The 107029-nt window shown below is 44.1% G+C and overlaps 6 protein-coding genes and 1 long non-coding RNA gene across 12 annotated transcripts in view; 5 read left to right on the top strand and 2 right to left on the bottom strand.

The window, feature by feature from the left end:
• The first annotated feature begins 3001 nt into the window (after positions 1 to 3001).
• Positions 3002 to 24959, top strand: CD3E (CD3e molecule). Its single transcript, XM_045482997.1, has 10 exons — positions 3002 to 3084; positions 12939 to 13141; positions 13254 to 13366; positions 15263 to 15283; positions 17286 to 17303; positions 20899 to 20928; positions 21390 to 21608; positions 22659 to 22826; positions 23343 to 23389; positions 24282 to 24959. Exons 3-10 carry the CDS (start codon positions 13315 to 13317, stop codon positions 24336 to 24338), a joined length of 612 nt encoding a protein of 203 aa, XP_045338953.1. The 5' UTR covers positions 3002 to 3084; positions 12939 to 13141; positions 13254 to 13314; the 3' UTR covers positions 24339 to 24959.
• Positions 24960 to 30580: 5621 nt separating this feature from the next.
• Positions 30581 to 34082, bottom strand: CD3D (CD3d molecule). 2 transcript variants are annotated; one of them, XM_045483003.1, is made up of 5 exons: positions 33644 to 34064; positions 31884 to 32099; positions 31285 to 31416; positions 30957 to 31000; positions 30581 to 30735 (listed from the first exon to the last, which is right to left on the bottom strand). In XM_045483003.1, the coding sequence occupies exons 1-5, from the start codon at positions 33696 to 33698 to the stop codon at positions 30670 to 30672; spliced, it is 513 nt and encodes a 170-aa protein (XP_045338959.1). In that variant the 5' UTR covers positions 33699 to 34064; the 3' UTR covers positions 30581 to 30669. The 2 variants fall into 2 exon arrangements, with proteins under 2 accessions (XP_045338959.1, XP_045338960.1); XM_045483004.1 differs by lacking the exon at positions 31285 to 31416 and having other exon boundaries at positions 33644 to 34082.
• Positions 34083 to 35230: 1148 nt separating this feature from the next.
• On the top strand, positions 35231 to 43373 carry CD3G (CD3g molecule). Of its 4 annotated transcripts, none has more exons than XM_045483001.1 (7): positions 35231 to 35403; positions 39853 to 39876; positions 40339 to 40566; positions 41171 to 41302; positions 41926 to 41969; positions 42374 to 42457; positions 43074 to 43373. In XM_045483001.1, exons 1-6 carry the CDS (start codon positions 35349 to 35351, stop codon positions 42437 to 42439), a joined length of 549 nt encoding a protein of 182 aa, XP_045338957.1. In that variant the 5' UTR covers positions 35231 to 35348; the 3' UTR covers positions 42440 to 42457; positions 43074 to 43373. The 4 variants fall into 4 exon arrangements, with proteins under 4 accessions (XP_045338957.1, XP_045338958.1, XP_045338955.1 ...); XM_045483002.1 differs by having other exon boundaries at positions 42374 to 42453; XM_045482999.1 differs by having other exon boundaries at positions 35232 to 35403; positions 42374 to 42453; positions 42881 to 43373.
• A 2348-nt stretch (positions 43374 to 45721) lies between these two features.
• On the bottom strand, positions 45722 to 46828 carry LOC123600746 (guanine nucleotide-binding protein G(I)/G(S)/G(O) subunit gamma-3-like). The gene has a single exon (XM_045483006.1). It carries the CDS (start codon positions 46328 to 46330, stop codon positions 46103 to 46105), a length of 228 nt encoding a protein of 75 aa, XP_045338962.1. The 5' UTR covers positions 46331 to 46828; the 3' UTR covers positions 45722 to 46102.
• Positions 46829 to 48396: 1568 nt separating this feature from the next.
• UBE4A (ubiquitination factor E4A) lies at positions 48397 to 84232 on the top strand. Of its 2 annotated transcripts, XM_045482995.1 has the most exons (20): positions 48397 to 48567; positions 53651 to 53812; positions 58175 to 58348; positions 59189 to 59301; positions 60620 to 60772; positions 62031 to 62190; positions 62423 to 62625; positions 62828 to 63019; positions 64169 to 64502; positions 65496 to 65616; positions 67151 to 67455; positions 68931 to 69063; positions 70113 to 70300; positions 71690 to 71790; positions 71906 to 72019; positions 73688 to 73862; positions 77675 to 77855; positions 78295 to 78442; positions 79952 to 80109; positions 81251 to 84232. In XM_045482995.1, exons 2-20 carry the CDS (start codon positions 53692 to 53694, stop codon positions 81378 to 81380), a joined length of 3204 nt encoding a protein of 1067 aa, XP_045338951.1. In that variant the 5' UTR covers positions 48397 to 48567; positions 53651 to 53691; the 3' UTR covers positions 81381 to 84232. The 2 variants fall into 2 exon arrangements, with proteins under 2 accessions (XP_045338951.1, XP_045338952.1); XM_045482996.1 differs by lacking the exons at positions 79952 to 80109; positions 81251 to 84232 and adding an exon at positions 78656 to 79104.
• Positions 84233 to 85846: 1614 nt separating this feature from the next.
• ATP5MG (ATP synthase membrane subunit g) lies at positions 85847 to 92451 on the top strand. The gene is made up of 3 exons (XM_045483005.1): positions 85847 to 86228; positions 90780 to 90940; positions 92249 to 92451. Exons 1-3 carry the CDS (start codon positions 86177 to 86179, stop codon positions 92345 to 92347), a joined length of 312 nt encoding a protein of 103 aa, XP_045338961.1. The 5' UTR covers positions 85847 to 86176; the 3' UTR covers positions 92348 to 92451.
• A 12784-nt stretch (positions 92452 to 105235) lies between these two features.
• The window catches only part of LOC123600747, a 2993-nt gene continuing 1199 nt past the window's right edge, over positions 105236 to 107029 (top strand). Inside the window, exon 1 of the long non-coding RNA XR_006713789.1 lies at positions 105236 to 105283. This is a non-coding gene — a long non-coding RNA (uncharacterized LOC123600747). The remainder of the gene's footprint in view (positions 105284 to 107029) is intronic.

Consider the following 107029-nt stretch of genomic DNA (forward strand, 5'->3'; position numbering starts at 1 on the left):
CCACGCTCGTGCTCTGCCCCTCTCTCAAAATAAAGACATAAAAAAAAAATTTTTTTTTAAAAAGAAGATGCCATATCTGGCTTCATAGAACTCAGTCTGTGGATACTAAAACCTTTGCAAAGCTTTGTGCAAAGCATTTGAACACATCATGTAATTCTCACCACTTTATCTTACAGATGAAGAAAATGAGGATAACAGATATGAAGCGATTTACCCAGCTACCCACCTCACTCCTGCTACAAAATAAATGGGCTGGAACTAGGGCTCATTCTGGGGATTCTGCATCTAAACCCAAAATTCTTCCCATGGGTTCCCACAAAGACCCCCAAAGGCAAAAGCAGTCTTTCCTTAAGCTTTAACGATGACGATTTTCAAACATATGCAAAATTACACAAAATAGTATAACAAATAGTAAAACAAAATAACAAAAAAGCCCACTTATCGTCAACCCATGGTCAACCTTTTTCCATTTGTACCTTCACCTACCCATCCAATATTATTTTGAACAAATTGAAGACATCATTTCACCAATAAATGTAGGTTCAAAACCATCATCATGCCTAAAAAGAATTAACATTTCCTAAATATGAAATATCCAATGTGAAAGTTTCCAATTATCTCATAAACGTTATTTGAAAATTCACGGTTTGTTTATTTGAATTATCCAAATCAGATCCAAAATTTGCCATTGGTCTGTATGTTCCCCAAGTCTCTTTCTTTTTTTTTTTTTTTTTTTTTTAACATTTTTTAGTGTTTATTTATTTTTGAGAGAGAGAGTGCAAGTGAGGGGGGCAGGGGAAGAGGTGGTGGGGGAAAGAGGATCCAAAGCAGGCTCTGTGCTGACAGCAGACAGCCTAATGCGGGGCTCGAACTCATGACCTGATCCGACTGAGCCACCGGGGCACCCCCCTCCAAAGTCTCTTTTATTTATTTATTTATTTTAATTATTTTTTCAACGTTTATTTATTTTTGGGACAGAGAGAGACAGAGCATGAACGGGGGAGGGGCAGAGAGAGAGGGAGACACAGAATCGGCTCAGAGAGAGAGGGAGACACAGAAACAGGCTCCAGGCTCCAAGCCATCAGCCCAGAGCCTGACGCGGGGCTGGAACTCACGGACCGCGAGATCGTGACCTGGCTGAAGTCGGACGCTCAACCGACCGCGCCACCCAGGCGCCCCCCCAAAGTCTCTTTTAAAACATAGGTTGCCCTTCATCTCTTTTCTATTTTCTTATGATTTAAATGTAAAGAAACTGGGTCATTTGTCTGATAACGTTTTCCACAGTCTGGATTTTTTTTGCCTGCAATCACCATCATGTTGTGTAATATGTTCCTTGGTATTTCCTATAAATTGGTATTGTGTTTAAAGCAGTGAGTCTCAGTCGTTCCCAAAGGTATCAGAGTCCTCTGAAAGGCTTGTTGAAACAGATTGCTGGGCCCCACCTTCCGAGTGTCTGACTCTGGTCTGATGCAGTCCTGAAAATTTGCATATCTAACAAGTTGTCAGCTGAGGCTGGCCACACCCAACAGCCAATGACCTTAACTACACTGGGGTTCATTCAGATTCACAGTGGACTTTTTGTATCCAAGACTACCTGTCCTGTGGGGTTGTGTTCTTCCTTCAAGAGGTACATAACGTGTGGTTGTCTTTTTTTGTGATATTAACAGCCTTTGATGCCCAGTGCTTAGATCTATTCATTCATTTGGTATTGCAAAATGGCGATATTCTAATTCTATCATTCCTGCTTCATTTACTGGCTAGGAAAAGAAACTTCCTCATGTACTAAATAGTTGCCCAGTGGGATAGTTCATATAGGAAAGACCCAATTTGAGCATAATGAGTTAGTTCACTGATATCATCCAATGGTTACCAGTTAAAGATTTATTTTTGTTTGTGTTTATTTGTAGTGTCATTACAAACTCATGTCATTAAACATGTTTGATGCAGTTCACACATTATAATTATTATCCTTATGGATTCTCAAATTTTCCCATCTTTGAGCAGTGGGACCCTCTTCAAATTGGCTCCTGAATCCTTGTAATATGTGTTTGTTGTATTATTTAAGAATATTAAGAATATTCAAGTCTGGGGCACCCGGGGGGGCTCAGTCGGTTGAGCATCACACTCTTCGATTTCAACTCAGGTCATGATCTCACAGTTCGTGAGTTTGAGCACCGAGTAAGGCTCGGCACAGACAGCACAGAGCCTGGTTGGGATTCTTTCTCTCTCCCTTTCTCTCGGCCTCTCTCTCTCTCTCTCTCTGTCTCTCTCTCTCTCAAAATAAATAAATATAAAAAAAAAAAAAAAGAATATGTGGGGCAACTGGGTGTCTCAGTCAACTAAGCATCTGACTTCGGCTCAGGTCCTGATCTCACGGTTCATGGGTTCAAGCCCCACCGTGCTCTCTCTGCTCTCTCTCTGCTGTCAGCACAGAGCCTGCTTCGGATCCTCTGTCTCCCTCTCTCTCTGCCCCTCCCCTGCTCCCTCCCTCACTCTCTCTCAAAGATAAATAAACATGAAAAAAAAAAAAAGAATATTCAAGTCTGCTATAGAAAATAAGAGAAGGAAACAAACAAAGACGACAGATGAAATTAAGTGTGGAAGCAAGTGGCTTGTGAAACAAGTTAGACCTTGACGAGTAAAACAGATGTCTGCTGATCTGGGAAGAGATGGTCAAGCTAACTCGGCACTGGATATTCACTAGCCACACAAAACTCCAAATGTGTGTGAGACACTCAACATGTATAAGATCTTACCTCGGCTATCTCTTTGTGACACCTATCCTGTCACTGCGTCCTCTGCCTGAGGTTTACAGATAAAACGCGTAGCTCCCGTCATGGTAATTTGCAAGCTCCAGCTATAGCCTGGAATTCTTGCCCCTGCATTCCCACAACAGAGTGTAGGAGAGGAAAAGCTTTCTTCTCCCCGAACTGACAAAGACAGAATGACAGGAGAAAATCCTGCAAGTTCATTTACTATGAGTTTTACGTGACACAGGAGACTTCGCAAGGAAATGAAAACTCCAAGACAGACCTGAGTATTTGATGCAACGTTGGATGAAGAGTGGACGCTTGTCAAGGAAAGGTAAGTAGAGGAGTATGAGGTAATTGTAGTAAACAGAGCAGAACCTTAGCAAGGACTGTTTGTTCGGATTCCTCTTGAGGCTGAGATAAGGGTACTCCTTTCCTGCAGGCACAGGGAAGGCACCCCTTACAAGGAATTTATGGTCTGTCTCAGGGGAGAAGGACCGGGAAAGATCAGAGTGATCTTGCCTTTGCCATTTTCTCAGATCCCTTCAACTCAAAGCGTTCACTATGCCAAGGCATCATAGTTGGGATAGCGGGTCCTGAACCTCATCAAGGGCAAGAGCGTTTGGGGCCCGGTCACCATCAATCTGCTGAGGCCCCTTGCTCACCCACAACTCCAGTCCCTGTAATGGGCTGGTGCAGCAGAGAGTAAGATAGGATTTATGAACACCATAGAACACAGGATTCAGGTCCTTCTGCCACTGATGGGCACCCTATCCTAGGGGGATGAACCTTCCCCACCTCTTTTCCACGGCTTTTCACTAAATATTTTTCCTTGATTTAATAAGCCAAAAGATCCAAGGATCTTAATTTTGCCTATGAGCCATACTGTTCTGTGATCTCTGGAATCGCTTGTTATATAGTATGGTAAAGGGCTATCAAAGCATCACGGTAATTTCTCACATGCTAATCCTTCTGACCCATGACAAGATGTTCCAGGCTGATCTCGTACACTTCTTGCCCCAGACCTGAAATCATCCATAATTCTCCAAGGATTCCGGGTTACTTTTAGTGGGAAATAGTACTCCAAGCTACGGTCTGCGTACTGAGAGCGTGCATTGCTCCTGGGTTGGTAAAGTATCTTCTGAATTATATACCATCTTATGGTACATAAAGTCTTCTTAGGTCATCTATTAAAATGAATAATTTAGGGGCGCCTGGGTGGCTCAGTCGGTTGAGCGTCCGACTTCGGCTCAGGTCGTGATCTCGCGGTCCGTGGGTTCGAGCCCCGCGTCGGGCTCTGTGCTGACAGCTCAGAGCCTGGAGCCTGTTTCGGATTCTGTGTCTCCCTCTCTCTCTGACCCTCCCCCATTCATGCTCTGTCTCTCTCTGTCTCAAAAATAAATAAATGTTAAAAAATTAAAAAAAAAAAAAAAGAATAATTTAAAGTTAAACGTACAGGCTCAGACCTGAACCTACTCTTTAATATAACCAACCCTCAGGTAGTCAAACTTTACAGATAAATGCATAAATGAGAAAGGAGAGATACCAGATTTGGGGTGAAATGTGAAAAACAGAACAAACACTGATCTTCAACGTCTGAAACCCTGCTAAAATGGCATATACGCATAAAAGACAAGGAGAATAAGAAGACAGCAGCACATAGGAAATGGAACAAAACTTTAGAAGTTGAACAATAAGTGAATGAGTGCTAAACAAATTAACATGCGAGAAAAAGCTAACTTCTTCTAGAATACTGAAGAAATAAGATACTATTCAATGCATTCTTTGAGGCTAGCATAACCTGATGCATCAGATAAAGACATAACATAGAAATATCAAGCTTATTTCACTCATGAAAACAGAAACAAAAATCCTACACAAAATATTAGCAAATCGAGGGGCGTGTGGGTGGCTCAGTCGGTTAGGCGTCTGACTTCAGCTCAGGTCACGATCTCACACTCCGTGAGTTCGAGCCCCGCGTCGGGCTCTGTGCTCGCAGCTCAGAGCCTGGAGCCTGCTTCAGATTCTGTGTCTCCCCCTCTCTCTGCCCCTCCCCTGCTCATGCTCTGTCTCTCTCTGTCTCAAAAAATTTTTTTAAATTTTAAAAATTTTAAAAAAATATTAGCAAAACGAATCTAACCAGGTGAAGACAGGAAGAAAAATCACCAGTACCAAATAGTTATACAACAATGTTTAATATTAGAAAATCTATAAATGTAATTGACCACAAAAACAGATTAAGAGAAAAACCATAGGAACATCTCAATAGAAGCAGAGAATAGGAAATAGGAGATTCATTCCTAAATTAAGAATTGAAAAGATGGCCTGATGTCCTCACTTTTATTTACTGTCGCGTCAGAGGCCCTACATAGAACTGTACGACACGAGTAAGAAATTAGAGGCTTACAGAACGAAAAAGAAGAAATAAAGCTGTAATTGTTTGCAGATGACATGATTTTTTTACTTTACCAAAGCTATATCATGTTCATGTAACCAAAGACTTAACATCATAAAGATATTAATTCTCCCCAAATTAAGTTTATTCCATTTTCTAACAAAATCTCAGCAGTTTTCTTTTTACATTTATTTATTTTTGAGGGGGGGGGGAGGGAGGTGGGGACGGGGAGGAGTCAGAGAGAGAGAGAATCCCAAGCAGTCTCTGCACTGTCAGCACAGAGCCTGGCGCTGGGCTTGAACCCCTGAACCGTGAGATCATGACCTGAGCTGAAGTCAGACACTCAACTGACTGAACCACCCAGGAGCCCCTCAGCAGCTTTGAATGAAATTGTGAAGATGATTCTAGCATTTATATGGAGAAGTAGGAAGCCAGGAATAGCCAAGACTCTTCCAAAAAGAAAGACGAGGGTACAGAACTTACTCTATCAGATATCAGACTTTATTACAAAGCTATAAAAATGGAGATGGTGTGGTACTGACGTAGAGATGGAACAATGCAGAGCCCATTAGTTAGACCTTTACACATATGAAACTTTGATATACAATACAAGTGGCACTTCAGAAGATTGGGGAAAGAGAAGACAACAGTATGGATGTTGGGAAAATGCCATACGGGAAAAAATAAAATTGGATTTCTAGTTGTATCAGATCCAAAAATCAACTCCAGGGTCACCTGGGTAGCTCAGTCAGCTAAGTGACCAACTTTGGCTCAGGTCATGATCTCACAGTTCATGAGTTCGAACCCCACGTTGGGCTGTGTGCTGAGAGCTGAAGCCCAGAGCCTGCTTTGGATTCTATGTCTCCCTCTCTCTCTCTCTGCCCCTCCCCTTATTGTGCTCTCACTCTCTCACTCTCTCTCTCCCTCTCTCTGTCAAAAATAAATAAATAAGCATTAAAAAAAAATCAACTCCAAATGGTTTAAGGGGTGGAAGAGGCAGGCAGGAGATTATTGGTTTTCGTTATAAGCCTTGCAGTGTTAATATGACAGCTGTGTTATTTAGATGAAAATATACATCCATTTTTTTTTTTAATTTTTTTTTTCAACATTTATTTATTTTTGGGACAGAGAGAGACAGAGCATGAACGGGGGAGGGGCAGAGAGAGAGGGAGAAACAGAATCGGAAACAGGCTCCAGGCTCTGAGCCATCAGCCCAGAGCCCGACGCGGGGCTCGAACTCACGGACCGTGAGATCGTGACCTGGTTGAAGTCGGACGCTTAACCGACTGCGCCACCCAGGTGCCCCTATACACCCATTTTTAAAATACAAATAAAATTTTTGAGAGAGAAAAACTCCCAGCATTCACAAAGATACGATGAAAAACAACATTGATACACTGATTGAGTATAAATTGGTACCCCTTTGGGGGAGGGCAATTTTGAAAATATCTGCCAAAATGTAGCTGCACATAGCCTTTGGTCCAGCAATCTCTCTTCTTGGAGCTTATCCTACAGATACACTTGCTGAAAGCGATAGGTGTATGTGAATTTTGTTGCAGCATTGCAACAACAAAAGATGTGTAAAACCCAAACGACTACCAGTAGAGGACTGGTCAAATAAATAACAGTACTCTGGCCAATGGGATGTTTTGCAGACAGCACAAAGGAAAAATAAAAAGCTCGAAAGTTTGGGATTTCAGATGTGGAGAGATACCGGTGGTGACCAAGTCAGCGTGTCTTGGCAATTACCTGAGGCGGAGTGGGGATAAAGGCCGTAGAAACTGAGGAAGTCAAGGATGTGTGAAGCCAGAGTGGGAAGGATGGCTTATCGGGTTTTACTCAAATATTGAGGGCAGAGGAAAAAAGTGCCAACCTGGTGTATAAGTCACTAGCGAACGGGAAGGAACGCTGGAGAGGTAGGTTGGCAAACCCTCGAAAGAGGAGGGGGAGACAGCCAGAGGCAGGACTTAGACACTTGCGGTTTATTAGGGAATTGATCCTACCAAGCCAAAATGAGGTTGCAGGGACAGTAAGCGAGAAAGGGGAGATCAGGGGCGCCTGGGTGACTCAGTCGGTTAAGCGTTCGACTTCGGCTCAGGTCATGATCTCGCGGTTCGTGAGTTCAAGCCCCGCGTCGGGCTCTGTGCTGACTGCTCAGAGCCTGGAGCCTGCGTCGGATTCTGTGTCTCTTTCTCTCTCTGTCTCTCCCTCTCTCTCTCTCTCTCTCTCTCTCTCTCTCACTCATTCTCTCTAAAAAATAAATAAACACCAAAAAATTAAAAAAGAAAAAAAGAGCAGATGAAGAGTGTTTTAGTAAGCTAGTTACTGTTCCAGTCACCTGCAGCTCAAAGTCTCTTAGGAGACCCTCTGAGGAACCACGTAGAATGCATTTCAGAAATGAATCAATCTTCTGACTGATAGAAGGCTGGGGATGGGATCCACTGTGTCCTCTCCCATTAGATCAGGGCTGCCTCTGGGGGCAGCAAGTCCCTACTCTTTCCTGCTCATTCAGGCTCACGCCTGCCTGCACAGGCTTTTGAGGGGACACCACATCAGTGTGCATCAGAAGTGACCACAGAGCTGCCACTGAAGTCACAGATGGGCTAGGGGGATGTGGCATAGACACCAACAGCATCTCCGCAAGGGGTTTGTGCGGGAGAGTGGAAATGCAATGGGCTGGAAGAGATCATGAAGAGCGAGGAGTCAGACTTTTTATTCTTGTCCTATAGCATTTGGAGAAAGAGCAAGAAAGGAAGTGTCCTGAGGAGGGAAGGAGAAGAGCCAAGCTTTCTGCAAGATACGCAGTATGGAGAAAAGCATTGTGGGAAGAGGTTGAGGATTTCGGGCCATCTCCGTACTGTGGAATTCCAATGGCACGAGGGAGATAGATAAACGAGGGACAATAGGGTAGGGCAGATGTCAGCTCGGCATGGGGATGCAAGCCGAAATGAACAGTCACAGCCCTGAATGCCCACTCGGAAGTGGGCCTTGAGAGACAGTAGTGAGGGGAAATCCTCCCAAAGGACAGAACTTCTGGCACTGTCCATGGTCATCCTCTTCATGTGGAGAGAGAAGTGGCCTGGTATTAGAATATATAGAGATTCGTGGACAGTGAAAAGTGGCTTAATTGATTGGTCAGGGGACAAGAACGAGTAAGATTAGAAGCTTGGGGGCAAGGGAGTAAGACACGTGTATATGGACCCATGGAATCATAAAATGTGAAGGTCTTTGTGTCATATAACACCCACGAGAAAACATCCATCATGGAAGAGACACTACCACACAAAGTAGAAGAAAATGACTTGGCCAGCTAGCCTCTTGGCTAGCCTTGGCTAACCCTTGGCCTCTGCCCTTGGCCATCCCCAAACAGCAACGTTGGGGGTTTTAAATGTAGCTATGGCAGCAGTGGTAAAGGCGGTACTTAGGTACAACAGTGTGGGCTCCCACCAAGGCTGGTGTAGATTTTGTTGCTGCTGAAACAGTCCAATGCTGAGCCTCCTATGTGGTACCCTCCCTAGAGGAAACCAAGGAGTCCCTTCTTGGCCAGTTAATTACATTGGATCCCCTCCAGACGAAACCTGGAAAGGACTTGATTCATTTCATAGGAATTGGTACATGTTCTGGGCGTGGATTTGACTTTCTTGCCTGCAGAGCTCACCATCCACAAGTTCGCATATTGGCGGATCCATCAGCATTAGATCCTGCGTAGCATCACTAGGGACCACGGGACCTAGTTGATTTATTTATTTTTTTAATTTTTGTAACGTTTATTCATTTTTGAGAGAAAGAGAGACAGAGCATGAGTGGGAGAGGGGCAGAGAGAGAGGGAGACACAGAACTGGAAGCAGGCTCCAGGCTCTGAGCTGTCAACACAGAGCCCGATGCGGGGGGCTCGAACTCACGGATCATGAGATCATGACCTGAGCTGAAGCCGGACGCCTAACCGACTGAGCCACCCAGGCACCCCGCATGGGACCTACTTTATAACAAAGGTATATGGACACGTGACCATAGGATCCATTGGTATTTTGTCCCCAGGAGGTAGTATCCATGCATCCAGGAACTAAGGGTTGGAAATAAGAGTATTCGTGCTTACCATTACTCCCAGTGAACCATTCAGGGAATTCGTGCTTCCTGTCCCCATAACTCTAGACTCTGAGTTTCTAGAGGCCATGGTTTCCAGAAGCAGGATGCTTCCATCATGGTACCCAGCAAGAGTTCCATTAAACTAAGCTATACCTGTTCCCTACCATGGCCAAGAGACTGGGAGGCAAAAAAAAAAAAAAAAAAAAAAAAAAAAAAAAGATTCTCTTGGAGCGCCTGGCTGGATCAGTCAGTAGAGCATGTGACTCTTGATCTCAGGGTTGTGAGTTCAAGCCCCACATTGGGCATAGAGCTTACTTTAAAGGAAAAAAAAATGATTCACTCTCCCAGCAGAAGGAATCTCTCTTTATCATCAAGAGGAATCAAGGCTGCAGGGAACAGGAGAATACATACAAAATGGAGGGGTTCACTGCCTGAAAAGGCCAGGCGACCAGACTCTTGGGGCTCAGACTCCTCAAGCTAAGTCTTCCCGTAGGTTAGCAGAAGTGCTAGCCGAGGCTGGGAGCAATCCAAAATACGGGTAACAGAGGAGGGAGATGACTACCAGATGGGGCCCCAGAACTGCGGTAGAGTGGGACCGCAATTTGTCCCACTAACTCGCCATTTATAAGCTTCTCCGGGAACAGAGATCAAGCAGAGTCCTGAAATGGTTGTTTAAGGATAGGGTGAAATTATTACACAGCAAGGGGTGAACTGTGTCGTGCCATGTGGTGCTGCCCAGGCTCCCCCTTGAGGACTGCTCATCCCCCAGCTGCTGGCGTTGTGTCCCCTGAGGGCCCTCGGCTGAGCTTCTCCACGGGCAGGGCATTGTCCTCAGCAGGAGCAGACGCCTTGGCCAAGTTCTTACCCCCTTTCTAGAAAGAGTTCGCATCCAAGACTAGATGATGGGCCTGGTGCGCCTCAATTCGGGACCGTCCGGAGAGGTTGTCCCAGCCTGAGAACTCCCTGTGGGATTGGCCAAGCTCTCTGTTGCTACCGTGACTTAGTGCCCCTTCTTCCTGTGCCCCCTCAGTGGGCCTCCTGCACACAAGTCCCCATCTCAGAGTCTGCTTCCCGGAGAACCCCAATGATGACGGTGCACGTTCAGAGATAAGAAGGTAACCACGAGAAGAAAACAGTTCACAAAGTTAAAAGTGGTTTTCTCTAGGGAGAGGAATAGGGCTGAGGCGAGGTGGGGTAGGAGGCTGTCGTTATGTACCCTTCCGTGCCCTTCGTTCTTTGTAACATGTGCATGTATTAATTCTGTCATTAAAACCTTTTTTCACTCCAACTTTTCTTTAAGTTGTTTTTTTTTTTCGTTTGTTTGTTTTTAAGTAGGCTCGACACCCAGCATGGAGCCTGGTGCAGGGCCAGAACTCACAACCCCAAGATCAGGACCTAAGCTGAGATCAGGAGTCGTTGGCTTAACTGATTGAGCCACCCAGGTGCCCCAAAGATTTTTTTTTTTAATTTTTTTTAATGTTTTTATTCATTTTTGAGAGAGAGAGACAGAGTACGAGCGGGACAGGGGCAGAGAGAGAGAGAGGGATACACAGAATCGGAAGTAGGATCCAGGCTCTGAGCTGTCAGCACAGAGCCGACGGGAAGCTCGAACTCACGAACCGCAAGATCATGACCTGAGCCGAAGTCTGATTCATCCAACTGAGCCAGCCAGGCGCCCCCAGATTTTTATTTTTAAGTAATCTCTACACCCAACGTGGGACTCGAACCCACAACCCAGAGATCAAGAGTCGCATGTTCCTTCCACTGACTGAGTCAGCCGTGCGCCCCGAAACTTTTTTAAAGAAGTTGACACCATCAGGGCGCCTGGATGGCTCAGTCGGTTAAGCCACCGACTCTCTGTTTTGGCTCAGGTCATGATGTCACAGCTCGTGAGTTCGATCCCCTGTGTTGGGCTCTGTGCTGACCGTGCAGAGCCTGCTTGGGATTCTCTCTCTCCCTCTCTCTCTGCCCCTTCCCCACTCATGCGCTCTCTCTCTCTCTCTCTCTCTCTCTCTCTCTCTCTCTCAAAATAAATAAATAAGCTTAAAAAAAAACAGGTTCTAAGAATTTCATACTGTTGCTCTTTGATTTAAACCTTTCAATTGTTTCCCATTGCACTTGGAATAATCCTTAAGAATTTTTAACATGGTTCCTAAATCCCTCCCCGTGTGGTCCCTGCTGAGTTGTCCTACCTCATTTCTTGACACATTCTGACTCTCTCAGTTACCGGCCTTCTGGACTTCTAGTTTCTCACATGGGCCTTTCTTCCTAACCCGAGCTTCAAACATGCCTGCTCCGTCTGGAATACATTAACCCATCCTCCCCTCTGCCTGGTTCACTCTTACGGGGCCATCGGATTTCTGCTTGGATGTCACGTCCTCAGGGACACCGTCGCTGCCCCCCAAGCTGTATTAGCCTCCCCCCCCCTTATCATCCCCAGGGCACCTATATATCCTCTTTCTTAGTATCAGTCTCCCGAAATCGTCCACTTAACATCCACAAGGACTGTTAACAGCTGTCATTACCAGGACCCAGCACAAAACTACAGCCTAATAGATATTATATATTTGCAAAGTGAGTTTTGCCAACATGTTTTGTAGAGTCCCAGCTCTGTACTCTTCAACAAGTTAGGTAACCCGTCCGAGCCGCGGTGTGCTCGAGTATAAGATGGGGATAAAAGTAATACCTACCTTGGAGGGTTGTTTTGGGCATTAAATGAGATGTGTTGGCAAAGCCCTGAGCACAGTGCCTGGCATATAATGAGCATTTGATTTATGTAAGCTTAAAAATAAAGGCTGTATCGGGGCGCCTGGGTGGCGCAGTCGGTTAAGCATTCGACTTCAGCCAGGTCACGATCTCGCGGTCCGTGAGTTCGAGCCCCACGTCGGGCTCTGGGCTGATGGCTCAGAGCCTGGAGCCTGTTTCCGATTCTGTGTCTCCCTCTCTCTCTGCCCCTTCCCCCGTTCATGCTCTGTCTCTCTCTGTCCCCAAAAATAAATAAACGTTGAAAAAAAAAAAAATAAAGGCTGTATCAATCTAGCAGCAGCAGATTTTGAGACTCTCACCCTGGACCCTTCCCAACACTGAATGTTGTGTTTTTAAATATTTTTGTAGGGGCACCAGAGCGGCTCAGTTGGTGAAGCGTCCAACTCTTGATTTCGGCTCAGGTCATGATCTCACAGTGTGTGGGATCGAGCTTCACGTCAGGCTCCGTACCCACAGTGCAGGGTCTGCTTGGGATTCTCTCTCTTCCTTCTCTCTCTGCCCCTCCCTCTCTCTTTATCTCTCTCAAAATAAATAAATAAACATTTAAAAAAATAAAATATTTTTGTCACTATCATGGGCCAAAAAAAAAAACAAAAGAAAACCCACCAAAAACAGTTTTAAGCCAATTTGTAGTTCCAAGCCAGGTTTTGTCAATAAGACGTCTGCACCTTTGCTGTTCCATGGCAGACACACCATAAAGAAAGCAAGGGGGGCGGCACCTGGCTGGCTGAGTGGGTGGAGCATGCAACTTCTGATCTCAGGGTTGTAAGTTCAAGCCCCATGTTGGGGGTAGAGATTACTTTAAATCCTTTTTTTTTTTTAAGCGCTTTCTTCCTTGTCACAGCTTATTTGGGGAGAGGGGGTATTTGAGAAGGGGGGGTCCCAATGCGGGACAAGGCCCCGGGCAGTTAAATTGCAGGTATTTTTTATTTCACCCCCAGGTTTTGCCAGAGTGCTCTTGCTTGTGCTATGGGAAGATGAAGATATGGGGCCCATCTCTCCCCAGCCAACCCAGGTGGCGGCCTCTGCCTCGAACGTTTCCAAGTGACGTAGAACCCCGCAGGCCCAGAGGCCCCTGCACACTTCCTGTGTGGGGTTCTAACTCGCCTCCCCTCCCAGCCTTGGGTGCCTGCTTCAGAAAATGGTGAGTCTCCCCCTAACGAGGCCCCCTTTATCATCCCGGCATTGGGAACAATGACCTCAGGGTCCTCACCTGCAGCAGGGGGGTTGAACAAGTCCTCCGGTTTCTTTTTCAGAAGTGCTAAGCCACCAGGCTCCACCATCTTAGGCAGAATTCAGTGTCCATCCGGTGAGAGAATGATGCCATCGGGAAGCCTCTGGAGAGTTCTGGGACTCTGTCTCCTGTCAGGTAAGTAGGATGAAATGAGAAAGGGTCGTATTTCTCCAGGCTGTGGGAAGGCCCACAGCCTCCCTTGGTGATGCCCAGTGGTACCAAGGGAGCCTCATTTACCAGAAGGTATAAGGAACTATTTGTGCTATGTTAGGCTAGGGATCCAAGACGGCAGGCTAACGAAAGAGATATGGGACGGATGCATGGGCCACCACTCAGGGAACATTTGGGATCGTAGCTGTTGAAAACAAAGAAGTCTCTCTGCCTCCAAGGACAGGCTTGTTCGTCAGTGAACTACCCAGCCTTTAAGAACTAACACAAAAGAGATTAGAAGAGCAGAGAGCTGAACCCGAACCGTTGGGGGGGGGGGGGGGTACAGCAAGGTTGGTCTCTGAGACAAAACATACCTCATAATTTTCAGTCCTTTTCAGGTGACTAAGAACTTTCGTTTAATCTAGTCCTTTTTGAAGCAAGGGAGAATATAGGCAGGTAAAGGACCGAGAGCAATTCCACATCTCATAGGAGATAAGATTTAAAAAAAAAAAAAAAAAAAAAAAAAAAAGTTGCCATTTATTAAGTGCCAGAGACTGCCTAAAGAAAACTTCTTTACATGTATCAACTAATTTAATTCTTAGCTTCATCTTGGAAGGCGAAGGTTACATCCCCTGTTTTGTAGATGAAGAAACTGGTGTGCAGAGATGTTACATGGCTTTGTTGAAAACCGCACGGCTAGTCAGTGCTAAAGCTGACCCAGGGAAGCCAGGACTGTCTAGAAGGCCTGCGGCCTTCAAGGCTACGTGATGCAAAATGGTTCACGACGGCTTTCGTTCAGAGGCCTAGAAAATGCTATCAGAGCTGGGGCTCCTATCTCAGAGCCACAGCCATGGTGTCTCGGCTTCCTGCTTCACTGCGAGTTTCTCAGGCTTGAACGCTCACACAAATCACCTGGGATTCTGGAACTCCTGCTCCAGTAGGACCAGAGTGGGGATCGCCATTCTGCCTTTCGAGGAAGCTCTTGGGTTTATAAGTCTGCTGCCGGTCCCAGGAAGACATTTTGAGTGTCAAGGGGCAGGACATGACTCCTGCAAGGAGAGGTCAGGCATTTTCTTCGAAGCTTATAATATAAACGATGCTTTCTGGGGTGGGGGTGGGGGTGGGGGATGGAAAGAGAGCGAGATGAAGTATCAAAGTCCCGGGCATCCCTAAAGATCTGGCATCACGAAAACGTGCCCAGTCGGCTCTGGGTGGGTGGAGGGGTCTCACTCGATGCTGTTGGTAAAAAAAAAAAAAAAAAAAGGGAGGCCCGGGTATACGGAGAACTTAAAGACAACACGAGGGAAACTGGTCATCGTAATGAATCCGGGTTATTGCCGAGTGAGGAGCCCAGTGGAAGTGTGACCAGGCTCTTCAACACACAGGCTCTAACGGAGGAGTAATTGAAGTTTCAAATATCTCCATCTCTGGCTCGAGCAGAAAACAGATGGCAAAACTGAACCATCAGACAAGCGGGAGCCAGAGACGGAACAAGAATCTCAACGTGCGTACCTAAACAAAAGCTTGTTTTTCTTCCACAGTCCGATTTTCAAAAACGGAGGCTAGGCTGCAAAATTCGTTTGCTATTTCCCTGGTGGCCTGAAAAGGAGTCTCAACTTTTTCTAACTCTTGGTCAAATATTGAGTGTTCATGTTTAACGCTAGATGCTTCTTCGCTTTGTTTCATCCCAATGGACCAGGAACTGGACACTGGTCCGTACCCAGCAGTTCATGTCACTTATCTGGGGTACAGGTATGACTCTGGTCCAGAGGTGGTTCCGACATGGCCAAACTAGACCACATTACTCGTTCTGCTTGGAATTTCAGGCACCCGCAACATTGACTAACTCTTTTCTTTTTTTTTTCCTTATTTGTTTTCTAGTTGGCGCTTGGGGGCAGGAAGGTAAGAATATGCTTTCTTTCCTTGTTATGCAATCAGCCCAGCAGTCTTTGTTTTTATGAGTGGAGCTTTTGCTAGACCCCACCCCCACCCCCTCACTTCTCACCCCCCCACCCCCCCCCCCACTCCACCCCACCCCCACACACACACAGAACTTCCACAGAGACCTATTAAAGGAGTTTTTACTATCTGGTCAGTCCAGAGGTAGTTACAGCAAGAGGAAAGGAACAGAGATCCCAGGAAAAACGAGTTTTAGTTATTTTTTTTTAATTTTTTTAACATTTATTTATTTTTGAGAGACAGAGAGAGACAGAGCACAAGCGGGGGAGGGGCAGAGAGAGAGACACACACGCAGAATCCAAAGCAGGCTCCAGGCTCCAAGCTGTCAGCACAGAGCCCAACGCAGGGCTCGAACCCACGAACTGTGAGATCATGACCTGAGCTGAAATCAACGTTTTAACGGACTGAGCCATCCAGGTGCCCCAATGGTAACTATTTGAAAGAAAAAAAAACTTGCAACTGTTCAGGTTGAAAGTGCTGAAAGTTTTCATTTGTTTGCCCTTCATATTTGATGTGGGATCTTGTAGAGGATAGGAACGTATACACGGGCATGCGGCGAATAAGCCTCTGGGTGCAGGTTTAGAGTCACGTGTCCAAATGCTCTGAATGTGTGTGTGCATGTGCGTTCCTGTGTGCACACGCGTGTGAGCACGCCTGGCCGGGACTTATTTCCCAATCACAGCGGTAGAGTCAGGAATGTCCCAATATCGGAAGCCTTTCTGTTCAATCAGCTCCTCGGAGCTGCATGAAGCAATTTTGTGTTAAAAGGTGGCCACTGTGCCCGTCTACATTCCATGCACTGCCTCTTTTGTAATATTTTTAGAACACTGTCTTTTTTTCCCACGCAGCATGCTTTAATGTTACTTTATTTCTTTTTAATTTTTCAATGTTTATTTTGGAGACAGAGAGAGAGGCAGACAGCATGAGCAGGGGAGGGGCAGAGAGAGAGGGAGACACAGCATCCAAGGCAGGCTCCAGGCTCTGAGCTGTCGGCCCAGAGCCCGACGCGGGGCTGGAACTCACGAACCGTGAGATCATGACCTGAGCCAGAGTTGGACGCTTAACGGACTGAGCCACGCAGGCGCCCCTAACGTTACCTTATTGACAGATGGAGCATGTCCAAAGCACTGACATGCTTCGGGATAACTAATCCCTTCTGCATGCCGTTGCCATTTACAGTTGATTTTTCTTTATCATCAATTTATGTGCAATGCAGAGCTTCATTTTCTTCCCCAGCTTTATTGAGATATAATTGACGTATAGCACAATGTAAGTTTAAGGTGTATGATGTAATGACTTGCTATTGCAAAATGACTACTTAGGATCTATTTTTGTAAATCGCCATCAGTTGTTTAATGTAGGAGGTAGGGCCCAAAACAACTTTTCCTGTACACCATGAAGAATTTGGAGATCTGCTCTTCTCTTTCTTTCTTTCTTTCTTTCTTTCTTTCAATCTGGAAAATTACATTTTAATACCATAGAGAATTTTTTTTTTGTAATGTTTATTTTTGAGAGAGAGACAGAGACGGAGTGTGAGCGGGGGAAGGGCAGAGAGAGAGGGAGACACAGAATCCGAAGCAGGCTCCAGGCTCCATGCTGTCAGCACAGAGCCTGACGTGGGGTTCGAACTCACGGACTGTGAGATCATGACCTGAGCCAAAGTCAGACGCTTAACCGACTGAGCCATTCAGGTGCTCCAATAGAGAATTTGAAAGATGAATATAAACTTGTCCATAATCATTTCACCAGTCATCAACATGACTGACCTGTTGACGCAGTCCAAGGATGCATTTCTTTTTCCTTTTCTTTTTCTTTTCTTTTTGTTTGAGTAGAGTTGACACACAGTATTACATTAGTACCAGAAGGTCCTAACCCAGGGGACCAGGGTCTGTTCTTGGTAGCTGATACAAGGGTAGCTAACAATTGCTTATCATTTCCTTTTCAGACAATGACGACCCTTCAGGTAAGAGGATTTTCACTCTACACGACCTCTTTTCAAATGTGAGACAAAAAGGTATGGAGGACAATCATGTTAATAATCAGAACTACTAGACGAAAAACAACAATGGTCTACTGGTAGGATCTATCGGGGATGGGCCTGTGTTTGTTGCTAACTGTCACGGATCCCTGAGCATACATTCTGGGAAGTGTGGATAGAAGCCACTGGGAGTTTCTGTATAAATCACAAATTCGTTTTTTTTATATGTTTTAATGTTTATTTCTTTTTTAAATGTGGTAATTTATTTTATGTGGTTGTTTATTTTTTTTTTTTTCCAACGTTTATTTATTTTTGGGACAGAGAGAGACAGAGCATGAACAGGGGAGGGGCAGAGAGAGAGGGAGACACAGAATCGGAAACAGGCTCCAGGCTCTGAGCCATCAGCCCAGAGCCTGACGCGGGGCTCGAACTCACGGACCGCGAGATCGTGACCTGGCTGAAGTCGGACGCTTAACCGACTGTGCCACCCAGGCGCCCCTTATGTGGTTGTTTAAATCCATGGCTTAAAAATGTTCAAAAGGCATTTTAATTTTTTTTTAATGTGTATTAATTTTTGAGAGAGAGAGGGAGAGAGAGTGAACAGGGGAAAAGCAGAGAGAGAGGGAGACAGAATCCAAAGCAGGCTCCAGGCTCGGAGCTGTCAGCACAGAGCCCCACGTGGGGCCCGAACCCACGAACCGTGAGATCCTGACCTGAGCCGAAGTCCGACATTTCACCGACTGAGCCCCCAGGCGCCCCTCAAAAGGCCTCTCAAATTTAAAAAAAAAATTTTTTTTAATTAAAAAAAATTAAAAATACATTTTTCTGACCCGGTGGTGGATAAGATCCCTTAAAATAGGCAAGTCAGCACACATTTATAAACCATTCATGATACTATCACCTTACATAATTTTTAAATTCCAAGACACAAATATTCACTGTATAACATACTGCTGAGCAGTAAGATTAGTTTCCCTCTAATATATATACTTTGTATGGATTATTAATTTGTAGGGCCCTGCAAAGTTATTTAAACTGAACCAATAAAAACTACAAACTAGAGAGGTAAAAGGAGTTGAAATAGAACACTATTCACCTCTGAAACTAGTTTTAGAGTTGGTTTCTCCAGAGAGAATTTGTAAAATTTCTTACGCTAATCTGCATTAAATTTTCTATTTCAACTCCGATGTATAAACATATGTCCTATTTTTAAATCAATAGAGGTTACACTTAGCATAAAATAAGCCACAGGTTGTCCCCCAGATTTCTTAAGAATGTTTCTGTCAGGGGGCGCCTGGGTGGCGCAGTCGGTTAAGCGTCCGACTTCAGCCAGGTCACGATCTCGCGGTCCGTGAGTTCGAGCCCCGCGTCAGGCTCTGGGCTGATGGCTCAGAGCCTGGAGCCTGTTTCCCATTCTGTGTCTCCCTCTCTCTCTGCCCCTCCCCCGTTCATGCTCTGTCTCTCTCTGTCCCAAAAATAAATAAACGTTGAAAAAAAAAAAAAAAAAATTAAAAAAAAAAAAAAAAAAGAATGTTTCTGTCAGGCCCACAATAAATAAGAGAAATGAGGCTCAGTGTTTTTGTTTTTGGTTTTGGTTTTGGTTTTGGTTTTGGTTTGGTTTTGGGAAAAGGGGGTGGAAGGAATGGAATCCAAATACCTTTATTTAATCATTGTGTATCTAGGGGCTCCCGGGTGGTTCAGTCAGTTAAGCGTCCGACTTCGGCTCAGGTCATGATCTCATGGGTCGTGGGTTTGGGCCCCGCGTCATGCTGACAGCTGAGAGCCTAGAGCCTGCTTCAGATTCTGTGTCTCCCTCTCTCTCTGCCCCTCCCCCTCTCATGCTCTGTCTCTGTCTCTCTCTCAAAAATAAACAAACATTAAAAAAAAATGTGTATCTAGAATTATTAGTTTAGAACTGTAGACTTTTAAGTAGGGCAGATATCCTGACAGCCAGCGGATAATGTCTATTTATTTTTGAAAGAGAGAGAGAGAGAGACGGAGCACGAGGCAGGGAGGGGCAGAGAGGGAATCACAGATTCCAAAGTAGGCTCCAGGCTCCGAGCTGCCAGCACAGAGCCCGACCTAGGGCTCGAACTCAAGAACCGTGAGATCATGCCCTGAGCAGAAGTCAGGTGCTTAACCGACTGAGCCACCCAGGCGCCCCTTTACATTTCTTTTTCAAACGAACGCCAAGCAGAGTGAAATGTCTATTTACTTTTAAATTATTTTACTTATGATTTCTAGTTTATATAACATTTCTAAGAAATAGTATTGAAAATTATTTCTAAGTCCAAATAGTATCAACTATCTACGTCATTATACTCAAATCCTAACTATTAGCAGCTAGACAAATCTGGAGAATGAGTTGTTTACAACCCACATGATCTCAGCCGGAGAGCTGCCTGAGCAACTGGGTCAGAACTCAGTTCTGTTCTCCATTGTAGCGGGACCCCAAGAAGGAAAGGAAGAAAGTAACTAACATTTTTCTTAAGCATCTGCTATGTGCCATTCATTTTCACCCTCATAATCCATTAGCTACTCACAAATACCCTGTGAGGTTGGTGTTTCATCTCCATTTCACAGATGAATAAACTGAGGCTCAAAGAAGTTCAATGACTTGCCCTGGGTCACACAGCCTAAAGCAGATCTGAGATTCAAACACAGGGCTTCTGATTCAGTCCAACGCCCTGTCCCTAACAGCCTACTATAGCAGAAAGCCCCCAACAGAGAAAAAGCGGTCTCTGAGCACCTCTCCTCTCTTCCAGCTGCCACATCCAGGCTTCGGCATAACCTAGTGCCGCCCTGTGTCCCGGCCACAAACCTTCCAGAAAACAGAGAGGCGCCCCAGCCCCACCTCCCAGGATAACATGGCCTGCTGTGGGGAATGTGCCTGGGCCCCAAATTATATATACTAGCAGCTCTTCGTTGTCCACACCAATACTGCCTCCCTCTAACAAAAATAATTGAGAGTTGATTATACTCAGGATAGTTCAAAATAAAGCCACCTTTTATGGGAGGAACCATTCCCTTAAAAGGGGTACAGTCCTTTACACAATTTAAAGGCAATAACAGGGAAGTGGTAGAGAATAAGAAGGCTGTTTGATCTCCTATGAGGGATTCTGTTCATCATAAGAGAGAACTTCTGAATGATGAAAAATACGTAAGCCCAAGGATCAGTGGCTCACAGATCTCCTGACGATGAGTGAAGGTCTTTATCTCTGAGAAGACCCTTTCGTGTCTAACCAGAGTATGGTTCACGCCAATGCAGGAGAATGAGCTTGAAGACTGAGAATTTTTCACCTTTAGGGTTTTAAGACTTCCCGCACTCCCGTGGATCTGGATTTAGAAACGCGTGCCGGTATAACCTCCATCTGATGCATCCGAGCTACGTCTAGGAGCATACTCGGTGTGCTGAGTACATAACTTACCTTCCAGGCTTGGGGCTCGCTAAAGGATGGGCCTTCTTTGCCGGTTCTGGAGGGATAGTATCTAGCCCCACGTGAAAATCTGTGTCTACAACTGAAACTTAAGCCAAGGTTATTTTCTTACTGTGCTTTCTTTTTCTCATGTTCTGGTGAAGAGCCATCTCCACAGGCATCTGCCTCCGCACGTAAGTTCAGCTGTCTTTCATGGGTGCCCTCAGGATGCCGGTGGGTGGCTAGAGGAGAAGGAATTGGTCGGGAGAGATGAACCCCAAGAACTCAGGTCCTTCCAGTATCACATTTCCAACTCCCGTTTTGGAAATATTCCCAAAGGGACTTTTTTCTAGACTTTCCTTTACTTCCATCCTCCCCTTTTCTGTCTCTCTCTCTCTCTCTCTCTCCCCCCAAAAATAAATAAACACTAAAAAAACTACAAAAAAAAAAAAAAAGGTTGTCCAGTTCCCCTTTGCCTTCGGATTCCCTCTTTCACACCCTGTAGCCAGCAGACTTCCCCTTTGACAAGAAATCCCAAGGCCTGGGTGACAAATGACCTTCTGCATCTGGTTGGTTCTTTGTGACTAATTTGCCTTTGCCAAAATCTTACTGGTTCCTCCCTCCGATTTCCCTTCTCTCCTCTCCCATTTCCCAGGGTACAAAGTCTCCATTTCTGGAACCAAGGTGGTGCTGACATGCCCTGAGGATTTGGGAAGTGAATCAATAAAATGGGAAAGAAATGGTGGCCTCTTGCCCAATGAATATGGAGAACAGCTATTTCTGGATGGTTTTTCAGAAATGGAAGACAGTGGTTATTATGCCTGCTATACAAGCAACTCACTAGAGAAGAACTATCTCTACCTGAAAGCAAGAGGTAATATGGGACCATTAGAAAGGACCACTTCAAGAGAGTGTTCTCAATTATTTCCCCTAACTCAACTCACAGTCCCCTGGCATCTTTGTGTTTCTCTTACCCTCAATCTGAGACTCTTAGGGGCCACACAGTGTCAGCGTTTTCTGAAATCTAGATTAAACACCAATGTGGGGTCATCTGGGTGAGCCCAGCATTAGATCTGAAACAACAACTTCCCAAGAGACAGGATTGCATCGTTTGCATTCTATCGAATCCAGAATTATGGCTCATAGATATGGGTTCAGCTGATGCTTTATCCAGAGATAAATTCTTCAGAAAGATTCGCAAAGCTGCTACAAAAAAGTGTCGGGGCACTTGGGTGGCTCAGTCGGTTAAGCGCCTGATTCTTGATTTCGGCTCGTGGCATGATCTCATGGTTTGTGAGATCGAGCCCCAAGTCAGGATCTGCACTGACAGCTCAGAGCCTGCTTGGGATTCTCTCTCTCTCTCTCTCTCTCTCTCTCCCTCTCTCTCTTTCTCGGCCCCTCCCCCACTCATGCTCCCTCTCTCTCTCTCTCTCTTTCTTAAAAATAAGTAAACACTTATAAATAAATACACGAATAATAAAGCGTCATAAACTAGGGCATAGTAATAACAGCTAACATTTTCTGAGCGCTTGTTAAGTTCCAAGGGCTATATACCAAACACTTGCCAGGAACTTTTTTTTCATCTAACCCTCTCAACAACAGTATGAGTTAAGTACTCTTCCCATTTTTATACAAAAGGAAACAGAGCCTTTGAGAGTTGAAAACACTTCTCACAATCCTCACAGCTAGTAAGTTGCGCGGAGCTGGGACTTGAACCCAGGACTGTCTGACTCCAAGGTCTCTATCCATAACCGTCCTCCTTTGCTTGTTGTTACAAACTTTGGAAGGTCCCGCTCCGGCCACGGCAAGCGTGAGAGTAAGAAAGGGAAAATCGCCTTTATGTGTTCCTTGCTGGGGTCTGCTGTTCTGTGTCTTCTTTTCCCGGTGATTTCTCTTCTTCTCCCCCTCCCCCTGTCCCCCACAGTGTGTCAGAACTGCATTGAGGTGAATCTGATGGCAGTGGCCGCGATCGTCGTGGCTGATGTCTGTATCACTCTGGGGGTGCTGCTGCTGGTATATTATTGGAGCAAGAATAAAAAGGCCAGTTCCGTGACCATGATGCGAGGACCAGGTGCAGGCGGCAGGCCCAGGGGTAAGACCGCGGGCTGCAGTCGGAAAAGAGTCCCACCAAAGGGAAAGTCCAGCCGGGGTGGCAAGTCCACAGCCAGGTCAAGACAGCTCCTATAGAACATTCACCGTGTGGCCAGCATCTGGACGGAGGGGTGCACATCTCAAATCACTTCTCTTTCCCGTCCTAGAAAAGTACAAAAAGTTTATTAACAGGATGGCTTCCCCAAATGCCTGAGTGTTCTGGAGTAACCAGATTCCCCTCCCAGTCTGTGGGGACAGAGCCTTTGGGATACTGGCGCCCGCCTTCTCCTTTCCCTTACCCGTAGGAAAGGAAACGTGAAAGGACTTTGAGCTGAGGAAAGTCATAACGTGATAGAGAGGGTGGGGGTCGTTAGAGATGGGATGAAAGGAAGCAAGGGAAAGAACGGCCAAGATGGAAAAAGAGGAGACAGAGACGAGAGAACAGCCCTGGGTCTCGTTGCCACGAGATGGGTGTTCCCTCTGGAAACTAATCCTTCCCCCACCCCCTCCCCTGCAGGACAAAACAAGGAGAAACCACCACCTGTGCCCAATCCAGACTACGAGGTAACAAGGGACAGAGTGGGGGGGGGGGGGGGAGGGGAGCTTTCTAGGGGAGAAGGCGACAGGTGGGACCGTCTGTCTTGCCCTCCAGACCCTTCGAAGCCCCTCACTCAGAGCTCCAGGACAACCCGCCTTGTGCCCGCCTGTGCCTCCTTCATGATGGAGCAGGGCCATTTCCAAGGCCGTGTGGCTTCTACAACCATGGCCTGGGGAGGGAAACAGCGCTCCTATTTCTGTGGCTGATTCGTTAGCACGGGGGAGACCACACCCGCACGTTCTAACATGACACATTCGGGACTGACGTCCCACCTGCACGCACCGGTACCGTCACACCCGTTGTTGAAATATCAAAGTACTTCACTGGTCAACAGCCCCAAGCTTCCTGCCCACCCTGCCCCAACCCACGCACCGCCAGACCTCGCAGCCTCTCCCCCACCAGGCTGCCTCCCGATCAGACAGCTAGAGAGTTAATGTCTGGCGCGGCAGACCCCCAGCAGGACCGTTCCGACCGGTGGGTGGGTGTGCACACCACCTGTTGCTAAATATTTGGAATAGCACACCTGGACAAGCTCGACAAATATTTATTTATCGAGCAGCAGCCAAGCATGTGGTATATTCGCTGTCGTATGCGTGAGTGACTTCACTGAATTCCGACAAATGCCCTGAGAGGTGGGTCTTTAGAGTCCCATTTTCGAGATGGGAAAGCTGAGGTTTACGGAAGGCGGCAAGTCTGTTACGAGTGGGTGCCTGGTTCAGGTGAGAACTTGAGCCTGCCTCCTGACTCCTAGTCCAAGAGTCTTTCCATTGCACTAAAGCTAGATCTTCAGGGGCCCTTCTTTCTGAGGAACTACCTCCTGCCACCCTGCTGACTACCACCTCTCTATTCTACCCCCAGCCCATCCGGAAAGGCCAGCAGGATCTGTATTCTGGCCTGAATCAGAGAGGCATCTGACGGCTCTTGAGGACGCTGCCTCCCACAGGCCCAGGTCTGGCTTCTCCGGGGCCTGCTGTTCCCTGTACCCTGAGTAAATCTTGGACCCCAGAAGAGAACGGCTCCTCTGCCTTCTGGAGAACTCACACCCTGCAGCCTTCTCCCCAGCTCCTTCCATCCTGCCTTCTCTGTTGGCGCTCAGTTCTAGAATAGCACAGGCACTATTCACTATTGTGACACATCATGGCTACCCACCCCCCCCCCTCACCTGGACGGCCCCTTGTCTGGGTATTTATTCCTGTTATTCCCACCCCCACCATCACCAGTTCCTTCCTACCCTGCAGGAGAGCCCCCTTCTCCCTTCACTTCCCCCCTTTCCTGCACAGAAGTTGCCCCCATCCCTAACTATTCCATCTACCTTTCCGTTTTCCCAGCTGTCTCTTGGGTGACCCTTTGTGGGGATGGACCGGGTAACTTTGGCAGAGGTCCTGCCCTGTTTGCAGACCCTGGCCCCGAACCAGCCCTCTGGGCCCTCCCCCACGTCTTCCCCGAAGGCCCCTGGATGGTCATTTGCATCTGCGTGAATGTGCTAGGCTCCCTGTCAGCTGAGAGAGAAAAGAAATAAAGTGTATTTGGCTGAAAGAGTTTCTGTCCCTCTTTTCTGGGAGGCCCTCCGAGGCTGCCTTGTGTCCTCAGGTCCTCCCTGCCTTTGACTAAATTCCCAGCTATGATCTCAAATGCATGCGGGTGGGGGCATCATCTGACCCTGTCTTTGGAGAGGGCGTTAGGGAAGAAATAAACAAGAGAACGGGAAAGAAGGGAAAAGACAGTCCCCTGACTAACTTCTCTTGGAGAAAAACATCAAGGATGGCAGAGAGTGGCTGATGGGCCCCGATTGGAGTGGCCAGTTCAGAAAACGGAGGGACAGGGGCGCCTGGGTGGCGCAGTCGGTTAAGCGTCCGACTTCAGCCAGGTCACGATCTCGCGGTCCGGGAGTTCGAGCCCCGCGTGGGGCTCTGGGCTGACGGCTCAGAGCCTGGAGCCTGTTTCCGATTCTGTGTCTCCCCCCTCTCTCTCTGCCCCTCCCCCGTTCATGCTCTGTCTCTCTCTGTCCCAAAAATAAATAAACGTTGAAAAAAAAATTAAAAAAAAAAAAAGAAAACGGAGGGACAGAAGCATAAGCCTTCAAAGGCAGGAGAAAGCGGCGGATGGGCAGCATGAGGTGTAAGGGGCTGGGGACCCTGATTTCCACAAGCTGCCTGGGAAAGGAAGCCAGGGCTGAGCCCGGCCTACGGGGAAGGATGTGCTGTGGAGCAAGCAGGCACCCCTCCCTTCACCTTTTGAGCCAGCAGCCAGAAGGCAGCTGCTGTGGTTTGGCTCGGCAGGATGTGGGCTGGGGGGCCCAGTGGGAGGCCTCGCCCTGACCCAGCGCCGAGTGCTCCGTCTACACCCGGTGGCGTGGCGGAGGCTGGAGCTGTGACAAGCCCCAGCGGGCCCCCTTCTCCCTCTCTGTGCTCAGAAACCTCCCTGCTCACCACAGGGCTATTTCTGCGCGTGGCCGTGACCGAAAAGGCCATTCGCGGTTAGCAGCTTGCCACATGGCGTGCACACTCAGCCTCGGCTGGCTCTTTGGGACTGTGTTATGTGTCGGTCCCTGTTAAAGCGACGGTTCTTTGCCTCTGCACACTCAACACGCAGGCTCACCAGGAGACTCTGTGATGCCGACCATCCCTAGCTGCTGATCAGCAATCTGGCCCTTGTGTCCCTTGATGACGAACACAGGGAGGTATGGCTCGGGGTGATCCAAGCGATAGCAGCCCATGTCTAGTGAACGTTGACTATGCTCTAGAAATCGCCCTTAGCGCCTTCCACGCGTAATCTCATTTTTAATCCTTTCGACAACTCAACGAGGCAGATAAGACAGAGGTTGCCCTGATGGGGTCAGGGGACTCGGAGAGGTTATTTACTGAAGTTGCACAGCTAGTGAGGGACAGCGCTGGAACGAGCAGCCGGGACTGTCCAACTCCAACGCTCTGAGCAGCAACGTGTGCCGGCTGTGACCGTAGAAAAGTGCTCGCCATTTTCCCGGCTTAAAAGCTCTGTAGTCAATCCTTTAGGTACCTCTTCAGCGACTGCTTTTCTCCCCACTCGTGTGGCAGACCAGCACTGTGCTGAGCGCTAAGGGGATGCAAACAAACAGTTTTTGCCTTCAAGGAGCTTGCGATTATAGAAGGGTGGCCAAGAATGCAGAAGGTTGAACACCAACAGAAAAACAAATGAGATTAAGCGGCCGTGAGGGCTGCGGACAGTGTTCCCGGGAGAAGCTGGGAGAGCTGCCGTGGTAGGGAGAGAGCAACACAGAGAAGAGACCTCGCCTGGGCCTTGAAGGGAAGGATGGGTAGAGCTTGAAGACAGAGCAGAAGGCACTCCACTCACTGACGATGAAACAGGTAACCTGGTAAGTAGGCTTAATGCCTTCGCTTAATGCCAAACGCTGATATCAAAACCAGGCAAAGACACTACAAGAAGAACAAAAAAAGCCGGCAGACCAATATCCCCTTTGAATAGACGCAAGAATTATTCACTAAGTTTTAACAAATTTAATCTAATAACATATAAAAAGAAGAGGGGAGCCTGGCTGGCTCAGTTGGTGGAGCATGCGACTCTTGATCTCGGGGTCATGAGCTTGAGCCCCATGCTGGATGTAGAGATTACTAAAAAATAAAATACATAAATTCAAAAAATAAACCAACCTACCTACCTATGGCCAATATCACACTTAATGATGAAAGACAATGTTTCCCCCTAAAATCACGCATAAGGCAAGAATGTCCTCACTCCGCGTCTATTCAACATGGTACTTGAGGTAGCCAACGCAATAGGCCAAGAAACAGAAGTAAAATACATCTAGTTTAGAAATCGAATAGTTAAACGGTCCTTATTCACAAACACCATGATCATCTGTGTGGAAATTCTGATGAACTTTACAAAAAAAAAAAAAAAAAAAAAAAGTTACTAGAATTAATATGTGATCTTAGGAAGTTTTCAGGGTACAGGATCAGTATACGAAAACAACTGTATTTCTAGATACTATTGGTGAACAGTTGGAAATTGAGATTTTAGGGCGCCTGGGTGGCGCAGTCGGTTAAGCGTCCGACTTCAGCCAGGTCACGATCTCGCGGTCCGTGAGTTCGAGCCCCGCGTCGGGCTCTGGGCTGATGGCTCGGAGCCTGGAGCCTGTTTCCGATTCTGTGTCTCCCTCTCTCTCTGCCCCTCCTCCGTTCATGCTCTGTCTCTCTCTGTCCCAAAAATAAATAAACGTTGAAATTGAGATTTTAAAAGTGCCATATACAATAGCGTCAAAAAATATAAAATACTTAGGGGGTAAATCTGACAAAAGACGTGTTTGTGTATTGGAAGAGTCAGTATCATTAAGAAGTCAATTCTCCCCAAGTTGATCTGTAAATTCAACATGATCCAGATCAAAACCCCAGCAGGTGTTCTGTAGTAACTGAGAAGGTAATTCACATGGGACTACAGAGGACCTAGAATAGCCAGAGTACTTTCTTTCAAAGTTGCATCTCAGAGGTGGCTCAGTTGGTTAAGGGTCGAACTTTGGCTCAGGTCATAGTCTCGTGGTTCATGGGTTTGAGCTCCACGTGGGGCTCCACACGGACAGTGCAGATCCTGTTTGGGATTCTCTCTCTCTCTCTCTCTCTCTGCCCCTCTCCTACTTGCTCCCACGTGCAAAGTAAATAAGTAAACTTAAAAAAAAAAAAGTTGCATCTCAGCCATTCCACTCTTGAGTATTTGTCCAACAGAAATAGAAGCGTATGAGGGGTGCCTGGGTGGCTCAGTCGGTTAAGCGTCTGACTTTGGCTCAGGTCATGATCTCACAATTTGTGGGTCTGAGCCCCACATCGGGCTCTGTGCTGACAGCTCAGAGCCTGGAGCCTGCCTCACATTCTCCCTCTCTCTCTATCCCTCCCCCGTTCACTCTGTCTCTCTCTCGTTCTCTCTCTCTCTCTCAGAAATAAATGAACATTAAAAATTTTTTTTTAAAGGAAATAAAATCAAATGACCACACAATAACTTCTATGGTGACTGGTCATCGTAGCTTTATTTGTAATAGCCCAAACCAGGAAATAACCCAAAAGACTATCAGCAGGTGAATGGATGAACAGGCTGTGGTATATCCATACAATGGAATACTACTGGACAGTAAAAAGCAGTAAACTATTGATTGATGCACCAAGATGTATGAATTTCAAAATAATTATGCTCAAGTGTAAGAAGCCAGACCAAAAAAGGGTACATGTTACATTATTACACTTCTATATAAATCTCGAAAAACAAAAACTAATCTATAATGACAGAAAGCAGATCAGCGGTTGCCTGGAGGGTGGAGGGATAAGGAGAGAAATAAGGGAGGGATTGCATGCAAAGGGGCACAAGGAAACTGTTCACGTTGTTGGATATGTTCATTACCTGTCTGTGGTGTTGTATCACAAGTGCATACATATGTCAAAACATCAAACTTTACGCTTTAAATACATGCAGGTTTTTCATGTCGGTTTACCTCAGCAAAGCTATTTTTTCAAAGCACCAAAAAGAGAACCAAAGGGACGCAAGTTTCCAGGAGGGCTCAGGTGGAGGGCAGATTTGTCAACCTTGGCTTCACACTGAAATCACCTTAAGCCGTTTTTAAAGTCCTGATGCCTTAGCCCAAGATAATCAGAATCTTTGGAGATTCCAAAGCGCAGAGGAGTCCCAAGTGCACCCAATGTTGAGGACTGGAGAGAGGTATAGGGGGATGTACGAGCATACGAGGAATACAAGAGAAGTGTGCAGGGCATGGGAAGGGTACAAGCCTTGGTGCTGTAGAAGCCACGGTTAAGTTGCCCAAGGCGGAGGGAGCCCAGTGTGAAAGCGGGAGGCAGGTTTCAGAGGACTACGGTAGTAGGGATAGAAAGGGTAGAAATAAACCGTAACCATGGTCCAAGCATGTGTAAATTACAAGTTCATTCTGTCGCTAACAAAATTAACATCTGCGTATAGCTCGAGAAGATAGTGGGCAGAATCGTACAGATCCCTGGCTGTGTGGTTGTTAATTCTTTCCTCCTTTGGAAACCCTGGTCTGGGGAACTCCCACTCTTATTAAATTGTCCTGAAGTGCTTCCAATTACTCTAACTCAGAGAACAAAAGGGAAGGGTTGCCCTTATGGTGGACAGGAACGAGCATAAGGGCCTCAAAAGAGTCAGTGGCCTCAGCTCTTCCTCTAAACTAGAGACTCTCTGTACTGGAGGTGCTTCAGAATCACCTGGGGGCCACGTTCCGAGAGGGAGGCCCGAGTGTCTATTTCTTTTTTAATTTTTTTTTTACATTTATTTATTTTTGAAAGACAGAGTGAGACAAAGTAAGAGTGGGGAAGAGGCAGAGAGAGAGGAAGACGCAGGATCGGAAGCAGGCTCCAGGCTCCGAGCTGTCAGCACAGAGCCCGACGCGGGGCTCGAACCGACAGACCGTGAGACCATGACCTGAGTCGAAGTCGGACGCTCAACCGACGGAGCCACCCAGGCGCCCCCATCGAGCGTCTATACTTTTAATAAATCTCTCAGGCTCCCAAGGTTTCAGAACCACCACTAACCACTAGCTGAAGATGACATGTATTGAAAACATCCCTGGCCCCTGTGCTCTCTCAAATTCCAGCTTTCCAAGTGGTTGAAGAGGAATAACGCATTTGGATTGCTGATGAGCTTCTGATGTTACTTTGTGACGCAGAAGGCAGGGGTGGGACGGGGACAAGTTCTGAGAAGAGGAAGGTGAACGGTATCTTCTATACAGGAGGAAAGAAAGGGTCCTGAGCAGACCTACGTAGAAACCTCCACATCTTGATAAGAAATGGTCTCCCGGGCCCTTGATGTTCCCACCTCCTCTGCTTACGATGTCATGGAAACTTCTGTGTGGCTGAGTCTCTAAACATAGCAGCCCGCCCTCGGCTGTGGTGAGAAAGCCAAGGCCTTTAAGGGGTTGCACTAGGGGGCCGGAGGCAGCAAGTAGCCCTGCACCCAGGGAGCCCACCGGGCAGCAAGCACCAGTGGGCCAGATGGGGGTGGGAGAGTGCCCGTCACACGGTCCGTCTGGGGCAGAGGGATGGAAGCAGTGAAGGAAGGACACAGGTGGCCAGGGAGGGCAAGGGCCCAACTGAGGCAGGACAACTCCCGTGCCTTGCCCGGCAGTCTTGAAAAGTCCAGGCACCTGCTGAGGGAGAGAAGACATCTTTATTGGCTGAACAAGGAAAGGAGGTGCAGTCGATGTAGCTGATACTCCTATAAGCCACCGGTCTCCGGTTCACTTCTTCCGAGGCCAGTTTTCACCAAGATGACTGTACTGAGCATCATTCCGATCTCGCAGGGGCTAGGAGGTGAGAAGGGGGAACAGTGAGGCAGGCAGAGTCAGGATTCTCCCAGAGAGGACCCCAGCAGACCCCAGAGATGAGAGCTCCTGCCTGAGTTTTCCAGCCCCCACATCCCCTGTGATGAGTTCCCCACCAGGACCCTTCATCCATTCACATCCATTCATGTCCCCTCCCGTCCCCCCCCACCCCCCATTCATGGCTCCTCCCCCTCAGGGCTCACCTGATAGAGCTGGTCATTTCCCAGGAGAGCTTGAGTGTCAGCGGCTAGAAGAACCAGGGAAAAAGAGTCATCAGGGGCCTAGGAGGATGGGACAGTGAAACCCCACGCACCCTGCAGGACGACCGCAGCTGGTGGCATCCTCAGAAGTCCGCGTGAGCGAGATGGGCACAGGTCTTCCCAGAACCAGGTTTAGGAGTCACTGGGAGATTGCAAGAGCGGCTCCCAGATGAGACACAACCCACTGCCAGCCCCATGCTTCACAGGGGCACACTCACACCCACGACATAAGCATGCACACACGCACACACACTTCGTCCCGTCCACTTACCCTTAGAGAGCCTTCCGGTCTCATGCCCCGCAAAGCAATAGACCCCCACAGCGAGCAAAAGAGTGGCGATTATGTCCAAGATGATGATGATGGCCAGGGTGCCTGAGTCCAATTCCACACAGTTCTGACACACTGAGGGGGAAGGGGAGCCTTCAAGACCAGGGAAGCATCTCTGCCTCCCTAGGGCGGCTCCGGGATCTCTCACACCAAGACCCAAACGTCAGTAAGACCCTTGGAGAAAGGCCTGCTGATGCCCTGGCTACATCCACCTGTGCCCTTTATCCCCAGGAATCCCCAAGAAGAGCCAAGAAGTAATGTCAGCTTTGTAGGAACGTAAACAAGGCGGTAGGCCAAACCTTTCTCCCAACCAAACCTCTACTACTTGAGTCACAAGCCCCTCCTGTTTTGTTTTGTTTTGTTTTTCCACCAGCTAAGCTCTTTCTCACTCCGAGGGCTCCAAAGTCTGGCTTATACCATTACAAGAGTGAGCCCAGTTTGTTTGGAGAACAGATTGGTCCACTATAGTCCCTTCTGGCTCTGAAGTTCTCATAGCCAGAGGTCCCACCCATTTCAACCCCAAGGGCCCAGAAGGCACATACTTCGATAATATACTTGCGTGTAAGGTATCTTGTCTTGTTCGTCTGGCCTCTTGCACGTATACACTCCTCGTGGGTCCAGGATGCGTTTTCCCAGGTCCAGATTTGTATCGTTGCGGAATAGCGTTCCCATCGTTCCCTCCATCCATATGATGCTGGTGTTACAACTCAGCAACACCTTGTCCTCCAGTTCCTCCACGGATATCTTGTAGGGACTCACTTGGGGGGGGGGGGCGGAATACCATGATTCAAGTCAGCTGTTTGATCTCCAGCAGATGCCTTATTCTGCTGAGGCTTATACTTAAAAAGGACCACTTTCAGAGCACCTGGGTGGTTCAGCTGGTTGAGCCTTTGATTTTGGCTCAGGTTTGGGAGTTCGAGCCCTGCCTGGCTCTCTGCTGTCCTCGCAGAGCCTGCTTCAGACCCTCTGTCCACCGCCCCCGCACCTCCCCCAGTCACACTCTCTCAAAAATAGATAAACATTAAAAATAAATAAATAAAAGGAAGTCGGAGGGGAGCGTAGGCTGCGGAAGCACCCGAGAAACATGAAAGGCAGAAGAGCGTTCCTCAGCTGACGATGTCTACATTTGTTCCCCAACAAAACTTCTAGAATTACAAGGAACAAATAGGGGACAAGGAGAAGTTGACCAGGGGGAGGGGAGAAGCTAGTATGAATTACCAGCCCAGTGATCCAGAAGGAGACCCAGGGCAAATGCCATGTAAAGATTTTTAGGTTTTCTACCCTTGCTTAGGGGGAGGGGAACAGAAAAACAGTTTTATCAAATTCATTCGTGGGGCTCCATACAAGTCAAGTCTTGTAGGGAGTTTAAAGGCTGGAGGCGTATGTACAGCGTCTTTCTAGATCCCCTGAATTGCTTTGACTGAGAGCATGTCCAGAGCCCACAGAGGCCCTAGAATCTGTATCTCCAATCCCCGGGGAAAGTGGAATCCAGATTTTTCCCTGAACTTCATATTCAGGTACCCGTTTGAATACAAGAGCATCCTCAAGAAAATCCCCCAAAAGAGCTGTTTCTCATGCCTCTCAAGCAGGCCAGGATGATACATGTGTGTGCACTCGCTCAGGGAGATACAGGCACGTCAGAGGCTGCACATCCTACAGTCAGTCGTGTCTCCCACGGGGAACCTGTTTCCAGTGGAAATCCTGGATGTCCCAAAGCGTTAGTCCCAGTTTGCCTGAGGCTGAGACGGTTTCTGGAACAAGGGACTATCGGTTTTAAAACCAGGCAAACAAATGAGTTGATGAGCCTACGACCCTAAATCTGCCCTCCTTCCTGTTCAACCTAAAGCTAACTTTCTCTTTAACTTTCCCCTGAGTGCTGGGTCATGCATGGCTCTTGGTGGTGACAAACGATGGCCAAATGAGTAAGAGCCCTAGATCCCAGAGACCCTCTGCCCTAGAAGGAATAGTGCTCCCTTACCAGCCCAGGCTCAGACCCCTGCAGACCACAACATTTCCTGCAGAGATCTCTGGCCTAAGGCCTTTAAAAAGACATTCAAGGGCAACATGCGTGCCTACCTAGAGTCCGTCAAAGCCAAGAGCCTCTCTCCCAAACCCAAGCCCTGGGCTGTATCCCAACCCTGCTCTCCTGACAGCTCTGCCTTGTGACTTGAAGCTAGCATTGAGAAGGACTTTCAAGTGGAGCTCCCTCCAGGTGGTAATGTCCCTCTCCAAGGGAGGGACGTTCTCCAACGCCCCTGAGGTCCCTTCCCCAAGATGCCCCCACCACCTGGAGAAGCCTTACCTTGGGAGAGAAGGACAGACAGTATCAGGCCGGCCAGAAAACTGGAGTGTTCCATTTTCCGGCAGAATTCATTCAGCAGACAGCCCCGGGTCTCAGAATGAGCGGCCAGGGTGAGAGAGGATGCCCTCCCCCAACCGACTCACGGTACCCGGAAAAAGTAAAGGGGTGGGGGAGGAACTAGAAAACGCCTATTTCTCTGCTCTCTGCCGTTGGTGATGGGAAACTGTCAGGGTAAGGGTAGACTGGGGGTGGGGTAGGAAAGAAGCAGGTGCGAATTGGTCTTTCTCCAAGCAGTGAGCTTAGGGGTGAGGTGGGAGGGAGAGTAGAGACTATGAAAAAGGTTGCCTAGACCTCCAGGAAGTAAAAGGAGATTTAGAATGTTCGTTCCTGCGTCACTGGTGAAAACCAACAATTGCAGAATTTCTGTCGACAGAATAACTGCATTTACTCACCACCTGAAAACAGCCAGCTCTCAAAACACTAGAGAAAAGCTGTGAGCCCCATCCCATAAGCCATCCCAGAAGGTTCCTCCCACTGCTGGGCTTTCTTGGGACCTTGCCCAAGGTCCTCCTCGAGCAGCCTGGGATACCAGACTAAGTAGCTTCCCACCAGTAGGAGGCTGGGCTTTGGAACCACCACCAACCGCCCCCACCGCCCTCAGCCAGACATTTGAATCCCGGCTCCAATACTGCCTACCCAGTGGGCCTGGGCCAGTCAGGGAATTTTTCAGAGCCTAATTCCCTCAGTATCACAATAATGATTTGGACAAAAGGTTTGCATCGTGCCTGACACATCATATTTGCTCAATGAGAAGTAGCTATTAAAAACAATATGATTGACCCACAGGCAGAGTGAGCCTCCCCAGGAGACAGGTGGACTTTTTCCCCTTGAGGCCTATGAGGGTCCAAACTCTCTACACTGCCGGAGTTGGACTATAATTTACCCGAGGGCAGAGATGCGTGGGTTGGGTGGTTCCCTTCTGTATCTCCAATACCTGGCTCATGTCCCCGGCACGTAACGAGATCTCTGTACGTGTTTGTTGACTCACTGACTGACCTGCTGAGGGAGACGAACCTTAACATCTTGGAAGCTCTGTTCAGGCTCTGGCCCTTGGAAATATATGGCCTGTCCCCTCGCAATTATTCTTCCTATTCTCTTCCAGGCAGGCACTTCTTTGACGACCTTGTCTCAAAAGAGCAGTGAAAAATTCCTGAGCAAGGGCCTGGACTGAGACGGGCTTGTGTTCAGATCTCCAGCCCTGAGCACGAGTGTTCCCACCTAAATTCCTCCGTTCTGGCAACAGCAGCTAGCAACAAGCAACCGGCTGAGATCCTAGCAACAGGTTGTGGCAGAGATGTTTACCTCTCTCACGAAGTAAGGGGCCCAGGCCAACTCCTACCCAGAACCCAAGGGGTTTTCTTGTGCAAGCTGTCCCTGAAATGGGGATCCAGCACTCTCTCCCTCTTCCTCTTGCCACCTCCCATCCTCCACTCCTTAACAGAAAAGCAAAATACATCTGCACCTGCAGCCCTGCTGAGGCCCCCTTCTGCCCACATTTCAAGTAGAGGGTGGAGGCTCAGATTCGTGCTTTCTCACAGGGGCCCCAGCCTGAAGGATGCTGGGCGGAGCCAGACTAGCTGCTCAACAGGTCAGCTGGCTGCTAGGGGTTGCTTAGTGCTTCTGGAGGGACAAGACAGAGACTGGCATGGAGCAGGGGAAGCAGCTGGCTGGCCTCATCCTGGCCGTCACTCTTCTTCAAGGTAAGGGGTTCTGGCAGCCTGGAGGAAGGCTCAGGGGAAGAGATCATCACCAGGGGGGAAACAATATTGGGATCTCTAACCTCAAGCCTACCAGAGCCATCACATTAGAATTCCGAGAAGGAAGGGCAAAAATGAAGCCTCTTACTGTTCTTTGCCAGAGAGAAGCAGTGTCCCTTGAGAGATACGGGGTCCCTGTCTCTTCAGAAGTGAAAACAGAGGACTTTACAGGCTAGAGAGAGTACCCGGATGCCGCCATCTTAGGTCGAATGTAGCCCCAAAGGGCACAGGGCAGGAACCTGAAGAGAAAAAGTATGTGTTTCTTAACGCAGAGCTGGAGTAGGGAGCAGACAGACCGATAAGGCATTTGCTCACTCGGTTGGTCAGCTGGTCAACTGGTCAACAAATATGAGTGAGATCCTATTACATAACAGGCTAGAAGGATATAAGGATGAATAAAAACCTCTGCCCTAGTGAGCTTATAGTCTAACTGGAGAGAGAAGCTTCAGTGTCACCAGATTGATTGTAAGGTGCAGTAAACGGTGCCTATATGAATATGCAGTTGGAAATAAACAATAGGAGGTAGATGAACTGGGTCAATGCCTGGAATCTGGACTAGAGATGGTTCTCCACATACCGGGGGGAGGCTAAAACCACAAAAGTTGTTGAAATCACACAAGTACAATGTGAGATCCCCAAAGAAGAGGAGTGAGGATGGAACTGAGAAGATATTAACCTTTAAAGGGTCATTAGAGAAAAACATGTCGAAGAAGAGATAAGAGGATGATCACAGGGCTGGAATAACCAGATGAGTGCAATACCATCGAAAACCAAAGGAGTAGAGAGCTTCCAGAAGGAAAGAATCACCAAGAGTATGAAATATTATAGAAAGGTCTGCTGATAGAATATATTTAAAAGTTTAAATCTGTGGAATTTGGCAAAATAAAGGAGGGCCATGCCTGATTTATAACAGTTTCAGTGGGGTAGTATGAGAGTGGAAACTGAATGGAAACATGTAGAAGATACAGGGCAGGTGATAAAGTGCGCCAAATGCAAACCATTCTTTATTTCTTTTTTCAAGAATTTTCAGTTTGTTTCTGTATTTATTTATTTATTTATTGTAATGTTTTTATTTATTTTTGAGACAGAGAGAGACAGAGCATGAGCAGGGGAGGGGCAGAGAGAGAGAGAGAGGGACACAGGATCTGAAACAGGCTCCAGGCTCTGAGCTGTCAGCACAGAGCCCAATGCAGGGCTCGAACTCACAGACTGTGAGATCATGACCTGAGCTGAAGTCGGATGCTTAACCGACTGAGCCACCCAGGCACCCCCAGACTATTCTTTAAAGATGTTTGGATGAGAAGAGAGTTTAAGTGGTAAGTAGAAAAGGAAATAGGGTCTAAGATGAACTATTTTTGAGTGTGAGAGAAATTTGAGCACGTTTCTAGGCTGAAGGAAACGATAGTAGACCAAGGTCCTGGAGTTGATGTTGGAAGGATGGAGTCAAGAGTGGGCTCAAGGATGCAGAGAAGACAACCTTACCATCTGAGACAAAGAGAAAGGAAGATGGCTTTAGTCATGGGTAGGCATGTAGATGGAAAGGAAGCCAGAGAAGGTCATTACGGCATCTACATTCTCAGTGAACTAAGTGGAAGGCAATGCCACTTGCTGAAACCAAGCTGGGTGATGGCTGAGCGGGGGACTTGAAGAAGACAAGCCACCAGTGAGCTGTGTGAACTTGGACAATGCCTCCTTTCTGGGGCTCTGTTGGCTCGCTAGTCAACCTAGGAAATGTGGCTACATGAGTTCTCAAATCCTAAAAAGGAGTAAGACTCAGAGAAGCAAAATTAAAAGATGTCAGCAATCGGGTGGATGGACGCTCTCTCCTATAAAATCTGAGTTAGAATGAGGGACCTCTTTGTCCCTCCCATGGTGACCAGGTGGTCAGGAAGAAAGGCTAGCAAGAAATCTTCTTAACGGTTTGTCTTGCTTTTCTTTTTTTTTTTTTTAATTCAATCATCCAGTCATTCATGCATTCATTCAACAAATGTAAAGCTCTGACCATGTTCCACATACTGTACTAGGTACTATGAGTAATCCGTTCAGTCCTGCTAGAAGTTCTAAAACAGCCGACTCCTTCCAACCGTTTCCATCATACCTTTTTTTCCCATCATACTTCACTTCTGCCCTCTCTGCCCCCATCACACGCTCTACATCTAGACGCACTACCTCTCTGTCCTTTTCCAACCCGTGTCTTTGCTCGTCTCTTCTTTCTTCCCAGAATGCTCTTCTCTGTCCGGTGAATTCCTAATCATTCTTTGAGGCCCAGCCAAACGTCACCTTCTCTGTTAAGGTTCCCTGTCCTTCACTCTTGGGCAAAATCAATAGCTTCTACCCCCTTTCATATGCACTCATGGAAGTACTAAAGATAGTTGACAAATTCTCTTATATTAATTACATACATATTTATTTTTTCTACTTCATTGTAAACCCTTTGGAAGCAGCAAGTTAGTTCTTATATTACAGTCTTTTTTTCCATCCTGATTAATCATGCCAGGTACATAACAGTGCTTAGTTCATGTTTGGATTAAACTCATTTGAGTTGAATTCCCGTGTCAGTGCTCTGTAGTACACCTACCATACAACTCTACTACCCTGAGTTTTGAGACAGATTTGAGGGCTATTGAATACCTACCTCCCCTACGGCATCCAGGGTTTCCACAAAAAAACGGATCACCAAGGCTGAGGATTCTAGAAGTACGTACTTTAAAAAGTCTTTACTTAGTGTAGGGGTGGCTGGGTGGCTCAGTCAGTTAAGGGTCTCTTGATTTCATCTCAGATCATGATCTCACAGTTCGTGGGATTGACCCCCAGGTTGGGCTCCATGCTGTTAGTACGGAGCTTGCTTGGGACCCTCTCTCTCTCTCTCCCTCTCTCTGCCCCTCCCCTGCTCACACTCTCTCTCGCTCTCTCAAAATAAATAAATAAACATTTCTTTAAAAAGGTCTTTAGTTGGTAGGGGCGCCTGGGTGGCTCAGTTGGTTAAGCGTCCGACTTCAGCTCAGGTCATGATCTCACGGTCCATGAGTTCAAGCCCCGCATCGGGCTCTGTGCTGACAGCTCAGAGCCTGGAGCCTGCTTCAGATTCTGCGTCTCCCTCTCTCTGACCCTCCCCCAGTCATGCCCTGTCTCTCTCTGTCTCATAAATAAAGAAACATTAAAAAAAAACTTTTTAAAAGGGGGGGCTTTAGTTGGTGCAAGCCCACGTTTGGCCAGAATTTTAGCTGCTAAAAAAAAATAGAGCATTCCAGACTACACAGGCAATACCCTTATGAATATTGCAGTACCGTTCTGATGCTAACCATCCAGAGTTAATATCAGACTCCACAGGTTAAGGGCACACTGTCCCCAACAAGACTGCCCTCATTTTAAATTCCAGGCACAAGTTCAGAGGTTCGCATACCACCTACACTTCTGACACACGGGGTACAACTCTGGAGGGTTCCCAGATTTGACAGTATGTTAGAACAACGCACGGAACTCGGGAAAGTGCCGCATTTACTAAAGTGCCGCATTTACTATTACGGTTTTAGTATAAAAAAATAAAATCAGGATTCTCCACGAAGAAGCACATAAAGTCAAGTCTGAGAGGGCCCTGAGCACAGAGCTTCTGTGCTTTCTCCCTGTGGAATCAGAGTACATCACCCTCCTAATACATTGTGTTTACCAACAAGGAAGTTCCACTGAGGTTTTTGGTTGTTGTTGGGTTTGTTGTTTTTTTGTTTTTTTTTTTTTCGTTTTGTTTATTTGAGACAGAGAGAGCGTGTGAGCATGGGAGAGGGGCAGAGGGGGAGAGAGAGAGAGTCTCAAGCAGGCTCCCTGCTCGGCACGGAGCCTAACATGAGGCTCAATCTCACGACCCCGGGATCATGACCCAACCTGAAATCAAGAGTCAGACGTTCAACTGACTGAGCCACCCAGGTGCCTGTGCACTGAGTTTTTATTGGGGTTTCATGACATAGGTATAATTGATTGAATAATTGGCCATGTGACGGAACTCAATCTCCAGTCCCCTTCCCTTCCAGGGCTCAAAGTCCTAGATTACATGGTTCTTGACCAGCCCCATCCTGAGTCATCTCATTAGCATAAACTCATATAAGGTCCAAAAGCCCACTAAGAATAACAGACAATCCTATCGCTCATGAAATTCCAAGGCTTTAGAAATTCCCTCCCAGGAATCCAGGACAAACACCAGACACATTATTATACAGCACCCTGAATTCAATTTGATGATTTAGGCTACACTTCAATGAAATAAGTATAAATACCGTCCACTCCCGTAGATTAGGATCTCTCTCTATCTTGGCCTCAAATGACTATGGAAATGCTACCTCAGGGCATCTGAATGACTCTATGCCCAGCTAATCCGCTCTCTGTCTTCTATCTCTACAGGTACTCTGGCCCAGTCAAAACAAGGTAGGGTGCATGGCTTCTTTCTGTCCTCAAGTCTCATAGAAATATGGTTCCTACCATAGTGGTCCTACGGGAGTGAGTGATGGAAGGGATGGGATGATGAATGATAAATAGCAAATCTCTCGTTGCCTTCCAGATGAGTGGCCAGTCATGAACAGGCAGTTGTCCTGTAGCTAAGCGATTCATTCTCTAGTTCTTGGAGTAGAAACAGGACACTAGCAGCTACGGCCTATTCAAAGTGAGACTCATGAACCAACAGCATTAGCATCACCAGGGAGATGCCACATTGCAATCCCTTCCCAGAACTACGAAATGGAACCTGAAATTCTCACTAGATCCCCATGTGATCCATGTGTACATTAAAGTTTGAGAAGCACTGTTGTAATGGTCTGGTCCTGATACCCCAGGGCAGGGAGAATTTCAGAGGAGAGATCCTTAACAGACCATGGCTTTTTCCCTTTTCAGAAATTCCTGTGGTGAGAGTAAACAGCGATCGAGAAGATGGTTCGGTACTTCTGACTTGTGAGTCACCAGACAAAGATGTCAAATGGTTTAAAGATGGGAAGGAAATGGAGCCCCACAAAAAGAATAAAAATACACAGAATCTGGGAAGCAGTTTCACGGACCCTCAAGGGATATATTGGTGTCAAGGATCCAAGAACCGCTCAAGAACACTCCAAGTGTATTTCAGAAGTATGTAATCCCCTTCGGTTTGTTTGTCGTACAATTAATCAGTACTTGCTGTTCTGGCGGGCTTCCTGCCCCGGGTGGGCGAGTATGGAAATAGACACGAAACCGTTCTGGCTCTCTTAATCTCAGCTTGCCTCTTTTTGAATATAACAACACAGTTCCCCCAATCTTCTTGGAAAAGCATAACCGGTCCTATAAAGCCTGGTTTGGTTTTGGATGGACCCCCGCGGATTGGAGCAGTCGGCTTTTGCTGCTATAAACTGAGTTGGTGTAGCTAGGGGAGACAGAGGAGATTATAAGGTGAGCGGCAATCAAATGTAGAAGGCAGTTGACCACGGAGAAGAAGATCTGATCTTCCTTCTATTTCATATAGTTCCTGGTGGTAAGACTACATGGGCTTGCTTCCCCAGGACACCTGGGCCATAGAAGGACATCAAGAAGTATTGCATTCTTAGTGCAGGCGTCCTCCCAGGCAATTCCTTTCCATACCATGCGCAGAGGAATCTGCAACCCTAAATATAGGCATTATCACTTGTAGGCAAGAGAAAAAGATTCAGAAGAACCACTTTCACACCCTGAAGGACCTTGTCCCTCCCTTTCCCCACAGTGTGTCAGAAATGCATTGAACTAAGCGGAGCCACCATATCTGGCTTTGTCTTCGCTGAGATCATCAGCATTTTCTTCCTTGCTGTTGGGGTCTACTTCATTGCTGGACAGGATGGAGTTCGCCAGTCAAGAGGTAAGAAGAAGGTTCTTGAATGAGAGAGGAGGCCACCTAGGACCCTCAGTTTCCTTCCTACCGACATAGACCCAATAGAAGAGACGAGGTAGGCATGCGTTGTGGACACGCACAGTTGGGTGAAAAGGACACCGCTTTTTCACAGCATGCATGCCTGTCACAAGATCCACCTCCCTCTGATTTTCCTCCGTGTTTTTAAAAAACTCTTCACTGTCGCAAAACCTACATATAGAAAAATGCATGAGTGACAAGCATACAGCTAAACAAAGCAAACACACTCATGAATCCAACACCCAGTTTAAGACCGAGAATGTTACCAACACCCTAGAAGTCCCCTCTGTGGTCAATTCCGGCCTCTCCCTAGCCCTCAAAGTGAGCACTATCCTGACTTCTAACAACATTGATTAATTTTGCCTGTTTTCACTCCTTATGTCAGTGGACTCATACAGCAGATACTCGTGTGTGTGTTTCTTTCACTCAAAAACATGCTTGTGAGATGTATCTGTATTCTCGTATGAAGATGTATTTCACTAATTCTTACTGCTAGCTAGTACTCTAGTGTGTGAATAGAACCCAATTTATTAGCCACTCTACTTTGAGTGTTTTGTTTATTTTTTGTGCAGCTTCGGACAAGCAGACTCTGTTGTCCAATGACCAGCTCTACCAGGTAAGGGAAGGGGGAGTGAAAGAGACATTGCTACAATTCGGGGTAAAATTTGGAGGGGGGGGGGGAGACAAGTTATTTGGAGGATACCGTACAGATAAGGAACTACTTAGGGCATACCAGATGATTACATAGTTACCCTTTGAGTAGAACGGATGAAAGAAAAAGAAGGGTTGAAAGAGACTGAGGTCAGGATCTAGTGAGAAAAAGTTGAAGGACACGCTGACAGGGACACACAAAGAAACTGTATACAGAGCCTCCCTTCCCCCTTGTCCTCTCTCCACCCCCTGGACAGGGAAGCACCCACGCCAAAGGCTTGCACGTGAAAAAGCATTCAATAAATATGCATCAAATTAATTCAGAGAGGGGGAGGAAGGATGAGTTTATGACCGTGCTGTCCTTTTTAGCCCCTCAAGGATCGGGAAAATGACCATTACAGCCACCTTCAAGGAAAACAATTGAGGAAAAATTGAACTCAGGACTCAAAGTAGGTGTGTTCTTCTATACCAATTCTAAAAAATTACCTTTCCTTTACCTGCCCTTCCAACTGCTGCCAAGTCTGTCTCCTTTCCCCAACCAGCTCTAAAGCTTAGGGGAGAGTGGGTGACTGATAAATAATTCTCTGTGGTGCGGGACTGCTCTGTGCATTGTAGGGTTTTTAGCAGCATCCCTGGCCTCTATCTGCCAGATGCCAGTGGTGCCCCCAGCCGTAACAATCAAAAATATCTCCACATAGGGACGTCTGGGTGGCTCAGTTGGTTAAGCTTCCAACTCTGTGTTGACAGCTCAGAGCCTGGAGCCCGCTTTGGATTCTGTGTCTCCCCTCTCTTTCTGCCCCTCCCCTGCTCGCTTGCCCTCTCTCTCAAAAGTAAATAAACCTTACTTTTTTTCTTTTTTTTTTTTTAAATCTCCAGATATTTCAAATGTCTCCTCCAGGGCAAAATCACCTTTTGTTAAGAACCACTGACCTCTATTAACTTTCAATCCGCCAATCAATCAATCAGAAGTTCTGATTCAATCAAGCAGGAAAAGTGTCTATCAGGAAAACAAGACCCAAGCATTATTGGGTTTTCTGAACCCACCCCAATTTTTCTTTTTTCAATCCAGGTGTCCTGCCTTCTGGATAGGTCTCAGGAACATAGCAATACGTTTTGGAGCACTCCTAGCTGAGAGAATTTCAGCCCTAAATCTAGATTCAAGTTTCCCAAAGGCGACAAATGGAGAAGAAAGGCCATCAGAACAAATTTGGATTTTTCTCAAAATCAAACAAAATTAAAGGAAAATAATACGTATGGTGTTGCAGGAGCGCCACCTATTGGAAGGTAGTTTTTCTGTAAAAGAAAATTGAAAAGATCTAATAACCCCCTCTATTTGAATATTATTTTTTAAAGTTTTAATTTTTGTTTACTTTTTGTATGTGTCATAATTTACTTGGTTTAAATATGCAATGAAAGGTCTCCCTCCACCTCCATCCCCAGCCATTCAGCTGTCCTCTCCAGAGACAAAACAACATACTAGTTTCATATAAGGTGTTATAAATCAGAGTATTCTAGGCATACACAAGCAAACTCTTAAGTACACATTATTCTCCCTTTCCCTATTTTTCACACCAATGGTATCATACTATCTACATCTTGCACTCTCACCTAATAAAACCCTAAGATTGATGCAGCTGGGTGGCTCAGTCAGTTGAGCATCTGACTTTTCATCTCAGCTCAGGTTATGATCTCATGGTTCATGAGTTCAAGCCCCACGTTGGGCTCTGTGCTGACAGCGTGAAGCCTGCTTGGGATTCTCTCTCTCTCTCTCTCTGCCCCAACCTCTCTCTCTGTCTCTCTGTCTCTCTCAAAATAGATAAATAAACTTTTTAAAAAAATAACCTTAAGATTATTTCATATCAATAAGTAAAGGAACTTTTTTTTTAATGCAGCCACGTTGTACAGATATGCTATATTTTATTTAACCAATGCTCTACTGATGGACATTTAAGTTGCTTCCAATATTTTGTTCTTACGATGCTGTAATGACTAACATTGCATAAGTGTCATCTAAAAAAAATAATTGTATTGAGGTGTAGTTTACATACCATAAAATTCACTCATTTTAAGCAATTTCTCCTGTTCTCCGTGTTAGAGAATTTACTCAATTGTACCATCATCACCATAAACCAGTTGTAGAACATTTTCATCGCCTTCTTCAGATTCCTTGTGCTGTTTTCAGTCATTCCTGTTCCCACCCTCAGCCCCAGGCGATGACTATTATCTTTTCTGTCTCATCAGATTTGCCTTTTCTGGACATTTCATATAAATGGAATTATACAAGCTGCTCTGGACATTCTCATGCTAATCTTTGTGTGGGTGTCTTCATTTCTCTCGGGTTGATTCATGGGTGTGAAGAATTGCTCGGTTGTATGGTGAATCTCTGGTTAGCTTTTTAAGAAACTCCCTGTACCATTTTACATTCCCACTAGCAATGGGTGAGGGTTTCTGTTTCTCCACATCCTCACCAATATTTGTTACTATATATTTTTTTAGTATAGCCATTCTCGTAGGTATAAAATGGTATTTACTGGACCTTTTATTTGCATTTCCCTAATGACTAATGATGTTGAACATCTTTTCACATGCTTATTAGCCTTTCTTACATCTTTCGTGAAATGTCTATTCAAATCTTTTTTTTTTTTTTAGTTTTTTTTTTTTTTTTGTCTCACTGTTGAATTGAAAGAGTTCTTATATATTTTGAATACAAGTCTTTTATTACAAGACATTATTTGGAAATACATCTACCAGTCTGCGGCTTGCCTTCTCATTCTCTTCATGGTGACTTTTGAAGCACAAAGAAATCTTAATTTTGATGAAGTCCATTTTATCCATTTTTCCTCTTATGGATTGTGCTTTTGGTATCATGTCTAAGAACTCTTTGCCAAACCCAAGATCACAAAGATTTCTTCTATGTCTTCTTTTTACAGTTAAAATTTCCATAGTTTTAGTTGTGACATTTGAACATGCTTAAGACTATTTGTAACAAATACGAATAAATGATATTTGGATTCTGTAATGTGTTTGCACTTGCAATTTTATTAAATATTGCCAAATTGCACTTAATGGAGGTTGGACCAGTATATACTCCTAATAATAATAGTGGAGAGTGTCTTTTACTCCATACGTTTTGAGCTTTGCCAATCTGATAAGTTAAATATAGCATCTCAGTGTAGTTTTAATTTACATTCTTCTTATAAAAATGAGAGCCACGAGTTTTTCCCTCTCATGATATATAGGCTCATATCTTTTTATCTTTTTCTTATTGACTTGCAACAGCTCTTTACATATGTGGGAAACTAGATCTTTTGTCTGTGATATTAGTTGCAAATAGTTTTCCAACTTTGGTATTTGTTCTTTGACTTAATGATGATTGGTTTTCTGTGCACATTTTACAAATATCTGCATATAATGCAGAATTCATTGGTCTTTTATGGCTTCTAGGTTGTTTCCTTTTTTCTTTTTTTTTGAGAGTCTGGATGACTTTATTCTTTTTTTTTTTTAATTTTTTTTTTCGATGTTTATTTATTTTTGGGATAGAGAGAGACAGAGCATGAACGGGGGAGGGGCAGAGAGAGAGGGAGACACAGAATCGGAAACAGGCTCCAGGCTCTGAGCCATCAGCCCAGAGCCTGACGCGGGGCTCGAACTCACGGACCGCGAGATCGTGACCTGGCTGAAGTCGGACGCTTAACCGACTGCGCCACCCAGGCGCCCCTGGATGACTTTATTCTTTAAATGGTTTTACCCTTCTCATAGCTCCAGGTGAGACTGAGAGCACTGACCCTGGGCTATCCCTCTCTCCATTGTCTGACCAGTCACAGAGAGAAGCCAGCAGGATGCTGGCAGAGTCTGACGGCCCTTCTGGGGATGGAGCTAAAGGGGCCTCCCCCAGTCAGGTGGTACTTGAGCTCAGCTGCAGTGGGCGACAAAATGGGGTCGACAGATAGGTGACAGAGAGCTTCAGAATACCTCACAGGGTTGGACAAGGGCTAGGGATGGGATGCAGGGACCCTCGGGGGCTCACAACAATTACTGACCTAAGGAAGGGCCTAGGAGAGGGAAAGGTGAAGAGCTTGTGGGGAGGGACAGAGCAATTCAAAGGAGGGCACAGAAGAACTGCTTCTCCCAGAAGAGGTTCTCCAAAGTGGGCACAGGGGTGATGAGGGGATCCTCGCAGGAGTGGGCATCACAGTAAGCCATCAAGTCTGCTGCTGCCTTGAACACCTTTATCCGACACAAGGTGGCTTCACTCTTAAGCTGTTCCACCATCTTGCGGGCTTGCTCAGTACTCATCGTGCTGTTCACAGGGGTCTCCGCTTTCATCCTGAGGCCACCGGCAGCGAGGGCCCTGTGGAGTAGTCAGTGGGGTGCACAAAACCTGCCTGAGATGGGTGCCCCACCTTGCAGGAAGTTGCACCTGAAAGTATCTACTGCAGCAGCAGAAACAGCTGATACAAAGAAGGCCACTGGGGAGGGTCAGGGCACAGGTCCCTCGAGGGCTGGACCCAGTTCCTGCAGCTCAAGCACTCTAGGCTCTTTCCTATTTAGAAAGGTCTTCCCCATTTTAAGATTATTCTTTTAAGAATTTTTTCCTATGAATTCCACCAGCATTTTTATGGTGTCATTTCATACGTTTAAATCTTTGATCCATCTTGAATTCATTTTAATGCAAAGGCCAAATATATTGGCTAACTTTTAAACTGTATAGCTATCCAGTTATTCCAGAACTATTTTTTTTAAGTTTATTGATTTATTTTGAGAGAGACAGATTCAGCATGAGACGGGGAGGGGCAGAGAGAGAGGGAGAATCCCAAGCAGGCTCTTCACTGTCACCGCAGAGCCCAACGAGGGTCTTGAACCTATGAACATGAGATCATGACCTGAGCAGAAACCAAGAAGTGGACCCCTAACCAACTGAGCCACCCAGGTGCCCCCCGGAACTATTTTTTGAATGATCTATCTTGTGCCTATTGATTTTAAGTGGTGTCACCACTCCAATTTCACCAGACAAGTACATTTACAGTGTTGTGCAACCATCACCACTATCCATTTCAAGAACTTTTCATCATCTCAACCTCTGTACCCATTAAACAATAATTCCCCATTCTTCCCTTCCCCCCAGCTCCTAATAACCTCTATTCTACTTTTCTATGTCTATGAATTTGTCTATGCTAGGTACCACATATAAATGGAATTACACAATATTTGCCCTTTTGTCTCTGGCTGATTTCACATAACAATGTTTTCAAAGTTTACCCATGTTACAGCATGTATTAGAATTTCAGACTTTTTAAGGCTGCATAACAGTCAATTGTAGGTATATACCACATTTTGTTTATTCATTCATTCGTCCCTGGACATTTTGGGTTGTTTCCACCTTTTGGCTAGTATGAATAATTTTGCTACAAACATTGGTGTACAAGTACTTGTTTGAGTCTCTGCCTTCAATTCTTTGAGGTTTATACCCAGAAGTGGAATTTATTGCATCATATGGTAATTCTATGTTTAACTATTTGAGGAACCACCAAAAATTTCCCCAAAGTGCTGCACTATTTTACATTCCCATCAGCAACGCTCAAGGGTTGCTATTTCTTCTCGAGAACAACACATATTTTCCTTTTTTCTTTTTCTTTTTTTTTTCCTTTTTTCTTTTTATTTATTTATTTATTTATTTATTTATTTATTTATTTATTTATTTTGGTAATAGGCTTCTTCCTAAAGAATGTGAGGTGTTATTTCATTGCAGTTTCAATTTGCATTTCCCGAATTAGCGACATTGAGCATCTTTTCGTGTGCTTATTGGCCATTTGTATATCCTCCTTGGAGAAATGTCGATTCAAGTCCATTGCCCATTTTTGAATCACATTGTGTGGAGTTTTTGTTGTTGAGTTGTAAAAGTTCTTTATATATTTTGGATGTGAATCCTTTGTCGGATATATGATTTACAAATACTGTGTTTCATTCTATGAATTGTCTTTTCACTTGCACTCTTGGAAAGTATGCTGCTTTCACAGCCTTTGTGTACCTCAAAGTAACCTTGTAGCATGCATATTGACACTTTACAGCAAGAAAAATAAAATCCAAAGCTACCGTATCTTAGCACACTGCCTGACACCTAATAAGAGCTCAAAATTTTATGTTATTATTATTGCTGTTATTGCTGTTGTTGCCTCATAGATAATAATAATCTATGAAGAGCAACAGAAGCCGCTTCAAAAAGGCACGACACTCGTATTTCACCAAGCTCCAGGCGGCCCCGCGGACACCCCACCTCCCCCAATGCTGTCTTTCTCAGCCCCTCCTCCAGCCCGGCCCCGCCCCCCAGGAGCCCAGAGGCACTTCCGCCCCGCCCACCAGGCTGACGCATGCGCCGTCGAGGTATTTGCGCGCCAGTTCCCCGAGCTGGGCGGCACACCCTGTTTCCGGCGCCCGGATGAGATTCCGCAAGGCCTGGCGCCTGGTCGTGATGTAAGCTCCGGTTGTCGTGCTGAGTCGGAAGTGGGAACCTTTTGGCCGCTAAGACTTCTGTCGTGTCGTCGCTGCTGGCCTTTCAGGCTCTGGTAAGAGAGGAAATAGCTTCAGGGGAGGGGGTCGTTGAGTCTGCGATGGGATATTTTTCTCCTAGTTGAATGCCGCTCCGGGCCTCTGCACTTTTGCCTCCAAATTCCTTCTTCTGTGCTTTCCTGACCCTTGACCCTCTCCTTCATGAACTTCGACTCTGTCTGATTTGGGAACCCTTTACAGTGCCCCCAGCTTCTGGCATCTCTCCCCTTCTTTGCCATTCCCTTCCAGGAAAAGGCCAGAATACTGGCCATGCATTATCTTTGACTTCCTTCCTCTGGAATGAGCGCCGAGTGGGTGGGTCTCCTTCCTTGCCGCGAATCCCTTATGGAACCTGGAGGGATGACATGTAAAGCGTAGACAGCAAATAGCCAGATACCAAAGAAGGTAATATTAAGCACGGGACGCAGTAATCAAGCCAGCTGAATACATATGGCAAGATGGTGACATTTCTTCAGCCACCTGATCAGTTCACTACTCAGAACTCTCCTGGCACTCTGCTTCGTTCTCCCTCAGTAAAAGGGTGTAGAAGACACTAATAAGATTGCGTAACCACAGCTCGGGAGCGTATATTTGATGGGTCTTCTCTTTGGGATCAGTTTTTCACTCCCAGAACAAGGATGTGTTTAGTCTCACTGTTGTGGTCTCACATGGGAGTCCTCCTTAGATAAAATGGGACCCAGGAAAGAATGCTGCCGGCTTTTTAACTTGATGAGATCCTTCTAACTTGCTGAAATGTTGTTAGGATCTCTTGCCACATTATCAGGACCTGAAAGGATTTGGGCGTGGAACATATAACAATGAAAACATTTTAATTCTTTTTTGGTTTAATGTATGTATTACTCACCAGGACAGAGACCTTACTGAGTATGGTTTAGTAGAGCTTGATTTTGCCAATCCAGTTTTATGAAGTATTCTACATATTTCTGTTTAAAAGCATTACTAAGTCTGATGTTAAGACATTTGTGTGCTCACCTTTTTAAGAGCTGACATTAGTCCTTAGGGATTAGCAGTACGGTTCATAAACAAAAGATTGAATGGAGGTGGGGATGAAAGGATTTTTGTAGGACTGGAAATAAGTAGCTATTATAGATGTAGACCCTTGCAGGGAGTATTATCTGAGTGAATTGTGTTTTTAAGTAGGAAATATTGAAAAGGAATCAAATCCGGGGCACCTGGGTTGCTCAGTCAGTTGAGCGTCCGACTGCTGCTCAGGTCATGATCTCAGTTCGTGGGTTCAAGCCCCACCTCGGGTTCTGTGCTGACAGCTCAGAGTCTGGAGCCTGCTTTGGATTCTGTGTCTTCCTCTCTGTCTGCCCCTGCCTGGCTTGTGTTCTCTCTGTGTCTCAAAAATAAATAAATAAACATTAAAAAAAAAAAAAAAAAAGGGAATCAAATCCAAAAGCTCTTAAGGGTTGGTGGTGCCACCACCAACAGGATGGTGCTGTATCTCTGTATGGCAGTTGAAAACAGAAGATTATAAATAATCCGTGCCATTGAATATTAAAACAAAATATCAGGGTTCCATTTTATCAGATCTTTTGGAGTGGGTGATATCTAGGTGCTCTTAACATTTGTGAGACCATTGATCATCTCCACAAAGACTCCCATCAAGTGATCATTCCTCCCTTTTCCTATGAAACTTTTCTGTAAGTGGTTACACAGTATTTGCCATTTGACTACGACAGTAGCTTGTGCACAGAGTTGAAGTTCATATGAAAAAGATGAACTTAGTGAGGACAGGCAAAAGCTTTTGTTCTTCAAAAAGACACATAGCGGAGATGACAAGAGATTTATTTCCGTCTGTACCCTACACATGCTGAGATACCAAAGAGCCGCAAGTGTCTGGCCCGGAAGTTTGAGCTGCTACTGTGACCCAAGACACATAGCAAAGCCCTTGTAGGATGGGTGCTGCTATTGATTACAAGGTCAGGAGTAATTACATGTAAGGTTAAATCATTTAATAAATATGTATGTGGGATTTTGTGATGGTGATATATAATGCCAGACACGGAAGAAAAACTAATCAGACATGAAAATGTACTCAAATTGCTTCCTGTCTAGCAGGGTAGAAGATTTGCATTAGGAATACAGCATAGAAAGTTATAAATCCTATTAATATAGATAAAATGTAATGGGAAGCTAGCTTCTTTTTATAATATGACAGTATAGTATTGAGGAAGGAGGAAATAATGCCATTTATTATCATAAACCCTGTTCATTTGTCTTGATGGTCTTAGGATCCTATCTTTTCATATGTTCTGTATTCCTAGCTTTCAACTTCCTTTCTACAAACATGGTGCAGATGATGCATCATCTCCTTTGTATTAAACTAAACTCTTCTCAATTGTGGGGGTTTTCTTTAATAAGATCCTATTTTTAAGTAATCTCAATACCCAATGTGGGGCTCAAACTTAGAACCCTGAAATCAGGAGTTGCATTCTCTACTGACGGAGCCAGCCTGGCGCTCCTCAGTTGTGTGTTTAAAAACCCCTTGGAGGGGCGCCTGGGTGGTTCAGTCGGTTAAGCGTCCAACTTCGGCTCAGGTCATGATCTCACGGTTTGTGGGTTCGAGCCCCGCATTGGGCTCTGTGCTGACAGCTCAGAGCCTGGAGCCTGCTTCGGATTCTGTGCCTCCCTCTCCTTCTGCCCTTCCCGGCTCACGTTCTGTATGTCTCTCTCTCTCTCTCTCTCTCTCTCTCTCTCAAAAATAAACATTAAAAAAAAATTTTTTAAACCCCTTGAATTGGCTTTTATATGTATTTGTATATATATATGTGTATATATATTATATATTATACATTATACATTATATATTATATATTATATATTATATATTTACACACACACACTGAAAGACTTTCCCTTTCCATCTCTCAACTCTTTTCCTATAGGTTACTTAGTTTTGGGATAAGGCTTTTCTAGATGATGGAAAGATCACAATTCCAGGATTATATCATACCCCCTAACAATCCAAGCAGGAAAAAAGAGTTCCTTTTTCTGTACATGTCAGCCAAAGGCCTAAAGCTGGATGTTCATTGATTCTGATAGGCCTTGTTAGGGTCTTGTGCCCACCCCTCAGTCACTTTGGCCAGAATACGCTGTACTCTTTTTGGCCAGGCCAGATTCATATGCCCATTCCTAAAGCTAATGTGTGAGACCATCTTCTGAACACATGGGCTGGGAATGGGATGGATCCCCAAAGGAAGAATGTGGGGTGTCACGTTGAAAAAAGAGGATGATGTTTTGAAGACAGAAAATAACAAGAGGTCATTACACTTTTTGCATTCCTCTGGACTTTAGGGTACCTTAGGATAGAGGCAGAGTGGCGGTCAGCTAACAATAGACAATCAATGTCTTAACTTGAATTAGGGGTAACAGTTAAGCCTATGCAGTGGTTAAATGAGGGGAAAGTCCTCTCAAGGATTGTTGTGAATTCTAGCACTAAATGTGCTATCTTTATTTTTGATTGTTAAGCTTAACTAAACTATACATAACAAAAAATAAAATACATAGAGCAACATCTAATAGTTCAGTTCCTGGAGCATAAAGCCCAGAACCATGCTGAGAGGAGTCTAGACTGCGTGCCTAAGTCATTACAGATAATTAGCCATTAGCTCTTATGTAGAAAACAGGACAGAGGAGCGTGAAGCAGCTGGCGGAGATGGCGCAGGATTGTCAAGTGTTAAAATCTCTCTTCCACCCAATAATAAGGGTAACTTTTCCAACTCACATTGGCTTTTGTTAATATGATTCTATAAGGAGTCTTACGTCAGTAGATTAAAGATAGGCCAGTTTTGGGGCGCCTGGGTGGCGCAGTCGGTTAAGCGTCCGACTTCAGCCAGGTCACAATCTCGCGGTCCGTGGGTTCGAGCCCCGCGTCGGGCTCTGGGCGATGGCTCAGAGCCTGGAGCCTGTTTCCAATTCTGTGTCTCCCTCTCTCTCTGCTCCTCCCCCGTTCATGCTCTCTCTCTGTCCCAAAAATAAATAAACGTTGAAAAAAAAAAAAATTTAAAAAAAAAAAAAAAAAAAAGATAGGCCAGTTTTTTTTCTCCTTCTTTCATACCCCATCCCCACTCCTTTTGAGGCCTCTGTCCTCTTAGCAGTCAACATCCTTGTGGGCAGAATAGTCCTACCCTTTGTCTCTTCCCACCCTTTTCAGGGTTGTGTTTCTATGCCGTGGCCTTAAAATTTCAGAAAGGGGAGAAAGCCTTTCAGGGTGCTCTGCTCCTCCCACTGTGCCACTGAGTCCCCTTGGCGCTTGAATGAGGACCTGTAGTCAGAAGGGTGCAAATGCAGGCTCAGTCAGCTCCACTAAATACCTTCCAGGTATATATCTATTTCCTGTTACACATTAGGGACATATGTGTGTCTGCGGGGGTATGAAAAAATCAGATCGTGAAAGTTAAATATAGAAATAAGCAAAGACCATTTCGTTTTTAGCGGAAGAAATATCAATTGTTGTAAGCCTAGGAGTAGAGATAAATTGCCTAATGCATACTGAAAACCCACAGCACTCTACTGATCAGGTTCCTGTCCTGGTTTGCCCTTCCATCTCCAGTGAAGGCTTGCTGTTTGTTTGTTTGTAGCTGAGGAATTCCCGCTTCCAGCTCTAAGTCCTAGAAGCCTGAGCGAGCGCCATCTTACGTTCATGGTGAATGGGAACTCGTTGGCTGGCCTAGAGATTTATGGGAAATGTGTAGCTATTGTCATATTATTTTTCACTCAGTGCCGCGTCACAATGAGTAGATGGGTTCCCCCGTTGACTTTAGTAATTCTTTCTACTTAACCTATTCTTTAAAGGCAAATAGAAATATGTCAACAGATAAATGTATTCCAGCTGAACATTTTTATTTTTAAAGCTTTCTGGTTTTAGCTGCCCCCAAATCAGGCCAACTTGTCCAGTCGGTGGCTTTGTAACCATTTTGCTAAAAACGCCTTGCACCTTAGAACAGGAATGGAAAAGTCTCACCCAAAGCCTTTTAAACGTATTGTATTCGAGACGCGGGGAGAGACCTGACTGTGGCTATGTTACAGCTATCCTGCCTGCCCCTCTGTGTCTGATACCTGTCCTCTCTGCAGCCCCTCCCCCTAGGTCTGGATGGAGGATACTTTAAAGTGAAATGACAGACCAGGAGAATAACAACAACATCTCAAGTAACCCCTTTGCTGCTCTTTTTGGCTCCCTGGCTGATGCCAAGCAGTTTGCAGCAATCCAAAAAGAGCAGCTGAAGCAGCAATCTGGTAAGTAGAGGGGCCAATAGCAGCAGATGAGATGACCTAGAATGGGGTCTTCCCGGATGAAGTCTTCTTTGGGTCCGTAATTGCAATTGGAATTGAGGTTTGGGGCAGAAGTCATTTTTTGTTTGTTTAGGGCATAAATTGGGGGTGGGGGGTGTTCATTTTTGTTATCTGTTTTGTTTTTGGGTCCTATCCTCCCCCTGCATGAAAAGAGACCAGTTAACAGGTGGTTCCGTAGTAACAGACGCCAGTCGTGATTCCAAAGCTGTCAAGTTGTTTCTTTTAAAAATCACCTAGTAAAAGATATTTAAAGAAATCTTTTTAACATAGGAAGCTGAGGTTGTAGGCATAGGTGTGGAAAGCACACTATATGCAGCTATAGAAAGCAGATGTGTAAAGGGAAGAATATTCTAAAAGCTTTTTGGCTTTTTGGTAGACAAATAAATGAAAGTTGTTCTTAAGCTCAATGCTTCAGAGTCCATCCCAAACAAAATACCTCTCCCATTTTGTAGAATGGCCACTTTCATAGCGTACTGCTATTAGAACAGATTTCTAAGAAAACCTGCATGTGAAAATAATAATAATAATAATAATAATAATAATAATAATATCTCACTAATCAGAAAAATGGTGTTCCTCATCTCGGACCAAAATTAAGGTCAAGGCTAGCTTCCTCCTATGAGAAGACATATAGCCAAGAAGAATTGGGATGATATTTCTCAAAATTATTAGTCTTCTGAGGATATTCACAGTCTTTCAAGCCAGAAGTTGCTGTCCTTCTCTCTCCAAAAAGAATAATAGTTTTGTTTGGAAAGGAGAAATGTTTGTCTTTTCCCTTTATTTTATTTCAAAAGTGTTCATATGCATAGCTGACTTGTGGCCTTGCGCTCCAATCAGGACTGAATTAAAGGGAGGTAAGGGCAAGATGGATGAGTAGGCAGGGTGATGGATGAAGCTAGGGAGAAATCCATGTAACGCTGACTTTCTAACATGATAGAAGGAGGCAGCTCTGGGTCTCAGTCTCTGAAATCTCTTGCTGATGTCAAGATATAGGAGGAGAAAGCTTGAATTAGGAGACTGCAGGAGACGGGGGGGGTGGGTGGTGAGGAATAGGAAAAATAAGGAAATGGGAAAATATGATTTATGAGTGTGTGGTTGAGGGGAATTCTGCTACATAGGTTCTTAGCTCCTGTCGCACTCGGGGTTCAGAGGAGAACTTAGCCATATAGGAGAGCAACAGAATGTTTGTCCTTCTGGCTGACGGCAGACATCCCAACTGGCTGGAATTGGGAGGGTTGCAGGCACCAGCAGTGGGGACAGATCAGGTACATGCCCTTCTGTTACTGTTTTGGCTCCTCCTCATCTTCGTTTGTTTACACTGAGTTTGCCACCAGATCTAACCTGTTTTCCGCCACCACCTAGTGCTATGCCAGAACCTTTGACCTCCTACGTTGAGCCTCACGTTGGCGAAACTCACCACCCGAAGCAACTCTTACATTCTGAGAATTTTGCCTGGACTTTCAGAATAATCACTGTGTCGGCAGAGAAAAACAGATGCGGGCTCGTGTGGCTTTTACTTTTTTTTTTTTTTTCGCGTGGCTTTCAGCGAGCGGCACCACACTGCTTCTCCTTCGGCAGGAGTTCCTTTCTGAGGGGCACTCATTCAGGCTGCTTTAGAAAAATGTAAAGAGATCCAGTCAATAAGAAAATAGTGACAAATCAGAGGGGGAAAAAAAGATTTGAACAAGCAATTTATATACAATAATCAAATGATTTAAAGAATCCAGTCTTGGGGCGCCAAGGTGGCTCAGTCGGTTAAGCATCCAACTCCTGGTTTCAGCTCAGGTCATGATCTCACGGTTTGTGAGTTCAAGCCTTAAGCTGGGCTCCAAGCTGAGAGCACAGAGCCTGCTTGGGATTCTTTCTGTCCCTCCCCTGCTTGCGCTTTCTCTCTCTCTCTCTATCTCTCTCTCTCTCAAAATAAGTAAATAAACTTAAAAAAAAATCCAGTCTCACTAATAATTAGAATACTACCTATTAAAAAAACAATTAGGTTAGGGGCACCCGAGTGGCTCAGTCGGTTGAGTGTCCAACCTTTGATTTCAGCTCAGGTCATGATCTTAATGGTTCGTGAGTTCGAGCCCCATGTCGGGCTCTGCACTGACAGCACAGAGCCTCCTTGAGATTCTCTGTCTTCCTCTCTCTCTGCCCTTCTGCTTGCTCTCTCTCTCACTCTCTCTCTCTCTTCAAAATGAGTAAACTTAAAAAAAATAATATTTAGGTTTTACCTATGAAATTTGTGAAGTTTGTTTTGTTGTTTTTTTTTTTAATGTTTATTTTTCAGAGAAAGCAGTGGAGGGGCGAAGGGTGGGGAGACAGAGGATCTGAGGCAGGCTGTTTGATGACAGCAGTGAGCCCAATGCAGGGCTTAAACTCATGAACCATGAGATCATGACCTGAGCCAAAGTCAGACCCTCAGCTGACTGAGCCACCCAGGCGCCCCTGAAATTTGTGATGGGCTTGTAAATGAGAGCAACCTTTCTGAGAATAATTTGGTAGTATATGTTAACTTTTAAATGTGCAAGCTCTTTAACTCAGCAATTCTGCTTCTACAAATTTACCTTACAGAAATACTCAGACAGGTGTACAAAAAGAGTACTATTCGGTGCAGTAGTGTTTGAAATCATGAAAAGTTGGAAACAGCCCAAGTGTTCATCAATTGAGAAGTAGCTACACAAATCAGAGTGTGTGCATACAATGCAATACAGTGAGCTATTGCAAAGAATGAGGTAGGCCTATAAATGACCTAACAGAGAAAGGTGTTGGTGCTGATTAAGTTTAAAAAGCAAGCTGAAAAGCAGTGTATATAGTATGATACCCCTTCCTCTTTTGTAACTGAAAATCCTAGCAATAAACATTAGCATCTCAGAATAGAAAAAAATATCTGGAATGCTTTGCTATTAATAGATTATTAAAACATGTGTTCTCTTAAAATCAGGAAAAAGCGTGTCTTTAAAATAATTAAAGCCATGTTGATCTATTAGGTAAATCTTTGTTCACTAGGATTCTGTAGGGAACATAGTTGCCATTTTTCCTAATAGGGAGTGCAATCACTTAATGAATAGAAAGAATAAAGCTTTTAATGTGTAAAATGTGGTAGGATTTCAGCCAGGGATTTCAGAATCCTATACTTAAGACATTGTCTGATGCAGCTCAGTAGCTAAAAAAACACAAATAATCCAATTAAAAAATGGGCAGGTCTGTACAGACATTTTCCCAAGGAAGACATGCAGATGACCAACAAGTACATGAAAAGGTGCTCAGCATTACTCATCGCCAAAGAAATGCAAATCAAAACCACAGGGAGGTATCACCTCACACCTGTTAGAATGGCTGTAATCAAAAAACAAAAAATAACAAGTTGGTGAGGATGTGGAGGAAAGGGAACCCTTGTGCGCTGTCGGTGGGAATGTAAATTGGTGCAGCCACTATGGAAAAACAGTATAGAGGTTCCTCAAAAAATTAAAAATAGAACTACCATATGATCCAGCAACTCCACTTCTGGAGATTTCTCCAAAGGAAATGAAAACACTAACTTAAAAAGATACATGCACCCCCATGTTCATTTCAGCATTGCTTACAATGGCCAAGACATGGAAATATCCTGTGTCCATTGATGAATGTGTGGATAAAGAAGATATGATACACACATACACACACACACACACACACACACACGTTTGTTGCCACTTGCAACAACATGGACAAACCTTGAGGGCATTGTGTAAAGTGAAATAAGTCAGACGGTAAAAGACAAATACAAACAAACAGATGTTCTCAGTTATATGTGAAATCTAAAAAAAGGAGAGAAAGCTCTCAGATAAACAGATTGGTGGTTGCCCAGGGTGGGTACGGGGGATCAAAAGGTACAAACATCAGTTAGAAATAAATAAGTCCTGGGGATGTAATGAACAGCATGGTGACTGTGGCTCCTAATACTGTATTGCATATTTGCAAGTTACTAAGAGAGTACATCTTAAAGGTTCTTGACACAAGAGAAAATGGTTTTTTTAATTATATGGTGACAGATGTTAACTAGACTTACTGTGGTGATCATTTAGCAATATATACATACATCAAATCATTATGTTGTGTGCCTGAAACTAATATAATGTTGCATGTCATTTCTATCTCAAGTTTTTAAAAAAGATGGTGCCTGACTTGAGATGTTTACTAATTAGATGATTAACTTGTTTCACATCCGAAATTGTCTTCCTCTTGGTTACTTTTATCATTTTTGATAGTATACTTGGTTCCCTCCTACGGAGAGGAGTTTAACTGTTAATGGCTTACGTTTTCTGGCAGATGAACTCCCAGCTACCCCAGATGACTCGGATAATAGTGTGTCAGAAAGCCTGGATGAATTTGATTACTCTGTGGCTGAGATTAGCCGCTCATTCCGTTCACAGCAGGAAATATGTGAGCAACTCAACATCAATCACATGATCCAAAGGATCTTCCTCATTACTCTGGACAACAGTGAGTTACAGGGGCACCTGGGTGGCTCAGTTGGTTAAATGTCCAACTCTTGATTTCAGCTCATGTCACGATCTCCTGGCTGTGAGATGGAGACCCCTATCGCGCCCCCCACGCCACCCCATGCCACACACACACACACACACACACACACACACACTGGGCATGGAGCCTGCTTAAGATTCTCTCTCCCTCTGCCCCTCCCCCGTGCACACATGCTCTCTCAAAAGACAAACAAACAATAGATTACAGACTTGCAGCCAGTTTTCATAACTCTGCTCTTCCTGCTTGGGCTGGCAACTTGCTCTTAGAAATCTATTGTATCTGGTGTTTAAACAAATCCGCTATACTCCCTGGAACACAAGATTGATATTTCAGTGACGCTTCTGATGTGACCTAAAAATAGTATTTAGACACAGGTGCAGCTTTCATTATCCTTTTGGTACTGACTGGGCCATGTAGCTTCTTGCCTTCACTACCTTGAAAGGGAAGTGGGAATGGCAGCCAAACCCTTTTTCTTTTCCGAGGTGACCTAAACATTTAGATGGAAACCTCAAGAGGTGTCGGTGTTTTCCTTCTGTGTCCTCTCTATAGTTAAATCCCAAGATTGGTGCCATTGTCTGGGATGTATTCTTTAAATGTCATGATGTTAGGTTTATAACTGAGCCCATGCTTTTGGACTCTTTAAAAAGATTTAAATCTTTAGCTACTATTTTGTGCGTCAAGATTATTCTGATATTACCGGAGCTCTACTTGGAGTTGAAAAGAAATGCTGTCAAAATCAGCTGTCCGTAGAAGACAGAAGCGTTATCCTTAACCTACCAGATTAAAACCGTTTCCCAGGTGACCCAAGCTTGAAAAGTGGGAATGGCATCCCCAGCCGTTGTGTGTATTTGGAAGAAATGGCGGTAGACCTGGAAGATCAAGACTGGCTTGATATGAACAATGTTGAGCAGGTACCATTCTTACGGTTTTTTTCTTATGCCTTCAGCAAAAATTGGCCACTTTTCTGCAACCATGACTTTGCTTAGCTCCATCTCTTAACGTTGTTTGTGGTGTGCCTCTTCTGGAATCTTCTCATTTACCAGGGCCACATATCCAGATATACCCTTTCTTTAAGGCCCAGTTAAAATGCCATCTTATTTATGAAGCCTTGCCAAGTAGGAGTTGTTATTCTCTCCTCTGAATTCCTGGAGTAATCTATCTATGCCTCTCTGATGGGAGTTGTCACCTTCTGTCACATGTAGTGGCTTTTTTATGTACCTGTCTTATCTCCCCTATCAGATCTTTAACTTCTCGAGGGCAGGGCCCATGCCTTTCTTCTTCATATCGTTTGCAAAATCAAACAGTGTGTTTTGCCTTATAAGTGCCTAATGAACATTAAAGGAATAAGAGTTTGGTAGGGAAGATACTCCACAACTTGTACTTTAACTTTCTGTGTTTAAATTATCTTTATGTAAGTCTGAATGAGGCCAGCAATCACACAGAGAAGCAGATTTCGTATATAAGTTGAATCGCTAATTCTCCACACCATTCGACAAATCTGTTTTCGTGCTTACTCTGTGCCAGGCTTATACTAGACAGACACTTGAACTCTGTTTAGGATAACTGTACGGTTGCTCCTTGAACAACATGGGAGTTAGGGGCAGTTGAAAATTTGCATGTAACTCATGACTCCAAAAACTTAACTAGAAGCCTACTGTTGACCAGAAGCCTCACCGATAACAAACAAAGTCAGCTAGGGAAAAGAAAATATTACAAAGAAAATCATAAGCAAGAGAAAAAAATACATTTACAATAGCATTCTGTATTTATCAAAAAAAATCCACGTCAAACCCATGTTGTTCAAAGATCAACGGCATAGAGGTGCTAGGTGGCTCAGTCGGTTGAGCATCTGACTTCAGCTCAGGTCACAATCTCACGGTTGGTGGGATCGAGCCCCGCGTTAGGCTCTGCGCTGACAGCTCAGGGCCTGGAGCCTGCTTCAGATTCTGTGTCTCCCTCTATCTCTGCCCCTCCCCTACTCACACTCTGTCTCCGTCTCTTAAAAATAATGTTAAAAAAAAATTTTTTTTAAAACAAAGATCAATAGCATATACAGTTATATTTACATATATAATACTTTCTAAAGTAGTAAGTGGGGTCCTTTATTCCCCCTTCACTCTACTTCCTGTGATTCTCACAATAACCTGTGTCCAGATTACCTTTTCATATTGATGTTTTAAGATGAATTCTGCAGTTGCTTAGTGTTTTGTTTATATGTTTTTCTTAAAGGCTGTCTTCGCTCGCTTATTACTTCAGGATCCAGGCAACCACTTGATTAACATGACTTCTTCTACAACGTTGAATCTCTCTGCTGATCGAGATGCAGGGGAGAGGCACATTTTTTGTTACCTTTATTCCTGCTTCCAAAGAGCTAAGGAAGAGGTAAAGGAATACTCGCTATTGAGAACTGTGTGGTCATCTTGGGTTTGACTTCAATATGTAAGCCAGAGAGTTGGATCACTGGCTTTTTATGTCAGTTTATATACATCATATTGTATCTGGAACTAGGTATTACAGGCACTATTTGATGTCTAAAACTTTAGTCTCTCCTTTCTGTGGCTTGGGGTCTACTCCTTTCCCTAATTAACCAGTATCCCCTGTTCTCTTTACAAACCTCTTAAAAAATCATACTGTTGGGAGCACCTGGGTGGTTCAGTTGGTTAAGTGTCTGACTTCAGTTCAGGTCATGATCTCACAGTCCGTGAGGTCATCCCCCATGTTGGGCTCTATGCTGACAGCTGAGAGCCTGGACCCTGCTTCAGATTCTTGTGTCTCCCTCTCTTTCTCTCTCTCTCTCTCTCTCTCTCTCTCTCTCTCTCTCTCTCTCTCCTCTCCTCTCCTCTCCCCCTCTGCCCCTTCCCCACTCGTACTCTCTCTCTCAAAAATAAAACATTAAAAAAAAATCACATCCTTGAAGCACATAGGTGGCTCATTCAGTTGAATGACTGACTCTTGATTTCAGCTCAGGTCATGATCTCACAGTCGTGGGATCAAGCCTCGCATTGGGCTCTGTACTGGGTGTGGATCCTGCTTGGGATTCTCTCTCTCCATCTCCCTCTGCCCCTACCCCACTCGTGCTTTCTCTCTGTCTCTCTCAAAATAAATAAATCTAAAATTTTAAAAAAGCATGCCTTTAGGGGCACCTGGGTGGCTCAGTCAGTTAAGCGTCCGACTTCAGCTTAGGTCATGATCTCACGGTCCGTGGGTTCAAGCCCCACGTCGGGCTCTGTGCTGACAGCTCAGAGCCTGGATCTTGCTTTGGATTCTGTGTCTCCCTCTCTCTCTGCCCTTCCTCATCCACGCTCTGTCTGCGTCTCTCAAGAATGAATAAACGTTTTAAAAATTCAAAAAAAAAAGCATACCTTTAGAAAAGGTCTGGGGGAAAATAAAAGGTCTAATAAATTCATTTCCGCCAAGGTATAAATAATAGAGTAGTCTAAGCTTGGTCACTTCTAGGATTAGAATCCTAGCAGGTAGGTGATTCCTTAAACCAAAGGATGAACTCTCCTGAATTTTCAAGCATCCACGGGACAGCAGTATTGTTTGGGAATACATTGTCTTTTTCATTCTGTTTGTTGTGTCCTCCTTTGTTCAGGTCATAGAGCTAGACTCTCCCCTCTCTTCTTCATTCTATTTCCAGATTACCAAAGTTCCAGAGAACCTGCTCCCCTTTGCAGTACAGTGCAGGAACCTCACTGTGTCCAATACCCGAACGGTTCTCCTCACCCCAGAGATCTATGTTGACCAGAACATCCATGAGCAACTGGTGGATTTGATGTTGGAAGCCATCCAAGGAGCCCGTGAGTACATAAGCAAGATTTGTGCGTTTCTGCATTCTGACTTCACAATTTAAAATTCCTTTAATTGCTTTAGAAAGCCTCAGAGCCACTACGGTGCCAGAAGAGAGCTCATAACTTGACCTTTGGGGTTCAATACCAGTGGAATTATCAGAAGTATGAGAAAAGTAGAGATCCATTGTGTAAAAGCATATAAAAATTGCTGTGCATTCTTCTCTCATTTGTCATCTGTTAGATTTTGAAGATGTAACTGAGTTTCTGGAAGAAGTCATTGAAGCCTTGATATTGGATGAGGAAGTTCGAACATTTCCAGAAGTCATGATTCCAGTGTTTGATATTTTATTGAGCCGAATAAAAGACCTAGAACTCTGTCAGATCCTGTTCTATGCATATCTGGATATTCTTCTCTATTTCACTAGGCAGAAAGATATGGCAAAGGTAAGTCTGAAAAGTGGTATGTATTCATTTGAGCTGGACGTTTACTACTTTTTGCATCCCTATCGTGAGGGCATTCAAATATTCCCTATCAAGTAAAAGAAAGACACACTGGCCGTTGTATAGACTTAACTCTTTGAGACCCTCTCATCTCACCACCTTTATCTCCTCATACAGATGAATAAGGACGTGTTTTCTTTTATAGGTTTTTGTTGAATACATTCAGCCCAAGGACCCTAGCAACGGGCAGATGTACCAGAAGACCTTGCTGGGAGTAATCCTCAATGTCTCCTGCTTACTAAAGACTCCGGGTGTAGTAGAAAATCATGGCTACTTCCTGAATCCATCTCGTTCCAGTCCCCAGGAGATCAAAGTGCAAGAGGCCAACATCCATCAGGTGGAACTGTTTACCACTGTATCCCAGTGCCCTGATCTTAGATTAAGTCGAGTTTCCTCGGGAAGCAGATGCAGATAAGGCTGCTTGAGCCTCTTTGGGAAAGCAGATTGATCTGCTTGGCTTTCTACTGTAATCATGTAAAGAAATTGTCCTCTTTTTAGCATGGGTGAAGGAAGAGGAGAAACCTGTGTGCGGTTTAAGAGTAAGCTGCTGCTCTTCTGTGGCACAGCCACTTCCTCTCATTGTTGCCTTCATTGTTGTCACTAAGCTCTTTTTTTATTTTATTTATTTTTGAGAGAGACAGAGAGACAGAGACAGAGCATGGGTGGAGGGAAGGGCAGAGAGGGAGATACAGAATCCAAAGCAGGCTCCAGGCTCCAAGCTGTCAACACAGAGCCTGATGCAGGGCTCAAACCCACAGACCGTGAGATCATGACCTGAGCCGAAGTCGGATGTTTAACCGACGGAGCCACCCAGGGCACCCAGGTGCCCCACCACTAAGCTATTTCTTCCAACCTTAGCTCCTAAAATCTTGGGCTGAACTCCAGCTTATAAACCATTTTTTTTCCCTTTCTTTCCTTCCACATGGCTTCTTGGTGTAATTTATAGTAGAAGTCTGGCCAACATGAGGTAGTAAATGGTTGAGTCGGGGGTGGTTTAAATCCCCCATCATCGCACTCTAAGGCAGGGATTGACAAATTACTGCAGTGACCAGATCCGACCTGCTACCTGTTTTAATAAATAGTTCTATTGAACATCGCTATGCCCATTCATAAATGTATTTGTGGCTTGATTTCATGCCACAGTGGTAGGGTCCAATAGTTGCCACACCCACCACATAGCTTGCAAAGCCAAAAATATTTATCACCTGGCCCTTTGCAGACAAAGTTTACTGACCCCTACTCTAAAGCTACATGAATGCGATGTGCGGTTTGGCGGCTCCTCAGGGAATCTCTCATAAGTGCCCGCAATTTTTTTTTTTTTTTTTTTTAATCAGAACTAGGGCATAAAGCACAGGGAGAGTGAGGGAAAAGATTAGGATTAGGTTATTTTTGGAAATTGCCAGGGGCTAAGGTTTGGGAGTAACAAATACAAATATGAGGATTGTGAAAGTGGAATGTTCTGTGGTTGTGTTTCCTGGTTAAACAGTTCATGGCTCAGTTCCATGAAAAGATCTACCAGATGCTGAAGAACTTACTCCAGCTCTCTCCAGAAACCAAACACTGTATCTTGTCCTGGCTTGGAAACTGTTTGCATGCAAATGCAGGCCGCACCAAGATTTGGGCCAATCAGATGCCAGAAATCTTCTTCCAAATGTACGCCTCGGATGCCTTCTTTCTGAATCTGGGTGCTGCTCTTCTGAAGCTCTGCCAGCCATTTTGCAAACCCAGATCCTCTCGGCTCCTCACCTTTAATCCCACTTACTGTGCCCTGAAGGAGTTGAATGATGAAGAACGAAAAATTAAAAATGTACACATGAGAGGTAGGGGAGCACTGGGCTTTTCAAGACTGTGTGTGTGTGTGTGTGTGTGTGTGTGTGTGTGTGTGTGTAACATCTAAGGCATTCACTTTTATCCTTTTCCACAAAGGTGCTTCTTTCTCAAGATGAGGCAGAAAGAAGAGCTGGTATAACTAAGATGTTTAAAAAAACTGGTAGCTTTTAGATGTGCCTTAGTGAGACCCTTCTGAATTCAGCAGCCTTGGGTATTGATTGATTCATTCTTTCTAAAAATAAATAAAGCGCAATCCCTGTTTTGTGTTTTAACCCAAAGTCTCCAGAAGAAGGCAGATAATATTAACAGATAATCATAATATGGTATAGGGCTTAACTATGGGAGCACAGAGGAAGGACTGAGTAGTAAATTTTACAGAAGGTGGAAGTCTTCGTGGCTGAGTCTGGAAAGATGAGTTGGGTTTAAAGTATGAAGGTACAAAGCTATGAAAGGCCTGGCTGGGGAATAGTGGGAAGCTCAGTGGGTCTAGAACAGGGGGGAAAGGCATTTGGGGCAGGGATATGGGAATTGGCAGGAAATGAGACGAGGGCGGGAGAATATTGGGGCCGGTTTGGAGAAAACAATGCAGAGAAATCAAAATATAAGTCATTCAAAATGAATCACTCTTTAAAAAGAAAGAAAAAACGAATCACTCCTAATTTTGGTGTATTCTCTCTCAGTTTTGTGACTCTTCTAATTATAAAAGCGATACCTGCTCAAAAGCAAATAATCTTAAATACAGAAAAGCACAAATATATACAGATGATCCACTGTCTATCACAGGGAAGAACTCCAGTGTTTTCTATGTTTGTTTTTTAAAAGAAATTACTAACAAAAACAACAAAACAAAAAAAAAAAATTTTTTTTTTTTTTTAAATCCTCACTGATAGCGGTATGGAAGTTGAGCTAGAGGAAGGGGACACTGGAGACCCCAGACAGAAGTCCGTGCCGAGTCATTTACTGTTCCTTTTACCCTCTTTGAGGTTTGGACAAAGAAACTTGTTTGATCCCAGCTGTGCAGGAGCCAAAGTTTCCCCAGAACTACAACCTTGTGACGGAGAACCTTGTCCTGACAGAGTACACCTTGTACTTGGGATTTCACAGGTAACTGTTCTGATATGATTAAGAAAGAACTGTTTCGTGGCGTTGATAACCAGAAGGTTGAAAGTGAGTCTCCCTTTATTCTGCACGCTCCCATTAGGATCTAATAGGAATGGGGTTTGTACGCGTTTGTGTGTACATGAGTTGGCTTTATCCAGATAACCTGAATTTACTTTTCATTCTTGACCTGCTACACTTCTCAAAAAGTAAAGACGCACTACTATTTTTCTCTAAACTTGAAATTTTGTAAATCGCTGTCTTCCTGTTGTGAGCTGTGGTAGTGGAATTGTTTTCTTTTAACTTTCCACTTCCTGCTCTTGAATTTTCATGACTTACTACTCCTGATGGAAAAAAGACAAAGCTCTACTCTCTGATACAGGGACAAAATTGACAAAATTAAAGATGTTTGTATGGGATTCCGGTAAGATGAGTAGGACCACAAAAGATCAAAGATCAAAAGGATTCTAGAAGTGGGAATGTTTAAGAACTAGAATGTCTGACTTCCAAAAATGGTTCTGGTTCTGGCTGGCCACAAGTCATTCTCTGATTTTCACCCCTCTGGTTTAACTGATTGTGAGTGCAAGTATAACTAAGGGAAGAAAGATGATACAGTCGGTAGGAAAAGGTCCTGAGGATAGCAGTTTTTAATGTTTTTTCAGGATACTTACATGGGCACAGAGCATGTTTTAAACCTCAGCAAATTTCTAGAAAAATGAGATTATATCTTTATCAGATAGTTTTTCTGTCCCTATTTTTGACGTTTTAAATGAAGTACTAGATAACAATGCAGCTTGTGTTCAGCCTGTTCAGTCACCTAGCTTCAGACCCAGGAATGAATGTTATCTGGTTTCCCCCATATTGGCTAGCTAACCCTAGACGCTATCTGTAGGACCAAAGAAGATGGCTTTGGACTGTACCCATAGAGACACCTATCCATAACATTGAATTATGGGGCTTCCTTTCATTAGAGAACATTTGGCTGACCCTTTGTGAAGAATAATTTTATGTCGAACAGCAGAGGCGTGGAAGCTGTTCTCAGGTTGCATCCCAGGTGGCTGCCGGTTTATATGTGGTCGTTACTAATCTAGAGGCCTCTTTCACCAGCTTTAGTTCTCAACTAACCGTAGAAAGACTGTCCATATAACCACATCCAAGTAGAATCATTGCAACGGTACAGTGTCGAAGTATCCTGCTAGGCTTTTCGTACTTGGTCTCATAGTTATTTTACGTGATAACAGCCCCTTCTACTCCCTGTCCGGCCAAGCTGCTGTTCTTTGGACGGTGCATTTCAGCTGAAGTGTGCTATTTGTAATTAGCGTCATTTATGTCAAATACCGGGTAACATTTTCCCGATGCTATGACCCCTGCCCTGTCAGCGATTTTTGTGAGTGCCTTTTGTGTCATCACGATTGCAGCGCCCTATATCCTAAAAGAGAATACTAGAATAAGTAAATGAGGACTTGTTTTTCCAACAGTCTGTACTCAGCTGTCCTATATGAGGCTCCTGACCCGGTGTCTTCTGCTTTCTTGGGGGCAGGTTGCATGATCAGATGGTAAAAATCAACCAAAATCTGCATCGGCTGCAGGTTGCCTGGCGGGATGCTCAGCAGAGTTCTAGCCCTGCTGCTGACAACCTTCGTGAGCAGTTTGAACGACTGATGACCATCTATCTTTCTACCAAGACTGCCATGACCGAGCCACAGATGCTACAAAATTGTCTGAATTTGCAGGTGTCCATGGCTGTTCTACTCGTTCAACTGGCCATAGGCAATGAGGGCTCACAGCCAATAGAGCTAACTTTTCCTTTGCCAGATGGCTACAGCTCTTTGGCTTATGTGCCAGGTAAGCAGGCTCTCCCTCGGGAACTGCCTATTTATAACTGTCTGAGTTTAACTGGGTCACTTCAGAAGTTTAATCCTCAAAATACCCTTTCCACTGTTTTTGGAGAAACAAATATGTAGCTACTATCTACTGGTCGAAGTATGGGAGAACTAACAGCTTTTTCCTCAGCCGTGTGTCCCCACTTCTTTGTGTATTAGAAAATAATCTTCAAAGGATTAAGTGCAGCCAGGGTTTTCAGAGCTGTTTAGTCTTAGCATTCGTGTTGTTTTTGTTGTTCAGCATACAAATTTATCTGCATGCCTCGCCCAGTGCTATTCTTCAGAGGGAAAAAAAAATCACCTCCTGTTGGTTAACCCACAAGGGAGGTTTGTTGGTGTGGAGTTGGCCGATATTGTCCATGAAGATCAGGTTATGTGTTGTTGATCACTGTATCGGTTATCTGTTGCTGAGTAACCAATCACCCTAAAACGTAGCACCTTAAAACAAACATTATCTCACACAGTTTTCTGAGGATCAGGAATCCAGGAGTGGCTTGGCCTCATGGTTCTGCCTCTGGGTCTTTTAGGAGGTTGCAGCCAAGCTGTCAGTCAGAGCCACAGGAATATGAGGACTCGACCAGGACTGGAGGATCTGCTTACAAGCCTGGTCATGTGGTTGTTGGCAAACCCTGATTGCCTCCTTTCCAGGTCACACGGATCTCTCCTGAGTACTGTTCGTAATATGGCAGCTGGCTTTCTCCAGAGCTAGTGACCAAAATGGAAGCTATAGGCTTTTATAACCTAACCATAGAAATGATACACCATTGCTTCTGTATGCTTCTACCCTAGAAGAGTGTAGGAGGGGACACACAAGGGCATGAATGCCAGGAAGCAAATACAATTGGAGGACGATCCTGGAGACTGATGACTATAGTCATCTAATCTAATGTATTCATCTTTATTAAAGATCGTGGGGGCGCCTAGGTGGCTCAGTCGGTTGAGTGTCCGACTTCAGCTTAGGTCATGATCTCACGGCTTGGCTCTTGAGTTCGAGCCCCGCATTGGGTTCTCTGCTGTCGGCATAGAGCCCACTTCATATCCTCTGTCCCCCTCTCTCTGTCCTTCCCCAGCTTGTTCGTTTTCTCTAAATAAATAAATAAATAAATAAGCTTAAATAAATAAATAAAAGGTTATTTAATGCACAGTTAACCTTGAGTATGGAAAAGAATGTAAATCAGTGTAGTTTCTTAAATTGCACTGGTGGGTTTAACAGTATTTTGTGTCTCTGCTATTCTCATATTTACTAGGATAGAAATAAAAACTGACTTAGATTTAAAGGAGATTCTACACTTAGGAACTGGTCACCATTCCTAGCATCTACAAAACATTTGGGATTTTTTAACCTTTACTGGGTAGAGCAAAAGGAAGGAATTTCAATATTGCTTAGTACAGAAAGTTAGGTGTTTCACTAATTACAGTGAGTATTTTCTCTTTCAGAATTTTTTGCAGATAACTTGGGTGACTTCCTCATTTTTCTCCGCCGCTTTGCTGATGACATCTTGGAGACGTCAGCAGATTCCCTGGAACATGTCCTCCACTTTATCACCATTTTCACTGGAAGCATAGAAAGGTGAAAGGCTGAGAGCTTGGCTCTGACACTGTTTAGAGGTGCAAAACCAAGCAACGCACACGCCTGAATCATAAGGGGTTGCCTTCAGAAGTTGTGTTAGCATTAATGAATCACGTGGCCATCCTTATGGGTAGCCCACAAATCCCACCCTTGAGAGGCACAATAAGCAAAGGACTTCGCCCACAGAGAATTTGAACCTGCATGTAAGATACCTGATGGGAGTTCCACTGCTAGTCCCTGGTTAAAATAGTTCCCTTAATGCCAGAAACCTTACCAGTGGCAGGCAGCTTCTAATGAGCTAATAATTGTACGCTAACAAAGTTTACCTTTGAAATTCTGAGTTGCATGGGTAGTAAACATATGTAGATGCTTTCTAATCTCATCTTTTCATTCATAGCTTCTGGTCCTCTTTCTCAAAGAAAGATGCTCACTGACCTGTAGAGTTGCTTCTCTGGGTTTTTTGTTTTTTGTTTTGTTTTGTTTTGTTTTGTTTTGTTTTGTTTCGGTATCTAGGCCAAAGGAAGCTGTGTACATAAGTGAAGATTTCTACACAAAGAAAATGATGCATAGTCCCCTGAGCCACATCAGTGAGAAGTAGGTAGAAGCCAGTCCTTTGCTGAGCTGAGCAGACCTAATGAAAAATCCTGAGTCAACAGGTGTTTATTAGGTACATGTGGGGTGCGTTATATAACAGTAACCTAGAAGAACTGCATCCCGGACCTTTTTCTCAGAAAGCTTAGGAAGACAAGTTTATCTTCAGTGAAACTGTCAGAGAATAGTAGGCAGTAAACAATGGATTATTATAGACAGGTACATATTAAATAGAAACTTAAGTACTCATCCTCATACTTGGTAAGCTGTTATCTCAAAAGTTGAATGATGTACCCTGCATTATCCCCCCCAGAAATTGCCAAGACTTGAAACTTCAGAGTCTTGTTTTTCTCTGTAACAGTGATAGAGGGTGTTTGGCTCCTCATGTGGAGGAAATAGTCATGAATTTGAGAGGTAAGTTCTCTACCTGCTCATCTTGCTTTCCGCCCTTTTTGCAGGATGAAGAATCCCCACCTGAGGGCCAAACTGGCTGAGGTATTGGAAGCAGTGATGCCTCACCTGGATCAGACCCCAAATCCCTTGGTATCCAGTGTGTTCCACCGGAAACGTGTGTTCTGCAACTTTCCCTATGCACCCCACCTTGCAGAAGCTCTAATCAAGGTCTTTGTGGACATTGAGTTTACAGGTAACACAGCCTAGAAGTGAGAAGCGCCATCATTTATTGAATATCTGCTATGTGCTGGTCTTGATGCTGAGTGCCTTTTTTTTTTTTTTTTTACATTGCCTCATTAATTTGTCACCATCTGGCAAGTTTTCCTGTACTGTCTTCATTGTACATATAAGGATGTGAGTGCTCGAGAAGATGAATTGTCTGTGTCTTACAACCACGTGGTAGAATCAGTTTGATTCTGTCTCACATCAAAACATATGCTCTTACCAATTTTGTTATATGCTTGATTTAATCATGCTCAAACAAAGCAGGCTGTCCGATCACAACCTAGGTCTTTATTTTTTTGTGCCTCCTAATTGCAGAATAGTGGGATGGTTCTTTTTTTTTTTTTTTTTTTTCTCCTTGTTTTTCAGTAAACTCTATCTCCAACATCGGCCTCAAACTCATGACCCTGAGATCAAGAGTAAACTACCCCATCTCAGTGAACAGTATATGTTAAGCGGTTATTTAAGACCCCCTTTAAAAGAGATGTCCTACCATTCAGTAATAAATATGGCTAACATTTAAAGAGACATTTAACATTGTACTGACTGCCTTTCCTATTTGGATTTTGGTTTTGTCACTTGCTCACCTCTGAGCCTTAGTTTCCTCATCCATAAAACGGGTTGAAGTGATGACTGACATAGTGCATGTAACCCTTCATAATACATACACTGTCACACAATAAGGTACTGCGTTTAACTCATATAACCATTTCAGCCCTTCACTTGCACTGGTAGAGAATGTATTACAATTCCTGTTTTATTTCTGAATTTGCAAGTTGAAAATGTTAAAAGACTTGTATTAAGTGGAGCCTAGATGTTCTGACTACAAATCCCATGTTCTTCTTTTATTATATGACCCACGCTACAGAGATCAAGTGGTTCCTCTGATAGGTCAAAACAGTGTAAGCATCAGGTTTTTAGCCCCTGACCTGATTTACCAGTTGGTTTCACAGCTTGGATGTTAGCCATGAAGAATGTGGGCCTTACTTAGTTTCCCATTTTGCAACAGTTGTCACTGCCACTGCCACAGTGGCCAGTTCAGAGGCCTCATTCAAAGTCTGAAAGTACTCTACATTTGGATATTGAGGCCTTTGTTTCCCCTGGCTTTTATTCTACAACTTAGACCATGTCCTTTTCAGCATAAGGTACCCTCTACATCTGTCTCCCTCTTGTTCTGTCAGTAAGGAAATAAGTAAACACTTGGCTGTAACTCTGGGCCTTTATAAACTCCCCAGGGCAGATTTTGCCAGTAGTTTTGACACATTCAGAATGAAATAAAATAGCTCCACGTGGACATAAGCTCTTACTCTTTCTCTAATAGCACTACCTTTGCTGGGTTTTTGCTCTTGCCCTTTTCCAGGAGACCCCCATCAGTTTGAACAGAAGTTTAATTACCGACGTCCCATGTATCCTATCCTAAGGTATATGTGGGGAACGGATACCTATCGAGAGAGCATTAAGGTGAGAGAGCTTTCACTGAAGCCAAAGCTGATTGACCCAGAGTTTTACTTCAGATAAGTCCCAGTGAGTTTTGGTTCAGTCCTAAAATGCTTTTGTCTTGGGCTGGGACTTACAGGATCTGGCTGACTATGCCTCAAAGAATTTAGAAGCCATGAATCCCCCACTTTTCCTCCGCTTTCTTAACCTGCTAATGAACGATGCCATCTTCCTTCTGGATGAAGCCATACAGGTGAGAATAGATAAAGAAATAATTTTTAAAACGTATTTAACTGCCCCTAATTCATCAAATAATGATCAATACATACTTTTTACCATCAAATTATAATAGAGCAATCCTCATGCCCCTAGTAGCAGTTTGGACACCAAAAATTTCTGAGTAGTAGTGTACCACCCACCTTGCCATTGCAGAGCTTGATAGGTGTTGTTCCATTAGAGATCAAGATCACGGGCCATTGAAGCCTCGTAAGCTAGGATGATATTTTGGCAGAGTGGAAAAGAAAGTGTGTTGGGGCGCTTGGGTAGCTCGGTTGGTTAAGCGTCCAACTCTTGATTTTGGCTCAGGCCATGATCCCATGATTCTTGGGATCGACCTCCAAGTCGGGCTCTGCACTGACAGTGAGGAAGGAGCCTACTTGGGATTCTCACTCTCCCTCTCTCTGCCCCTCCCCCACTCATGCATACATGTGCACTCTTTCTCCAAATAAGTAAATAAACTTTAAAAATGAAAACAAAAGCAAGGTAGAAGAAAGTGTGATGAGGCCAAACTAAGGTACCCTGGCAGGATTCATCAGGCCAGCACCACAAAAAGAAATCAAGAGGACCTTGCGTTTGGTCAGTGACTTTCAGCCACCTTCCATCCCATCTCATCAGTAACAGTGACTCACACAGGCAATGATTCTTATCCCTTTCCTAAAAGATCCTGATTTTTGCACCACCTTTTGGCGGGGGGGGGGGGGGGGGGCAAAAAAAATCTCTGGTTTAGGTTATTTTTTCACATAAACACTACCAAGTCACCAATACTCCCTCTGTCCATGACCTCCCAGATCTTTATATTTGAAACATAAGTTTCCCAAAGTATACACCAGGGTGCCTGTCAGCAACTTCAGTGCATCATATCCTTACCCACCCCTTACAGAGCTGCTTATTGCTCCTGTTAAAACTCTCCCTTCTCTGTGACAGGTGTCAGGTAGATAAGGCAGTGACCCAAAGGGAGAGGAAGCTGGTGAACAGCGAAGGTAGTCTGTTGGACAGACACAAGGTCCTCAGAGTGATTAGCAGCACCCCAGTAACTTGTCTTTAATTTGTGAGAAAAGCTCCTGCTTTTTTCATAAGCCCATACTTTGAGATTTTAGGTAGGTTTTCTTAGAAAACAAGAACAAGTCCTGTAAGAAACAGCCCCTTCTAAGCGAGAGCCATGTGACACAGAGAATGACACCAGATGGCATTGTCATAGGACTGTAAGAATGAGAAGTAGACAGTGTTTAATATTTATGCTTCTCCTTCCAGACAGCTTGCATATTTGATAGAGCTTTGTTTTTTGATAGGCAGTTTTGGAGTCTGGTTTTTTGTTTTGTTTTGTTTTCCATTTTTCAGGAAGGATTCATTCTTTTTTTCACTTCAGCCTGTTTATTTTTGCCTAGGTTTCCTACATTACACTATTTACCCCCCTTTCTACTTCACAGGCTATACTAGTGCAGACTAGAACTACCCGTAAGTCGACCCAAGCTCCGTCTATATAGAGCTCCAGCCCTATGCTGAGAAATAAAGGCTCGTGTTTCTCACATAGTGCCTGGTTTTCCCAACTTAGTAAACTAGATTTTAAGCAGAACCACTTAAATACCATCTTCCCTTCAAATGCACTTTCGTCTCTGATACATTTCACCTCTGATTTCTGTAGTATCTGAGCAAGATAAAGATTCAACAGATTGAGAAAGACCGAGGCGAATGGGATAGTCTGACTCCAGAAGCCCGCCGAGAGAAGGAGGCTGGCCTACAGATGTTTGGACAGCTGGCACGTTTCCATAACATCATGTCCAATGAAACAATTGGTACCCTTGCCTTTCTGACATCAGGTAAGGACACAAAGCACTGTCTTCCCAAAAAGTCCAGTGGTCAAGACCTGCTTCATGTGAGGGATCAGCCCAGAGGAAACCAAGAGTTCAGACTCTGGTGATGTGTGCTCCATCGGGAAATGAATCACTAGAGAAGCTTCAAGATGCCCATTGTTGACATGGGAAATGTTCACCCTCACACTGCTACCAGAAAGCATAAGTTGGTATGATTTTTCTTGAGGACAAGGTAGCCATATAAATATATGTGGGGGGGGGGTGTGAGTGTGTGTGTGTGTGTGTGTGCGTGTGTGTTAACCTGAAGAATATTCTTGAACTCTGGTTAAATGTGGTAGGTCCACATTTATCTCCACTCCCTCTAGAGCTAGTGTCCCAATTCAGTAGCCACTTGCCACATGTAGCTATCGGACATTTTTAATTGGGCTAGTCTGGGGGCGCCTGGGTGGCTCAGGCAGTTGAGCATCCAACTCTTGATTTCATTGCAAGTCGTGATCTCACAGTTTCATGAATTCGAGCCCCACAGCAGGCTCTGCCCTGACAACGTGGAGACTGCCTGGGATTCTACCCCCCCTTGCCAAATGAATAAAAATTGTTTTTTAATAAATAAATGTGGCTAGTCTGAATTGAGATACATAAAACACCTCAAGACTTAGTATTTTTAATGTAAAATATTTCATTAATAATTTTATATTGATTACATGTAAAATAATAACCAAGGATCACCAGGCATTTGAGGAAATCCTCCAACATGAAACATAGATATTTGATGAAAACTTAAAAAAAAAATCTTTAGGGGCGCCTGGGTGGCTCAGTTGGTTGAGCATCCGACTTCGGCTCAGGCCGTGATCTCACGGTCTGTGAGTTCGAGCCCCGTGTCAGGCTCTGTGCTGGCAACTCAGAGCCTGGAGCCTGCTTCAGATTCTGTGTCTCCTCTCTCTCAGCCCCTCCCCCACTCATGCTCTGTCTCTCTCTGTCTCTCAAAAATAAATAAACGTTAAAAAAAAATTTTTTTGGGGGGGGCGCCTGGGTGGCGCAGTCGGTTAAGCGTCCGACTTCAGCCAGGTCACGATCTCGCGGTCCGTGAGTTCGAGCCCCGCGTCAGGCTCTGGGCTGATGGCTCAGAGCCTGGAGCCTGTTTCCGATTCTGTGTCTCCCTCTCTCTCTGCCCCTCCCCCATTCATGCTGTGTCTCTCTCTGTCCCAAAAATAAATAAAACGTTGAAAAAAAAAAAATTAAAAAAAAAAATAAAAAATAAAATTTTTTTTTAATTAAAAAAAATAAAAAAAAAATCTTTATAATCTCAGAGGGATAAGAGAAGATACAACATCCATAAAACAAGAACAAAGAATTATTTAAAGAACAAGAAAGAGCTCTTGGACGTTAAAAATATGACAAGTAATTTTTACCTGTCAGAATGGTTAAAAGATCGACTTAAGGGGCTGTTCCATGAAAGCAGAACAGAAAGACTTAGAATGGAAAGGATAAGAAAATAAAGGATCAATGTAGAAAGTCTTAAAAGAGAAAAATGGAGTGGAGGAAATTATCAAAGAATAATACCAAAATTTCTCAAAGACTAAAAGCTTCTACACTGAAAGGGCCATCATGTGCCCAACACAAGGAATTTTTAAATTTTCACACTAAGGTGTTATTGTGACAGGAAATCAAGGTAAAGAGAAGATCCTAAAGGGTCCCAGAGAAAAGTCCGGTCATGTCAATGGTTTAAGTATGAAATGTCTTTGATTTTCATAGCAGTGACAATGGAAGCTGGCACACACTCCTCATGGAAAATAGTTTTGCAGCCTAGAACTCTAGCCAGCCAAATTATCACTTCTGTTTGAGGGTGAACCTGAGGACATTTTTAGACATGAAGGTGTCAGATTTACTTCCAGAATACTCTTTCTTGAGAAGCTACAAAAAGATCTTCTCCATTAAAGTGAGAGAGTAAACCCAGAAGGAGGAAGGTGGAATCCCCTAAGAGAGACACAAGAGAAGTGCCCAGGATGATGGTAAAAGGAGCTCGTGTGACCACCACACAGCAGGTGTATAGAGCCAGGAGTCCAGATGGGAGCTTCCAGAAGGAGCAGTTCGAAAAAGAAGGGCTAGAAATGATCCTATCGAGAGCTTTACATTTCTTGGGGAGAGTTTAGGAAGATTGAGTGATTGGTACTGTAAAAATAAGCAAGCCAGTTTGTTAATAGTTCTATTAAAAACTGCATATGTATTACTTTATATACGTAATCATTAGGACACTATGTCACTCTACTGTGAATGATATTTATATAATCTTAATGACTATATACTGGGAGGATTTGTATTTATGAAAGAGAGACAGGAAATAAGAGTTAAACTGTCATCAGTAGTGGTGTCAATATTGACAGTGACTAAAATTATAAGATCCAGAACCAGTAGTACTAAGCAAGCCATATCGTGCTGTTTGGCTTCTTAAAACCTGACAAGTGTTAATGTTTTGTTTTAAATTTCTGTGGAGTTTATGTCTTTTGCCCTAGCAATTCCTTAAAAATTCATTGTAAGGAAGTAGTAAGTCTACAAAATATGTACACAGTGAAATTCATCAATAAGTGAAATGCTGGGGCACCCGGCTGGTTCAGTCGACGGAGCGCTGCAACTTGGTGTCAGGGCTGTGAGGTGGAGCCCCATGCTGGGTGTGGAGATGACTTAAGCATAAAATCTTTTTTTCAATAAATACAAATAAGTGAAATGCTTATAGTAGAATGGCTAGCAATAAAGATGAATAACTTAAGGTGAAATCGCACACTGCAAAACTATGTGGTCGTTAAAAAGGGTGCAGGGGCTCCGGGTGGCTTAGTTGGTGGAGCATCTGACTTTTGGTTTTGGCTCAGGTCGTGATCTCACAGTTCATGAGTTCGAGCCCCGCGTCGGGCTCTGTCTGTGCTGACAGCGCGGAGCCTGCTTGCGATCTCTCTCCCTCCCTCTCTCTCTGACCCTCCCTGGCTTGTGCACGTGCTTGCTCTCTCACTCTCCGTCTCTCAAAAAATAAATACTTTTTTTAAAGAAGTGCAAATCAGGGGCGCCTGGGTGGCGCAGTCGGTTAGGCGTCCGACTTCGGCCAGGTCACGATCTCGCGGTCCGGGAGTTCGAGCCCCGCGTCGGGCTCTGGGCTGATGGCTCAGAGCCTGGAGCCTGTTTCCGATTCTGTGTCTCCCTCTCTCTCTGCCCCTCCCCCGTTCATGCTCTGTCTCTCTCTGTCCCAAAAATGAATAAACGTTGAAAAAAAAAAAATTAAAAAAAAAAAAAAAAAAAAAAAGAAGTGCAAATCATTGCTATTCTGCAGAAGTCTGTCTGATGGAAATGCTCTGTAAATCTGGACTAATACTAGATACTAGCCATGTGTGGCTGTTGAACACTTGCAGTGTGGTTAGTGTGACTGAGAGACTGAATTTTAAATTAAATAGCCTCATGGGGCCAGTGGCTACCATGTTGGACAACACAGGAACATACATTTACTAAAATGGTAAGATAGTTATGATATAGTTAACTGAAAAAGTAAGTTACAGAATATGTACACCATGATAATCATTTTGTTTTAAAAATGTGTATGTAAATATAGACAAAAGCTAAAAGGAAGTATTAGCAAAATGTTAACAGTGTTTATTTCTGGGTGCTAGGTTTATATTTTGTTTTTGCTCACCGCGGTTCTCTAACACAACTGCAATGAAAATGTATTACTTGTATAATTTAAAAACTATTTCCCAGAGGTCTCCAAGTGAAACTCTAAGACATAATAAAAGATGGTTTATGGGTTGAGTTTTCATAGACTTTGCCTTTTTTTCTAGAGATCAAATCACTCTTTGTGCATCCTTTCCTGGCTGAGCGCATCATCTCCATGTTGAACTACTTCCTGCAGCACCTGGTTGGCCCCAAGATGGGGGCCTTAAAAGTCAAGGACTTCAGTGAATTTGACTTCAAACCCCAGCAGCTCGTATCAGATATCTGCACTATCTACTTAAATCTTGGGTACCTGAGATTTAATTGGACAAGCCAGAGGGAATGCTAATGTTTTAATTTGGGATTTTGATAATGGAATGACTGGTGATTATGTGCGAATAGAAAAATGGTTCATTTCTAGTTGGTTAGATGAAAGAATTTTATGTAGTTTTAATAATGAAGTGTTGTATGACCTATGGGACATTGTTCAGATTTTTCAACATTCTGCCTTTATCTGTGCAAAGATAAACTTTACTAGTTTTAACCAATGTTTGGAAAAGCAGTATTCTTTTAAGGTTGCAGGATACTTGATAGACTTCCTTGCTAAAAACTAGAAGAAATCTTTCTATAATCAAAAGAACATTCGTGGCGTGTAAGTGGTGGGGAGCCTTGTTCCTCGACCCAGATGTTATCTCCTTCATTGACCTACCCTCTGATGTTCAGTTTTTTTCTGATGCTGACCTTCCAGGGATGAGGAGAACTTCTGTGCCACTGTGCCCAAGGATGGTCGTTCCTATTCCCCAACTCTCTTTGCGCAGACAGTCCGAGTCCTGAAGAAAATAAATAAGCCCGGGAATATGATTGTGGCTTTCAGCAACTTAGCAGAGAGAATCAAGGTGAGGAGGAGAATTTGTTTATTAATGTATTCAGTAGAAATCGCTTTGTGGACTCAGCTGTTCTTCTGGTTACCCTATTTCAAAGGGTAAAAAGGATATTGTCTTGAGAAAACAAACATGATTCTTGCCAGGCAGTGAATAAGTAGAACTACCTTGTTTTTATTTTAAGTTCGTATTTTAAATCCAGTTAGTTAACATACAATGTTGTATTAGTTCCAGGTGTACAATGTAGTGATTCAGCACTTCCACACATCACCATATCTTATCATCACTACCATATTAATTCTCTTGTCAACACGAGAGGGAAGAACAGAAAATCGATTTAAGAAACTTCTACTGGAAGAGAAGAATGTACAGATTTTTATAGGCTGTTTTTATGAAAACTTTTCTGCACGGTGTTACCAATAGGTTTGAAAACCTATGTCATTAACCCAGAACTTTTTCAAATAGAATTCAAGATCAGTTGTTTTTAGTCATTTGATTTTTATGGATTTTCTCTGTTCATTATATTTGTACTTAGTAGTTGGCTTATATGGGAATAGTCATACATTTGATAGATAAAAATACTGTCTTATATTCAGCTAATCCCTCTGGTTGAAGTTTGATCGACCTTCATTAGCATTACAAAGAAGGGAAAATCATGGCACCGACTCTAATAGAAAACCTTCCTTATTAAAAAAAAAAAAAAAAAAAAAAAGTGGTGTCTGGGTGGCTCAGTCCGTTAACCCTCCGACTCTTGATTTCAACTCAGGTTATGATCTCATGGTTCATGAGTTTGAGCCCACAAGGGGCTCTATGCTGACGGCTCAGAGTCTAGAGCCTGCTTCGGATTCCGTGTCTCCCTCTTTCTCTGCCCCTCCACAACTCACACACTCTCTCTCTCTCAAAAATAAATAAACATTAAAAATTTTTTTTTAAATAAATAAACTGTTTAAAAAAAAAAAAAAGCAAATCTTCCTTACTGACATCAGTGTTCCCTTCCTTGAGCTACTTTTTGAGTTGGGTTCCATCTTGCCTAGAGCTTACCCAGGTGGCTTCTTGAGGAACTAGAGTCATGAAGAGATCAAAATGTTGAAGCTACTTTAAACTCCTCCTATACCTGTTTGTAACTAAAACCAGAAGCTGCCTTTCATACATAGACTGCATGAGTGATGGAGCACTGTGTAAATAATTCCTCCCACCATCCCCTTTTCAATTATGACATTTACAGTAGGGCTGTTGCCAGAAGGATCTCCCATGTGATGTGTTTCTTTTTCTGTTAACACTTAAACCCATCTCTAGTGATGACCGCCAGCAGCTGAGGCAAACTCAAGTTTCAGAATTAGGGTTGAATGTTAAATTCGCTTTTATAATACCTGTCTTGGCTTGTGTAGAAAAGAAGGCTGAGGATTGTCATTGTCTCTGTAAAGAACACCCAAAAATAACCCTTGAAGATTAAGGTATAGTCAGTGAGCGTTTTGAATTCAGCGACTCTGTGAAGTCACCTTAACTACCAGGTTTTGTGCTTAGTCTCTAGCAGACCTCCAGCAACAGGAAGAGGAGACGTACGCAGACGCCTGCGATGAGTTCCTGGATCCCATCATGAGCACGCTCATGTCCGACCCTGTGGTGCTGCCATCCTCCAGAGTCACTGTGGATAGATCCACCATTGCCAGACATCTGCTCAGGTATGCCGGCCCCAAAGAACAGCCCCAGGCGGCAGATGCACGTTTGTTTGCTCTCCTCTTTTCGCAGTTTCCTAATAGAGAGCTGAGCGCCCAGCAGGTGTCCCACGTTCTTGATTTATTAGTGAGCTGGGGAGGCATTTCGGTAGAGGTGTATCGCTTGATTGGTAAGGATTTAAACCTCCACGACAAGACACTCCGTTGAGAAATTTCCTTAAGGAAGTCCTCTCTGGCAGTGTATGTTACGAATTAGGTCAACCTGAAGTAGAAGTTGACTGAAACTTGTTTTAATTTTATTTCAGTTGTAAAAATATAAACGACCAGTTTGTTTTGTTTAACTTGGTTTTTACACTGTAGCCATCACATGGGTTAACCCGTCTGCTGCTGCTGCTACGGTACTCAGCCATGGTGGCCACCAAGCCTGCAGGCCGTACGTGCTACATTAGATAGAAATGGGTACTGAGAGACTCTTCCTACTTAGAAATTAAGTTCTAGAAGTTGACCCAAACTTAAGGAAATACTGTTGCTTAAACATCGCAAAAAGGGATTTTCGACTTCATGGTATTTGGTATTAAGCATTTACTATATGCATAATGCTGTACCAGGTGGTATGTCTTTTCCAAAGCATCAGTGAAAACTTATATTGTATTGTGGCCTCAGGATACAGACAGAAAACTGAGCAGCCCTTAAAGTATACTAGAACCTCTTACCTGTCAGGAAACCGTAATCTGCATTGACTTAATGTAGCAGTCAGCCAACTAACTCAGGTATCAGTCTACAGGGCTTTATCCCTTAAGATCTTAGGCTGTCTCGAGAGTCTGTCACTAAAACTACAAACAGCTCTTTACGCTGACATGAGTGCACAGGCTCTCCGCCTCAGGGAAATCCAATCAAGGATCGTCTGAACAGCAATGTCGAAATAAAGTTTGTTAAGAAGCAGAGAGACCACGTAGCTAAAGAGTCTGCAGAACACCAAAAACCACTCTTTCTCATCTCATTCTTTCTGGCCTCAAGTCGGCACTCGACTCTGTCACAGTGCGGTCTAGCTTCAGTCCCACAGGGAGATGCACCAGCTGGTCTAGCTTGGGCTCCGGGTGTCAGAACTTGCGGAAATAACCCCTTTCCCTTTCTCTCTTTGTCCCAGTGACCAAACCGATCCCTTTAACCGTAGTCCCCTCACCATGGACCAGATCCGGCCAAACACAGAACTAAAAGAAAAAATACAACGGTGGCTCGCAGAGAGGAAACAACAACAAAAGGAGCAACTTGAATAAATTACTGTGAACTAAACGAACCAAAAACCCAATCCCAGAGTGTAGATAAACAATTGTTTGTGGTTTCTCTCTTTTTTTGGTTCTGTTCCTTTTCTTTTTCTTTCTTTTTTTTTTTTTTTTTTAACTAGATTAGAGAACTGCTCTTGCTGAAATTATGATACTTTAGATTTATTCCTAAGAACTTTACAGTGCTCTCCTGGCTTGCAGGAAATTATGTTTATTATAGCAGCGCCAAGTTTAGAAACGATTGCTAATTGTACCCTTTGTTCTCTCTTCCTACTCTTTTTTCTTCCTTTTCCTACCTTAAGTTATATTAACTTCAGCTACTAAAACTTCCTGCCATCTTACTGTTGTTCTTCCAAGAACTGCTCGAACACCTTTGGTGAACACGGCTTTTAAGTATATGGGGTCACATATTTCAGTGACAGCTGACACCACCAGAAAGTCCTATGTCGTCAAGCTATTTACTAGTCTTCATGACCCGGATGTCAGCCCTTTTCTTGTTACGGCTCCGCCATGTTACAGAATAACCTTTCACATAAAAGCAGATACCTTGATGTTTGAGTAGACTTTTGAATATAATAGATGAGATTTTCAAAAAGGAATCTGATGCAATTTCTGTTGGTAGATCTTAATTTTGTGTTCTCTTGTAACTCAAAAGATCCCATGAAATCGCCCCTGGGGTTATTACTACCCAAAAACTTATATATACCCCATAATATTTTTAGGAGGATTGGTAGGACAGATGTGAATTGTTGACACTTTCTTCAGAAAATTCTGAGGTGAAAGAAAAAAGGAAGAAAACTGTTGCTATAAGGACTAGGCTTGAGTAGAAAAGTTAGGGAACAAATATGGTAACCATGAAAAATGTCATTTTAAGACACTCATCAACAGCATATCTCAGTATATATATACACCATGTACATTTTTATATTGGTCTAGTGTAAACTGGGTACCACTTTATATTGTCTCTTCCATGGTAAGATGTATGCAGTGTGTGGCCATGTTTACTGACACACTTATTCTAGACAAAATTCTGAGACTATAACATGTATATAGTTAACGTTTGTTTGGGCCTGTGACCCAATTTCCAAGATCTGCTTCTAACTCAGCCTTAGATCATCAATTAGCAAAGTAGGAATTTGAGCACAACCTTGTCCACAGCCAATTTAAATATCCACTTAGCCCTGTGTAGTTAGCAGGCGGATGGGCCCCACTTGTCCAAGTTGAGCTCGTGCTCCCTACGCAAAGGTGCAGCTTACCGTGCTAAGTGAGGCACATTCCCCCAGGGACTACAGCACTATCCCCGTAAGCCTGAATATATCATAAGTGACAGAGTGATATGATCTAGAAACAGGGGTCACTGCTTCATTTTTAACCATGGCCTCTTTCAGAGAAGATGGTAGTTGTACGATATTCCAGCACAAGTTGCTCTAAGCAGTCCTTGATGTGCTTTTGATGGCGTCACTTGGAAAACCTCGTATCAGCGGGAATCCCACACTAGGTAAAGTTGCCTGTTGCTGTTGCTTATAATGAAAAGAAAAAGGAGTCTAGGACTCTTGGAAATGCCAGAATGTAAGATACTAATTTAGTCTGCAACCTGGGCCTTTCAGGCTTGGGTTAACAGGATTTGTTTATTTTCTTAAGATGAGCTTCATTTCATATTTATTAGCCTCCTGCTCTGCGAATGAACTGTGTATAAAAAAATAAGCTTCTATCTACTTGCATTTATTTTCCAAACCCAATGTAATAGGATGTTTTGTTTTTTTTTTTTAAGCGCGGAAAAGACCCAGTTTTAGGACAAAATTGGAGGAAAAATGGGTACAAAACCTCAGAAGGCAGCTGTTGCCAGCAGCTTTCTAGTTAACAACCTCTATGCTGCCTCTTGTATCTGTGTCTGTACTCTACTTCTGTGGTCTTCAGATTGTAAGCCTTTTCTGGCAAGCCTTTTTTTTTTTTTTTTAAGTTATTTCCTGAAACTTTTTATGAATGGCTGTGGCACCATTAATGCTGCTGAGTATCTTTAAACTCATCACAAAAGCAAGTGTTTAGCTTAAGGCCACTGTTGGTTAGGAAACCAAGTGTCCTCTGTGCCTTTTTTTCTTTTTCTTTCCTTAATTTAAGAACATCCCGAAAACGAGACTAAAAAATTATCATCTTGATACACCGTGGTGTATATACGCGCTCAGAAGCTTGAAGAGATGTTTTGTTGTCTGAAACTCAGAAGCAGCTCTAAGTCTATTCAAGCAGACTTTCTGATATCCCTAGTTTTAAGTGCTGGCTTTGCTGGAGTATGATAGGAAAATGAAGACTCTTTATCAGCTCTAGTATTGCTTACCAAGAGGGTAATAACTAAACTTGGAAAATTATTTAAGTAGGTTTTATCAAGCAATCTTGGTTTATTTGGTTGTTGTTTTTTTTTTTAATATATATAGTTTTTAATGGATATGTAAAAACAAAGAAACTTTAAAAGTTTTTTACCGGTGCAGGTGAAGGTGCCAGTTCCTATTTGGTATCACAGTCTACAAAAGCTTCATTACTTTATTTGATGCTGGTTGCTAAGCAGCCATTGCCCAGAGCAGAAGTCTACTGGGTGCCTTTACAAGCCAGAGAGGCTGACGCTGCACTGTTGATGTCATATGAGGAAATAATGCACATGCTCTAACTGCAACACAGGAAAACCTAGAAACAAATAAACAAAAAAATAAAACAAAACAACAAAAAGGTTGATTGAAATAAAATTTGATCAACATAACTGTATTTTGAAACATTCCAGGAAGGTTACTTCTTGTCAAACTTGCCTGGGGGTGTTTGTTCAAAGCTTGTATTTAATAAATGAACACCTGACTTACGACCTTTGTTATCACTTCCTTCATTACGGTATGAAAAGCTAGTGGCAGTTTCAGAAATCCCCTTGAAATTTTAGAGGACTCTGACCTTCACTTCTGTTCAAGGTGCTATCAAATGTGTGTCACCTGGCTGACCTGCCTTACCAGGCTTCTGGTCCTGGAGTTACCCAGATGAGTCTTGGGGCATGTTTTTCCCTAATCAGTTCACTTCTGGCTTCACTTTTCTTTATCAGGCCTAAACCCCAGGTCTTTCATTTTAATCATTCACTACCATGTTCCCTGTCTTGCCCTTTGTTTCTATACCTCTGCCATGTAAGACCTCAACCTGGATTAACCCAGTCATTCCCCTCTGTTCCAATATCCAAGCTCCAGACCACTGTTGTAGGAAAATGACAGTCTTTAGAGCAGTGTGAACACAAATCTGTGGTTGCCAGCAGTGCCCAGCAACCCTTCTGTGTCAGAAATTCAAACTTTAACCTTTTGCCTCCAGTTTCTCCGACCTCTCACGTACCCTTCACCGAAGATCTTGCCTTTTCACTTTACTGGGAAGATAAAGACTTCAGAATTTCCACTTTCAAATTTCTCTCCCATCATCCCATCCATGGAAAAGGCCCCATGCTTCCAAGGCTAATCCCACCAATTTCTAGTCTCTTCAGGTATCAATTCTCCATCTCTCTACCTTATTTACGTTCCACATCCTTATTTAGCTTTCTGACTCCTCTTCCTTTATAGCCATATTCACTCACTCTGGTTTCTATCCTAATTTTCTCAAACTGCTCTAATATTTCCATATTGGTAAATTAACTTTCTCATCCTTAATTTGATTTCTCTGGAACATTTGGCAGCTGATTTTGGCACTGAAATGATGCTCTTGGCTCCTTGATATCACCCCTAATTTTTCTTTCCACCTCTGTTCCATCAAACAGATCTGCTCAGGTTTCTCCAGGGTACATACCATTATGTTTTTCTCATCAAATGCCACTTCCCTACATTATAAACTTTGCTTCCGGTCATATTAAACTATAAAGTTTCAACCGTGTAGTAGAGAGCTTCTGTTACACACCAATTCAATCTTTTCTGGAAGTCTTCCCAGATCACCACCACTCATGGGATAGTGATGCCCCTTGCCTGTTTACACTGAAACCTCTTGCGATCCCAACTCCGCCACTCACTAGCTATGTGGCCATTTATCAATCTCAAACTTAAATGGGGTCACTGCCTAACACACAGGCTTTCTTTAAACTCCAAAATGCCTGGCATACTGGAGGCCCTCAGTCAATGTTTTCTGGTTCACATCTGCGCAGTTCCTTGTGGCTCACCGGTGAACCGGGAGAGCCCAGATCTCGATACAAGACGTGGGGGAGATCGGGGTTAGAAAAGAGTTAATGAAAGGCAAAGGACTGGGTCAGATGACAGGTGATGTGATGTGGCGCTTGCTCTGCCCATAACTTTCCATATTTGGTTTAGGACCCTGTCTGCCTTTAGAAGACGATCGTGCTGGCCTAGGAACACCTTAGAGATGCCTTCCAGCCCTAACTTCCCACGTTCTCTCAGAAAAGCGCCTACAACACCCCCACGCAAAAAAAAACTACAGATCCGCGCCGCGCTAAGCACTGGAGGCTCACGGCGCATGCGCCCGGCCTCCGCTCGCCGGCCTTCCGGGCCTCCGCGAGCGGCTGCCCCATGAAATGCCTGTTTCTCTGCGGAATCCCACTGCTCTCCACGTGCTCTCTGACCTCACCTTTTCATATCCACTTTCTCCCCTGCGACTGAAGAAAATAATCTGGCCAGCTAGATTCCGGAAAGATAACAGGACACCTGAATACCTGGGACCGGCCCGCCAAGAGGAGGCCTGACCTGGGAAGCGGAACGGGGTCCTGCGGCGGGTCCTTCCGGGGGGTGACATTCAGCGGGCGTCCGGGGCGACGGACTCTCCATCCTCTAACCATGGCCCAGTTTGTCCGTAACCTCGCGGAGAAGGCCCCGGCGCTGGTGAACGGTGAGCGCGGCTGCGGGATGCCAGGACGGGAGGACCTGAGGGGAAGGCGCGGGCGGTGGTACCTCGAGGGGCCGGCAGGAACCGAGGAGGGGCTGCCGGGGCTGGGAGTTGGAGGGTGGGAAGCAGGGGCCGGTCTGCGACTCCTCTAGCCTTCCTTTCGCCTGTCCTGCAGCTTGGGTTCTCGGCACGGCCTAGGATCCCTGAGTTGTAACCACGACGCTGTAGGAGGGAAGAGGTGTTCGGGAAGCCTGCGGTCGCCCGGCACTGCCGCCATTACGCCCCCTTCGATCTCAAGGAGTTGGGAATATGGAGGGGATGGCCCTGGCAGCAGAGCGAGGGAAAAGGAGGGCAGAGACGAGGGAAAGCAACGTAAATTCGGCCGCCTCGGGTTGTCTGGTTCTCGCATGGAGTATCTGGAAGTATACATAAATCTTTAGAAATACGTGTGCTTCGGGACGTTGACTGCTTTCTGTCCTCGCCAGATTGGGAAATGTTTCCTTAATGGAAATGTTAGGTGGAATTGGACTTTGTGGGCAAGTACCCCCGCTCCAACAAATATAGAAAGGGAGGTCTGTAAACAGTAGTCTTTACTATCTAGCTTAACATTCGAAGAGTTTTTCCAGTTTGATAAATCTGAAGTCTCGCTGGTAGGCCGCTGTATTTCAGAACAATCCTGAACAGTGACAGTCCCGAGTAGGAGTGTCTTCTGTCAGGAAATAATTGCAGTTGTCTGCTGGGTAGCAAGCCATTCATTTTATTTCCAAGGCGAGGTAAACTTTTTTAAAAAAAAGGTAATGTTTTTGAACCATTGTTATTGTGATTGGTACCTTTTTATGCAACTTCTTCCTTTCCTCCCATCAGTAGCCAAACAATGAGTTCTTGAAGGCCTTGCGATCATGCTTGGTTCTCTCCTCCTACACAGCCCCTCCCCTCGCAGTCTACTAATTGACACATTTTCCCAAAGAACTTGAGTTTCCAGTGTTACTAAGATCATCTCAGTAACTGTTGTGATGACTGTTGGTGATAAAGTTCCATACAATTTTACATAAATGAAAAGAGAGGGGATTGTGGCTTCATCCTTTGGACTTTGTGGGTGATTTGAAGCAAAATTTTTTAAGTTTCAGGTGGATTGTTTCCCCCCGACCTTGGCTTTCACATCTTTCAGGTGGTGCGATTGCAAACGAATTTTAGAAATAAAATCCAAAAATAAAAGTAATACAAGAATTTTTTTTATTATGAACTTAACTCTTCCCTCTATTAGTGTGAGTAATTGAAAGATAACAGTTTTTCTTCCAAAAGTACTCGGAGAAGAGAACTCAGCTGGGACCTGGAGGTTAGATAATGGAAGTATATTTTGCTTTGTAATATACTTCAGTGTGTTAAATGTGAATGTTAAGTATTAAATAAAAATTGGGGGTCATGGCTGGCTCAGTTGGTGGAGCATGCACTTTTGATCTCGGGAGTTGTGGGTTTGAGCCCCACGTTGGGTGTAGAGATAACTTAAAAATAAAATCTTAAGGGGCGCCAGGGTGGCTCAGTTGTTGAGCATCTGACTTTTCGTTTCAGCTCAGGTCATGATCCCAGGGCCGTGAGATCAAGGCTCCAAGATGAGAGTGGAGCCTGCTGGAGATTCTCTCTCTGTCCCTCTCCCCTACTCACTCTCGCTCTCTAAAAAAAATTTTAAAATAAAATAAAATCTTAAAAAATATTACTGTCTGTAAGGGCGCCTGGGTGGTTCAGTCAGTAGAGCATGTGACTCTTGGTCTCAGGGCCACGAGTTCAAGCCACGTGCTTGGCATAGTTTACTTTAAAAAAACAAACATAGGGGCGCCTGGGTGGCGCAGTGGGTTAAGCGTCCGACTTCAGCCAGGTCACGATCTCGCGGTCCGTGAGTTCGAGCCCCGCGTCGGGCTCTGGGCTGATGGCTCAGAGCCTGGAGCCTGTTTCCGATTCTGTGTCTCCCTCTCTCTCTGCCCCTCCCCCGTTCATGCTCTGTCTCTCTCTGTCCCAAAAATAAATAAACATTGAAAAAAAAATTTTTTTTAAAAATAAAAATAAAAAAAAAAATAAAAAAACAAACATAAACAAAAAACCTATGTCTGTTAATTCCCATAAGGGTACAAAGAAGCTTATAAAAGTAATTTTATAATCAGACTTCTCCAGAGAAGTCATAGAATCTAATGTTTTTTTCCTATTTGCCAAACTTGAAACTTTATTTGGATTGTATCAGTTTTTCCATTAATCACTTTCTGTCCCAGGAGCCAGTACAGATTCCACGTTGTATTGTTATTTCCGTAGTTTCCTCTGGCATGTGAGACTTTAGTAGTTTTTCTTACTTTTCATGACCTTGACAGTCTTTACGGTGTCTAGGTAGATATCTATCTAGGTATCCTATAAAGTTCCCCAGTCCAGATTTGTCTGGTATTTTTCTCAGGATTAGTCTGGAGCTATGGGTTTTGCGAAAGAATGCCACAAGTGCCCTAATCACATATCAGGATGTACATGATACCCATGTAACATCCATCACTGGTGAAATTAACTTTCATCATTTGGTTAAGGTAGTGTTACTAGATTTCTCCACTGTAAAGTTACTGTTTTTCTCTTCCCATAACCTGTTCTCCAGAACAAGTAACTAAGTCTACCCCATGGCAGGGGCTAGGAGCAGCAGCCAACAGCAGGGATTCCATCTCCTGTAGGAAGGAGTATTTACATATAATTAAGTGGAATTTTATGAGAAGGGTTTGTTCTCCTTCCCTGTTTATTCAGTCATTTATTGTATGGACTCCTGTACATTTATTTCATACTTAGTGCCTCCAATAGTATGTTATTTATTTTGTTCAAATTGTTGCAGCCTTGGCCATTGAGAACTCTTTCAAGGTTAGCATCTCTGTCCCATTGACTTGTACTACAAGATCCTCATGTTACATTTTCCCTGCCCCAGTCTTAGAATCAGCCATTTATCCAAGGAGCCCTAGTTTCTTTGTTGGACAATGGTATTTTGAAACTAAGATCCAGGCACTGAGATAGAGGGCAAGAGAGAATCCCGAGCAGGCTCCGCGCTGTCAGTGTGGAGCCCAACATGGGGCTCAATCCAATGAACTGTGAGAGCTGAAATCAAGAGTCAGACACTTACCTGACTGAGTCCATCATTTATTTATGTTTTATTCCTTATATATATGTAAAGCAGTTTCAAACTTTTTAATCTGTACTCCCTGAAAAACAAATTTACCAACTAAAGTACAGTGTTTGTGTACAGAGTACTGATTTAAAAAAAAAAAAAAGAATGAGGGGCACCTGGGTGGCTCGGTCGGTTAAGCATCTGACTTCGGCTCAGGATCGCACGGTTCATGAGTTCATGGTCCGGGCTCTGGGCTCCATGCTAACTGCGGAGTCTGCATGAGATTCTCTCTTCCTCTCTCTCTGCCCTTTGCTCACTCACACCCTTTCTCTCTCAAGCATAAAAAATTTTTTTAAAAGATGAAGTATCTGTGTGTTGAGGATAGTTTTAAAGACAATTACACAAGACTTTGTACTCTTTGATGGCCTCGTCTTCTTTATAGAATTGTCTGTTAGAGCTTTGTGTCTGCTTGAAGATTTACCCATGGCTCTAAGCACAAAGGATGATACAGATAGTAATTCTAAGAGTAGTGAAATACCCAAATACAGGAAGCTAATAATAGGAAAAGTACCAAGAACCTTGGATAATCGATCTGTCGATAGTGGGCACTTTATGTATTATGTTCATGCATTTGTGCTGTTTTTGTCAACGTTTGTCTTGTGACATTTTTTATAAAATGCCTTTCTCGCTGAAATGACTACCATAGTTTCACATCTACCCTGGTTATTAATGGATTTTTTTTTTTCTCTGAAATCGTAAATACCTTGAGGAATTTCAGCATAGTAATAGATTTGAGTTTTGGCTACTCTGAACAATACTTGTAGGTTTTATTGTTATTGGTGGCATTTTGAAGGAGTAGCAGCTGGGCTTTTGTTAAAGAAAGATTTAATTCACATATTGATGAGGATACCAAAAATGGGCCCTAATTGGTATAATTCCATCTGGATTTGTGGCCAACATTGTGACAAGTTTTAATCTTATTCTTAAGGATGCTGTTCTGTGTAGCTCCTTCCCTCCTCTTCTGCCCCGTTCCCTTCAAATTTTCTACTGTCTTTGCCAAGAAAATAATGGTTACGTTGCTGCTGTTGTCTTGCTTTTGGATCCAGCTTCTAGTAACTTTACAGTTAACTAGGTTTGCCGTTCATAAATGAAGTAACAGTACTAGCTGGCCACTAGCGAAGTCGTGGCATAATTGAATGTGTTTCTAGCTTCCTGCCTGATTGAGTGTCCCTGTGACACAGGTGTTCTGCATCTTTAAAAGCCTCTTGTTACCAGGGAGCAGCTTTGACTTTTCACACCGGGTGCACATTTGGTACAAGCAGTGAATGAATGTGATGCATGAATAAATATTTGTGTCCAGCCCACACATCTGCTTCTTTCGGTCTCTAGTGAGTTCATCCTGGTTTTTTGTTTTGTTTTGTTTTGTTTTCCAGCTGCTGTGACTTACTCGAAGCCTCGATTGGCCACATTTTGGCACTATGCCAAGGTTGAGCTGGTTCCTCCAACCCCTGCTGAGATCCCTACAGCTATTCAGAGCTTGAAAAAAATAGTCAAGAGCGCTCAAACTGGTAGCTTCAAACAGCTTACAGTTAAGGTAACTATAGGCTAAATGAAAACGTATGTGCATAACAGAAAATGTCTTCCCTTGGGATTATTCTGATTGTTTTGGTTAATACATGTATTTTCCAGTGAGGCCGAAACCTAAATAATGAGAGATAATCTGTTTCTTGACTGCTGCGAAAGATATTTACCTTTCTAATTTTGTCATCTGGGTTGAAATAATTCAAGCTATTTTATGTCTTCGTTTCCTATTAGTCGTATAACAAAGAAGTGAGCATTTTTACGGGGCACCTTTTTTCCCTCTCCTGTTTTGGTTAGTATACTGAAATAGGATGGCTTACTTTGCTGATTCTATACTTTTTTTCAATCTGTAGTCCTGGAAATATTCCCAGTTTAGCCGAAAGATCTCTTGGACTATATCACAATCAGGAGGCTAACACTCATATGGAAGATAAAAATACCAAAACCTAGCAAGCACATCCCGTAACATGAAGGGTTATTGAATTGCATTAAGATAAAATCTAAAGACTGTAAGAATTGGAGCTTGGATTTTATGTTTGCTTGCTTGAGCCAAACACAGGATACAAAAAACCTAAATAACTAAATTACTGCTGCCTTTAGAATCTACATCCTGGAAAATCGTTATTTTTCAGGAGACTTCCAATATTTCTGGTCTCTTTTGAAGGGGAAAATGAAAATTCACATCCAGGTACTTAAAGGAACAGGCCCAGTTGTGTTATGGGAAAGTACTTTTTTCAACTAGAGCTTCAAGATCCATGGTTGCTTGCGTGCAGCATTGCTTTTAGGAACCAGTCATGTGCTTTTTTTGCTCTCAGGGCAGTACAACATTGATCTGGGAAACTGAATATTCACTGAATACTTGGAAAGAGTTAAACCAAATAATAAATGAATAAAGGGGAAGACCAAGCTCTTCAACTCTCAACAAATTCTCTTTGGCCAGACAGAATTGTCTGTTCTGAGACTTGCCTTCCTATCCTTTCATATGAATGCCCTGTCTAAATGTGTCAGCTCTTTCCAGGATGTGGGTTGTTTTAGGGCTCATAAAGTGTCTCATAAACTAATAATGAAAGGGTTAAGTCAGTTCAGCTCTTTAAAGAACGCTTTGAAAGAATTTATAAGCTCTGGACTATTTACCTTACATAATTGAAAGTTCAAGTGGCCTCAGCAGTTGAACAAAGTTAACATCAGTAATTCTTGACTTGGGCTAAAATTGCCCTCTAAATGAATAGCATCCTTATATCCTGTTGCTTACTCCTGGAAAAGAATACTTTTAAATATGTAAGAAAAAAATGTACATTAAAATTTATGCTGCTTTTTTCAGGAAGCTCTGCTGAATGGTTTGGTGGCCACTGAGGTGTGGATGTGGTTTTATGTCGGCGAGATCATAGGCAAGCGTGGCATCATTGGTTATGATGTTTGAAGACCAATCTTTAACATCTGTCTGTATTTGGTTTGTTATTTGAGTGTTTTTGGACAATGTGTGATCAGACTGGTATTTGAATAAAATAAGATAATGTATCAAAATCAATGTTTTCTCTATCAGACACTACATGGAAGGATCAGTTTCTCTTGGTAATAAGAGGAGTTGTGTTTTGCTTTAATACAGCTCTAAGTGCATGTCTTTTGCTTAGCCTAAAATCGGAAAGGATCTATGCGAACATACCAACCTGGTGTATGCATTTATGAGGATAATTCGAACAACAGATTAACATTCTAATTGAGTGTTTAAAATAGATGATAAATTTATTTCCAGAATAGGGAAAGTCTTTCCAGGGAAAGACTTGGGAAAACTAGAACTTGCTATAGTAGGAAAAATAGTAATACCACGTGCCAAACTGATATGGTTAAATTGTGTTAGTAATACAAAGAACAAAATTTGGATGGTTTCTCTTTGCCAAAATCAGAGATAGAATTTTTTGATAACACCTGTATTTATAAATGCTGGAGTACTTGGTGAGATTCTGAGTATCTTTGTAACGTCTTTAACCGCAGGACATAGCAAATGAGAGCCAGGATGTACATTTTTAATCTAATTTTGATGTGTATTATATTATTAATCTATTCTGTTTTTTCCAGTTTTAGGATTTTTAGACCCTATCTTTGCAAAAATAAGATACCCTGTGGGTATTTAAATAGCTACAATTTAGGGACGCCTGGGTGGCTCAGTTGGTTAAGCATCCGACTTCGGCCCAGGTCATGGTCTCACCGTTCCCTAGTTCAAGCTCCGCGTCGGGCTTTGTGCTGACAACTCAGAGCCTGGAGCCTGCTTCAGGTTCTGTATCCTCCCCCTCATCCTTTGCCCCTCCCCCACTCACTCTCTCTCAAAAATAAATAAACATTTAAATAAATAAATAGTTATAATTTAGTATCATCCATGGGTCTAAATAATACATTACATCCTGAAATAAATAGAAATGATTGCCATCTCCCTGTCTTCTTGAGCTGTTTTATTTTTTTTTTTTTTTTTTTAACGTTTATTCATTTTTGAGAGACAAGAGTGTGAATGGGAGAAGGGCAGAAAGAGAGGGAGACACAGAATCCAAAGCAGGATCCAGGCTCTGAACTGTCAGCACAGAGCCCGACATGGGGCTCGAACTCCGGAGCCGTGAGATCGTGACCTGAGCTGAAGTCAGACACCCAACCAACTGAGCCCCCCAGGTGCCCCTTCTTGAGCTGTTTCATTGAGGATATAAAAGAGACTTAATCAGTTGTTGGCTTTTCTGGGGATCATACCATCTTTGAATGGCTTTATTGGTATGTTTCTAAGTCCATTAGCACGGTCTTGCAACCATTGTAAAACATGTTTTACCAGCTGATGATAACCAAAAGATGGTTGCATATTGGAAAAGCATCGTGGCTCACCGTATAGTATTACTTCTTTAACAGTACTAAACATTTATCCAGTCATTTGTCCACCACATTCAGAAAACTGCTGTAGCTTAGTAAACGGGACAGTTTTCCTAAGTGATCGGCAGGGAAGTCAACACAGAGGCTGCTGCTCTTTTGAAGTGAAGCGATGCCTGACTTACTGCTTCTTGCACTGATCACAGGTGGTCAAAACCGAAACTGCCTCTTCAGAGGGCATTCGGTAACTTAAAATATGCATTTCAAAAGACTGAGAATCACTACTACAATAAGGGTGATCTTTATGAGTTTCTCCATTTCATACAGGGAGTATTAAGATTAACAAAAACACACATTTCACGGTGTGGAGTCAGCTAGCACTACTAACCTACAAGGCTTAGTTGATTTGCGACGTGTCATGTTTTTCAACCATCTGGTCACCCCAGAAAGTTCTCAAAATAAACATTGACTGCTCACTTCACTGCAACTTCCTCGTCTGCCGTACAGCGCACCTCTGATGTGTGGTGGCTAGCAGTGCATGTATAGAGTTTTCTTAGGTTAAAAGAGCAGTGGGCTCCTTAAAGTGGCACCTTCCCCTCACCAGCCAGTTACCTTCTGCCCTCCTAAATCCCACATGCCTTATCTCCCAGTAAAGAACCATCGAGGCTGTCTTTCACCGAATTTGTGTGTGCCCAGTGATTGCCACTGGCAACTTGAGCACCCCTCAGATACTCACTGCGCACCTCCTAACTCGGGGCACTGTGCTAAGTGGGAGAAACATCAGGAAACAAGACTGAACGTTACCTGCTTCATGATGTGCCTGGTCTGGCGAGACAGGTAATTAAGCGTGCAGTTACAGTAACGTGAGAAGTGCTATGATGAGGGAAGCGGGAGGTATGCTTGGAAGAGTCTAAGGCAGATTTGAGAAGGGGGTTCCAGGGAGGCTGTCAGAGCAACTACTATCAAAAGTAAACCAGAGGAGTAAGAGTTAGCCAAGAATGGGACATGGTACACTGGGCAGGTAGAACAGCCAGTGTAAAAGCTATTAAGTCGGAAAAAGTCTGGCCTATTGGAGGGCCCGAAAGAACAGAAGTATGACTGAATCGCCAGGTAGAAGTAGTCATGTAAGACCAGAGAATGGGGACCAGATCATGAAGTGCCTTTTATGCCTTACTAAGGATTGGGTTGTCTCAAGGCCAGTGAATGGAGAACCGTTGAAGACTTTTGACAAGGCACGATTTCTGTCCTCAGTTTGTATGGTCTAACAGCAGCAGGCAATTTCACTTCCAGGTAACAGAAGCTAGGACAGGAACATGCATGGGGGACATGTGAGAGTACAGGTCGTCCTGTACTTCCCTCCATATGTAGAAATATAGATACTTGTGGGGCACCTGGGTGGCTCAGTCGGTTAAGCATCTGACTCTTGAGTTCAGCTCACGTCGTGATCTCACGGTTCGTGGGATCGAGCCCTGTGTCAGGCTCTGTGCTGACAGTGCCTGCATGGATTCTCGCTCTAGCTCTCTGCCTCTCTCTCTCAAACTGAAAAAAAAAAAAAAAAAAAGACCAGATGCAGATACACTTAGTACACAGCATCATGAGGAGAGGGGAGATTATAGTTTCTGAAGTTCAAGCCAACTCTACATGTATCCCAGTCACTGTGTTTCAAAGGTGTGACTTCTAAGGAAACCACTTTATAAAAATAAATTCTTGAACCTAAATGTCAATAAATACCAGCCCTTTTATGAGGCTTTCATTTTAAGACCACATTGAACATGAAACTGTCCGCATTGCCTGCTTAATCCTTTGTTCTGTACATGTCATGTTATTCTTCTTGGATAACAGTTTCTCCTTTCTTTTCTACTCATCTTTTCCATACCTAAGTTTCTTCTACCTTGATTTCTAAGGACAGCCCCATACAAATTACTTTCTTCGTATTTCATAATTGTGTAGTGCTTTCCATTTTCAGAGCACTTGCACTGACTCATTTCGCCCTCTACTTTCCTCCCAGGTAAGTGGCATCAGTGATAGACCCATTTAGCAGGAATTCAGTAGCAGAAACATGAAATGATTTGGCTAGGATCCCATGAGTAACACGTAGTGGCACCACAAGTTGGGCCCAGGTAGTGGTGCTGTGTTGTGGTCTATGCCCTGACCACGCCTGACCACCTAGTAGACCCGCCTCCATTGTATGTTCACAGGGCCTTATTACTTTGTATATTCTCAGGCCTGTTTTGCCCTACTGTCAATCTCGAAGCTTTATTGTCCCATCAAAGGTCATCCTACCTAATCTTGGGTAAGGTCATATTTAGCTTCGTAGGACTTAATATTTCCTAATTAGCGTAGCTTTTATTTCTACCATAACATGCATTGGTACACTTGTGATCACTCAAGATAAATACAGTAGCAATTCGACCGGAAATTCTCTTAGAAGGGAATTAACCAGCTTACCTCCTGGCAATAAAATATTGATGTGTAAGACCCTGGACAATCTGCTTGTCTGTAGCCTTGCCTTAATCTCTCAACCCTTGCGTCAGCCACTCAATTTCCCACCCATCCCCATAAAAGCCAGCTTTAAATCTCATCAAATTATACATCTGCTATCCCCGATTGTTGCAATTTATCAGTCACCAAACTATTCTTTGCTTCTTGACAATTTTTTTCTCCTGGCTCACTGTCACTACGAAACTACTTCCATCTTAATAATTGACGGTTTAAACACACACATGGATCAGTAGTTTTCAGAGTATGGTCCCTGGACACAGCAGCAGCAACATCACGGGGAAACTTAGAAATTCTCAGGCTCTACCTAGCAATTCTGGGGATGGACTCCGGCAATCTCTGTTTTAATCGGCTCTCCCATGTAATTCCGATACATACTAATGTTTGAAAAACATTGACACAAATGATCCAACAAACTGGCCTCTTGGTTCCTGTTAAAGTCCATTGATTGGGTCTTTTCCCTTCCTTTTCCCGTGTCCTCACCAATCTTTTCCACCACTCCATAGCTTGAAATTCACGCATCCATCTGACCACCTATTATCTTGCCAGCCCATTTCCACTAATACGCCGACTACATTCATTTGGAGTCACTGTGACCATCAATACATAGGCTACCATCTCCCTCACCATCCCAATGTCCTCCTTTCCTTCCTTACCCAACTTCTATTCCACGGTCAGTCGCAGTCACTCTCCTGAATATATCCCCATTGTCCTTGCCTCTCACTTTGTTGTTGTGCTCATTTGCCAAACCACAACCCTGGCTAAGTCTCTGTGCTCTGCACTTGCACCTACGTAGCTGAATGTAGCTGGAGAAAACAACTAAGGTGGCTGGTGTCACTAATAATATAAATTCCTGATCAGAACCTTAAGAACACATTTAATGCTACCTGACAATCATACTGTATTTCACTGAGCTATAATTACTTCTGTCAACAGGTAACTTCCGTCAACAGATGGCTTCCTACTTTACTAAGAAAACTGAAGTGGGGCACTGTGTGCAACTCTTGATCTTGGGGTCGTGAGTTTGAGCCCCACATGGAGTGCAGAGATTACTTAAATAACACTTTTCTTTTAAAAAAAAAAAAATGGAAACAATTGGAGAACTTCCACTGATTCCCACAGTATCATCTACTTATTACTATCTGTACCCATATATATACCCCATCTTGTCTGTGTTGGGTTGCTCACGCTCCGTTTTAAAGCCACTCCCTCCTTTCAGTGTCTTCATGCCATAATTTCTCCCCTTTCCAACATCATTAATTTTCTTTCCCTACTCCCTTGTTCCTATGAGTGTATACATATGCTATGATCAAGCCCATCTTTTACTAAATCAGCTCCCTTTTGCAGCAAAACATCTCAAAAGTTACCAATAGTGTCTCTGATTCCTGTTCTCTCTTGAGCCCACTCCAGTCAGGTGTTCATTCCTATCACTTCACTGGAACTGCTCTCCTTATACCTTAAATGCAAGAGTCCATTCTCAATCCTCATCTTGTTTGACCTTTCAGCGGTATTTGACTCCCCTGAATATCTCTTCCTGTTTGATGCACTTTATGATACACTTGACTTCCAGGGCTTTCCTGTGGCCTTCCTTCTTCCTTACTTTTTTTTTTTTTTTTTTTTTTTTTTTTTTCACTTCTCAGATTCCTGTTCCGGTTCTTCCTTTCTCTGGCTTCCTATCTTTGGAATATCTCAGAGATAAGGCTCAGTCCTTCCTCCATCTGTATTCATCCCATTGGTGATCTCATCCAGTCCCGTGGTTTTAAATAACATCTGTATACTGATGACTCTCAAATTTGTTATCTCGAGTTCCTACCCCTCCCCTGAACTCTAAACACATATGCAACTGCCCATGTGATACCTCCACAACCTGCACGTGGTTTAATCGACACCTCGCACTTATGTCCAAAATCAAACTCTTGATTTTCTGTCCCATCCCCACCAGAAAGCTGTTCCGCAGTTTTCTCCCTCTCAGCTGATGGCAACTCCATCCTTCCAGTACTCAGGCTACTGGCATCCTTAACTCCCAGTTCTCATATTCCATACCAATCCACCAAGAAGTCCTGTTGGTTCTACCTCAAAAGACACCCAGGATCTGTCCCTTTCTACCGCCTCTACTGCTAACGCCAAGGCACTACCGTCTCTCGCTGGGATTCCTGAAATGACCTCCTAGATGGACTCCCGCCTCCAGGCTTGCCTGTCCACGGTCGATTCTAAACATCATTCAGAGTGACCCCACCAAAAAGTAAGTCAGACCATGTCAGTCCTCTGCTCAGAACCCTTCAGTGGCTCCCACCTCACTCAAGTTCAAAGCTAAAGTCCTTATAGGGGACTACAAAGGCCCAACAAGAACTGGCTTTCTATTTTGTGTCTGACCTCACCTTCCGCCACTCTTCCCCTCTCTCCTACTGTTTCACCAGTCTTGGTCTTCCTCAAACATGCCTGTCTCAGCACTGGCTGGTCCCTAGGCTTGAAATGCTGCTCCCCAAGATCTCTCCAGGGCTGGCTCCCTTCCCACATTCAGTGTTTTCATTGTGGGCTTCCCCAACCATGCTAATTACAATTCCAAGAAGCCTCTCTCCAAATACACTTTTTTTTCCTGCTCTTCCCCCCCAAAATTTCCCAAAATCAACATCTAACATTCTATATGATTCACTGATTTATTATGTTTATTGTTTGTTTTACCTTACTAAAATAAATGCAAGCCCCCAAAGGCAGAAATTTTTACAGGCTGACTGGGTGCCTCAGTCAGTTGAGCGTCTGACTCCAGCTCAGGTCATGATCTCGCAGTTCGTGGGTTCGAGCCTCACATTGGGCTCTGTGCTGACAGCTCAGAGCCTGGAGCCTGCTTCTGATTCTGTCTCTACCTCTCTCTCTCTCTGCCCCTTCCTCCCCGCCCCCACAGTCTGCCCCCCAAAAGTAAATAAACATTAAAAATTTTTTTTTAGGGGCGCCTGGGTGGCGCAGTCAGTTAAGCGTCCGACTTCAGCCAGGTCACGATCTCGCGGTCCGTGAGTTTGAGCCCCGCGTCGGGCTCTGGGCTGATGGCTCAGAGCCTGGAGCCTGCTTCCGATTCTGTGTCTCCCTCTCTCTCTGCCCCTCCCCCGTTCATGCTCTGTCTCTCTCTGTCCCAAAAATAAATAAACATTGAAAAAAAAAAATTAAAAAAAAAAATTTTTTTTTTATTCTGTTTGTTCACTGATGCATTCCAAGCACCAAGCTCCTAGAAGTCACTCACTAAAGATGTGATGAATAAACTAATTTACCCTTCAGTGAGCGCATACCTTTATAAACTGCTGTTCCCTTTGCCTTCATCCTGGCTCTTTCTACCTGGCACATCCCTGTTCCACTCTAGGAGTCTCTTCTGATTTTCCCAAACTGCTTCTTTTTGCCCTCCTGTTGGACCTCTTACAACACGTACCATTGTACTCTAATGATATATTTACGTCTGTTTATTTCCCTTACTAGACTGTAAGCTTTTTAAGGAAGGTACAATATCTAACTCACCTTTGTAACCCTGGCCTATCACATTATCTGTCTGGCTTGTATATAGTAGGTTTTCAAACAGTGAGGCAGCAAACTCTCCTTACTGTGTTTGGAACCGGGTTGATAAACAGCAGACTTTAGTGGCAGTTTGCCACCGAGGGAGATGCAGGCCTGGGGGAGTCATTTCCTGAAGGCCTGCAGGCTGAGCCTGCTACAGAGCCGATGCCCGCTGAGTCACTCCTGCACCTCGGCCTCTAACTCTGAAACAGAGATTGGGATCCCTGATTAACAGCCCCCGACTGAGCAAGGTGAGCGCCGCCCTGCTTTGGCACAAGGCTTGCGAGGGAAGAACAAGACGAGACGGTGGGCAGCCGAAGATCTTTGCTAGAAAACCTAGCTTGAAACCTGCGAAGTGCAGAAATTCCTGAGGAACTGACCATTGTAACTCCTTTCCTCGGCCGAGCTGCTTTGCTGGGTTTATATCCTTAGAAGAACTGAAAGGACCACATCATAGACAGGTTTGCAAGCCCACACTCGTCCTCATAGGATTTACACATACAACCCATGGGGGGATTTTTATAGGAATTGTAGGTTGGACACTTGCAAAGTAAGAAAGCTTATCTTCAGAGGCTCCAAGTTTTAATGCACTCCAGCTTGTCAAAACCAAGAGCAATTAAAGCCCTGTTGTGTGGTTTCGAATGATAGCCTACTTGTTAAAATAGCTATTGTTTCCCCTGAGGACAGCCTGCATTTTTACCTTGATGTCGTCTCACTTTGGGTCCCAAGGGGGCAGGGAACTTAACAGAACGAATAGAGTTCTGAGATAACAGTGAAGTCTAAGGTGATGAGAGGAAATTAGTTACCAATTTTAATGACCTTCGGGTGGAGTTATGGCATGAAAGCCACATAAGCCCAGGATCAGACAAACAAACAAGTGACATCAGCCAAATAAATCTGAAGTCAAAAGTGGTATCTTGATTATCATTAATTTACCTTGGACGGTGTTAGGATGTCATCTGCCTCGAAAATGCTGGTAGAGAGGACTGTGCTTTATTATGGGATAGACGCATTACTACCACATGGAGGAAACAATTTTCCGCTTCACCCAAGGCTCCAGATTTCACCCCCGCTGCACTGAGGGTAAACACTGAGGCCAAATGGTCCTAGATTTGGGACCCTTGAGTCTGTTTGGCCATCACCATCTGACTCTTTGCCCCAGAAGAAAGCTGCCTGCAAAGACGGAGTAATAACCTCTCAAAGTTGTCTGTGGGAAGAATACAAATCAGCAACAAAACCCACTTTTTATCTCTCTTAAGACCGTGTCTATCGCTACATGGTTCCCTCATTTGTCCATCTCGGCGACGGCAAAGACCTGGTGCAGGTTAACAGAAGCCACTCGTCTTAGAAGATTGGAAACAAAATGTCACTCTCCTCACTTTCCACCACAAAACGAAATGAAGTCCAACCATTTGCCTGAGGTGAGTGAGTCAGGGACAGAGGACTGGAATGCAGGACTTGATTCCTGGTTTCCTAACCCTAACCACATCCTCCCTATCTCGGACATTTAGGCTGGTTATTGTACTGTGAGTGGCAGGAATGGGAAAGGGGATGGTTTCCTTTTTATATTTTTATTCAGAAACTTACTTACATCTGAACTCTAAGCCACATGTAAGACACTCCATTTAAACTCTAGCAGGAGCAAGTGATGATTCTTAACATATAATTTGCATCGGAGCCTCAGACACCACGATTTTTCCTGGATCTCAAGCAATAGAATTGATGTGTTCATAGGGCTCAAAACAGAGAAGAGAGTAAGGCCAAAGAGGAGAGGCTAAAACCTAATCCTAAACATCTTTTCTTTTTAAGTTTATTTATTTATTTTGAGAGAGAGAGAGAGTGAGCAGGGGAGGGGCAGAGAGAGGGAGACAGAGAATCCCGAGCTGGTCCCCCACCACTAGCTGGAGTGCGATACGGGGCTCGTGAACCGTGGGATGGTGACCCCAGCTGAAACCAAGAGTCAGACCCTCAACCGACCAAGCCACCCAGGCGCCCCGTGCTCCTAAACATCTTAAAAGTCAAATGGACCAATGATCATTTAATTACCTAGTTTCTACCCATAATGTCTCAAAATAAGTTCTCAGTTTTTAAACTTCATATCAGAAGCTCATATGACTTCACATAGGAGAGACATTAATAAATGTAGCTTTTAATTCGGGTTTACATTTTGCATCAGAGACTATAAGGCCTTTGCCTTGTGCAATGATGGTCATATTCTCACAGGTTTCTGGTTTTTTGTTTTTTCACTCCAGTCATCTACCAAAAGAGTCTAGGAATAAACAACTAAACCCAACGCATGCATTGTAATATAGATTCAGAAACATGTCAAAGCAACCTTACCCAACTGGCCTTGAAAAAGATAACCTTTAGGAAATCTTCCAGACCTGTCCTGCTTGCTGAAGAGAAAATAACTAAACGCTTACTACTCAAAGTTCTTCTTCACCAGACAAGAAATACTAGTCTTTCAGTATGAACACCTTCACTTGTGGAAACTCATCTCAGAGTGCAGGAACTGGTAGCATCTAGTTCCTCAGAATATTCTTCAGTCAACAAGTTGTCCACCTAGCTAAGGGACAGCTTCCTGGAATTAAGACTGCAGAACCTAGGTTATAATTAACTCAGACTTCCTCCTCCTTTTGTACCTTGGCCATGACCTTAATCCTCACCTAGATTTTCCATCCCATCTACGGATAAAAATTTGTTCTAAATTAGATCAACTGAACTCTATTCCTGTTAGCCTAAGATAAGTTGGCATTGGTGGCTGAAAGGAATCCTAAACCAATTTTAGACCATTTAGTTAGACTTTAAGCATGACTCCAAAAAAAAAAAAAAACTAGACATCTCGGTGAGAGGATAATATTGCTCACTTGTACCCTTTTTTCTCCCCCTAGTAAAAAGAAAAAACTCACTTGATAATGTTAGGTCCAGTGAATTTTTTCAAAGTAATTTGGAGGCCAACAAAATGCCTCCCATTCCAGAACTGCGGGACCGACAGCACACAGAATTAAAAGGAGTGATAAAATGGAAGGGACTTTGGAATTTAACAGGTTTCAACTGCATGGAATTGAAGTCCTATTTAAGTAATGGTCAGTAGGTCCATTGCTACCTATTTAAAGAGCTCAAAGCCCTATCCTATACGATCTCCTTGGTTCTTGCAACTTGGCAGAAGATAAGGTTTTGGGGATAGAGAACAGAATAAGTGTTTTCCAGGTGTGAAATTTGAGATTCAAAGAAGCTGATTCAGAATCTTCACTCACATGCAAGTCTTCCAGAAAAGAGGTATACTTTACCTACTGCATTAAGGAGAAAGTAGAGGGGCGCCTGGGTGGCTCAGTCGGTTAAGCGTCCGACTTCAGCTCAGGTCACGATCTCACGGACCGTTGAGAAACAAAGAATACTTCAGTGTTGCTTGAACATAAGGTACACGTGGAAGGGGCGCCTGGGTGGCTCAGTCTGTTGAGTCTGACTTCGGCTCAGGTCATGATCTCGCTGCTTGTGGGTTCGAGCCCCGCGTCAGGCTCTGGGCTGATGGCTCAGAGCCTGGAACCTGTTTCCGATTCTGTGTCTCCCTCTCTGCCCCTCCCCCGTTCATGCTCTGTCTCTCTCTGTCTCAAAAATAAATAAACGTTAAAAAAAAAAAAAAAAAAAAAAAAAAAAGGAGAAAGTCGAAACTGTCCAGCACGGACTCCTTCAATTTCCTCCCCTTCACCTCAAACTAATCAGTTCCTACTACCCTTCCTCCCTTTCTATCGTCCTAGAGGGAAGCATTTTGGACATTCTTCCAAAACTATCCTTCTATATTTGCTCTTGATTCTCTCCCTTTCTATTCTTCGGGGCCCTCTCCCTATCCCACCCCCCCCCCATTTTCGTTTGTTCATTTATTGGTTCAACAAGCATTTATCACACTCTTGTTACAGGTCATATTAGGTTCTTGGGACACTAGAACAAAAGACATCTTTCCTACCTTCACAGTGCTCACAGTCTAGTGGAAGAGGTAGCAAAATGAACAATTTCAAACCACACAGTGACGATACAGCATGTAAATAGCCACAGCAGAAGTCTGCATATTACACGGTGGTTGTACACACAGGACAGTTTAAAGAAGGCTGGAGCAGAGCGGGTAACACGTGAGCCGGACCTAGACGTTAGCCACCGGGACAAGTGGGGAAGGAACGGCATTTTAAACAGAGGGAATAACATGCACCAAAGCATGACCATGCAAGAAAATCGCAATCCAGGAAAGCAAACAACACAAGGAATCAGAGGTGTGTTTGGAGGTAAGAAGTGAGGGAGCATTTGAACAAATAATAAGGATCTTGAAGACGATAGGAATTATTCAAGTATCTTAAATATTTAAGTATTAAAGTACGGTCTAATTTGCATTTGAGGAAGTTCAGTCTTGCAGCAGAGGACGATTAGACTGGGAACTATTGCAGTAACCCTGAAGACAAATGGGCAAGCGGGAGTGCACGGTGATGCCATTAGAAGAGGTGATTCAGAAAGAGGCAGACTTCAATGTAAAGAGGAATTCAGTTTAAGGACATACAAGTGAAGGTGCCCAACAGAATATTGGTTATATGTGTCTGCAATTTAAAAGTTAGGAGCGCCTGAGTGGCTCAGAGTCCCACATTTGGGCTCTGTACTGACAGCAAGGAGCCTGCTTGGGATTCTCTGTCTCCCTCTCTCCCTCTCCCTCCGCCTCTCCCTCTCTCTCTCTCCCCAAAATAAACAAATCAGGGGCACCTGGATGGCTCAGTCAGTTCAGTGTCTGACTCTTGGTTTCGGCCCAGGTCACGAGCTCATGGTTCATGAGTTCAAGCCCCGCTTGGAGCTCTGCTCTGACAGCACAGAATCTGCTTGGGATTCTCTCTCTCTCCCCCTCTCTCTGCCCCTCCCCTGCTCGGGCGCACACTGTCTCTCAAAATAAGTAAATAAATAAACTTAAAAAAAATAAAGAAATAAACATTAAAGAATTTTAAACTAATATTGCCCTGTATGTGAACTAATCAGAATTTAAATAAAAACTTAAAAAAATAAAGAAAACTGGAAAGTGGTTAGTGGCGGAGATGTGAATTTGGAAGTCACAACCACATCGGGGATGACTGGGGACTTGAGTATGAGGTGAGGTTGCTTGGGAAGAGTGAGTAAGCTCCATGGGGGAAGGCAGGCATTTTTCCAGGTTTTGTTTATTACTATTTTCCCAACACCTAGAAGTGTCCCTGGACTTTAGTAAACAATCAGTAAGGTGTTTTTTTTTTTTTTAATGTTCTTTTTTCTTTTTTTTTTTTTTTTTAAAGAGACAGAGCATGAGCAGGGGAGGAGCAGAGAGAGAGGGAGACACAGAATCCGAAGCAGACTCCAGGCTCTGAGCTGTCAGCACACAGCCCGACGCAGGGCTCGGACTCACGAACCGTGAGATCATGACCTGAGCCAAAGTCAGATGCTCAACTGACTGAGCCACCCAGGTGCCCCAGTAAGTATTTAAATGAATGAAATACTGGAAAGAAAAGAGGGCTAAGAACATAACTCTGAGAAACACCGACATTTACATGAAAAGAAGCCAGTGAAGGGGTTTAAGATAGAGAGTTGAGAGAGGTAGGAGGAAAAAGTAGGAAGGAAAGAGTGGGGGTCACAGACACCAGAAGTTCGGCGATGCTACGAAAAGACTGAGAACAAGAACTAAAAAGTCTTCATTAGTTTTAGCACCCGGAAAGTCACAGGGTTTTTTTTATGACAGCCATATCAGTGGGGATGGCAGGCAGGTGATAGTGGTTTGAAGCATATAGGGATGGTAAGAAAATGGAGGCTGTGAACGTAGATATTCTTTTCAGAAACTTGGTTGCATGGTCATTAGGCAATTTTCCTCATTTATTTTATCTTTTTTTAATGTTTATTTTACTTTTTTGAGAGAGAGACAGAGACAGAGACAGAGAGAAAGGGAGGGGCAGAGAGAGGAGGACAGAGGATCCAAAGCGGGCTCTACGCTGACAGCAGAGAGGTCCCATATGGGGCTCGAACTCCCGAATCGTGAGATCATGACCTGAGCCGAAATCGGACGCTTAACCAACTGAGCCACCCAGGCACCCACCAATTATTTATTTTCTGGCCTAGGCAGCTCTTGTAATCTGTCACTCTATAGTGAGCATAAACATATACATTCAATTCACTTAATCATTTATGTATCCATTCATCCTCGATGCTCTTTCTCTCACGCCCTACGCTTAACACATCGGCAAATTCCCACTCTGTCTTTGTAATATATCCTGAATCTGACCATTTCTCATCACCTCCACACTACCACCCAAGGCCAAGACCCCATTATCTGTCACCTGGACCAGTGCAGTGATCTTCCAGCAGATCTCCCTGCTCCTACCCTTGCCTCTCTCTTTCTATTCTTTTTCCTTTTTTTTTTTTTTTTTTTTTTTTTTAAGATTTTATTTTTAGGTAATCTCTACACCCAACATGGGGCTCAAACTCACGACCTGGAGAAAGAGTCACAGGCTCCACCCACTGAGCCAGGCAAGCTCCCATCCCTCTAGTCTGTTCTTTTACCCCCAGCCAGAGTCACCCTTCCAAGTATGAAGCCATGGGGGCACCTGGGATGCTCAGTCGGTTGAGCGACCGACTTCAGCTCAGGTCATGACTTCAGCTCAGATCACAATCTCACGGTTCGTGAGTTCAAACATCCACATCGGGCTCTGGGCTGACAGTGCAGAGCCTGGAGCCCGCTTCAGATTCTGTGTCTTCCCCTCTCTCCGACCCTCCCCCTCTCGCACTCTGTCTCTCTCTCTCTCTCTCTCTCAAAAATAAATAAACATTTAAAAAGTGTAAAGAAAATACTAAGTCATATTTTGTCAGTCTTCTCTTTAGAACCCTCCAATGGCCTGTCATCTCCTTTAAAGTCCCCACCCCCGCCATTACTTTGTTCACCTCATCTCCTACCACTAGTCCCCTCAGCCACTCCACACCAGCCTCTCTGGCCCCCTTCTCAACACACTCCACCCCAGGCCTTCTGTATTTGCTGGTTCATGCTCCGGACACTCTCTCCTCAGACATCATCGTCTCCCTCAGCGCTCTGTTCAAATATCCAAAGGTCTTCCCCGGCCAACCTTCACAAAACCATCGCACCGCCACCTCCCGCGCAGCCTTCTCTTCTCTTTGTCCTGCTTAATAGCACTTGTCCCCAGCCGGCCCATCACAGTCATGTATTTATTCTCTT

The sequence above is a fragment of the Leopardus geoffroyi genome, chromosome D1 (assembly GCF_018350155.1).
Source record: "Leopardus geoffroyi isolate Oge1 chromosome D1, O.geoffroyi_Oge1_pat1.0, whole genome shotgun sequence".
NCBI classification, from domain to species: Eukaryota; Metazoa; Chordata; class Mammalia; order Carnivora; family Felidae; genus Leopardus; species Leopardus geoffroyi.

Bases quoted from the DNA above. Each gene is read 5' to 3' on its own strand.
- CD3E (XM_045482997.1), top strand. From the start codon at position 13,315: ATGATGCCATCGGGAAGCCTCTGGAGAGTTCTGGGACTCTGTCTCCTG. The intron at 20,929-21,389 runs GTAAGTTCAGCT...CCCATTTCCCAG, and splicing joins ACAGGCATCTGCCTCCGCAC to GGTACAAAGTCTCCATTTCT. The intron at 23,390-24,281 runs GTAACAAGGGAC...TTCTACCCCCAG, and splicing joins TGCCCAATCCAGACTACGAG to CCCATCCGGAAAGGCCAGCA.
- CD3D (XM_045483003.1), bottom strand. From the start codon at position 33,698: ATGGAACACTCCAGTTTTCTGGCCGGCCTGATACTGTCTGTCCTTCTC. The intron at 32,100-33,643 runs GTAAGGCTTCTC...CCCCCCCCCAAG, and splicing joins GTCTGTCCTTCTCTCCCAAG to TGAGTCCCTACAAGATATCC. The intron at 30,736-30,956 runs GTGAGCCCTGAG...CTCACCTCCTAG, and splicing joins GAAATGACCAGCTCTATCAG to CCCCTGCGAGATCGGAATGA.
- CD3G (XM_045483001.1), top strand. From the start codon at position 35,349: ATGGAGCAGGGGAAGCAGCTGGCTGGCCTCATCCTGGCCGTCACTCTT. The intron at 40,567-41,170 runs GTATGTAATCCC...CTTTCCCCACAG, and splicing joins ACTCCAAGTGTATTTCAGAA to TGTGTCAGAAATGCATTGAA. The intron at 41,970-42,373 runs GTAAGGGAAGGG...TGTCCTTTTTAG, and splicing joins CCAATGACCAGCTCTACCAG to CCCCTCAAGGATCGGGAAAA.
- LOC123600746 (XM_045483006.1), bottom strand. From the start codon at position 46,330: ATGAAAGCGGAGACCCCTGTGAACAGCACGATGAGTACTGAGCAAGCC.
- UBE4A (XM_045482995.1), top strand. From the start codon at position 53,692: ATGACAGACCAGGAGAATAACAACAACATCTCAAGTAACCCCTTTGCT. The intron at 62,191-62,422 runs GTGAGTACATAA...GTCATCTGTTAG, and splicing joins GGAAGCCATCCAAGGAGCCC to ATTTTGAAGATGTAACTGAG. The intron at 80,110-81,250 runs GTATGCCGGCCC...TCTTTGTCCCAG, and splicing joins ATTGCCAGACATCTGCTCAG to TGACCAAACCGATCCCTTTA.
- ATP5MG (XM_045483005.1), top strand. From the start codon at position 86,177: ATGGCCCAGTTTGTCCGTAACCTCGCGGAGAAGGCCCCGGCGCTGGTG. The intron at 86,229-90,779 runs GTGAGCGCGGCT...TTTGTTTTCCAG, and splicing joins GGCCCCGGCGCTGGTGAACG to CTGCTGTGACTTACTCGAAG. The intron at 90,941-92,248 runs GTAACTATAGGC...TGCTTTTTTCAG, and splicing joins TCAAACAGCTTACAGTTAAG to GAAGCTCTGCTGAATGGTTT.